The sequence below is a fragment of the Ahaetulla prasina genome, chromosome 2 (assembly GCF_028640845.1).
Source record: "Ahaetulla prasina isolate Xishuangbanna chromosome 2, ASM2864084v1, whole genome shotgun sequence".
Classification (NCBI taxonomy): domain Eukaryota; kingdom Metazoa; phylum Chordata; class Lepidosauria; order Squamata; family Colubridae; genus Ahaetulla; species Ahaetulla prasina.
The window spans coordinates 272,287,330-272,431,508 of NC_080540.1; the positions used below are offsets into that span (position 1 = coordinate 272,287,330).

Consider the following 144,179-nt stretch of genomic DNA (forward strand, 5'->3'; position numbering starts at 1 on the left):
TTATCGACATGACAAAGTAGCAACTGTGCATTGAAATATCTGCAAGAAGTATTATTTCTTGCAAGCAACAACTGATGGGATTACAAAATAGATAAAGTAATAGAAAATGAAGAAGTTAAAGTGTGTTAGAATTCAAGCAGACATCTGTCACATAACACCCCAGACTTAACAACAGTCAATAAGAAGGACAAAAAAAAATGTGAATATTGGACACTGCAATCCTGGAGGTAGAAAATAGAAGAGAAGGAACTAGAGAAAATCATAAAATGCAAAGAGTTGCAAACAGAAGTAGAATGACAAAAGAAAGCAAAGATAGTACCAGTAGTAATAGGAATCTTGGATGCAATCCCAAAACCTCTGGAGCATTACTTGAATATCATTCATCGGCATTGACAAAATCGCCGTCAGTTGCAAAAGGAAGCTTTGTTTGGAACAGTCTGTGATGATATTTTCAACACCATCAAGCAACAATATTTGACTATCCTAGGTCCTTGGGAAAGACTCAATAGGTGGATAAAAGTGCCAAATTCAATCTGAACATCGGCTGACATCAGAGAATTCAGGAGATACTGTATAATCACTAACACTAGTAGCTATTGATAGTCATTTACATAATGAATTATTCTATTCCTTTCTAAAACCATTTAATGTGCCATGCACCCAATGACAGCAGTTGCATAGTTTAATTACAGTTTGGGCATAGGAGTATTCCTTTTATTGATCCAGAGTCTTCCTTTATTTAAAGTAAATGATGGGAATCCGAAAGGCATTTTCAAGAGGCAGCTAGACTTTCTGTTTTTTCTTTGACAAAGTTTCGCTTCTCATCCAAGAAGCTGCTTCAGCTCTTCTTCAGCTTCAGAGCTGAAGAAGCTTCTTGGATGAGAAGCGAAACATCTTCAAAGAAAAATCAGAAACTCCAGTTGCCTCTTGAAAAAGCACCTCTGGGACAACATGGATGACTGAGAATCTCCACAGACATTTAAATGATGGAAAATTATTATATTGAGCAGTAAGATCAGGATGCACACCTGGGCCTTATATACTTACATAAAAATCTCAGAAAAAAATCTATAAACTATGAGGTTAGCATTGTGGCATCATGACATATTTCCTCACTTTTCATGTTCTGTTGACACCTATTTCCCTCCCCCCTGCCCCCCAATATCATTCAATCTTTCTGAGCCACTGCAGCTGCTATGTAACAGTAACCTCTCGGGGGAAGTCCACAGCAAGAGACAATGTTGACCCTTCCATTCACATTTTCTGTATATGTGTGCATTGCTCTAGTCATTTGATAGGCGAGAGGACACTAACTATTTATATTGCCTTCAGTCTCCATCGCTTGAGAGTTATAATGGTGAAATAATATGTATGTGATGTGCATTTGGCATCAGTCACTTCTATAATTCACTGTAACAGCATTGCCAAAAAGGCATTAAGAATTGTTAACCTAATTTTGTGAAGCTTCTTCTCTGGTAACATTGTACTGCTAACTAGGGCATACAAAACCTTTGCCAGACCAATTCTTGAATACAGCTAATCTGCCTGGAATCCACACTGTATATCGGACATAAACACAATTGAGCGGGTCCAGAGGTATTTCACGAGAAGAGTACTCCACTCTTTACTCACAATAGAATCCCTTATGCCACCAGACTTGAAATTCTGGACTTGGACAATCTGGAACTGCGCCACCTGCAGTCCAATCTAAGCACAGTACACAAAATTATCTGCTCCAATGTCTTTCCTGTCAATGACTTCTTCAGCTTCAACCACAATAATACATGGGCAAACAATCAATACAAACTCAAGGTAAACTGCTCTAAATTCGATTGCAGAAAATACGACTTCAGCAACAGAGTGGTCAATGCCTGGAATGCTCTACCTGACTCCGTTATTACATCCTCAAACCCTCACAGCTTCAACCTCAAACTGTCTACTGTGGACCTCACCCCATTCCTAAGAGGTCCGTAAAGGGGGTGTGCATAAGCGCACCAGCATACCTACCATCCCTGTCCTACTCTCCCCATTTATCTGTACTTACTTCCTTTGTTTATGTTTATACCTATATCTGCTAACTTGTACATGTTTGACAAACAAAAAAACAAACAAACTGTTGCTTATCTGGTGAGATTTTATTTATTTATTAATTCAATTTCTATAGCACCCATTCCAGCCAAGTGATTCCTGCAGATCCTGTTTCATCCCTCACAGCTGATACCTTATTTTTGTTGTTATTGTTACCTTGACTCTTTTTAAATCCATCTCTCTTCTGTTTTACTAGAATGGTTTAGATTGTAGCAGAACCTGGTCAATAGTTTATTTACCACTAAGAAGATATTATAAGGGACCTGAATAGGAAACAGATTGTCCATAAGTGCTGCATTGTAAAAAAAAGAAGGAAAGGTCCAGTTCTGCTCTAGTTCCACATATATCAGCACATAACCAGAAAGATATGGCTCAGATCCTGAAACTAACCAACATCATGGGAATGAGCAACTCCAGAATCAATTCAGAAGTGGCTTCAACATTATGAGTGGCAATGTTTTATTTTGTAAAAACCATATATTAGGAAAAACAGTATTCTGCTTCCTTGATGATGTCAGCTAAATGATTTTCCATTAAAGAAACACCTTTACTGCTACTCAAGGACATAATCACATGATTATGTTTTAACCATGTTCTTTGCTTTCATGTAGTGTTATCCTGTATTTGTACTCAGAAAGTCATTGTGTTACAGAAACTAAGGCTTTAGGGCAATGATGGTTTCAAATTTTTTTACTACTGGTTCTGTGGGTGTGGCTTGGTGGGCGTGGCATGGCTTGGTGGATGTGGCTTGGTGGGCGTGGCAGGGGAATGATACTGTAAAATCTCCATTCTCACCCCACTCCAGGGGAAGGTTACTGCAAAATCCCCATTTCCTCTCAATCAGCTGGGACATGGAAGGCAGAGAATAGATGGGGGAGGGGCCAGTCAGATTTTTTACTACAGGTTCTCCGAACTACTCAAAATTTCTGCTATCGGTTCTCCAGAACTGGTCAGAACTTGCTGAAACCCACCTCTGCTTTAGGGCAAAGGATAAGCTATATGATCTAAAAAAAAAGAATTGCCATATCTCTTGTAAGACTTATTTACTGTAAACATGACATATTTGATCTTTATGCTACCTAGAAAACATTTTGATAAATGTCATTAAGAATCTATTGCTGAGAAAGCTGAAATCAATCAGGAAATCAGTTTTAGAAATATTTAGCAATGTTCGTTTTTATAATTGAGGATGGAACAATAATAAGTGTTATGCTTTCCAGGATTAATCCTTTAAACCTTGTTCTATATTTTTTCCAGTCCAACAGTAGAATAGAATAGAATACTTTATTGGCCAAGTGTGATTGGACACACAATTTATTACTGAAATAAATGAACTTTTGCACGATATTCTAATTTTTTGAGTTTTACCTGTATATATACTTAAACATGAGACATACTTTGGGAATTAGATGTTCAGCAGAGTGATTAGTTTAGGAATTACATAATTAACATATATAGTTATTTGTGTAAATGAAAAGAAATAATGATTTGTTATTACAGATTGAGTCTAGCAAGAAAAGGATATTTGAAAAGAATGCACTAGTTTTGGAAAGAACAACACCCAGATTCAGAAATAACAGAACAGAGGCTAGCATATCAACATCAGTTGATAATGCAAAATAAAATATTTGCAGAAGCAGAATTGGAAGATTTGCAAAGGACTACCCGGGGCAAAGAAATTAAAGCCTTGCCAGAAGTACCTCAGATTGTAGAGGCAAACCAGGGGAGTTGGCAGTAGGGAAGACAGCACAACTGTCGAATTGTTGTCATTCCAAAATCAGTCTCTTCTCCCTCAGAAAGAACAAAGCCTTTTAACTAAAAAGTAGAATAATTGAAACAAAGAATTGCTGAGAGTGTAAAACAGCAAAGAATAACAGAATAAGGTTGCCTGTGTTGCAGCTTATTCCAAAGAAACAGCTAACACAAACATTAACATATGCCAATACTGCAATATCAAATATAAGCACCTGGTCACTGCAAGAAACAAACCAAGTAATGTACAGCATAGCTGCAGTTATGACTGAATACTTGGGGATGCAAAATCAACAAGGAAAAAAAAAGCCAAACAGTGCATCATCAAAATGGAACATCAGGTTGGAAAATAAGATCGGCAAGCTGAGATCAGATGCAAGCAAGCTAAAACAGGTGAAAGAAAAGCGAAGAACAAGAAGACCAAAGAATATCTGACCAAGAATTATCACCTAGAAACAAGGAAGATCAAGAAAGCATTGGAAATAATAAAGCAGCAAATAACAGCTACAGCCAAGAAGATCAGGAGATATGAAAGCTGAATTGCAACTTCAGACGCTCCAATTTCAATCCAATAGAAACATTTCTTCTACCAATCCATCAACAGAGAGGCTACAGTGAATGAGTCAACACCTGACCAGGAAGAAACAGTGCAGTTCTGAGCACAGATACAAATAACCCAAAGAAGTCTAACAAGAGTGCAGCTTGGTTAAAGGAGGTGGATAAGAATAAAAAAGCTGAAAAGAACATGTAATAACAGCAGAAATGGTGGAAAAACCATTTTGCAGGAAACCAGCAGAAACTGGAAAATAATACAGCATAATAAAGTGAGCTGGTTGCCAAGGGATCAAATTAAATGACCACAGATGTATGTGTGTGTATATCTTTTTTTTTGGGGGGGGGGAGGGGAATCCATTGTCATTTCAAATGGCTGTTAAGTGACTGGTCGTAAGTTGAGAACTATTGGTAGTACCCCACTATGGAAATATTGAGAGAATTCTGACATGGACAAAATCTTCATGCAAATACAAAGCTAGGTAAGACATATTGTGTAAAACATGACTTGTTGAATCTGCACTTTGATAGACTCAGTCCTCTTTTTCAGTCCTCTTTTTCAGTTTTGCATCCACAATATCATCTTCTGATCAACTGATATAAAAGAACTCTGAGCACAGCAGGACAGAAATAGTGTTCCTCTACATCTAGCGATCTTTTGAATCGGTCTTTCCTTTCTATGAGCTCTGCCTGCACTTGAATTTCTTGGTAATTTTAGGACACATCTTTGGAGCATAATTTGCAACCAGTTCTAGAGGCATTCTAAATTTAAGTATCTTATGATTTGTTTTTAATGTTCTTAGCTTTCATTATAAGGTAAAAATATTAATTTTGATAATATAGATTCCTGACTTCCTGTTACTAGAGTTTAAATAGAAATATGTTTTGTTGTGTTAATGCAGCAGATTTGAATTAGGGTTGACAAGTTTATTATACATTTTAAGCTCTATTGTGCTGGCTAGAATGAATCATAAGATATATTGCACTGTACCTGACCAAATGTATTTTTAACAAAAAAATAAATACCGTAAAGTATAATAACAAACCAGACAAGCTGCACTAATCTTTTAATCTGTTCCTTATTTCAGAGCTTTGAAGACAAGCTCTCATATTTTATTTTGTAACTATAGTCCACTCTGACATTTAACATGCATGAATAAAGAATAATAATGATCTCTTGTTCACATAGAAGTGTTGCAGATATTGATACTACTTTTGGAATTCAGCTTTATGTAATATTTTTATTTTTTTAATCTGAGAATACACCAGGGGTGGATCTGGTTTAACAACTGGTTCACTAAGCGCGTGTGAGCAGTTTGGAGAAAACTCACCTTTCGCATTACTGCCTGCAAGGAAAACAGCTGAGGCGTGGCAATCCACTCTGCTGAGCCGATCAGCAGGGCTTCAGAAATGTAGGTGAGTATAACGCAGGGGCAGGTGGGTGGGCGCACTTCAAAATTGGAGCAAACCGGTTCACTCACAGCTGATAGTCAGAGCTAACGTAGTATAATGTTTCACAGCTCTGGATACATTACTTTTCCAAAATTATCTAGAAGTAAAATAAAAGTTTTGTTTAAATGCATTTTAAATTAAAAATACTTTATATGTGCATATTCCACATTAGTGCTTGAACTTGGCAGTAATAAAAAAAAAGAGGCCAAAAAAGAGTATTTGGTAGTTAGGATATTTTGGACATGTGATGCGACATCAGGAAAAGTATGGCATGCTTCACTTAATCCTCCAGGGAAAAAATGAAAGCAAACAAGGTCCAGGCAGAAGAAGAACATCATGGCTTCAAAATCTTGGACAAAACTCAACAGCACTTTTTGGTGTGGCTGTTGATAAAAATAGGATCGCCAACCTGATAGCCAAAGACTGATGATGGATATGGCACAAGAAGAAGAAGAATGCATTTGGTAATTGGACAATTGCAATGCACTTACATAGAGCTTCCACTGAAAACTACTCAAAAACTGTGCTTGGTGATTATTGACAATTTAGGATTGCCGTAGTCATATAACATTGATATTGTGGATGCTGCATTAATTTCTGTAGTAAGAAGAAATTTTATGGAAGATATTAACCCATGGAAATCAGGTGGTTAACATGATTGTATTATTTCACTTGCAAGTAAATTTAAATCTCATCATTGGAAGGAAGAAATGGTTTGTTCTGAAGAGATTGGGAACAAGTGGGGTGAAATGCTACTGGTTTAGGTCAGTTCGCCTGAACCAGTAGTAACAAATGTGACTGATTCGCTGAACTAGTAGTAAAAATGCTTTAAATTTTTTTTAAAAAAAGTTCCAATGATTGCGCAGCACAGCTGATCATCTGAACGTTTTTCTTACCTTTTTAAAGCATTTTTAACTACCCATTCGGACAATAAGTAGTAAAAAATGCTTTAAAATGTTAAAAAAAAAGGTTCCGATGATCAGCTGTGACAATCAGCTGTGCCCCTTGATCTTTGGAACTTTTTTTTAAACTTTTTAAAGCATTTTTTTACTACCTATTGGGGGAAATCCATTTTTGCTCCTAGGAGGCTTCCCTGAAGTCTGCTTGGCCAAAAACGGGGTGGAGGGGTTCATTTTTGCTCCCCGGAGGCTTCCCTGAGGCCTGCTAGGCCAAAAATGGGGGGGAGTGGTAAGTAAGTAAGTACGTAAGTAAGAAAGAAAGAAAGAAAGAAAGAAAAAGGGAGGGAGGGAGGGAGGGAAGAAAGAAAGAACAAAAGAAAGAAAAAGAAAGGGAGGGAGGGAGGGAAAAAGGATAGGGAGGAAAGATAACAAACCTGGTACTAGAGGCAGCTTCAGAGGAGACCTTGAAAGAGCACAGCGATCAGTCCAGGGCTGGAAAGGACCTGGAGGTCATCCAGTCCAACCCCCTGCTCCAGCAGGACATTGTTAAAGTGAGCTTCTGTCTTTTGAACCCCCCGTCACATGACTACATAGCCATGCCAACCCAGCCACATGACTCCCACCAAGCCATGCCCACCAAGCAGGGATGAAATGCTCCCGGTTTGGACCAGATCGCCTGATCCAGTAGCAATGGCGGCGGGTGGTTCGGAGAACCGGTAGCAAAAATCCCTGCCCCCCGTCTCAGCTGAGCCGTGCGATCATTAGAGGGTTTTTTTTTTTTTAGTTTTAAAAGCATTTTTTCTTCGGCCGAAAAAATGCTTTTAAAAGTAAAAAAAGCCTCTGATGATCGCGCGGTTCAGCTGGGATCGTCAGAACCCTTTAAAAGCATTTTTTCTACAACCTCTTCGGCCGAAGAGGTTGTAAAAAAAAGCTTTTAAAAGGCTCCTCTGGTAATTCCAGCTGAGTTGCCTGATTGCCAGAACCTTTTAAAAGCATTTTAAAAAGAGGTTGTAGAAAAAATGCTTTTAAAAGGTTCTGGCAATCAGGCAACTCAGCTGAGATCCTCAGAACCCTTTTCAAGCTTTCTTTCCTCTGGTGGTCCCTTCAGCCAAAGAGGTTGTAGAAAAAATGCTTTTAAAAGTAAAAAAAAAAAAAAGTTGGCCATGCCCATCCAGTCACATTACCCCCACCACCACCAAGCCACAGAACCAGTAGTAATAAATTTTACATTTCACCCCGGCCACCAAGCCACGCCCAAAGAACTGGTAGGAAAAAAATTTAGATTTCACCACTGGGAACAAGTTATTGCTGTATACTATATATATGAGCTGCAGTGGCACAGTGGTTAGAGTGCAGTACTGCAGGTTACTTCTGCTGACTGCTGGCTGCCTGCAATTTGACAGTTTGAATCTCACCAGGTTTAAGATTGACTCAGCCTTTCATCTTTCTGAGGTGGGTAAAATGAGGACACAGATTGTTAGGGGCAATATGTTGGCTCTGTAAACTGCTTAGAGAGGGCTGTAAAGCACTGTGAAGTGGTATATAAGTCTAAGTGCTATTGCTGTTGCTCTATATGGGTACAAATAATGAATGGCCATCACAGAATCCACATGTGTTAGATATATAATTATTTCTTATAAATAGTGATTGGAAGCAAGAAGCATGGTTTTAGGTTAATTAATCTTAGTATGATCAATTTATAAACTGCCATCCAAATATATGGGGCATTAGGATTCATCTATGGCAGGGTCTCCAACCTTGACAACTTTAAGACTTGTGGACTTCAACTCCCAGAATTCTGGGAGTTGAAGTCCATAAGTCTTAAAGTTGCCAAGGTTGGAGACCCCTGATCTATGGGCTTCAGAGTGGTGTATTTGATTTGAACTGCTCCCTTCACAAGGTTACCTTGATCCTTCCTTGCAAATTGAATATTGATACATAAACACAAAATTCTTTTCTTCTTACCTCAGTGTGACTGTAGTCCTGGAATCTCTGGCTATGCAACACAATGCATTCCAGCTCTTTTGGTTAAGTACACAGCAGAGAGCAAGGAAGCTATTTAAGGCAGATTATACATAGTTAACAACTTTTGCCCATTGAGTCCTACATTGTTTAGAGATTTTCTGGGTCTGAGCTGTTAAAGTTGATAGTAGGTTTCCAGGTATGATCTAGGACAGGGGTCTCCAACCTTGTCAACTTGAAGCCTGGCAGACTTCAACTCCCAGAATTCCTCAGCCAGCAAAGTTGAAGTCCACAAGTCTTAAAGTTGCCAAGGTTGGAGACCCCTGCCATAGATGAATCCCAATGGGATTTGGGTGGCATTTTATAAGTTGACTCCCAGGGATTCTGGAAGATTCCTATTAAAGACTACTTCAGCTTTAATTGCAATAATACAAGAGCAACCAATAGATTTAAACTTAATGTTAACCGCTTTAATCTAGATTGCAGAAAATACGACTTCTGTAACAGAATCATCAGTGCTTGGAATACTTTACCTGACTCTGTGGTCTCTTCCCATAATCCTAAAAGCTTTAACCAAAAACTTTCTACTATTGACCTCACCCCATTCCTAAGAGGACCATAAGGGGCGTGCATAAGCGCACAAACGTGCCTACCGTTCCTGTCCTATTGTTTTTCTTTTCTTCTTCCTATATATATATATATGCTTATACCTCCTAATATTTACTCATATATATGATTATGTACTATATAATCTTTTTATATGATGTTGTGACAAATAAATAAATAAATAAATAAAAATAAATAAATGAATCCCAATGGGATTTGGGTGGCATTTTATAAGTTGACTCCTAGGGATTCTGGGAGTTGAAGTCCACCAGGCTTAAAGTTGACAAGGTTGGAGACCCCTGATCTGGGGTAGATATAAATACAGAGGCTTGGTATGGCTTAGCTCCTAAAAATTCATAGGACCCCTTTCTCCAAATAGAATGAACCCAATTTTGGTCAGAGGACCCAAACATTCACAGATGGTCCCTGTTTTATGGAATAACCTGTTCCTTGAGGCAAGGTTGGTGCCCAATTTAAGGATTTTACTTTCTGTAAAAAAGGGGGCTGCTGCAGGGGTTTCAGGGTGAGAATGGTGCTATCGAGGATTATGGTGGCATGTTTTCTTGTATGTTGTATGTTTTCTGATAGCCTGGTGATTATAGCTACATACAAAATCAATCAATAAGTAAATTAAATTCTGTAAAAAAAAATCAGAATGAAAAAGAGTAAATGTTCAGGTTATTGTGGCTTCATTAAAAGCACAAGCTGTTTATTAAAAGAAGGCACATAGAGAAAAACATGAATGACAGAATTTAATGAATTCTTTTGCCAAATAACTCTTCTGAAAAATTAAAATTATTTGGCTAAATCAACATGAGACAAACAAACACTGTTCTTCTCAAGCAGAATTCCATCTTCCCAAAAAAAAAAAAAAAAAAAGGTGGGGGGGGCCTGGAATCCAGGGGAAAAGCACTGAAATCCCATGCCTTCAGATTACAGTGCAGAGAAGAGCAACAAAGATGATTAGGGGACTGGAGGCTAAAACATATGAAGAACGGTTGCAGGAACTGGGTATGTCTAGTTTAATAAAAAGAAGGACTAGGGGAGACATGATAGCAGTGTTCCAATATCTCAGGGGTTGCCACAAAGAAGAGGGAGTTGGGCTGTTCTCCAAAGCACCTGAGGGTAGAACAAGAAGCAATGGGTGGAAACTGATCAAGGAAAGAAGCAACTTAGAACTAAGGAGAAATTTCCTGACAGTTAGAACAATTAATAAATGGAACAACTTGCCTGCAGAAGTTGTGAATGCTCCAACACTGGAAATTTTTAAGAAAATGTTGGATAACCATCTGACTGAGATGGTGTAGGGTTTCCTGCCTGGGCAGGGGGTTGGACTAGAAGGCCTCCAAGGTCCCTTCCAACTCTGTTGTTATATTATATTATATTATATTACTAAGGACATGGAAAGCAGCTTTATGGCACAGTAAGTAATTGGTCCATTTCACCTGGCATTTCCAGTTTTCAGTATTAAAATAAGCCAAATATATAACTATCATCTTTGGTATCTTAGGTGCTGCAAATTTAGTGTAAAGAATTTAGTTGCACTGTTTCAGAAATACATCCAGAATTATATGCTCCAAAAAACAGAATGTAAAAGAGCAATAACCGTCAAGATTAAGCAGAATAAAATAGATTGTTCCAGTTCATGCAGTCACTGAAATACAAAGCACAGTACTGTATAATTGATGAAGCCAGGAACAGCTCCAGATATGAATGTATATTGCTATTAAACGCTATAAAACATTGGATGAGCTATGCAAAGTTAAGATTTTTTTTTCAGTCCCAGGGTTCTGTTGCTTGATCTCATGCCATGATCCAGAGCTCATCCCCTGCTCATTCTTTTTAATGGTTGGAATTAGGAAAGTTTCCCAATATTTCAGCAATCTCACCCTAGGATCTAATGTGAACTCATATAGGAACACTAAAATCAGTAAGTACCTTATGCAACATCTTATAAGATTTGTTCATTTTAATTACTTCTATTTTTATAATTTGTTCATTGACTGTGAACGTTATTTTCATGTGAAAATTAAATGCCTCAGGCATTGTATTTATGAATTAGTCCAAATAGTAGGCAAATTGATTTCAAAAATTGAGATCAAAATATTCCCTCTTACAATTTGAAGTTCACATATTTTTATTTCTTGCCTAGAGAATTTGTAAATTTTGTGTATCAAAACTGACTTCTGTGCAGTACATGGGATTTCAAAGACCTGAACTTTAGACATATTAATTTGGAAATCCAGAAATTCAGTATTCAGTAACTTCAAATTCAGTAACAATATTTGAATTTAAAATTCAAAGGAGAAATTTATATGAGTACAGGTGTATACATCATCTCTCCCACTCCCTCCCTCCTTCCCTTCCCCCCTCTCTTCCTCCCTCTCTCTCTCCCTCCCTTCGTCCTCCCCCTCTCTGATACCATACTAGATTGATAATGATACAGTCATTTTTCTGGACCCTAAGGTGCCCATTTAAAAAAATAATAATCTATTTAGTATTCTAGTAGAGAAATCACTAAGATGTACACATTAAGAACTGATCAATATGCCATAAAAATGATCATTAGGAAGATGATACTTCCCTAGCTTGTAGGCAATTATTTTATACTATTTTTGATTAATGATTTCATTTTAGCTGCTTCAGTGTTCTGTGGTCTTCATTTGTTAGCAATAATTATAGGACACCATGCCTTGCTTGGATCTGAGTAATTCTGACCAACAAATATGAATTAAAATCAATAGAAATGTCATTAGCATCCCACAACCATTCCTCATGCATTCACTTTATTAAAATTTGCTAAAGTGTGAAATATGTATGACAAGTAACGATGTTTTAATCTTTCACCAAGGTAACAATTGAAAGCTGATTGATTCCTTTCAGTATGTCATTCAGTAATTATAAAATCAAAATGATGGAAGATTGTAATCAAGAAAGATTCAGGCCCATATACCCTTGTTCCTCCATGCAAAATAAAATTCTAATTTGCATCCTGATTTTAATCTGAAAAGATAATAAAACTCCCATTTATGCCAGTATAAATAAAATAGATCAGTAGATAATAACTTGCTGGGAAAAAGTTGCTTAGGTTTTTTTCTGGTCAGCTTTAGGTCATCTAATAAAAAAAGTTCTCTATTTTAACAGGTTTACAATGTAGAACAAAAGATGGATAAATCAGAACTGTGATCATAATATAATTAAACAACAACACAGTAATAGATCAAGCAGTACAACAATAAAATATTTTAAAACAAAGAACAAGTGGGTGAAATATTGAGTAAAATGTTAGCACTATAATCTTATTTATAAATAATTATATTAATAATTGTGACTATTAAATCTGTCTCCTTGTAGTTTTATACTTATTTGCATTCAATGAGGTAAGGGTCTGATAGTTGCCACAGCTATCTTACTGCTTTTTATTAGTATTACTTTTTTCCTTCCTCTTGATTGGCCTATTTGAGAAAACCACTAGCCATCCACACAATTTAGGCAATTGTGTGCATCTATTTATGCTGATTCTGAAAGGTTTGGGTACTTCTAGATGAGATCTTCGTGGCACAAACATCTTGCCTTATTCAAGGAATTTTTGGCGTCCTATCTTTGTCTACCATTCAATTTTCTCTTTTGTTGAATGGCATCAGAGCTGTCCATCCAGAAGAACCCTTAGGTCCCATGTTTATTAATCACTTTCCCCAATTTCTCGGACTTCCTTTCTGGTTATGCTATCAGGTTAAAGCTTCTCAAAGGTTATTGAGATCTGCTGGGGTTGTCAAAATAGAGTTAATGCTGGGGAGCTTGGCCTACCCCTGGCTGGGATAGTTTCTGGATTGGTAGGACTTTTGTTGCTCCTGATTTGTGTGATTTGCTGCCTTCAGTGCTGCTTCAATTTGTGGTCTGTAGATGGAGCTTCTTTCTGCTTCAGCTGGAGGTTTGTTGGGCTTTTGCCCTTCTCCAGTTGGAGCTTTGCTTCTTCCAGATTTGTTCAACCACTTCCAACAAGTATCTGGTTGACTTTGAAAATGAAATTCAACAGTGAAAAAAATAAGGTTCTACATTTAGGCCAAAAAAACAAAATGCACCAGTACCGTATATGTGGTACCTTGCTCAATAGTAGTACCTGTGAGAGGGATCTTGGAGTCCTAGTGGATAACCATTTAGATATGAGCCAGCAGTGTGCAGCAGCTGTTAAAAAAGCCAACACAGTTCTGGGCTGCATAAACAGAGGGATAGAATCAAGATCACGTGAAGTGTTAGTGCCACTTTATAATGCCTTGGTAAGGCCACACTTGGAATATTGCATCCAGTTTTGGTCGCCACGATGTAAAAAAGATGTTGAGACTCTAGAAAGAGTGCAGAGAAGAGCAACAAAGATGATTAGGGGACTGGAGGATAAAACATATGAAGAACGGTTGCAGGAACTGGGTATGTCTAGTTTAACAAAAAGAAGGACTAGGGGAGACATGATAGCTGTGTTCCAATATCTTAGGAGCTGCCACAAAGAAGAGGGAGTCAGACTGTTCACCAAAGCACCTGAGGGTAGAACAAGAAGCAATGGGTGGAAACTGATCAAAGAAAGAAGCAACTTAGAACTAAGGAGAAATTTCCTGACAGTTAGAACAATTAATAAGTGGAACGACTTGCCTTCAGAAGTTGTGAATGCTCCAACACTGGAAATTTTTAAGAAAATGTTGGATAACCATCTGACTGAGATGGTGTAGGGTTTCCTGCCTGGGCAGGGGGTTGGACTAGAAGGCCTCCAAGGTCCCTTCCAACTCTGATGTTATGTTATGTTATGTTATGTTATGACTTCTGACTGCCTCTGCTCTGGTTTCTCCTGTGCTAACTGATTCACCAGTCAAGTTTTCCCCCCTTTCTGCAGGAAGGGGGTGAAAAATATTCAACATGGTGGCTGCAACCATGCACTTGGAGCCTTTCCTTTTTTTTTTTACCTGCATTGACCTCCTCTAGCTGACCTGCTATCTGAATTTCTGGGACTGCTGCTATCTCTGTACTGCCGTGGGTTGGCTTGCCAATTCTAGTCCTCCATTGAAAGTCAGATGATTCTAACTCACACTCCTTAGCTGGCAGGGTACATGTACTATATGAGTCAGCTGGGTAGGAGGAAAACCATGGAGGCTTATAATTATACAGCTAGCCTCTCATATACCCAACATTTGTTTCTTTTCCATGTTATATTTATATATTGGCAACATTATTTATAAACTGCCAACTTCACTGCCTGGCCTGGTATTATGATGCTATCTTCATGTGCTTTTGTAAAAATGTAAAGATGTCCCAAAGAAAAATGATGTTAAAAATGATGTGAGCACATAAGAATCAGATTGACAAAACATAATAAATCATTTCTGGGAAGAAGAGCTGGACTGCATGGGTAATGAAATGCTTTAGCATTACATCATTTCTATCGTATCTTCCAATGTCTTGTATTTTAGTGTAAATGGTGTAGCACATTAGTAGATAAAACAAAAGCAGCAGATGTACAATAATACATTCATTTAAGAATTGCTTTTTTTATAAAATAGCTATATATATATATTTATATATTTCTTCATTAATTTGAAAAGATTTTTTTTGGGTAGAACTATATATCTCTGTCTTGAGTGAAACAATTCTGGGATAAATTGTTGTATATAGAAGTCTAAAAGAAATGCCACTTTTATTAGGTTTTATAGTTTCTCACCCTAGATTTTAATTAGGCCCAGGATGGGAGAGTGTCTACTTTCCTGAAATCCCATAGATTGTAAAATTCTACTGTATTATTAATCTATGGGAACTTTTTTAAAAGTAGACAATACTGATTCACTATTTTTCAGACAAGACACTTTGAGTTTTGCTTGTTGATGGTAGATCTGATAATTTGCAAAGTTTCTAAGATGTCAGTATTAAGAAAAGACAGAATATATTAAAAGCCAAGAAATGGTTCATACATACTCTCATTCATGGAGTTAAAGTATAATCAGAATGGGAAGAATTATGAATTGGTAGCAATTTGAAACATGGATAAACAAAGTACAATTAAAAATATTTTGGTATTTTTTTTGGAAAGTTTCTTGGTAGTTTTTTGAGTCAGTTCACCTTGACCTACAAATATTCATGTATATCAGTGGTAGTCAACCTGGTCCCTACCGCCCACTAGTGGGCGTTCCAGCTTTCATGGTGGGCGGGAGGGGTTTTGTCTGATACTGAAGCACTTTCCTTTTTTTAATTTAATTGACTTTTTAAAAAATTTTCATAGCATTATTTAAAAACATTTTCATTAGGTTTTCGTAAAATTCCCCGTGACAATTTAAATTTCTGAAAATATACTATTTGTATTGCCCGTGCATAAGTTTAGTTCACGTTACGTAAGTGAAACTAAATGGCACTATAGTGCAACCGCAAACAAAAGAGCCTCATCCCAGAATAGCTCGCGCATCTCCCCCATACTACCTAGCTGTAACAGACAAGCAATCCATGATGTGCGAGAGGCATGGGCAGACAACGATACACTTTATAAATCACCATTACTGTGAAATTGGTGGGCGGTTAGAAAATTGTACTACTAACAGAGATACAAAAGTGGACAGTAGGTGCAGAAAGGTTGACTATCCCTGATGTATATGTATATGTGTATATACGTATGTGTATATGTGTATATTATTTACATATGTGTATATGTTTATACACATGTACACCCACATGCATCCACATACCCATACAGTATATACACAGATATACATATACTCACATATTTAAATTTTCAGGCATCTATACTTAGGACACTATTGTTTTCTATAAGAAATGCTTGGGATTTTCAAGCTTTGCACTGTTTCCTGAAGTCAAATGACTTGCCACATTTTACACCCATCTACATACTCTCATATCTACATGATTGTTTGTAACCTTCAATTGGGCAAAAAACTGTGTATTTAAAAGGCAGCTATTTTTGAATCAAAATACCTTAAATGGACTAACTTACAGAATTGTCTAAAATTCAGGACCTGTGAGACTGAAAGTTGGCAAATCTGGGTTCACTGCATTGCCACTATCAATTGTGATCTTCTGATTGTCATTTCCAATGCTCTCTGCCAGCTTTCTGCAAGGAAAGTCAATGGGAAAACTGGCAGGAAGTTGGAAGTTGTTCCCGCTCCTACTGCTTTTTGCTTGCCTGTGGTTGTTCTGTTTTTCTGTTTAGATAAGGAAATATCTCTGAAACAATGGCACAATAGGTTACGGGTTGTCTGATATTTTATAAGCATTAGGCAGGAGTTAAACCAACTCCATTGCTGTATGTTTCTGATTAGAGAGTTTTCACAGCTTTTATCATGAATTTGATTACTGGCAGTGAGAGCATGATTCTAGCTCAAGCCTTGATATTGGACTTCTCAATATCACCAATAGCACCATGTCAACAAACAAGTTAACCTAACCCTAACCTTCTGAAAATTCCTGGTATTACCAATTTGAAAATTTGGGGGGAGGATTTGTGTATCTCTGTATGAGTGTGGGTATGTATATTGTGGAAGCCATCCCCTCGCCCCCAGAAGAATGAAATATTTTGAGGAATATTAAAAAAAAGGCAGGATAAAATATTTCCCCTAAGAGACAAATAAAAATCTTAAGGGAGACAGAAACTCAGAGCCCCAGCTTCCTGCTCCCAAGCAGATACTGAGCTAGGGCAGCTTTTAGAAATACAGATTTGGTGATCCATTATTCCCTGCAGCAAATTCTTAACAGAGGCAGATTAGCCCTCACCCAAGAGCCAAAACGGTAAAGCCATTAATTATTGCATGACGCTCAGAAACTTCCTATAGAAGTTTCCTATAGAGCCAGCTATGACCCCTACATAACCCCTACAACAGCCAATAGAATACATATTCTTGCATAGGAACAGGAAGCTCAAGTGCAAAGCTCAGAGAGGGTATAACACCCCCCCCCCATGGAGATGACATTTGGTCAGCTGCCCAGAATCTCAAACCCATGTGGTTCTGCTTCAACATTAAACCATCTTTCCAATTAACCTCCAGCCTCCATTTTGTCTCCAGTGCCTTTATCCCAGCTTGGAACTGAACCAGATGGATATTTCTACCAATAATATGCAATAGTAAAGTTCCTGTTTGTGGCCAACCTTGAGAAAGATTACCTTTGCTAGCTTTCTAGCGGGGCCTTGCATTGGTTGGGCATGCCTGCAGGGAAAAGGGAAAGTAAGGGGACCCAGGCCTGGTGGGGCAGGGAGAAGGTCCAGGGCTCTTGAGAGTGGTGCGGTGGTTGGAGGAAAGGAAGAAGCCTGTGCATAGATGAGTTTAGCCAGCCAAGGCCTAATAACCTGCAGCAGGTTTCTGCATGCCAGTGGCCCGTGCTGGCTAAGGTCTTTAAGCCCATGGTGTGTGTGCAGGTGTGTATAGTTGCAGCTCTCCTGTGGTTGTAATTTATTTATTTATTTCTATTTATTTTATTTATTTTGATTTTTATACCGCCCTTCTCCCGAAGGACTCAGGACGGTGTACAGCCAAGTAAAATTCAATATATAAACATTAAGAGAAATTAAAAAGCATATTATAATGTGGCCGAAATTTTAAAACAATTTAAAATCTTAAAATATAAATAACCCCAATAAAATTTCAGTCCAGTCCCGCTTGAATAAATAGGTGCGTTTTCAGCTCACGGCGAAAGGTCCGAAGATCAAGCACTTGACGTAAACCAGGGGGAAGTTCATTCCAAAGCGTAGGAGCTCCAACAGAGAAGGCCCTTCCCCTGGGGGCCGCCAACCGACATTGCTTGGCGGACGGTACCCTGAGAAGGCCCTCTCTGTGTGAACGTACGGGTCGGTGGGAGGCAAAAGGTAACAGCAGGCGGTCCCGTAAGTACCCGGGTCCTAAGCCATGGAGCGCTTTAAAGGTGGTAACCAGAATCTTGAAGCGCACCCGAAAGACCACAGGAAGCCAGTGCAAACTGCGCAGGATTGGTGTTACATGGGAGCAACGAGTTGCTCCCACTATTACCCGCGCAGCTGCATTCTGGAGTAACTGCAGCCTCCGGGTGCACTTCAAGGGCAGCCCCATGTAGAGAGCATTGCAATAGTCCAAGCGGGAAGTGACAAGGGCATGAGTGACCGTGCATAAGGCATCCCGGTCAAGGAAGGGGCGCAACTGGCGCACCAAGCGTACTTGGTGGAAGGCCCTCTTGGAGACGGCCGCCAAATGATCGTCAAACGACAGCCGCCCATCCAAGAGGACACCCAAGTTGCGCACCCTCTCCGTTGGGGCCAATAACTTGCCCCCCACAGCCAGCTGCGGCTGCAGCTGACTGTACCGGGGTGCCGGCATCCACAGCCACTCTGTCTTGGAGGGATTGAGCTTGAGTCTGTTTCTCCCCATCCAGACCCGTACGGCTTCCAGACACTGGGACAGCACTTCGACAGCTTCGTTGGGGTGGTCTGGGGTGGAAAAGTACAGCTGAGTGTCATCAGCGTATAGATGATAACTCACTCCGAAACCACTGATGACCTCACCCAGCGGCTTCATGTAGATGTTGAACAGGAGGGGCGAGAGAATTGACTCCTGAGGCACCCCACAAGTAAGGTGCCTCGCGGTCGACCTCTGCCCCCCTGTCAACACCGTCTGCGACTGGTCAGAGAGATAGGAGGAGAACCACCGATAAACGGTGCCTCCCATTCCCAACCCCTCAAACCGGTGCAGCAAGATACCATGGTCGATGGTATCAAAAGCCGCTGAGAGATCTAATAGGACCAGGGCAGAGGAACAACCCCTATCCCTGGCCCTTCAGAGGTCATCCACCAACGCGACCAAAGCTGTCTCCGTACTGTGACCGGACCAGAAGCCGGACTGGAACGGGTCTAGATAGACAGCTTCATCCAGGTACCGGGGAAGCTGCCATGCAACCACACTCTCTACAACCTTCGCCACAAAGCGAAGGTTGGAGACTGGACGATAATTTCCCAAAATAGCTGGGTCCAGGGAAGGCTTCTTGAGGAGGGGTCTCACCACCGCCTCTTTCAAGGCAGTGGGGAAAACCCCTTCCAACAGTGAAGCATTTATAATTCCCCGGAGCCAGCCTCGTGTCACTTCCTGAGTAGCCAGCACCAGCCAGGAAGACACGGGTCCAGTAAACATGTGGTCGCATGTAGCCTCCCCAGTAACCTGTCCACGTCCTTGACAGCCACAGTCTCAAACTCATCCCAAATAACCTCAACAAGACGTGCCCCTGCCATCCCACTTGGATCATCACAATTTTGGTCTAAACCATCCCGAAGCTGAACGATTTTATCGTATAGATAACCGTTAAACTCCTCGGCACGTCCCTGTAGGGGGTCATCCCGCCCCTCCTGTTGAAGGAGGGAGCGAGTCACCCGAAACAGGGCGGTCGGGCGGTTATCTGCTGATGCAATGAGGGTGGAAACGTAGGAACGTTTCGCCTCCCTCATTGCCACTAGGTAGGTCTTAGTAAAAGAACTCACTAGTGTCCGATCAGCCTCGGAACGGCTAGACCTCCAGGTACTCTCTAGGCGTCTTCTCCGGCGTTTCATCTCCCTCAGCTCCTCAGAGAACCAGGGAGCCAAGTGAGATCTACGCCGGATCAGAGGCCGCAAAGGCACGACACGATCCAAAGCCCCAGCCGCGGCCCGTTCCCAGGCCGCAACTAGTTCTTCAGTCGTGCCGTGGGCAAGATCCTCAGGAAACAGCCCAAGCTCCGTCCAGAACTTCTCAGGGTCCATCAGGCGCCTGGGACGGAACCAACGCATTGGCTCCGTCTCCCTGCGGTGGTGAGCGGCGGTCCGAAAGTCCAGGCGAAGGAGAAAATGATCCGACCATGACACCGGTTCCGTCACTAATCTCCTAATACCAGATCATTAATCCACTGTCCAGAGATAAAAATCAGATCTAGTGTGCCTCCCCCCATGTGTGTAGGGCCATCAATTACTTGAATCAGGTCCATGGCCGTCATGGAAGCCTGGAACTCCTGAGCTACCGTTGATGACAAGCCGGCCGATGGCAAGTTGAAATCCCCCATGACCAAAAGTCTGGGAGTCTCAACTGCCACCCCGGCAAGCACCTCCAGCAGCTCAGGCAGGGCTGTAGTCACGCAGCAAGGAGCCAGGTACGCGATCAACAAACCCATCTGATTCCTATGACCCCACTTCACAAGGAGGGATTCACAACCAGATATCTGAGGCACAGTGGACTCCCTCAGCTCTAGGCTTTCTTTAATCACAACCGCCACCCCCCCACCCCTACCTTGGGCACTCGGCTGATGAAATGCACGGAAACCCGGAGGGCACAGTTCCACCAGGGGAACACCCCCCTCTGTGCCCAACCAAGTCTTTGTAATGCCCGTAAAGTCCGCGGACTCCCTCTGTATGAGATCGTAAATCAAGGGAGCCTTATTTACCATGGATCGGGCATTACACAGCATCAGCCGAAGACCCAAGCTCTGAGGATCTTGGCCATCCGGGGAACGAGTAAGGACTGAGGGGCTGGAGCACGTGATCGCCTTTAAACATCGAGCACGTGCTCCCAGGAAACGATACGACCCCTTGCCTCCGCCATATCTGCCTCTCCCACTTACCGTACAGATGGAATAACACTCTACGCTCTGAACATCCCCCTCCCCCCCTGTCTTCGGACCCGATAAAATAAAGCCGTGAGCACGCACTGGGACTGGACATACCCTCCCCCCCTCCCTGGTGGGTTTCCCCCCCCACCCATCTCAACCCTCCCCCACTCCCAACCCTTAAAATCCCCATTAAAACTCCCCTTAAAAAATCTATTAAAACAATTAGTTAAAAATCCCCTAAGTCTCCTAGATTTAGCATGCCAACTCTCGGGGTTCCAAAACCCATCCTCAAGGTGGGCCCTCGATAGTGTGGAGGGCCAAACCTGCGAGAGAGGGGAATCTCGCAGGGCAAGAAGGTCCGCAGTTGAGAATCTTCACATAACAAAGAGTACGGTAAGCAGCCCATCGAAGCCGGTCAAGGTGTCACCACAGCAGAACGGGCTCTCAGGCTGGCAGGATGGACCGTGGACTTCTAGGGCTCCATGGGGCCGCTACTCTACCTCCAAACCCAAGCGGCCACCACTCGCCCCAGGTCCAGATGACACCAGATCGAATCAGCCACTCTCCTCCGAGCCAGTCTAGTCACCATTGATGTTTAAAAGATGATATGGGCCAGAGACCACACACCAGGCCACCAAAGAAAGTAGAAGTCGGGGGTCCGAATCTAGATCTAGCCATGGAGAGGCCAACGACGATGTCAACGCCACCGGCAAAGTCCCTCGCCGATGCCGACGACCCCGACGTCGTCACCTCCGAAGGCGATAGCCAAGAAGAGGGCCCGAACCTGCCTCGAATCAACTCTTCGGCAAATTCCACCCTCAAGATGCCTCCTCCAATCAACCTCTTACAATTCTTCCGGCCTGGTCTTGATCTTAATCTCAGTCATAAACTTGATCTTGATCTTAATCACAGTCTTAATCTTGGTCTTAGTCTTAGTGAGGGCCACGACCATCCAGGACAAGCCCATCAGATGATAAGGCCGTCGCGTCGCCAACAGCCAGGATTCCCAGCCGTCGCCGACGCCACCACCATGGGCCATCCTAGGCCAAACTGCTGAGGGTCCGAATGAGGGCCAACATCATCCTCCAGCTCCAGCTCCCTTTCAAGGGATTGGGCCCTCCAGATGATTCTTCGGGCCCTCTGCCTCTCATACGTCCGACCCTCTGCCTCTCCAGCATTGGTGGATAAAAAACTCTGTCCCTTGAGGGGGCCGCTGCCGCTGCCGCCGCCGCCTAAACCCGGAAGTCACACAGCGACCGCCGCGGCCGGCACCCCAGCACAAGGGCCCAAGGAAACGCTGATACCTGCCACTCATCCCAGACCTCACCAGCACTGATGGTAAGAAAGCGCTGGTGGTAAAAAAGGCTCCAGCGTTGATGCTAAAAGGCTCTCTGATGGTAAGAAGCTCCCAGCCTCCTGAGGAAGCCGCTGCCGCTGCCGCCACCACCGCCGCCGAAAACCCGGAAGTTCAGAAGCCACGATACGGCTGCCGCAGCAGCTGCCCCAGCAAGAGCCCAAAGAACGCCAAGCCTGCTCGATTGGCACAGGCCACCAGCTCGTCCGGCCTTACCCCCGTTTGCTGCTCCTGATGTTCCCCCGGCCGGGCCTGGGACCCGAAGGTAGAAAAATAGACATCTCCCGGTAATGGCAGGAACATTGCCAAGTACCTGGATTTTGGGGCGCTGCAATGGTTGGAACTTAGGGTGGGGTTCAAAGTCCCTTTGTTCAGCTGCATTGTAATTTCGAAAGGTTGCTGAACAAATGGCTGTATGTCAAGGATTACTTGTACTATGAAAGAACTCATTGTAACAAAATTCCAGAAGCATGTGGTACAGTTGTTTATTAATTCATTGTAGAACAGAACACATCATACGCAGAGCTGATACATTCCTAACCAAAGAAAGAAAGTGCTATTGCAGGGATGGATAACTATTTGTTTTATGTATGCTGCCTTAATCATTAAAGAAAGTCTAGGCAGTTTACATAATAGAGTTAGGCAACAAGGAAAACAAGGAAAAATCTAAAAAGCAAAATCAACTATAGAATTGCATTGGGGAAGACAAGCAGAAATATAGTTCCAGCAGTCAAAAATACCATTGGGAAGTGGATCACTGCATCCTACTTAAGAGCTTTTGCAGCTTTATGAAAACCCATCTGCTAATTCTGAGCAGCATCTGATACTGTTTTCCTTGACCTGTTGAGACAAAACATAATCGATGGGAAGATTATTTGGTTGTTTGTCTTGGTACGATTCCACATGTTGCTGCCTACAGAAACAATGCCATTATCAGACAAAACTGACATTTGGAAAGACTATTGGATGGCAATACAGATTGTATAATCAAATATATGGGGTTATAAAAGTCAATGGCCACAATGATGTGATCCAAGTCCTGCAGGTTAAAAAAAGGCTTAGGTTCAGTCATTTAGTTCCAGCTGCAGTCTTGACTTTTTTGTCTTCCTCACTATCACATCCTTGTCCTGTCCTGTTCTTGTACTGGTATGATAACAGTAGAAAGATACATCCTGGTTGGGAAGGAAATATAGACAGTCAACATATTCCATTCCTCTCACCCTCCCAATCTCTCCCAAACCAGTTTCAAGCTGGACTTTGATCATTTTCTCCTCTCCTGGCCTCAAACCCTGAAATCAGGCAGAGACATCATGAGTCACCCAGCTGTCTCTCCAAAAGATCAAACAAGGATTGCCCTCTGACCTTCACCACTCTTACAGTTAACAAAAATCCTCTTGTCCCGACTCCATAGGAAAAAGAAAAAAAAGTTTGCTTAGACCTCCTCCATCCATGTTTTTAGAACCTGATGTACCTTTTCAACAATTTGCAAAGGAAACAGGAGGGGGGCAAGAAGAGGAAGAAGAGGTGAGGCTTTACAAATGGAAGCTGCATTGCTATGAAGATGCCCGTTTCCTACATCTATTAAAAAGTCTCTACAGTTATCCTGTTAGATGAGTAACATGGCAGGCTATTGTATAAAGCAGGGGTCCAACCTTGGTCCCTTTAAGACTTGTGGACTTCAACTCCCAGAGTTCCTCAGCCAGCTTTGCTGGCTGAGGGACTCTGGGAGTTGAAGTCCACAAGTCTTAAAGGGACCAAGGTTGGAGACCCCTGGTATAAAGTGTGTGTATGGGCAAGTATAGTGCTGGGGGAGGTATAGCATGCTTAAGGCCAAAGCCTGAGTAATGGGGTGAAGTTAGAATTCAGGTCAGACTACCGATGTTTTAAGCAGAGAGAATCAAGCCAGTGAGGTTGGAGCATATTTGTTTGCATTCATCCAAGAGCATCTCAGGGGAGAGGGAGGAGTAACAAAGCTTTAGGTAGCATCTTTGTGAAGTCCTGCACCTTGCCACCTTACTTTGGTCAAGGACACCCTTGCTAGCATCTATACAGTGGAAGGCCTGGTGAAACAGAGAAAAAGCAAATAAAAAAATCAGACCATTCACAATCCCACAATTTGCCAAAAAAAAAAAAGGTCCACCTTTGATGGTTTCAACTAAACCGGCAGAGTGAGAAAAATGCTGATTCATATGTCAGGCTTCAAAGACCAGGACCACATGCAAAGTTCCAATTGAATTGATTTATTACTACTCATGTCTATTCACAGGAATGTACTCAACTAACGGTTACACTATTTTGGTGCTAGATAAGGGTCAATGTAGTTCAGAGGGTTAGACTCAGTCTGTTTGTGGCTGTGTTGTGACTAGGCTGATTCCTCTTCAGGTTCTGCCACACTTCCTATACCTCCTCTCATTTTCCTCCCAAGCAACCATCCTGTGAGGTAGGTGAAGCTGAAGAAGATGGTAACTGTTCCAAAGTCTTCCATTGAAGTTCTATAGATAGTCACAGACTTGAATCTGGTTTCCCTACTCCTATTCCAAAACCTAAACTATTACACTACATCAGGGGTGTCAGACTGGATTTCTTCGAGGGCCAGATCAGCACTGTAGTTCTCTGTGGGCTGGTGGGGGGAGCGGGGAGCAGGGGGGAGATGGGACATAGGGGGAGATGGCCCACTGTGCCCCATTTTTGGCCTGAACGGCCTCCTGCAGCACTTTACCAGACAAAATGGGGTGTGGGGGGCATGCCTGGCCCCCCACACCTCATTTTTGCCCTCTATGGCCTCCAGCAGCACTCTGCTGGCCAAAAACGGGCCATGCGGAGGCTGAAAATGGGCCATGGGGGTGGATCGGTGGGTGCATGTGGCCTGTTTTGATATTTCCAGGCCAACCCTACAGGCCAGATTTAAACACCCGGCCCATGGGCCTTCAGTTTGATACCTCTGCACTACATGGTTGCATTATAAGTAATTGAGGTATGGGTTGAGGCAATAACTATCTAAACGCTAAGTTTTTTTTGGAAATATTGGATTTTGTATAAAATCCATTCACTAGTGTTTCTCAACTTCAGAACTTTAAGATACGTAGACTTCAACTTCCAAAATTTCTTATCTTGGCTGGAGAATTCTGAGAGTTGACATCTACACTCCTTAAAGTTCCTGAGGTTGAAAACCTTGCACTAAACCAATGTGGATTCCAGTTTAGGGTTAGATTAGGAATGGAGATTCAAATCCCCACTTAGCCTTGGCTTGGCTTTGCTCCAGGGTTTAGTGTTTAAATTCTGAGTTCAGAATGTTTCTGGAACCCCTGTCATATTTTTTGACTGTTATTGTTATTGTCTGGGCAATTATGTTTTGAACTGTGTTTTAATTGTGCACTTAATATTTTGTATGATGCCAAGAATCTTCTTGGACCTCAGGAGCTTTAATGTCTAATAAATAATATAATAATATAAAACTCCCCCCCCCCCTCAATCTATTGACCTACTTGTAAGGGATGTTCTGAGGATAAAGTTATAAAGGTGGACTCTTTTATGTACTCCTTAAAGGTCGATTTCTGTAAAAAAAAAAAGCTAAATAATGACAGGAATGTTCTATTACATGTAATAAATATATAAAATAATAAAATCCAGCCGGGTTTAGCATTCTGAAATCTCACTGATACCAAGAGTAGAGTTACGTTTATGTGTAACTGTCCTTGAAATTAACAACATTTAATTATGTCTGGATTGCAGTTAAAGTCCCTATTCTTCATTTTACAGAGTTTATGTAAACTATCAGTCATTCTTTGCTGCACATAAATTATCTGATAAGAGGCTTCTTGGATACTCACATATAGCATTTATTTACCAAGGATTTCTGAGGTCTTAGGCTTCCACAGAGGGATTACTGATGTTAATGTTCTGATGTATGCAGATCATTCATCCTGATGGATTTATGACAGTGGTAGTCAATAATGAGGCAAGAGTATATAGTAGATAAAAATATAATTTCTGTGCCTAAAAATAGGTCCTTTTAAAAAGTACTCCCTTCTACTCAGGAAGCAGCCTTGGTTTCCAAAGTGAAATCACAGCTTGTTTGACTTCTCTTTTGTTAAATAAATATCACACAGATAAGGTTTCTACCAGAAATTTCCTATGTTTGCACAGTAATATGAATTTTGATGGGACATAATCAACCTTTGCTTATTACAGGCGATTGTAAACGTTTTACCAGCTTCTACCAGCTGGTACAGAATGTTAAATCTTTTTTTGGTTCTCAAGGCAAGAATGGCAAGGTAACCCACTTAGATTGTTGAAAGGAAATGATGGAAACTACTAGGGAGCTTATAAAGTCACTGAAGTTTTATCAAACTTTATTCCATTATATATATTAATTTACCAATTCATATAAAAGGCTCTTGATACGGGTGAAGAAGGAGAGTGCAAAAGTTGGCTTGAAACTCAACATTAAGAAAACTAAACTCATGCCATCAGGCCTTCTCAATTCCTGGCAAATAGATGGGGAAGAAATGGAGGTAGTGACAGATTTTATTTTCTTGGGCTCCAAGATCTGCAAGGTGATCAAACTGGTCAGTCCTAGAGGAGATCAGTCCTGACTGCTCTTTAGAAGGCCAGATCCTGAAGATGAAACTCAAATACTTTGGCCACCTAATGAGAAGGAAGGACTTACTGGAGAAGAGCCAAATGCTGGGAACGGTTGGGGGCAAAAGAAGAAGACGACGACAGAGAATGAGGTGGTTGGATGGAGTCACTGAAGCAGTAGGCGTGAGCTTAAATGTACTCCAGAGGATGGTAGAGAACAGGAAAGCCTGGAGGAGTGTTGTCCATGGGGTTGTGATGGGTCGGACACGACTTTACAACTAACAAAACAAGTCTGTACTTGTACTTCACTTTCATTTCAAAATTTGGAAGAAAGAAAATGAATACATATATACATACGTATAATAGGTATATGAACTTTGGGCATTTCCCATATAATTATTGAATACTTCTGGTAATCCATATGTTTGCCCCACTGTCTGCCCATCTGTTTTATAGATGTTGCATTTTCCTCAAACTCTAGCAGGCAAAAATGTTTTCTTACTGCAAAATGTATTTTTTAATGTTACAAAGCATATTTAATACTACCATGCTTAATGTGGAGATGTGATTAAGGAAGTAGGTCCCTACTTGGCAATGTCCGTCATGTCACTTAAAGAGATGAAGTGCAGTTCTTCTCTTCCTCCTCCCTTTCATTTTTTTACATTTAAAATATTTATTATTCGGTTTTGGAGGACTTTGGAGGTCTCTTTTATATTAAAAGAGCATATGTTTATCCCACATTAATGTCAACTTTTGAGATAGACTAGGCTGGAAACCAAAGTCATGTAGGTCAATACCAGTTTATTGTATGTAGTAAAGCTGTAACAACAGAATCTTGCAAATTTAAATGTGCTTCTTCTTTCTTTCCTTTGATTTCAAGAGAATGTATGAACTTAGGACTCGTCTAAGTTGTTTATCCATGCTACATTTTTGCTCCACACTCAAACTTCTTTTATCATTGCTTTGCTGGTAGCCATATGATTCCTGTTCCTCAAGGCCTTTCCCTTTCCCTCTACAACTGCCAAAAAAGAAGCAGGTGCTATCAAGTTATAGATACGTTTGAAATGTATTATTTATAACTGAGATGCATACATTTAATAATCCCATTTCATATTTCTGAAAATTTCAGGATTAAGTATTCCATGTTCTTTATGTCTTGGTTTTCTGGCATCCAACATTTACAAACCATGTTTTAAACTGAATTATTATTAAAGAACCTGAAGAGCTGAGGAGCTGATGCATCTCTAGTTTTAAAACTTTTTTTCTTTACATTTGCTGTCTGCTGTCTTCTACTGTATGATGCTGTTAATATGGCTCTGCACTACATCCTACAACATCTTGAGTCTCCAAAGACCTATGCAAGGGTCCTCTTTGTAGACTTTAGTTCAGCATTCAATACCATCATTCCAGACATTCTTCTAACTAAGCTAAACCAGCTACAGGTACCGGAACAGACTTGTAAGTGGATCACAAGCTTCCTAACAAACAGGAAGCAGCAGGTGAAGCTAAGCAAGATCACATCAAATACCTGTACAATTAGCACAGGGGCCCCCCAAGGCTGTGTGCTCTCCCCACTTCTCTTCTCTCTGTATACCAATGACTGCATCTCCAATGATCCATTTGTTAAGCTACTGAAGTTCGCAGATGACACAACAGTGATTGGTCTCATTCGAGACAATGACGAATCCGCATATAGACGAGAGGTCGAACGACTAGCCTTGTGGTGCAACCAAAACAATCTGGAACTGAACACACTCAAAACCGTAGAAATGGTGGTAGACTTTAGGAAAAACCCTTCCATACTTCCACCTCTCACAATACTTGACAACACAGTATCAACAGTAGAAACCTTCAAATTTCTGGGTTCTATCATATCGCAAGATCTCAAATGGACAGCTAACATCAAAACATCATTAAAAAGGACAACAAAGAATGTTCTTTCTGCGCCAACTCAGTAAGCTCAAACTGCCCAAGGAGCTGCTGATCCAGTTCTACAGAGGAATTATTGAGTCTGTCATTTGCACCTCTATAACTGTCTGGTTCGGTTCTGCAACCCAACAAGAAAACACAGACTTCAGAGGATAATTAGAACTGCAGAAAAATAATTGCTACCAACTTGCCTTCCATTGAGGACCTGTATACTGCACGAAACAAGAAGAGGGCCGTGAAATTATTTGCAGATCCCTCGCATCCTGGACATAAACTGTTTCAACTCCTACCCTCAAAACGACGCTATAGAGCACTGCACACCAGAACAACTAGACACAAGAACAGTTTTTTCCCGAAGGCCATCACTCTGCTAAACAAATAATTCCCTCAACACTGTCAGACTATTTACTGAATCTGCACTACTATTAATCGTTTCATAGTTCCCATCACCAATCTCTTTCCACTTATGACTGTATGACTATAACTTGTTGCTGGCAATCCTTATGATTTATATTGATATATTGATCATCAATTGTGTTGTAAATGTTGTACCTTGATGAACGTATCTTTTCTTTTATGTACACTGAGAGCATATGCACCAAGACAAATTCCTTGTGTGTCCAATCACACTTGGCCAATAAAATTCTATTCTATTCTATTCTATTCTATTCTATTCTATTCTATTCTATTTCAAAGTCTATATATTTTATTGGCAGGACATCTTGCTATTGTTGTGTAGGATCATACATTTTCAGTAAATGATTCTCTATTATTTGATTTTTTTCTTCCCAGCCTTCCATATACTACCAGCAAATTAATATATCCTGTAAGTAGTATTTCCATAGATTTGGGGGATATATGTTATTTGCCATTCACCACTTGCAAGTGATTTAAAAATATACTACAGGTTACTCTGGTCCAGCAAATGTGAAATAAGTTGGAGAGAATGGATTGTATTTTTCAAATATGCCACAAAAGTGCCATTAAACAAATGCAGACTATAATTGACTGTAATCTATAACAAATGCTGAAATGATAAACTGCACAGTTACCTCAACTTGCCTGTATGCCAAAATTCATTTGGCATCATCTTGACTTTTAATGCCAAAGCAGCATTGCTGAAATGATTATTTAAATAATGCTGTGATACAAAGTCTGCTGAAAAAAACCCCACACCATTGTATGGAAATGACTTCACAGTTAATTACAAATGGGACTAATATCTGTGGTGACTCTGTGGCATAACTCAGTTTCACTGGTAAGACCTGAGCGATATTGCCTGGGCACTTCATTTAGTATGGTTCTAGGCTATCTGACGCACAATTTGGTGCAGCTAGATTAGAATCCTGATTGCATATTAAAAGGAAGTTATTATAACAGTTGATTGTCCTTTGTCACCAGGAATATGCAAGTCTTTTTTAAAACATACTGTCCCCATACACAGAGCCAGCTTTCGGCTGAGTAGGCACTGATCGAGGATGCAAAAGCTTAGGGAGTTCTTTCATTCTAAGAAATGCAAATGTCTGTTTGGAGGAGGTGGCACCATCAGTCACTGTGACTTGATTATGTGCCATCTAGTCATTTTTGACTCCTTAGCAACCACATAGATTTTTTCCATGACAATCTGCTCCCATCCTGTTCTTTCAAGTGTTCCAATGGTGTACTCATTGCAACTGGCCAGCTTTCTGCTGGTCACCCTCCTCTTCTTTTTCCTTCCAACTTTCCCAGCATTAGAATATTTTTAAGGGAGTTAGGTCTTTGCATAATTGTCCAAAGTAGAATAACTTGAATCTAGTCATCTGTGCCTGTGGAGAGAACTCTGAGTTGATTTGTTCAATGATCCATTGGTTTGATTTGCTCAACCTTTCAACTTGTGATGGTGCTGACCAGCATGTGTGTGTGGCATACTGTAAACTAACCCTTTCCGGTCTTTCCATGACTTTCTAAGTTAGAGTTGTGGACAGGTTTGTTTTTATATCACCAAAAGTTTGCAACTTGAAAGTTTGTAAGTAGAGGATTGTCTGTAACAAGTTCTGGCTGAGAGAAAGAATGAACTCTTTTGTGGGAGAAACTCTGTTTGCCAGCCAAGAAAACCAAAACACCATCAAGCTTTCATTAGAAATATATTGGAGGGTTTGTGTACTTGAATGCCTGGAAATTATTCTTCACAAATTAAATCAAAATGATTTAAAATAAATTAAAATAATTTAATTACTGTAATTGAAACACTGAAAAATGTTAATGATTATATTTTCTGCTCCGTCTGGTGGGGTGGAATTGAAAAATGAGCCTATCAGCAGAATGCAAAATTAAATACTAAGTTTACAGCTTTTCCCCATTATTATAGGACAGGTGCAGAGTTGAAGACACTACCCAGTATTAAGAATGTAGGTGTATTCACAAAGCCCTCCACAACTTTCCATGGAGCCTGACCTGAATAGTCACCCTGCAGCTGCATTACTGTGTTAAGTATTATATAGAAGACACTGTCTTACTTATTCTTCCTTGGTTAACCTGTGAACTTGGCAGGGTCACCAGGCTAATTGTGTAAGATGAAGCAGGGCAGTGGCATTGACAAAAAGGTTTATTGTAGCGTTGTAGTAAATGGATAATAGGGGGCATCTGATGACAAGCTTTCAAAACCATTTTCAATACTCACATTTGTGTGTAAATCTGCGGAGGATGGAAAGGAAGGAGAACAAATAGGGTGGATTGGGGAGAAGGATTCATGGGGCAAATAATAAATGTGGATTGTTGCCTGTTAAAGCCAGGGAGTGGCAGATTGGGGGTTGGGGGGAAAACTGTGCTCATTCTTCTACAGTCTAAGCTTACACTTTCCTTTATTTTCAAAGAACAAATCTTGGAGGGACTGGGAATAGAGGGCTTAATGGTAACCTCAACATCCCTGCTGTTAATTTTGATCACGATGGGGATTTATTCCGCAGAAATCAATAGAAAGCAGCGCATCAGTCATTCTGACAGAACTGCTTTAAAGTCAACATTAGGAACAAAGTAATTAATTACTAAAAAGAAGCTTTTCCTTTTGGCATGCTAGGGAGACCCATGCAACTTACTTTGTTGCAAAGTATATCTCAATGTCAATTGAGCTTTTTATTCATTTTTCAGTTTATGGGCAGTAGGCCAAGAATTCATTCTTCTTACCCAAGATCCAGCTATAGGTCTCACAACTGCTGTTGTTTTACCACTCAAATTGTTTGGAGTCTATTTTATTTTATTATTTTATTATTTATTATTCAAATTTCTATACCGCCCTATCTCCCGAAGGACTCAGGGCGGTTTACAGCCTTATAAAACATAAAGTATAAAATAAATACATGTTAAAACAACATTTAAAAAACTTATTCCATTAGGCCAAATTTAAAACTATAGTTAAAAAATACAAAACCCCATTTAAAATTAATTTTAAAATTAAACCCTAGGCCAGCCCTGCACAAATAAATAGATGTGTCTTAAGCTCGCGGCAGAAGGTTCGAAGGTCAGGAAGTTGACGTAATCCTGGGGGGAGCTCGTTCCAGAGGGTGGGGGCCCCCACAGAGAAGGCCCTTCCCCTGGGTGTCGCCAGTTGGCACTGCCTGGCGGATGGCACCCTAAGGAGTCCCTCCCTGTGAGAGCGTACGGGTCAGTGGGAGGTAGTCGGTGGCAGCAGGCAGTCCCATAAATAACCCGGCCCTATGCCATGGAGCGCTTTGAAGATGGTAACCAAAACCATCTTGTGAAAAGCAAATAAAATAAACCCCTAAATTTTGTGAAAATTCTAATCAATTAAAATTAGGGCCGCGGTGTGGCTCAGGCTGTAAGAAGCCTGTTATTAAAACACAGCTGCCTGCAATTACTGCAGGTTCTAGTCCCACTAGGTCCAAGGTTGACTCAGCCTTCCATCCTTTATAAGGTAGGTAAAATGAGGACCCAGATTGTTGGGGGGGGGGCAATAAGTTGACTTTGTAAATATACAAATAGAATGAGACTATTGCCTTACACACTGTAAGCCGCCCTGGGTCTTCGGAGAAGGGCGGGATATAAATGTAAAAAAAAATAAAAAATAAAAAATGGAAAAGTATTTAATAGTGCTGAAAATGTGGAAGAAATGTCTTCAGATGCCCATCTCCTCATCCTCCCGAGAATGGACCCTGTAGGATGAGAAGGAAAAGGGAAGGAAGGAGTTTTTTGAGTTTGCCTATAACTGAAGGGAGGGAGAAGAAAAAAAAGCCCATGAAGGATGGGTGGCATCAGATATTGGGAGTATAGTACTAGGGAAAGGTAGGGCCGCGGTGGCTCAGTGGCTAAGACGTTGAGGTTGTCAATCAGAAGGTCGGCAGTTCAGCAGTTCGAATCCCTAATGCTGTGTAACGGGGTGAGTTCCCCTTGTCCTAACTTCTGCCAACCTAGCAGTCTGAAAGCATGTAAAAAATGCAAGTAGAAAAATAGGGACCACCTGTGGTGGGGTTGTAACAGCGTTCTGTGCACCTTTGGCATTTAGTCATGCCGGCCACATGACCACAGAGACGTTTTCGGACAGTGCTGGCTCTTCGGCTTTGAAACGGAGATGAGCACTGCCCCCTAGAGTTGGGAACAACTAGCACATATGTGCGAGGGGAACCTTTACCTTTACTAGGGAAAGCAGGAAGATTTTATCCCCACCCCCCACAGGAAATATATTTTGCTTCAGATGCCAAAATAGTTTAATTGACCATGCATGTTCTGTACCTTCGTTTGGAGGTAGGGCCATGTGCACCTGCAGGAGAATGATGGGGGCAAATTATATCATGCAAATGCTACATTTGCATTCTTGCCTCAGTACCTATTGCCATATTGACAACACCACTGGTCAGGACTAGGAAAAAATTGTCACTATACTTTAAGGATGTCTTGAATTCATTTGAATGTGTTTTATGAATATATTCCAATTGAATGTTCTAAGAAAGTAAATATATTATATAGGCTTACGACACCTCCATACTAATGTTTTGTACTACTTTGGGATTGATTGCATTGATCGATCGATTGATTACAGACTGACCTCATGACATCTGTTTTTGCTATCTAAATCAATTTATTTCTGAATGCTCCAGTTTATTGGAAACAGAAACAAAGCTGGTATTATTTGAATTATTACAGCTATGTGGAGCTTACAATGTTAAATGTCATATTGGTGGGAAATCTTGCCATGCCCTGCTTCCTGGGCTCAATCCAGCCACTATTTCAAATACATTTTATTAACAAGATTTGTACCTCATCCACATCTCATGACTCTGAGCTAGTGCTCTTATCTATACCATATCAATATTATGTTCATGGACATTATGTCTTCCTGTACACTGGATAAAAACTGATTTTCCTCTCCACAATTAAACTACTATAATAATACACAACTATGGAGTTACTGTGAAAATGACCTGACAGCTTAGATTTACAACTGGCTGATTTCAGCAATTGGCTTCAATCCATGTCCTTCAAATCTATGATCACTATAGTCTGTAGATCACATGGCTTATCATACATTCTATGGTGAAATTTAAAAAGTGCATCTTCTTCAATTTTAGATAATTGCTAGCATATATTCTTGAAAATAAAGATTTGTAAGAAAAATATTGCAATTTAAATACCAGTCTTTCTGATTTTGTAAAAAGTAGGCTTAAGATTTATTTAGCTTTTTTGCAGTATATTAGATGTAGGCTTAAGATTTATTTAGCTTTTTTGCAGTAATTTTTGTCACAGATGCCAAGAAAGTTTGTTCTCCTTTCCAGTTGTCCATGTTGTTTGTCACTTCAGATTTCTGGTAACCCTATGAAAGGATGAGGCAGTTTTGTCACCCTAGTTCCATTTAGGAAATAGGACATTAAATAAATGGTGGTCTTAGCATTACTGTTGGTTATCTGAAAGAAAAATGGATAGTTTGTGGTGTTTTTTCCACATGTTCTACTTTTCAAGGACAGCAAAAGGGAGGGCATTCACAAACTGTGTTTTAGGAAGTTTAGGGCACTGGAAATGCTGGTGGCATGGAAATGTCCTCAATTAAATTATCTATCGACAATATTGGATGCTAACTTTTGTTACATTCATGAGCAAGCTATCATCGTGGCTGCAGTAAGCTTGCTGGACTATTTTTCTTTCTTTTTTTTGGGAAGGATATATTTATGTTAATTTAGATTTAATTGTTCTGGTATTATTGAAATATGTACATTATTAAAGCACAACACATCTGGAAGTGCCAAGTTGGGGAAGATTCCTTTATTGCATCAGTGTAAAAATTTTTTTCCCCCCAGTATCTTATCTTGTTATAACAGCTGCTTGGGAAAAAAAGGGAAACTCAAAGGTTTGCAAACAGAAAGAAAGGATCAGTCAGTAGGCTGGAAGAAGAAAGGTGCTCCTGTTTGCCAGACATTCCTTTTCATTTCCCCCCACCCATTACTTTTACATCCCAAGAGCAGTATATATACTACATCAGTATATATACTACTTACAGCAGTTCATTTAGTGACCATTCAAAGTTACAACGGCACTGCAAAAAGTGACTTATGACTGTTCTTCACTGTTACAACCTTTCCAGTATCCCCATGATCGTGTGATCAAAATTCAGATGCTTAGCAACTGGCTCATATTTATGACCTTTGCTGTGACCCAAGGTTATGACATCACCTTTTGCTTCTGACAAGCAAAGTCATTTGGGAAGCCAGATTCGCTTAACAACCAGGTTACAAACTTATTAACTTCAGTGATTCACTTAATTTACCGTGACAAGAAACTCACTTAACAAATGTCTCACTTAACCACAGAAATTTTGTTGTAAATTAAGGACTACTTGTATTAATTACTGATTTAGAAACTCTTCTCTATCCTATGGTACTGTTGGCTTAAATACTTTCTCACTGACCTGATGATGAATGAAATTGTGATGTACGTGGATCACTTGAAAAGCTGAATGGAGAAATAATGCTTGCTTGTTTTTGTTAGAATTGCTGAACTTGTCTATTCTTCTATTTATTTCCTTGGCTTCTATTAGAAAAAAGCTCTCTCTTAAAGTTTCAGGCCTGGATTGCAGGATGGCTGGCTCCCAGTTCGGTCTGGTTCTATAGAACCGGTAGTAAAACCGGCGGGAAGCTCCGCCCACCCACCATGACATCATCATGGGTGATATGTGCATGTGCAGAAGCGCGTTCGCATGCGTGTTCCCGCTGTGAACTGGTAGTAAAGGTAAGTAGAACCCACCCCTGGTGTACCCTGATACATCTCTCCTCCACACCCACAAACCAAAGGAGTTGGTTTTGAATTATAGGAAACGACAGGTTAGCCTGAAAAGCCTATTGTCGTAATAAAGTGATTTTAATGTCATTACAGTCTTTTCATTCTCTGCATGAATATTTTTATTAAAATTATTTTTCTTTAAATAGGTTTGATTTCTTAAAAACAACTTAGTAATATGAGGAGAGAGAGAGAGACAGATAGAGAGAGTGAGAGAGAATAGCAAAGAATAGCAAAGAAGTCAGAAGGGAATGAAAAGTTTCAGTTTGGGCAATAAATAATATTTTCTGCATGTTTTTTCTTTCTTTCTGCATTTGCTGAAAACAACCAGAACCTAAGAAACAAGTTCCCCCCTCCCCTTTCTTATTCCATTTACTTGCTCTTGATAGAATGCAATCATTTTTATACCAAGTTGATAATGCTGTTCTTGAAAGGATCTCACAAATTGTATGTGTATTTACAGTTATATTCATGGTCTTTATTGTATTTGTAGTGTGCTTGGATGTCTTATTACTATTTTAGAAATAATTTTTATATGTAAGAAAACAGTCATTTTTAAAAAATGAAAAACTTCAAATGTATTGTTGAGTAGTGAACAGATGAAGATAAATTATTGTTAATACGGAATTGGGAAATCGTAAACCAATTAATAAGATTATTGCATTGTCTCTATGATTTGTTATTGTGAACTTTATATTCATTAAATGAATCAATTAGCTACTTAACACAGAGAAAATTATAACCTGGACAAAAGTTGGATCCATATGAAGGAGGAGACTGGAAAGATTCAGGAAACAGAGAAAGAAAGAAAAAGACTTGGGCAAGAAATTTATGGTTTTGTTATTTGAAACAGAAAAAGTTCAAATGCTAGAATTTACAGTAATTGAAAATTGCATTATTGACAATGAATCAAATAGGAGTACTCTGGAAAATAATTTTAAAATATTCAAATTGGAGCAAGAATTGCCAGATTCCATAATGATTACAAATTCTTAGAGTTGCTACTCTTGTAAATCTAGTGCATATTCTTTTATATCACCACCTCTGTGCACCCCATTTTTGGCCTCTGCGCCCCATTTTTGGTATCTGCACACCCCATTTTCGGCCCATTCCAGCTGGTGAGGATCGCTGGTGCCTATCCCCGTGGCCTAGAAATGGGGCGCGTGGAGGCCAAAAATGGGGTGCGCAAAGGCTGAAAATGGGGTGCTCAGAGGAGGCAATAGGCAGCAGCAGTGATGGGCGACAATGGTGGTGCTGGCAATCCCTACAGCCTGGAACAGCTGATAGGTGGTATTCTGGGAGGCAGATTCAACCACCAACCAACTGCTCGTGCTAAATCAAGCTGTGCTGAAGGTGACTAGACTGTTTGTTGTTTGCTACAAGGGAACAAATTGCTGAGAGGAAGAGGCAGATTTTTTTTCTTGTTTTCCTCCCCAAAAACTAGATGCGTCTTATAGTCTGGAGGGTCTTATAGTTCGAAAAATACGGTGTGTATATATGTATGTATGTATGTGTATGTGTGTGTGTGTGTGTGTGTATATATATATGTGTGTGTGTATGTATATATATATATGTGTATGTGTATGTGTATATATATATATATATATGTTTTCTGAGGTTTTCACGGGTGTTTGTATATAGGTCTTTGGTTGTTCGGGTTTTCTCCCGTGTAAAATTAGAAGTGTCGACGAAGTCTCATTTGTCATCTTCAGGCTTCATAGCACAAAGCTGAAGCCTGAAGATGACGAATGAGACTTCGTCGAAACATCGCCAAGACACTTCTAATTTTACACGGGAGAAAACCCGAACAACCAAAGACCTACATATATATATATATATATATATATATATATATATATATATATATATATGTATGTATGTATGTATATGTATGTATGTATGTATGTATATTTGTGTGTGTGTGTGTGTTTGATGTTCCAATGCCCCCACACAGACGTGTGATCACATTTTAAGCAATCTCTTTTCCTGTCGTGTCCCACTCCTCCGCTGATGGCCGGGTCAGGGAAATCCGAATCAGGCATGCCTCTGCAGCTCTGCCAAAGTCCTAGCAAAGTTATCAAGGCAGGCAGGAGACCAGAAAGTGATTTCAGCAAGATAAGGTAGACTTTGCCTGACTCAGAGAATGCCAGAAAGCCTTTATATAGGCCATGGGGTGTGGCTCCATGACTCAGCACTTATCCCGGCCTGCCCCTCCCTTCCTTCTGTTGACGCCGCTTATCAATTCTCCTGAAGTGAGGGTCACTCCAGTCTGCAGCTGTTGGTAATTGACCTTCCTCAGGCTCACATGCTGTGGGGGAGGGGTCTAGTTGCTCCGTTTGCCTGGGCATGGAGCCAGGGCTGGGGGCTGGAGGCGCTTCTTCTTCCTCAGCCTATCTGGGCATGGAGCCAGGGCTCGGGCCGGGAGGCATGCTAGGACATTCCTCAGCATTCGGAAGCAGATAAGAAGGCCCCGGCTGCGGGGAAAGCGGACGAGACACAACATTTCCCTCCCTCCCTCCTTTCCTCCCTCCATTCCTCTCTCTCTTGCATGTGATGTAAATGTCTGTTTTTGATTAAAAAAATATAAATTGAGATCATGTGATCACAGTGCTTAAAATATGATCACATGACAGTGTGAGGGCATTGGAACATCAAACTGAGTTATTCATAGCTTTGGGAGAGGGGGTTCATTGGGATTTTGACTGGTCGCTAAATGACTGGTTATAAATTGGGAAGCAATTTTAGCCTTTATAAATTCATGTGAAAATATGAAGCACTTATTTATAAAACCATGTATTTATAAAAACATATATAACAAGCAAATAGCGCCCTACTTTCTTGGTATAGACAGCTGGCAAATGGCAGATTTAATTTGTAAGAGAGAAGGGAAAAAAACCAGTTGACTGTTTATTTATTTCCTTTCTTTGTCAGGAGGATATTTTTCAACGCATAACTCTAAAACCAATCCTTATTTTAAAATCTACTTTCCTAATGAATTGTACTGATTTGCATGAAATTACTAGACTGGAAAAAGAAAAAAGAAATTGTGGTGTGACTCCCTCTTACAGCAGAAATATTACCTTGTGACTTATGACTGTTGTGTGTGATATTTATTTTAAAATAAAGATGGTATTCTTGCCCAACTGCAGAAATGTGCACAGAATCATCAAACTTTAGAAAGAAACAACAGCATTTACCACTGTGAAAAACAGATTCACCACAAACTTCTAAATCTCAGAAGGAAACTCAAGATTCTGTGATTCTATTTTCATCCATGGAATAGTCATGGAAGAGGATCATGAAAGGAAAGATATGTTATGGCTAAAATGAAAAGAGAAATTATTTTAGGACTACTCCTTCTGTGACAGAGAACAGGTTCATTTTCCCCATTTCTATAATCCCATCTACTTAAGAAAACTATTCCATTCTCCCCACCGTTCTTTCTTTGCTGAAAAGAAATAAAATTGCTTACCTTATGAGGGTTAGAATGAAATGGACTAGAAGCAGTGGAGATTTCAGCTTCATTGAATTGTTTTAAGACATTGTTTCTCAAAGTTTACTCCAAGGACACCCGGGGTCCTCCAAGACCTTCTCAGGTGTGTGTGAAATGAAAATTATTTGTCAGCTGATGTTGAAAAATAATTCAATATTAAGATTTCATCAAATAGTTGTGAGAAGCAGTAGTGGTAAGAATGTGTCAATTTTAATTTTTAAAATGGTAAGTATCAATAAATATAACCCATACAAACGAAAACTCTTTTGTGATCCTCCGTAATTTTTAAAAGTGGGAAAGGATCCTGAGAAGAAAATTGATCCTGAGAAAAAAAATTGATCTTCCTTCATGATGCTAAAATCCTCAAAGTAAATCAGAGCTTTAGAATTTCCTGTTCTACAAATCAAAGTTCTGGTAAATCTTATCTTTTTATTGTTATCTGTTCCTCTTCTGTAAATTGGAACCCAATGATCATTATTTTAATGTAATGTGTGAATTGTGTTCCAGTTTTTACCATCCATGAGAGAAGATTGAAATTTACTGATGTGCTAAAAATGGTATTAGTGAAAAGATATGATTTAGGGATCTGTGGTTTGAGATATCTTGTCAGAGTGCACACAGTGTGACTATTTTGAGACAACCCAGGAGCAAAATACAGTAAACAGAAGTTTGTCTTTCAAATAGTGGTTTATATACATACACGTACTAGGCAAAGTCAATCAATCATCAACTACAGTACGGAAGCACACACACACAGAGACGCCCTCACAGGGCCTTTCTTATAAATGCATTCTCTTAAAGTCGTATCAGCCCAAAAACCTTGCTGACTCATTCCCTGCCTTATATCATTGTAGCAGCTGGTCAGCACTTAAAGTATATGACATATCGAGAAGAACCTTTTTAAGTCTGTTTATGTTGGAGGAACCCTTAAAATATTTTTCAGGTCTCAGGGAATCCTTGCCTAAAAATACAAAAACTACAACAAAATACAATTCACTTCTACCCTGCACAATTCATATTTTACAATTTTTACACAATAGCAAAGTAGTAAGCTGGCAGTTGAATATGTGACCTATAAAATTTCCCACCATAGTGAGCACGAGTGTTACACTTACAATCTTTTTTTGTTTTCAGCTACAATCTCTAGCAGAAGCCCTAGCAATAGGCATTTTTTCCTGGAGACTGGAAATAAACAATGGCTTTTGGAAAAAAATGTCCTCATCCATGCTCGTGACTGCGGAATGCTGCAAACTGCTGTAAATGAAGTCTGGTTGCCAAGCACCCAAAATATGATCACATGACTGTGGGGGCCTCCAGCTGTTGGAACTTTGAATCTGGATTGTAAGTAGTCCTGGGGAGAGCTGTCATAATTTCAATTGGTGCTAAGTGTAAGTTGAGGACTACCTGTATCTCACCCTATCCCTGATTGTTATTAATAGCTCAAGGTCTAGACAAACTCCCCACGTCATGTTGCCGTCACATGACTTTTCACGATGTTTTTTCCATTCGCAGAGCTGGGGTGGGCGTGGTTTGGGCATGACGCATCTGGCCTGCGGGCCACAAGTTTGACACCCCTGCACTAAAAGGTGCCTTCCTTCACTCTTTCTGTGATTTCCTTTCCTTTATTTCAGCAGTCCCCAACCTTTCTGGCTTTGCGGCCGGTAGTAGCAGCGGTGGTGGTGGCGGCAGTCGCAGGCAGAGAGGGGATGGTTTTGTGTGTGTGCCTGCCACTGGCACAAATGGAGCTTTGTGTGCTTGCGTGCTTGCCTGTCACTTGCACGGCTTGGTTCCCAACAGGGTTCGGCCCAGTACTGGGCTGTGGCTCAGGGGTTGGGGATTCTTTCTTTATTTGCATTGCTCTATTGATTTAAACTTTACCATTGTACAAGAAGTGTATAAAATTTGTATTAAAATACTGAAGATACAGCAAAGTAAGGATAGAGATTTCTTGGTTACACTTCTCCCACAAAATGTCTTTGTTGTTCACTCGGTCTGCAGGTGCTGCAATTTTTTTAACCACATTAGTTTTTAATCCAGAATCTAATCCACATTAGATTCAAATCCAAATTTTAAAACAAATTATTATAAAAAAGATTGTCAGATGCAGCAGAGAGAATGGATCTGAAAATTATGAAGGTAAGAAAGACCAAGGTATTTATGTTTGATGGAGAAATGGAATGTATGATTATAAATGATTATACACAACTAGAAAGTAGATGACTTTAGATGCCTTGATAAAATGTTCTTTGCATAAGAAATTAGGTTGGAGTCCAAATGGTGAATAGAAAGGTCATGTGTACTATGTCGTTCCTTTGTAAGAAATGAATGTTTATTGAAAAAAGTAAAAATGGGTGTGTTTAAGAATAAGAAAAGTTGTTGTTTGAAGTAAGAGCTGGGGATGTAAAGAAACATAAAAGTAAGTTGAGAAGGAATACTTTAGAACTATAGGTAATAAAACACAAATTATAGAGGATCAAGTATGAATGACCACTCAGTGAGCAAGGACTGAGTATAATCATGACTCACCTGAGAAAGTCATGGCTGAATGAAATTTATCAGATCTTCTGAAAAAGAAAAATGTGAAATTTAAAGAACAAAAGGGAATGTGAGTGGATCAGGGGAAGGAATCATCCCGCTCGCGCGAACTGGGAGGCTCCACCCACCTGCTGAGATGTCATTATGTCCTATTTTTTACCCTCTGTGCATGCACAGAAGGCTCTGTGCATGCGCAGAAGAGGTGCACACGGTCACACTCCCGAACCAGTAGCAAAAGTAAGTGCATATCACCCCTGGAATGATGGTTTGCAAGAATGGAAGATATGAAGAGAGAGGGAGGGAGGGAGAGACCTAGTGAATGAGTTCTAGCTGTGTTTCCTTTCTTTTTAATCTTATGCTTTAGTTTTTTGGTTTACTATTTCTTCCTCCTTTTCTGAATCTTATACAGGTAATCCTCGCATCCTGGACATAAACTGTTTCAACTCCTACCCTCAAAACGACACTATAGAGCACTGCACACCAGAACAACTAGACACAAGAACAGTTTTTTCCCGAAGGCCATCACTCTGCTAAACAAATAATTCCCTCAACACTGTCAGACTATTTACTGAATCTGCACTACTATTAATCGTTTCATAGTTCCCATCACCAATCTCTTTCCACTTATGACTGTATGACTATAACTTGTTGCTGGCAATCCTTATGATTTATATTAATATATTGACCATTTATGTTGTTAAATGAAAAATTTGTTAAGTGTATATGACCCATTTTATAACTTTTCTTGCCACATTTGTTAAGTGCAGTTGTTAAGTTAATAACACGGTTGTAAAGTGAAACTGGCTTCCTCATTGACTTGTCAGAAGGTTGCAAAGTGATTCCTGAACTCTGCAGCCGTAATAAATATGAGTCAGTTGTCAAGCATCTGAATGTAAATCACGTGACCACTGGGATGCTGCAATGGTCCTAAGTATGAAAAATGGTCATAAGTCACTATTTTCTGTGCCATTGTAACTTTGAACAGTCCCTAAATGAGCTGTTGTAAGTCAAGGACTACCTGTATAAATATTGTTTGCCCTGAAATAGAATTGTATAATGGGCTTGTATGCATAGAGTAGAAATATTCCTATTTGTATAAAGGTGGAACAATTGTTCATTATGCTTTATTGTATAACTTGCATTCTAATTCAGAAAGATTTTTTTCCCTCCCATTGATTAGGAAAATGCATGCTAAGATACCTACTGAAATAATTAGTGGTGTGCTATCAGTTCATAATATTTATGTAGCAGTCAGATGGCTTTATTTGCAGTTGCTGTCAAGATTAGGATAAACTCGCTAAAAATAATGCTGTGAACTGTGATTATTTTAATTAATGTGGAAATTATATGGTAGCGTGCTTAGTCTTGTGGTGTTTTAATCAATTTGAAAGTCATATGGTAAGGTGTATTGATCCACGTTATAATATTCCAGGCCACTTGCTCTCTTGTAGATATTAGAATTATGAACTGGACTGAACTTGGCTACTGTTGGAATAATACATATATACATACTATTGGAATAATATATATAAGCTTGTATCGTCCAAAAATGAGGAGTCAAAACTTCTTAATTCCTGGACAAGCCAAACTTCCCAAAGTCAATTTATTTGGAAGATGCTAAATTATACAATAAGACAGAATCTCCCAAAAATACTGGATCAGTCCAAAGACTGCATTGCATACATGGAAGGCCTGTGGAGAGATAAATGGGCAGGTTGCAGATTTCATATCCCTCTCTTCGAAGTGAACAAGTGTCACTGAGTTGATAGGATTTTGTGGATCTTCAGGATCTCTCTTTCAAATCAATGCTTTGGATCCAAGCCATTATGAACATATCAGAGACAAACAAAACCTGATTTTAGGATCCTATGACAAACTGAGTATTATGTCCTTAAATATGACTTGTAAGAGGAAGTATTCTTTCCAGTAATTTAAAAGTATAGATAGGAAATACATATATAAATAACCAAGGGGGACGGACAGACTGAGTTAAGGCTAAATTAAGACTAAGTTAAGTTAAGACTAAGTTAAGGCAAAATACCCTGGGGGAGGCTTGAAAAAAGATAGACTACATAGACAAAACAAAAGAAGACAAAAACCCAAAATACAGATAACAATTCCTGTGCAAAACAAGGTGGCAGATTAAAATCCAACTCATAACATTTCCAAAAGAATGCACATTGGAAGGAATCAGTTTAGAGTTGAAGGTCTGTACATTTCCTGTAAATTGTTCTGCAAAAAACATCTGTTTTGAAAAGTGGCATATCAATCCTTAAATAAAAAAACCCACAAAAGTATTATGGAAAAGTTGCTTCAAATATTGAATTCTTGGAGGGGCCATCACTTCCCAGCAGAATGACGACTCCAGCATGACTCTAGTTCCTTATGCAGTAGTCCTTGCCGTACAACAATTGGTTTAATGATCATTCAAAATTCCTTATAATCGGTTTTCATACTTATGATGTTGTGGCATTCGTATGATCACATGGTTAAAATTCAGAGGCTTGGCAACTGACTCATATTTATTGCAGTGCCTTGGGGTCTTGTGACTGTCTGACAAGCAAATGGGGAAGGCAGATTCACTTTATTTATTTTATTTATTTATTTATTTTTCATATTTATATACCGCCCTATCTCCCTAAGGACTCAGGGCGGTTCACAGGCAATTAAAATACATATAAATACAGATTAAAAACGACGATTAAAAAACTTATTCTATTGCCAAATTATTAAAAACAATATAAATAGTAAAAACCCCTTAAAACCAATAACTTTAAAATCTAATCCAGTCCCGCGCAGATGAATAAGTGTGTTTTAAGCTCGCGACGAAAGGTTCGGAGGTCCGGAAGTTGACGAAGTCCTGGAGGGAGTTCGTTCCAGAGGGTGGGAGCCCCCACAGAGAAGGCCCTTCCCCTGGGTGTCGCCAGACGGCACTGCCTAGCTGACGGCACCCTGAGGAGTCCCTCCCTGTGAGAGCGCACGGGTTGGTGAGAGGTATTTGGTAGCAGTAGGCGGTCCCGTAAATAGCCCGGCCCTACGCCATGGAGCGCTTTAAAGATTGTCACCAACACCTTGAAGCGCACCCGGAAGGCCACAGGTAGCCAGTGCACTTAACAATCATATTATTAATTTAACTGCTGTGATGCACAACAAATATAGCAAGAAAGGTCATCAAATAGGGCAAACCTCACTTAACAAATGACTTGCTTAACCACAGAAATTTTGGGCTCCATTGTGGTCTAAGTCAAGAATTACTTGTATAGTTAATTTTCTTGAGGAAAGAGTCAAGCTGCGAGCAAACTGATTTTTCCTGATTCTTATTTCAAATTGACTAGCATCGACCCCCCCACTGCACCCCGTTTTGGCTGCCAGTGCGCTGCAGGAGGCCGTCCAGGCCAAAAATGTTTTGGCTGGCAGAGGGCTATCAAAACTAAAAACAAAACAAAAGGAGAAATGTTTCTCCTTTTGCATTTGAGCATGCAAGAAGGGGCAGGAAAGGAGAAAGGGAAAGAGGAAAGACAAAGAAAAAGAAGAAAAGATGGGAAGACAGCAAGGAAGAAAAAAGAGGGAAAGAGGAGATGGAAGAAGAAATTAGAATGAAAAGGGAAGGAAGGAAGGAAGGAAGGAAGGAAGGAGAGTATAATGAGAGTGAGGAAAAGCCTGAGGGAAGTTAGCACTTGGCCACCATAGGTGCCCCCTGACACGAGTCCTGTGTCACACCCATCATGGCCACGCCCACCCGGCCACACCTAACATGACCACTCCCACCCCCGGCCACACCCTATGCCCCTTGGCCCTTCGTGGTCAAACACAACCCTGATGTGGCCTCAATGAAATCGAGTTTGACACCCCTGCTTTAAAGAATCTTAGCAGGACATATATTGTAATTCTTTCTCTTAACCTTAACAGCATAAGCTAGAGCATATAGACTGCTTTGTACATATGTGTTATATTTCAATTTGCTGCTAGGAAGCATACGTATATTAATTGAGATGAGACGGGGATGTGGAAGAGATAGAGAAAAATTTCATGAAAGTTTGTACTTGTTTCTCTTACAGTACTGGACTCTTGTACTGGACTCTATGGCTATGCCCTTTTCATGGAAAAGAGCCTTCTCTGCCATGGCTCCTGCCCTTTGGAACATCTTACCCCTCCAGAGTGAGATATGCTCCTTCTGACCTTCTATAAAGACCTGAAATGGTTCCAATTGTTGTATACATGTTTGACTTAAGCAGTGAAGTTGTTTGATATTTTGCATATTCTCCACAGATCAACAGAAATCATAATTATATTCTTTTGATTTTTAAGATAGGACTAGGTTACCAGCTGGGGACATAGCTAATTCCTTCAACCCCTCAAATCACCCGAAATCTCATTGCATCTTGTCCAAGAATGCCAAAAATCATACGACCTCTTGTACAAAAGCTTGGGATTGCTATTAGACTTAAGGCAAGATCTTTTGAACATTACAAAATTGGACAAATATAAACTGTTATAACGTTTAATGTATAGATGATGAGGATTGTGATGCCAATTTCTGCTTTCTGTTCTAAAACAGAAATTGGCTACCGCAGTGGAAGAAACTTGCTCAATGAAAACGAACAGGGTCAGAACTGTGAGGCATTTGGGATAGTACATTTTCCATAGTGGAGAATGCGAAGCTTGATTTAATTGTGCATTATGTGCTGTCTGTATTTTTTTTAAAAAAAACATGTCCTGCGCTGACCTTGCAAGAGCAACATATATCCTTGTGAACACTTGGCTTGATTAATCGTCTCATTGATCACAAGGCTTTTGATAGGGCTGTCCTGTTGCTGGCAGCTGTTTTTGGAGTACTTGGCACACTTCCTCATTGATTTGTGCTATCATGATCATATTATGCTTGCCCAGCATTCTTTACAAAGGTGACGTATAAAGTAGTGGGTCAACATTAAATTGGCACTCCTGGATGTTAAAAAACCTTGAATTATGTTGACCCTGGCAACATTCAATGCTTGCTCATTCAGCCCCAAGCTAATAAAAATCTATATTCACATCACACCAGCCATTTAAAAGACCTTGCAATGAATCATACTCTCTGTATGCTAAACTTATGTTCTTGTTACACCTTTCTTTATTCTTAAGTTAGTAACCTGTCTAGGAAAACATTTTAATGTAAAATATTTAGCACCAAATATATCTTGTTCAGGGTAAAGGTTTATCCCAGGCTTCTCACCCTGGGTCTCTCCAGTGATTTTTATTACAGGCCCTCCTGATATTATATTACTATTCCCCTCATCTGCAGCCACCATTGTTGTATCTGAAACATCCTGGAGTCTCAGGTAATGGATGGCTGGTCTTTCTCATCTAGCATTCTGATTCTAACAAAGGTCAGGCAGAGTCCTCTGAAAATTCACCTGAAAGATGTAAAGGCTATACTTCTCTTTTAGTGCCTGCTTTTTAGGAATATACTAGCTTTGCACTTGGTGGCTTTTTCTACCTGAAAAAATGAATCATTACAATGGATTTTTTAAAAGAGAAAGTGGCTTTAGGTTTGACTATAATTAACATTTTTAAAACTTTCTGCACTGATATAGCTTGAGCTACCCTGCACTTAATTTGGGCTCATCTGAACCTTGAATGAATGAGAGTGATTAGCAGTTCTATCTCTAGCAACAGATAAAACCCATGAGCAGTTGTGCAATCAAACTTGGGAAAACAGTTCTAAGAATTTGCATTCATCTTTTTTCCCTGCATAATATAGATTCCTGTTTAGCCGGCAATATTAAAAATACTTTTGGTCCTGTTCATATTATATATAGTTTTAAGAAGCAATCAGAATGTACACAAAATTGTCTCTAATGTCTGGCAATCACAGGGACCCATAATTGTTTGACACCAAGAACAAAAATTAATAGGTGAAAGTTCAGTTGTTTTACCTTACTTTTCTATCTTGATTCAGTTTGCAGAAATATTTGCAATCTCTTAATGCCACACCTAGTTTATTAACCCATTTGTGATTACAGAGAGCCAGAAGGACTACAAAGACATAAGATGAAACCGAATGCTTTAAAATAAATAAGCAACCCACAGACCAAGTTACTTGCTAATAGAGAATAATTCTAACCTTTCTAATTTTCAAGGAAATAAAGGACGAAAGAATATTAGGAGTAAGAACATCCTACTTCTTTGCATCATTCAGTTTATCAGTTGGTAACTTTGGTAGTTTCTTAACTGAAATCTCAAATTTACCATTAATCCTCATAGTGTATGCACCACTTGACTGATTACCCTCTGGTTTATATTTTTACACATGATCTGGCAGCTGTCAACTAAACAAATGGAAGATAACATTGTCTGAGTCTTCATAAATTCAATATTTCAGTGCAATATTTTAACACCGAGCTTATTATATACTGATACTCTCCATCTTTGTCGAAACACTGTGCCATTTTTAAGACATTCATAATTTGCATCCTGGCTGTTTCCTCATATCCCACCCAATAGATTTCATTTTAAGCAAAGGTCATAGAAATGGGTAGTAGTAAGTGTTGGAAAAAATGTCTATCTGGGTTCAGTTCCAAGTGGGGAAAAAATCACTAGAAACATGGAGACTGCTTGGAAAGATGGTTTAATGGTGGACAGAATCACATGGTTTGAGTTCTTAACCAGAAAAGGGCTAAGATGCTGAGCATGCCTTGGTTTTATGCCCTCTCTGAGCTTTGAACTTCCTGGGGCACAGGAGGAGTATCCTGATTGGTTTCAGACTCCCAAAGGGTGGGGGTCTTAGCTAGCCTTGCTGGCTGATGTAATCTTCCCAGGTGCCATGGTGACTTTCTGTTGCTAGATGGGTCCTATTGTGTTGCAGATGATGGTCCATTGACAAAGGTGGGGGCGGGGGAATTGGGTTTCTGCTTCTGGCCCATTGACAAAGGTGGGGGTGGGATGTAGGAAGGTGGGAACTGCTTTGTCTTTAAAACATGTTTTTCCATTTCTCATCCAGGGCAATATAATATTCTGCCTTTTTTAATATTTCCTAAAATATTTCATTCTTCTAGGAGAGGGTTGGGTGCTAACTTCCTACATAAGTAAGTAGAGTAGCTAATTAGCACTCACTTTTTCTGCTTCTAATTTATGGATTGTTAATTTCTCTCATCACCTGTTGGGACCTTCCAGTGTTCCTTGACTTAACTTTTTTTATGTCTCAAATATTATGCAAGAAGCAAGCTTTTCCCATTCAATCCATGTACTTATTACTTCAGATTTCTGCACATTTGTCTAGTGAGCTGCAAAATATTCCCCATGTGGGACCCAGTTGCACAGGAACATTTATTTCTGAAACTATTAAGAAATGCAGAGCAGGATAAAATGCCTTCTGTCCTCTATGGTAGGTTAGCAGCAAGTCCTCTGAATTTTTCTTTCCAGAAAATCAGATAATAGATGACTTCATGATGGGGGTTCAGGATGACATAGGCTCTTGACTCACTGCTGAGTTGAAAGGCAATCCATCCTTTCTTGAATCATTCGTTCTTGAATTTTTACCTGCTATATAATATATTAATTTTATGAGAGTAGAAAGGACCCATACTTTTCGTGGGCACCCCGATTGTTTCTAAAAATGAAAAAGTCAAGATCTGAGGTGAGACGGTCTTCTGTGTGGAAGGTTGTGTAACTATGGTTACTGCTGAATTCTGAGGAATATTTAATTCACTGTTCAATACAATAATCTTTAGGGCATCACAAGATACAAGGTCTTCCTCTTGAGAATCTTTTATCCTAAGATATAACTTTTAAAAATTCACTTTTGGGAATCAAAAGATATAATTGCTTCGTATATTTGATTTGTTTGACATTGGCATAATATGTTGCACGAATCCAGCCAACTAAGGCTTACAGTATTTATTAAACCACAGTTAATAAAAATCGTTTCTTATGATACACAAAGGTAATCAGTATATAAAATAACAGCACCTTCCTATAACCAGTCAAACTATAATTCTCAGAGTTGTGCAATGCTTTAGATTCAAAGAGAAAATGTGCCTGGGGGCGTGTGGGAAAATTCATTAAAGCAACTGTGTGTCATCCAAGCTGCAGAGGTAGGAAAAATAATGGTTTGTTTAAGATAAGCTACGTTCACACCCCTCTGTATTTCACAGCATCTTTTCTCCTTCAAATCTGAAATATTACTTCAGCCTATCACCACAACTGTGTATTTCTTAAACAGCCATTTCAAAAGAGTTCCTTTGCTGCCAAGGAATTCTAAATGTTGTGATCCTTACACAACTTGGGGAAGGATGATTTATTGGGCACAAAGTAGGATACAATTTAGGATCTTTTATACAATTAAGAGGTCTTCCACTGAACTACTGGAACATTAAGATAAGGATGGGTTGATGACTTAGAAAGACATGTCCATTTACATTCAACAAATATTTCAGAAGAAAGACAATGACACCCAAATCTTCATTTTCTAGGCTGAAGGCTAAGCTGGCCTATTTACCTTCGTACTGAGAATGTCATGTGCATATTTTAATTTAATATATCATATATTTTAAATATTATTAAAAGTTTGTATCTATTAAAAAAACTAATAAAAATATCAAATATTTTTGGCCGAACATTTCCTAAAAATAAAACCAGATTAACAAGGCAGCTGTAAAAAAATTACAAAATTACAGACCGATCTCTAAAATTACAGACCGATCTCTCTTTGCTGCGTCACCTGCAAAGTCATGGAATCAATCATCAACCAATCCATTACCTCACACTTAGAAACTAACAACCTACTCTCCAATAAACAATTTGGTTTCAGGAAAAAATTATCATGTAACTTACAACTTCTCCACTGTAAAAACATATGGACTACAAATCTTGATCAAGGCAAATCAATAGATGCAATCTACATAGACTTCTGCAAAGCTTTTGACTCAGTAGTACACGATAAACTTGTCCTAAAACTAATATCCTATGGCATCTCAGGACCCCTTCACAAATGGATATCTGCTTTTCTGTCTAACAGACAACAAGTGGTCAAAATTGGCAATGCTTTATCAAATCCTGTTCCTGTCAAGAGTGGCGTTCCTCAAGGCAGCGTCTTTGGACCAACACTCTTTATACTATACATTAATGATCTTTGTGACCATATCTCAAGTAATTGTGTTCTCTTTGCTGACGATGTCAAACTATTTAACACCACAGACAATACTTCTATCATTCAAAACGACCTTGATCATCTAACCGCTTGGTCTAAAAATTGGCAGCTCCAAATTTCAACCAGCAAATGCTCAGTTTTACATATAGGAAAAAAGAACCCAAAACTAAGTACATACTAGATGGAGATTACCTTACAGACGACCCCCATCCCATTAAAGACCTTGGAGTTTTCATGTCAAATGATCTAAGTGCCAAAGCCCACTGCAACTACATAGCAAAAAAAGCTCTAAGAGTTGTAAACCTAATCTTGCGTAGCTTCTTTTCCAAAAACACCACACTACTAACCAGAGCATATAAAACATTTGCTAGACCAATTCTAGAATACAGCTCGCCTGTTTGGAACCCTCACCACATCTCTGACATCAATACAATTGAACGTGTCCAGAAATATTTTACAAGAAGAGTTCTCCATTCCTCTGAAAACAATAAAATACCTTATCCCACCAGACTTGAAATCCTAGGCTTAGAAAACTTGGAACTCCGTTGCCTTCGACAAGACCTAAGTTTAACTCACAGAATCATCTATTGTAATGTCCTTCCTGTTAAAGACTACTTCAGCTTTAATTCCAATAATACTAGAGCAACTAATAGATTTAAACTTAATGTCAATCGCTTTAATCTAGATTGCAGAAAATATGACTTCTGTAACAGAATCATCAGTGCTTGGAATACTTTACCTGACTCTGTGGTCTCTTCTCATAATCCTAAAAGCTTTAACCAAAAACTTTCTACTATTGACCTCACCCCATTCCTAAGAGGACCATAAGGGGCGTGCATAAGCGCACAAACGTGCCTACCGTTCCTGTCCTATTGTTTTTCTTTTCTTCTTCCTATATATATATATGCTTATACCTCCTTATATTTACTCATATATGTGTTTATATACTATAAAATCTTTTTTGTATGATACCTACATATATTGTTGTGACAAAATAAATAAATAAATAAATATCTTGTTGGTTCTAAATTCTCTTTCACTGGGGACCTATTTGCCCACAATGCTATAACTTGGTATTTCCAAGGTTGAATCATACATTGGACATGAATCCTCTAACTCTCAGATTAAAAATCACTTAGTTTTTTCTGATACTAGAAGTTACAGGAAACATGGCAGATACAAAAACTTGATGAAAGCACCAATTTTAGGGCCTCATTGGATGCCCTCAATTAGCATTCAATGAAAAAACTTTCCTGATCACTGCAATGAATTACATAGAGCTTTATGGTATCTAGGGAAGCATGTTGGAGTTAGATGTGACTGTATCACATGCAAAATTAACCAAGAAAGGGCTCTTCCATCATAAACATATCTAGTAATAATAATTGCAGTTGCTCCATTGAAGTCTAAGAAAAAAAGTCTACACAGGTAGTCCTTGACTTACAACCACAATTGGGACCAGAAATTATGTTACAAAGTGAGAAATTTATTAAGAGAGTTTTCCCCCATTTTATGACTTTTCTTGCCACATTTGTTAAGTGAATCACACTTAAATAACACGGTTGTTAGGTGAATGTGGCTTCCCCAGTGACATGCTTGTCAAAAGGTTGCAAAAGTTGATCACATGACCCCGGGACACTGCAACCACCATAAATGTGAACCAGTTGTCAAACATCTGAATGTAAAACATGTGATCATAGGGATGCTGCAACAGTATCCCATTTTTCACACAATAGGTGTGAAAAATGGTCATAAGTCACGTTTTTCAGTGCTATTGTAACTTTGAACGGTCACTAAATGAAGTGTTCTAAGTCAAGGACTACCTGTATTAGCAAAACAGTTATCATAATATTCTTGCATTATAACAGTTCACTAAGTCTTTGGATATTTTTCAAATCTTTGAATTTCTGTAGTAAGTTAACTGTATTCTACTCTAGCACCTAACAAAATAAATAAATAAATAAACAAACAGAAAAACCTCATTTACATGTGTGCACTGCCAATATCATTAGGGTAAATTGGTTATTAGCAATTTATGCTGCAAAGCAGTAAAACACAATATAAAAGTAGTATATTAATGGCAATGTTGCCCTCTCAAATCTATGCTATGAGATACACTTTGCAATCAGTAATTTCACTGATTGCAAGAAACAGTATGATATTTACCACATTAACATATTTGTAAACAAATTACTGTCTACTTTTTTTTGCATTTTACAATACATTTGGCATTCTGAAGTTAATAGAATAGCTCTGTGCAATGCTTTTTGTAATTCAGTTGGAATAGCACATTGTAATCTTTTTCTAATCCTTTTCAGGTCTACAGAGGATGGGGTAATTAAGGAAAAATTACTTTTTCATGGTGTTATAATGGAAGCATCCTAAGAACGGAATCTGTTTCAATTACCACTTTCCAAAAAGTAAGTTGGGTTGCCAGACAAGCAGGGTTGGCAAAGTTCTTTTGAAATAACAAGTCAAATCTTTTGCGGTTATGAGACGTTTTCAAAAAAAGAGGGATACCACTTTAATAGATTGCATTCAGCACTCTCAGGGTAGCATGGGCTCATGCAGGGTACTCAGAACCTGATTCTCCATAAAGAAAAAGTGGATTACACCCCTACTTCCTATTGCAATTTATATATTACCCAAAATGTTTCCAAAAATTAGCATGCAAATTTGTAGAATGGTTGTTTTCATGTAAATAGAAATGCTTCTCCCCATATTTGGGAAGACGGTGAGCTCATCTTCACATTCAGCCTTCCATCCTTCCAAGCAGGGGTGGGCTTCAAAAATTTTAGCAAAGGGTTCTCTGCCCAATTCCTGGGTGGGTGTGGCCATGGTGTGCGTGGCCTAGTTGGCTTCCTGCACGACAGCCAGGGAGGGGTGTGTTTTTGCCCTCACTGGGCTCTGGAGGCTTTTTCCGAGGCTTCGGGAGGGCGAAAATGGCCTCCCCCAGGCTCCGGAGGCCCTCTGGAGGCCGGAAACAGGCCCATTTCTGGCCTTCCTGAATTTCCCTGTTTTTCACCCTCCCCATGGCTCTGCACCCGCCCTGCACTTACCTGCATCCAAAATGGGCCACATGGGGACTCCTGGGAGGGGCAGATTGGAGTGGGCGGGGACAGCCGGGAGTGGGATTTGGGGGTTCTCTGAACTGCACAAAGGGGTTTAGAGGTTCTCCCCAGCAAACCCCCAGCAGCCCACCCCTGCTTCCAAGGAGGGCAAAATGAGGACTCAGATTGTTGGGGGCAATATGCTGACTCTGTAAACTGCTTAGAGAGGGCTGTAAAGCACTATGAAGTGGTATATACTGTAAGTCTAAGTGATATTGCTATTCTCCTAACCACAGTATGAATACTTTACTGTATTATATGACACATCCTTAGGACATTGGCTTTATCTCATTCCAGCTTGCAGCTGAAGCAGCTGAAAGTCATTTTCACGCTTGATTGTGTGTGTGTGTTACCTTTACTGCAATTTCTTCCTTAGATTAAATATACTAAATAAATATGTTAAATGGATCAGAATCCCTCTATTCTTGGTGTTACATACCATAAAAGTGAAAGCCTATGGAACTGTGGGGTTTTCTGCAAGTGGGCAAGGTCAATTGCCCACTTGTCCAGTATATTTACAAGCAAGTGTAAAGTCCAGGATATTTACAAGATGTTCCTCCATGACAGGAGGACTCTGGTTACCTGCTGGTGATTTAATTGCCCATCACTTCATCCAGGAATGCATTATTGGGATTCTTATCCCAATTACTTATCACTAAGAAGATTAGTTGGTGCTTGATGTTACTTATCTCCACCAAGATGGTTTCTTATCAGTGCTTTAATGTAGGCCAGGTCAGGAAATAGTCACCACAAGGATTTAAGAATACTACGTTATTGTACAGTATAACTACCAAATATTGAAAGCCTACCCAGATTTCTCAGCATGGAAAAATATCTTCTTTCCCTGTACTTATTGCACATAAGAATTATTATCTACTTCTTCTGCATAGCGTTATCACGAGATTTTTAGGGAAGGTCAGGTGGAGCCATGATGTTCGCAGGCTGCTGTAATGATTGTATGTTTTCACTCATATCCGCTTGCATCTGGACCTCATTTGGGCAGTTAGGCTATTTCAAGACTTCTAAGGGGGAGTCGAGCTGTTTGCCAAAGCACCTGAGGGTAGAACAAGAAGCAATGGGTGGAAACTAATCAAGGAGAGATGCAACTTAGAACTAAGGAGAAATTTCCTGACAGTTAGAACAATTAATACGTGGAACGACTTGCCTGCAGAAGTTGTGAATGCTCCAACAATGGAAATTTTTAAGAAAATGTTGGATAGCCATTTGTCTGAAATGGTGTAGGGTTTCCTGCCTGGGCAGGGGGTTGGACTAGAAGGCCTCCAAGGTCCCTTCCAACTCTGTTGTTATTATTATAATTGTTATAATATAACAATTATTATTATTACTGTAATCTGGGACTGTTTTCATCTGTTGGAAGAAAAATCCTTCTGGGGTCAGCTCCAAGTGGGGAAAAAGACACTGGATTCATGGTGGCTGTTTGGAAAGATGGTTTAATCGTGGACAGGATCACATGGCTTGAGATCCCAGGCAAAAAAGGCAGATGGAGTGGAGAGAGAGAGAGACAGAGATTTAAACCCTCTGTTGGGATTTGAATTTGAGCTTGTATTCTGATTGGTTGACAGACTCCCATGGGGCCATGCAGGGGTAACTTTGTAGGTTGCGTTTTTGAGTCCCAAGCTTGGTTGACTCTTGCTGGGTGATGATGTAATGAAAGGGCTTTGGACAATTCTTACTATGGCTCTGTTTCAGCGATGAAATGCTCCCGGTTCGGACTGGATTGCCTGATCCGGTAGCAGTGGTGGTGGGTGGTTCAGAGAATTGGTAGGAAAAATCCCTGCACCTTCCATCCCAGCTGAGCTGCGCCATCATCAGAGTTTTTTGTTTTTTTTTACTTTTAAAAGCATTTTTTCTTCACCTCTGACGGTTGCGTGGCTCAGCTGGGTGCTAGCCAAAAAACGTTTGTGTGTGTGTGTGTGTGTGTGTGTGTGTAGAGTCCATTTTTCCTCCCAGCAGGCTCCCTGAAGCCTGAAGCCTGCTGGGAGGAAAAATGGACTTCCCCCCTCCCCAAGCTAACAGGCTTCAGGTAGGCGGGGAGGAAAAACGGTGTGGGTGGGAGGGTCGTTTTTGAGAGAGAGAGAGAGAGAGAGGGAGAGAGAGAGAGGAAGGAGGGAGGCAGGGAAGGAAGGAAGGAAGGAAGGGAGGAGTACAAACCTGGCACTAGATGCAGCTTCAGAGGATAATCCAGGTCTGGAAGGGACCTGAAAGTCCTCTAGTCCAGAGGTCTCCAATCTTTTGAGACTTGTGGACTTCAACTCCCAGAATTCCTCAGCCAGCTCATCTCTGGGAGTTGAAGTCCACAAGTCTTAAAGTGGCCAAGGTTGGAGACCTCTGATCTAGTCCAACCCTGCTCCAGCAAGACATTGTTAGTGAGTGTCTATCTTTTGATCCCCCCCCACTCACATAGCCATGCCCACACATCACATGACCCCCCACCAAGCCACTCCCACAGAACTAGTAGCAAAATTTTTTTAGATGTCACCCCTGCTCTGTTTGAAGGAGGTAGATCTCTGTTATGTAGAATAGACTAGCTCAGGCCATAATGGCCCATAATGGGGGCTGAGTTTCTGCCTCCCTTTTAGGGGAAATATTCTGCCCTTTTAATATTTCCTAAAATATCTCATTTTCCTAGGAGAAGGGTGGGTGCTAATTTCCTACACATTTTGTGGAAGCTGATGAACTTCTGTCCCAATCCTCTCTTTCTGAGAAAGATTCTACAGAATGTGGACGCATCGTCTACAGATGATCAGAAATGAAGAGCATTATCTGGATCTCTTCCGGTCAGGATTCAGGCTTAGATATGAGATGGAAATAATAATGCTTGCTCCTATAGATGACCTCTTTTGAAACCTGGTTAACAGCCCTCTTAATAATAATAATATCAGAGTTGGAAGGGACCTTGGAGATCTTCTAGTCCAACCCCCTGCCCAGGCAGGAAACCCTACACCATTTCAGACAAATGGCTATCCATTTGATAATATTAGACAGTACTTATCATTGTGTCTGTAATATGATGTAGGAAGTTAGCACCCACCCCCCTCCTAGAAGAATGAAATATTTTAAAAGGCAGAATATATTTCCCTGGATGAAAAATGGAGAAACATGTTTTAAGGACAAAGCAACTTCCTGAATCCCCCCACCTTTGTCAATGGGTCAGAGACAGAAACTCACTCCCCCCACCTTTGTCATCATCTGCAACACAATAGGACCCACCTAGCAACAGAAACACACCATATGACACCTAGGAAGATTACATCAGCGAGCAAGGCTAGCTAAGACCCCCACCCTCTGGGAGTCTGACAACCAATCAGGATACTCTTCTTGTGCCCCAGGAAATTCAAAGCTCAGAAAAAGCATAAAGCCAGGGAGCGCACAGGATTTCATCCCTTTTCTGTTCAGGAACTCAAGCCATGTGATCCTGACCACCATTAAACCATCTTTCCAAGCAGCCTCCATGTTTCCAGTGTCTTTGTCCCCACTTGGAACTGAACCCAGATGGATATTTCTTCCAGCAATTAATCTAGGGCTGGGTGTACAAATCTTCGTAACTGGTGTTGCACCTCAAGTTCCTTAAAGAGAATAACAGAATAACAGAGTTGGAAGGGACTTTGGAGATCTTCTAGTCCAACCCCCTGCTCAAGCAGGAAAACCTATAACTTTTCAGACAAATAATTGTCCAATTTTTTTCTTAAAAACCTCCAGTATTGAAGCAGCCACAATTTCTGTAGGCAAGTCACTCCACTGATTAATTGTTCTAACTGTCAGGAATTTTCTCCTTAGTTTTAGGTTGGTTCTCTCCTTGATTAGTTTTCATCTATTGCTTCTTATCCTGTCTTCAGGTGGGAAGGCAGGACAAGGACAAATATGTCCTTCTCCCTACTTGTGGTTCCTTTTTTTTTTTTTTTGGAATTTATATCCCGCCCTTCTCCGAAGACTCAGGGCGGCTTACATTGTGTAAGGCAATAATCTCATCCATTTGTATATTATATACAAAGTCAACTTGTATTGGCCCCCCCCAACAATCTGGGTCCTCATTTTACCTATCTTATAAAGGATGGAAGGCTGAGTCAACCTTGGGCCTGGTGGGACTCGAGCCTGCAGTAATTGTAATTGCAGGCAGCTGTGTGTTAATAACAGACTGCATTAGCCTGTTGAGCCACTTCCCAGCCCTTGCTTTTCTTGGAAGCATAACTTCAATGACTGAAGTTATTCTATGTTATCTCTTTGTCTGCCACTACTTGCTCTTGGTCTAAGAGCCTGCTAATCTCAGATAACTTCTTTCTTTTGTTCTCAGACACAAATTCATTTAATGCTTTCTGGGTGCCTGCAGGTATAAGGAATCCTGGAAATAACTTTGGAGAAAATATTCAGAAACTGTTACAAAAACAAAAGATGCAGATGCATTCCTTGAGCCCTGGGGAAAGTAGTTGGAAGGGATTCAAACTGGCCCCTCCCTGACTCCCTGGGTCTAAGAGGAGAGGAAGTATGCAGACTTGCAGGATTCTGTTTTGTTACTAATGCAAGTAATGTTCTAGTTTTTTTTATGGAGTCTGTTTCCTGATCTGAAAAAATTTGAATGGCTGACAGCGAGAATGGTTAATGATATAAAAATGCTGGGTGCAACCAGGCACTCAAAAGGCCCACCCCTTGTCACACAGATATCAATAAACTGAAATCATAATTATCCACATTAATCAATTCTGCAAGCCATTGAATAATTAGAGCCATATGTTTGTTTTTCCAATACTGTACAATAAGTCTTTTGACTTGTAAGTTCATGTTTTTTGTCCAGAAGTCAACTCTCATGGGATAGCAAATATTAAAGCTCAAAGAGGACTGTGTGTGTGTGTGTGTGTGTGTGTGTATTTGCTTCTTATGGAAATAAAACAGTAGATTTAAATAAAGTGTAAATTTAATTGCATCTCTAACCACATAAATGCAATGAATTTAATCCAAAAATATTTCTTGTTGAAAAGGATGTCACTTAAAATCTATAGAAAGTTTTGCAGTTATTTGAACCTCTTTTTTATTGATTAAATAAAACATACAAGCAAAATAACAACAACAACCCAATAGGTAAAAGTAAGATATACATAGAATAGAATAGAATAGAATAGAATAGAATAGAATAGAATAGAATTTTTTATTGGCCAAGTGTGATTGGACACACAAGGAATTTGTCTTGGTGCATATGCTCTCAGTGTACATAAAAGAAAAGATACATTCATCAAGGTACAACATTTACAGCACAAATTATGGTCAATATATCAATATAAATCATAAGGATTGCCAGCAGCAAAGTTACAGTCATACAGTGATCAGTGGAAAGAGATTGGTGATGGGAACGATGAGAAGATTAATAGTAGTGCAGATTTAGTAAATAGTTTGACAGTGTTGAGGGAATTATTTGTTTAGCAGAGTGATGGCCTTCAGGAAACATAGTCAAAGGATAGTGAAAAAAATACGAAAAAGTCTAAAAAATTAGAAGGAGTGCTCCCCCCACAACTTCATTCTCCTATCTCATCTGTTGTATATTTTTTCAGTTCCCCGCTTTTATACATTTGGATTTTTTGTTTTGTTTTTGTATTTAAATAATAAAAACAAAGAAAAAAATCCATCCCTTGTTTGCATGATGTTTATAGAATATGGATTAGCTTTAGGAGGTAAATCAGACAGGAAACATGACCAAATGAGCTAATCCTACTTTATTGTAAGGTTGCACTAACAGAATCTTGCAAATCTGAAGGGATTTCTCTTCCCCGTCTCCTTTACAGTTCCAAAACTAGGAAAAGTCTTTTCTGAGCCTCTGGCCCCTCCCACATTCTGCTGTGGGCTAAGGTAGCCTGTTCCCTTAGTTGAATCTTGTTGCTTCCCAAGGTCTCCCAAGGCCATTCCCACATGCCATCATTATAGAGATTGGAGATTTGGACATGTGCTTTCTTCCAGTAGAATATCACTAAGCATTGCCTATTCCTGCAATGTACTTCAAATAAATCTTTAAGTTATAGCTTTACAACCTGCTTAACTAATTATCACTCAGGTCAAATTCTCATTCTTAGGAACATTCATGTTCTCCTTAAAATACCTTTAAAGTGGCTTAGACTGGTGAGTCCTTCAAATGGAACCATTATGAGGCAATATTCTTGAAATCTGAAGAACAGATTTACCCTGTTCTGTAAATCTATACCCTGAACAGATTTACATGGACATCCTATGACAGGGGTCTCCAACCTTGGTCCCTTTAAGACTTGTGGACTTCAACTCCCAGAGTCCCTCAGCCAGCAAAGCTGGCTGAGGAACTCTGGGAGTTGAAATCCACAAGTCTTAAAGGGACCAAGGTTGGTGACCCCTGCCCTATGAATTGAGCAACCTCTGTACTTCCATAAAACTGTATGTTATGTTCCTATTATAAATTTCACACAATGTAGAGTTGACTTGAGAGACATTCTCTCCCCCTCCCCATTAAAGAAGAATGGGGGGTAGATAGGTGGGGATTTGCTTTTTCAATCCCTATAAAACTGCTTGTTTAATTCATAGAAAGGATAATAGAAACCTCATATTGATATGCAACTCTTAGACACTTTTAGTGTTTAATGCTAAGTTGCAACAATTTACAAGGATTTTAATACTATTTATATTAAATCCATATGTAGCTTAAGAGTGGGGATACACTGTACATGGAAACAAATTTAAGCAAAAGTTAAAATAACATTTGCCATAACAACTTTCATCCATGTATTCTTCAGGCATCTGTCCCTCCAATATGCATAGATATAATAGTGGACCTAAACTTTTTTATAGGATAAAAGAAATAGAAAATTATCTGTCTCCATTCTTTGCTAATCACCAAGAATTATTTGTGTAATAAACAGTCTTGATGATAAGATAAACAGTCCTGATGATAAGAACTAGGATTTACAACAGGTGGCCTCAGGTCATATGTGGCCATTCTGTAACCTTGGTTATCCTCCAGATCACTTCTGAAAGTTGTCACTGAATTGTATTTATTTAAATTACAAAAGGGAGTGTATGCATATGTTGTGTATACACACACACACACACAAACATAAACATACAGTATGTGTATATGTGTGTAATACATTTTTGCGGGTGTATGTACACACACACATCATGGCATCTATGTATATATTCAGATGTCGTGATATATCTATACCTAGATTTGAATATTTGAAAAAGTAAGATTTTGAGGGGTGAAACTGATGACAATGTCATCACATTAGAAGTGTTCTAATTCCCAGATAAGTGCATGAATAATTTGTCTAATAATCTCTTAAATTCCTTCTTTTCCAAATAGCTCTGAGTATGAAAGCTGTCCTAGATCAGATAGCTTAATAAATTAATCAAAGTGATGAATTTAGAAATGATATATGTGTATTCAACTTAATATTTCAAGTGTAATTCTTTAGATTTTATGGAGGTTCTCAGTCATCCAAGTCATGGTTGTCCCAAATATGCTTTTTCAAAAGGCAACTGGACTTTCTGTTTTTTCTTGAAGACGTTTTGCTTCTCATCCAAGAATCAGAGCTGAAGAAGCTTCTTGGATGAGAAATAAAATGTCTTCAAAGAAAAACAGAAAGTCCAGTTGCCTCTTGAAAAAACACCTTTGGGACAATTCTTTCGGTTGTTTTCATAAAAGCCTAAAACCTATTTTCATGTACTTTTCCCCATAAACTGTTATGTTGATCCAAAACCACCCGCCCACGCATCCTCCAACCACCATTAACTAATTATTTAGAAATGTTTAGACACATGTGCTAACATACTAACACACAAACTCTATAATCAGTAGTGTGTGCACTTGTTTTTTCCTGCCTAAGTACAAGAAAAACTGAATCACATTTTGTTGGATAGGGCCCAATGTCTTCAAATCTGTCAAGATCCTTCTTGAACCAATTGTTGGCAAAGGAAAGAAATATAAATGAGATCTGCCATGGATATTGAAACTTACAATATGTTAAAATGATACTATCGAGCATTGGGTCTAGAATTACAAAATTTGGGCTGAAAAAAATCCAGATTGTCACTTAGCAGCGCAAAAGAGGAACAGGAAATTCTCTTCAATGCCATCTAGCGGTCGCCCTCATTTAACTTGACCCAGCTGCAGCATACCAGAATTGCTCCAAAGCAGTTTTTCTGTTTGTAATATTGAAAGTTTGCAGAGCCTATGAGAGGACTATGGGAACTCCTGCTTCCTTCTGCTCCTTGCTCCTGGGTTGCAGCATTTTGCTTGCATTTCTTCAAAAGAAAAGGATGGCTCAATGGGTTTACAGTACAAATGCACCTCACTTCAGGCTACTTATATGTATTTTGTAGATGATTGAACAAATGCCCATCACCCCGTTGGTCATCCTATTTAGACTATTGGCAGATTCTTGCAACTTGTTCCCATATACATAACAGCCTTGGATAAATGTTTTTCATATTTTTGCCAGGGAACCGACTTTAACTAAATAGTTCACCGTGTTACTAAAATGACAGTTGCCAATCTTATTGGATGTGCAATTAAATTAAATTTGTTTACTCAGGCAATTCATTAGAGAAAAACACCCATTTTTTAATGGTGATATTGTAAAGTGATTCAGCTAGTTCCTCATGCTTTCATTCAATCAGGTTCACACCAGAGATGGGTTTCAGCAAGTTCTGATTGGTTCTGGAGAAGTAGAAGTAGTGGAAATTTTGAGTAGTTTGGAGAACCAGTAAATACCACCTCTAACTGACCCTGCCCCCATCTATTCTCTGCCTCCCGAGTCCTAGCTGATCAGGAGGAAATGGGGATTTTGCAGTAACCTTCCCCTGGAGTGGGGTGGGAATGGAGATTTTACAGTATCTTTCCCCTGCCATGCCCACTAAGCCACACCCACCAAGCCATGCCACGGCCATCAAGCCACACCCACAGAACTGATAGTAAAAAAATTTGAATTTTTTTACCACTGGTTCACACAGGAAGAGACAGCAGCACCTCTTTTCACCTGCCTCTTTGTTTTCTTAGAAACTCAATTACCTGGGCAATATTCTGGAATGAGCTATTTTTTCTCTCTGCTGCTCAGAATTCTGAGACAAGTGTGTGATTGAAATTAACACACCTCCTCCTCTCATCTTCCAAACGGCCAACTCTCTGCTCTTTCCCTTGTCCAGAGGGCAAACCCTTAGTGCATGGGTGTCAAACACGTGTCGTCACGTTGCCATCACGTGACGTAGCATGATGTTTTTCCCCTTCACGGAGTTGGGGTGGGCGTGACCTGTGCATGACGCATCTGGCCTTCGGGTCAACAGTTTGACAAACCTGCAGTGTCTTCACCTTTTTGTTAATCATCCCCTCAAGCCCTTAGTGATCTGATTGCTGTCTGCTGTATAGTTAGTCCTTGATTTACAAACATAATTGGAACCAGAATTTCCATTGTTAAGCAAGGCAGTTGTGAAATGAGTTGCATCAGATTTTACAACTTTCCCCCCGATAGTTGTTAAGTGAATTATATGATTTTTTTTAATTATTTTTTTTACATTTATATCCCGCCCTTCTCCGAAGACTCAGGGCGGCTTACACTATGTTAGCAATAGTCTTCATTCTATTTGTATATTTATATACAAAGTCAACTTATTGCCCCCAACAATCTGGGTCCTCATTTTACCTACCTTATAAAGGATGGAAGGCTGAGTCAACCTTGGGCCTGGTGGGACTAGAACCTGCAGTAATTGCAGGCTGCTGCTGTTAATAACAGACTGCATTAGCATTCTGAGCCACAGAGGCCCATCTTGTTAAGTGAATCTGGCTTTGCCCATGTACATTGCTTGTTGGAAGCCAGTTGGGAAAGCTGCAGTTGGCAATCACATAACCCCAGAATGCTGTAACCATCATAAGTATATTCTGGTTGCCAAGCGCCCACATTTTGATCATGGGACTGTGATGGTTGTAAGTGCAAGGACTTTGTAGGTCACCTTTTTTTTCAGAGCCGTCGTAACTTTGAACAGTCCCTAAATGAATGGTTGTAAGTTGAAGACTTAGGTGTGCCAGGCTGTGAGGCCAGAACCCATCTACATGCCCCAATACAAAAATTCATTGCCTCTTGGTGTCATATGGAAGCTCATTGTAAATGATTTCCTCAGTGCTTTGTAACTGCTGAGCTGTGGCTGGTCTCACAGTACCAGGGCATTGTTTTGTGCCATTAGCAACAAGTGCATGTTCAGAGGCTACCCCGGAACTTCATCCTGCTCACTGGGGACTGAGATGCTGAGAATCTCTGGGTTTCTTCCTGTAATATCAGCAGCTTTATCCAAACTACTTCATGTTGAATACACCATCTAAAACCTGAAGGTCATGAATTCTAGACGTGAAAGCTATTGCCTATTAACTGTTGACCAGTCATTCTATCTCTTTAAGCCAAGCCATTTCACAGGGTTGTTGTGGGGAAAATAGGAGGCAGGAGCATTAAATATATATGCTCACTTGGAATTGACAAAAAAACTGTGCTGAAAAATAAAGGTGAGATAAACATTTAATCACTCAATCAATCAATCCCCATCTATTAAATTACTAACTTTATGGTGCAGAATAGTGGACTGATCACATGATGTCCTATTTTAATTTCTGAGGGGTCCTTGGTGCTCTCTGAGCTTACTTGTTTTCTTGCAAATGTTTCATTACCCAAACTAGGTAACAGGATGATGTTATCTAGTTTGGGTAATGAAACATCTGCAAGAAAAAAAGCAAGCTCAGGGGGCACCAAGGATCTCTTATTTCAACCCCAAGCTATAAATATTCTCCTTTATTGGTACTTTGATTTCTATCAGCTGTTGTTAAATACAACAGCTAAAGAGCTAAACGAAAACAACCAAAGACACTGTTCACACTAGCTACTCACAATATTGTTTCCAGCAGGCTTGGAAAGTTTTGGGTCTTTTGTTAGTTTTAAATAGATACTGTATATAGACAATGTAAATACTTTGATGTTGCTCATGTGCTTTTGCTTATCTTTTATCTCAGTGTTTCTCAACCTTGGCAGGGGAATTCTGGGAACTGAAGTCCACACATCTGAAAGTTGTCAAGGTTGAGAAACACTGTTTTATCCTGTTCAATTAGTTAACTATTTTAGACGTTGACTGATGTTTAGTAAATAAACATCAAGTGATATTTTTAGTTAGATGAAGTGAGTGGTGTGTTGGCATGCTCTGATTCGGGTATGGGGTAAACAGTGAGTGGGGTAGGTACAGACTAAACTAGAAATTACCCACATTTTGAAGTTATGGTGACACATCTGAAAGGGTTACCCACATTTTGAAAACTTTTGGCTTAGGCAAGGAGGTTGTATCTGCTTCCACTTTATTTTTAGTAGAATATCAGCCATCATGCAAAGTAGGCTGGTTGGAATTTTTTGAGCAACTGCCTTTTGGATTGGGAGAAGGATTCTAGCAATTTTTGTTTCTTGTCTGTGTAGAGTAAAAGATAAGATTGTTGTTGCTGTAGAACTGTTTCATGTCTTAGCAAATGGTATTCCCCCCCGGTTTGTGTCTAAAGGCATTATTATTATTATTATTATTATTATTATTATTATTATTATTATTATTATTATTATTATTATTATTATTATTATTATTATTATTATACAAAATGACAGTATACACAGCCAGCGAGATAACTATGCTGGATTTCATATCACAGATCACTAGTCAAACACTTCTCAAGCGTTTAGGACTGCGTGATGTATCGGCGAATTATGTGAGCAGATCCCAGTAAGGTGGCCTTCTGCAGCTGACCAATGGTGATATTGTGAGCGCCAATTGCTTTTAAATGCTTGCCTAGGTCTTTAGGCACAGCTCCCAGTGTGCCGAGTACCACTGGAACCACCTGCACTGGTTTATGCCAGAGTCTCTGCAATTCGATTCTCAAATCTTGATATCTGGTGACTTTTTCAAGTTGTTTCTCATCAATTCTGCTGTCACCAGGTATAGCAATGTCAACTATCCACACTTTTTTCTTTTCCACAATCGTGATTTCTGGGGTATTGTGTTCCAAAACTTTATCAGTCTGTATTCGGAAATCCCACAGTAGTTTTGCATGCTCATTTTCAATCACTTTTTCAGGCTTATGATCCCACCAGTTCTTTGCAGATGGTAGTTGTGACACAAGTTCCAGTGGACCATCTGAACGACTGTGTTGTGACGTTGTTTGTAGTCGGTCTGAGCTATTGTCTTACAAAAGCTCAGTATGTGATCAATAGTTTCATCTGCTTCTTTGCAGAGTCTGCATTTGGGATCATCAGCAGATTTTTCTATTCTGGCTTTGATTACATTTGTTCTAATGGCTTGTTCTTGGGCCTCAAGAATTAGGCCTTCTGTTTCTTTCTTCAGTGTTCCGTTGGTCAGCCATAACCAGGTCTTTTCCTTATCTACTTTTCCTTGGATCTTTTCAAGGAACTGTCCATGCAGTGCTTTGTTATACCAGCTGTCAGCTCGAGCTTGCATCGCTGTTTTCCTATATTGATACTTGGTTTGCCGTACTTTTAGCAGCTTCCTCTTGTTGACCTCCATCAAAGCTGGTTCAACACTGTCTTTCACATAATCTGCCAGAGCATGTTTCTCTTCTTCGACTGTCTGCTTCACTTGCAAAAGTCCTCTGCCGCCTACCTTTCTGGGCAAATATAGCCTGTCAACATCACTATGTGGGTTGTTGTTGTTGTTGTTGTTGTTGTTGTTGTTGTTGTTGTTGTTGTTGTTGTTCTTCTTCTTCTTCTTCTTCTTCTTCTTCTTCTTCTTATTATTATTATTATTATTATTATTATTATTATTATTATTATTATTATTATTATTATTCGCACAGTCAGCCAGATGTTCAGACTGGTTTGGCACTTTTGTCTACCTATCAAATCCTTACCAAGGACCTAGGATAGGCAAATCTGAATGTTTGACGGTGTTAAAGATATCATCGCAGGATGGAAGCAGTTCCAAGTAAAGCTGCCTTCTGCAACTGACTGATGGCAAACTTTTCAATGCCTATGATGTTCAAGTGGTGCTCCAGTTGTTTCGGGACTGCATCCAAGGTGCCTATTACTATTGGTACTACCCTTGCTTGCCTTTGTCATAGTCGTTCTATTTCAATTTGTAGGTCTTTGTATTTTGTTATCTTCTCCAGTTCTTTCTCTTCTATTCTGCTGTCTCCAGGCATATCATCATCATCATCATCACCATTGTTATTGTTATTATTGTTATTATTACTATTATTCCACTTGCTCTGCTCCAGGGATCCTACCAACATGAAACCAAGGCTGTAGCTACTGGAGAAGCACTGGATTGTAAAATTATTGGGGCATTAATGTTTTGCCATCCCAGCTAGCAAGAACCTTTTTAAATGCAACAAAGGAAGGGTGGCTCGGTGGTTTCAGAGTGGTTCAGGGAGGTTTCAGTGGTTTCTTTTTAGCAACTGTTCTTATTTGCAGATAACCAAATAAGTACAATAAGTTTTGGAATTGCAGAGATAGAGAGTGTTAGCAGTTAATGTTATTTCCCTTTTGCATAGGGTGCCATGGGTTCAAAGAGATTTTTGTTCATGGAAGTCCAAGCATTGTTTGATTTGTGTTCCCTGCCTATTTGTCGCATTATGTTAGCAAAAATGAAGACAATGAAGACAACATGACTGGGCTTTTTCCTTGTGTTTTTAAAATAAAACTTGTATGCCGCCCAGAAACACTGGAAAGTGCGCAGTTGTAGAAATTTAAATAAATAAATAAGCGGTTGGAAGCTGACCTGACCAAATAAGTACAATAAGTTTTGGAATTGCAGAGATAGAGAGTGGACTTCCATGAACAAAAATCTCTTTGAACCCATGGCACCCTATGCAAAAGGGAAATAACATTAACTGCTTACACTCTCTATCTCTGCAATTCTAAAACTTATTGTACTTATTTGGTCAGGTCAACTTCCAACCGCTTATTTATTTATTTAAATTTCTACAACTGCGCACTTTCCAGTGTTTCTGGGCGGCATACAAGTTTTATTTTAAAAACACAAGGAAAAAGCCCAGTCATGTTGGGAAGGAAAAAAATAGACTCATCACATAATAACATCAAACAACAACAACATAATTCATCCCCCCATAATGGATACAGATGCTATCCTAGTGCAGATCCTGGAGAAAAAGCTAGCTCTTAAAGGCTCTCCTGAAGGATTGAAAGACCAAAGCTGTCTAGATCTCAGGGGCAATTGTTTTCCAGAGCAACAAGACATGCCCTATAAGATGGCACTGCTTAACAGACAGGACCTCAATCATGCTGTCCCTATTGCATGTTTAAAGATGGATAGAAAAAAAAATGGAGAAAGGCAGTCCCTAAAACATCCAGGCTATATGCTCACAATGATGGTAAATGATAAATAACACTTTGAATTGTACCTGGAAACTCACATTACTCCAGTGCGGGTTGCCAAAACTGTAGTAAATGGAATAATTATGTCTCATCTTTCTTAAATATTGGAGGCAATGTTATAAAGTTCAACAATTCTGGAAGATGATTTATTGTAGAATGAAACAAATCTTAAAGTTGAAATTCTTTTTCCTGGAACCTTGTTTCAGTTACTGAACCTTATATCCCTACAAAGTATACAGAGTTGATGCTGTATATATGGTAAAAACTTTCTGTATTCTGTACTTTGTCTTTTATTGGAAACCACATACAATTATCTCTTTAGAAGAATAGCAAACAAATTTAGGAATATACATGAATGTAAAAAAATAACTTTGCATTTTAGAAATAAGTCAAATATAAAATTTAATTAAGCTTGGAACCATTCATGAATTATAATTCTATATGTGATTTCATACTGTATTCAGAGTTTGCAATTCTCTTAACTTAATTTAATGTATTACTTTTTGCTCGAGTTGTTGAAGACTAGAATATTTTGTATCGGGTAGAAACCAGGGGTGAAATGCTCCCGGTTCACACCGGCTTGCCCGATTAGGTAGCGATGGCAGCTGCTGGTTCGGAGGACCGGTAGCAAAAATCCCTGGCCCTGCCCCCCTGCCTCTGCTGAGCCGCACCATCAGCAGAGGTTTGGTTTTTTTACTTTTAAAAGTTTTTCTTCAGCTGAAACATGCCTTGAAAAGTAAAAAAAACACCTCTGATGATCGCGGGGCTGAGCAGAGATCATCAGAACACTTTAAAAGTTTTTTTTTAAAAAAAACCTCTTCAGGTGAAGGGGGAAAAAAGGAAAAGGGGGGGGCTTTAAAAGGCTCCCCTGGCCATCCCAGCTGAGTTCCTCATCACCAGAACCTTAAAAACATGTTTTCTACATGTTAAAACAATTATTTTAAGAGGTTCTGGGCTCTTGAGGGAGAGCTTCAGCTGAGATCGTCGGAGGAGCTGACTTTAAAACTTCTTTTCCTCTGGCGATCCCAGAGGAGTTTCCTGATCCTAGCAAGCTTTTAAAATCACTTTTTAACAGCCCCCACTTACAAGAGCCCCCACCCATGCCCACCTAGTGCCCCCTCCTCACTTATCTATAATTACTGCATACTGCTCCTTTCGGGCTGGCAACGCAATGCTTACTTCAGCTACTGATTACAGCCTGCTTTGACTTCCTGCTTTGCTGAATGAGGAACTCTGGGATTTGAAGTCCACAAACCTAAAGCTACTAAAGTTGGAGACCCCCTAATCTAAAAAAATAAATAAAAATAATAAAATAAAATATTTGTGCAGCTTTCTGAAATTTGGTGTGTTTCTGTAGTGTTTCACTCTAACTACACAAGCACACAAAATCTCACAAAGCTGTATGTGGCATTTTGTGTGTGTGTGAGTCAGTTGTGTTGTGTGTGTGTAAAGTGGGAAAGTGTGAGGTTCCTGCTTTTTGCAGGGGCCGTTTTGGGTGAAGTGCAGCTGCTTTTACATTGTGTGTGAGTCAGTTGTGTTGTGTTGTGTTGTGTGTGTGTAAAGTGTGAAAGTTGGTTTTTGGTACCTCTTATAGTTTTGTATATTTTGTTTATTATTTTTATTATTTATTGTTATTGGCCACACCCATCCAGTCATCTGACCACCAAGCCATGCCCACCAATTAAGCCATGCCCACAGAACCGGTAGGGAAAATTTTTAGATTTCACCTGTGGTAGAAACTCTTGCTAATTGTTATTATTCTTATTATACTGACTGTTCTTGTTAATTATTGAACACTGACTTATAAAAATGATTTTGATCACTTGTTTATTCAGCACTAACTTAATGTTACTTCAGATTTTTATTCCATTTTATATAGTTTATACATTTCTTTTTTCTTTCTTTTTTGCTGTTTTATGTTTCTGAATAGAGAGAGAGGAGGGAAGGAAAGAAGGAAGGAAGGAAGGAAGGAAGGAAGAAAGGAAGGAAGAAAAAGAAAGAAAGAAAGAAAAAAGAAAGAAAGAAAAAGAAAGGAAAGAAAGAAAAAGAAAGAAAGGAAGGAAGAAAGAGAGAGAGAGAAAGAGAGAGAGAGAGAGAGAGAGAAAGAAAAGCTTAATGGTAGCTCACATAACAGGTTATTTAGTGAGAGACTGGGAAGTGGATGTTGTAGAAATGCTGATTCCCAGTTATTACAATAGTGGTTGAAGAATCTAGGCTTAGTTTGGCAACTTGGACTAATATAATAATGGTAATGGGGGCGTTGATTTGTGCATTAGCAGAAGTGTAATTCATAAATCTCAGGAAATTAAGATTGCCCTGGCCACACAACACATAGTGTTGCAACCTTTGCTGGGGATTTACAGGCTGGGGAGATGCAGGGCAGTGATGTTAGCAGCAAGAGCTGTATGTGCTGTGAACCTACCTTATGCCTGTTCCCAGTTATGATTAAGGATGCTTTCCTGTCACCAGCACTGAAACAATTCAGCTGTGAGTTCAATCAGTTCCTTTAAGTGAAGTGTGAGGAATCAATTTGTCTTCCATGTCAGGCAGTTGATCTTCTCATTTTCCATAATGTGGGATGCTTCATTTAGATTTTCTCCCTCAGGTAACAAAAACTGGTTTCTTCCAGCTTGTCATAGAAGCTAGACATTAGGAATATGTAACGTATAATACACAAGTTGATCCACACACCCACAGCTTTATTCATTTATGATTTGACCTTCAATTTTCTTCTTTCAGAAGGAAACCAAGTTTCCCAAGTTTGGTTTGAACTTCACAGAAAACTTGCAAAACCTCATGGCAATGTTTGTAACTTCTCTGCAACCAATTAACTTCTCCAGCAACCTTTATTAATCAATCCTAAAAGTTAACTAGAAAGAAAAAAAAACACTTTGGGCAAGTGGCGGGGTAAGTAGATGGTGTTTATATTTCACCTGTCTATGTTTTGCATGGAGGTTGTGTGTGTAATTACCACCATGTGACCTGTCTGCTGATAGGGCTCATCATTCATCAGCAGCCATGCAGCATCACAGGACAAAGAAGGCTTCCTCCTACCTTGATGGTGACTCAAGCCCAACGGCTGTTCTTTCTTCTTGCAGACTGTGGGGCAGGCAGTTTAATGGAGCGCGCAGAGCCTCCAAGAGCCTAGAAGCAAACAAGACCATCGTAGTGGGTGGGGGGCCCATTGTGATTGTCAGTTCATGCACGACCAGTTACTCATTGACAAGCAGCCTCACAGGCTTTGTTTTTCAGGTTCAATAATATACATACATAAAAATGATAACATCTGCTTCTAAACTTTTTTTTTTTTGGCAGTGAATGCAGTTGCTTTTCTCTGCCTTGTCCAAAACAAATTAAAACCATAGATCAGAGAATTGTGATTTGTATATTCTATTTTTAAGAGCTTTAAAAAAAAAGAAAAAAAAGAAAAAGGAAAGATGTCAAGGAAGGTTGCATAATGTTCAAAATCACCCACTGTACCATTAATCCACTATTGTTTTATTCAACTTTTACAGTTCAAAGTACAAAGGTTATGTAACGACTAAGAAGTAGCCTGGGTCTGTGCCATAATCATTCTTCAAGGGATTTGTTAAAATGCCTCTGCTGCTAGAAGTCAAACATTAACTAGTCACTTTCATCAAGCATTCAATACAATTGCTCTTTAGAATTGTAAAGAGAGAAGAGAGGCTATGCTGGATGGATGTGTGGCAGACAAATTAGAGATAGGTTATGCTTTTAATGCATGCATATTACCACCCTGGTTTTCCGTTGTATTTATAGTAATTTCCCCCAGGGCTTTCACTTGTGCATTTTAAAGGGAAATGTTCACCCTGCACATTTCAAAATGCACAAGTGTTTTGCACGGATTCAATTCTGAGAATATGCTTATTGAGAATTGCTAATGCCCTGTGAGGGTCCCTGTAAGAAATAGGAACAGGCCCAAAAGCATCCACTCGTAGCTGAGAATTGGATCTCAACCAGGATGTCCTAGGGATCTGGCATATTAACTATTGAATCACATTTCAAATACAATACAAATACTTGATTTTAGAGGGTGTATGTGTGTGAACTTATCAATTCAGGTGTAGTATATTATGGCCGGATCAGACTTTTGTGCCTTTTTTTTTTACAAGCCAAGGTTAAAAAAAATTGGCTTACTGATTTAATCAGCCAATGCCTCCCAATAAACTCAATACATCCAAATAATGACACAGATATGAAAGATGAAACTTCTTTGCAGTGAATGGAAAACATTGTAGTCAGTGCCATCTGTAACAAGTTCCTGTGATACTTAAAGACAATGTATAAGATGATATGTTCAGATACCACGATTTGTGCTTGCATTAGACATTTGGCTGAAGGTTGTAGGTTGTAGCATATGCATTATAACAGGGATCCCCAACCTTGGCAACTTTAAGACTTGTGGACTTTAACTCCCAGAGGTCCTCAGCCAGCTTTGCTGGCTGATGAACTCTGGGAGTTGAAGTCCACAAGTCTTAAAGTTGCCAAGGTTGGAAATCCCTGCATTATGACATATGTCATCAATGCCCTCTGCACCTCCTGTGAGACCCAGGTTGATCCTCTTACAACAGGGGTGTCAAACTGGCGGCCCGTGGGCCGAATGTGTCACATACAGGCCATGGCCACCCCAGCTCCACAAAGAGGAAATAATGTCACAAAACATCACGTGATGGCAACATGACACCATGAGTTTGACACACGTGTCTTAGAAAGATCTGATGACAAACATTTTTGTGTCCCATTAATTTAATTACAGTGCCTGGAAACTATAAGGGCTGCATATGGAGAAACCAGCTGCAATTCAAGCCTAGAAAGATGGAGTGGTTGCAGGTTTTTGCATTGTCTTGGCAAAATTCAGGAACAGAAAGATCCTTTCACTGGAAGAAAGATGAGATGACTAATAACCATAGGTGACTACATCATCTCTTTGTATCTCTGAGTTGCCTCATGCCTTGTGCCAGTGTCTCTGTGTCTGTGTCTCATCTATCCTTATGTTCATTAAAGGAGTTTGTCTCTTTAAGAAACAAAGGGAACTCCCTGTTTCACTCTTGCTCTTCCACTTCATATTTGTTTGTTTGTTAGTTAGTTTGTTTGTTTGTTTGTTTATTTTGTCACACAGTATATATAAGCATAAGCATGAAACAATTATACAATGTATAAGCATATATATGAGTATGAGTATGTAATAACTATATTAATTGAATATAACGAAAGAAACAATAGGCATGTTTGTGCTCTTATGCACGCCCCTTACTGTTCTCATGATATAGTTTAAACATGAGACTTCTGCATACAATATATTTCCCAATCTACTTCATGTATAAAGAATTCCTACCAGCATTTAGACATAGCTGAGCAAAGACCATATTCTGTTTCTAAGGCAAATACCTTGTGACAACTCCCCATCTTCCCAATGGGATTTTCTGCCAGTTATTCTTTTTACACTCTGCATATGTTCTGGACCACATCTTCCAACAATTTGCTGAATTCAAATCTCCAAGAATAATAGTTTTGGTTTCTGTAATTCGCCTAATTATAAAGATGGACCTTTTAATTTATGATCTTTTTTTAGTCGCCCAGGTGTGAGATCAGCTGTAAACAGCCTTTCTCTATGTTAGTCATCATCATCAAACCACAGAAGAAGCTTCTGTTCCTGGCCTCCAGATGGGGATTGAAAAATGGAAAGAAGGCAGAAGACTTGGCTCCATTCAGAAACATTGATTAGAAAACTGCAAATGTAACAGAATTTGTAACTTTTCACATTGTGAAGTAATAAACATATATCAACCAAAGATGATAAAATCAAACATTTATGTGTCCCATTTATTTAGTTACAGTGCCTGGAAACCATAAGGGCTGCATATGGAGAAACCAGCTGCAACTGAAGCTTACCAAGACAGAATGGTTGTGGGTTTTTGTTCCCTCAGGGTCAGGAGAGTTGACATCTCTGACCTGGGTAACACTCCTATGTACAGATTTGGTGTGCAATGGGAGGGTGTGTGTGTGTCCTCTTGGACTAATGGCTCCTGTTGCAAGAGCAGGTAACAGCTGGTGCTGGGGAAGAAGGGGGTTGGCTTTGTACATATTTATCTTGTATGCCAATTACTCCCATTGCTGGACTGGGAGGCCTTGCTCACAGTTACCCATGACTTAATCATCTTCTGTTTGAATGACTGTCGTGTGCTATACAAGGGGCATCTCATGGAGACGATTCGGAAGCTGGTTCAGAAATTGTAATGGACTGTGTGAATTGTTATGTATTCTTGTATGTACCTTTAAATATTTGGGCGGGAAATCAGCACGTTGCTGATTGGACGAAGCCGCCAGTAGAACTGTATAAAAGGAGAGGTTTTTCCCCCCAGCCTGTTGCTGGGTTCACCCTATATTAAAGAGCTGTTGTCACTACCCTGGTCTCCAGCCTCGTTACTTCCAGAACTTAACACTGGCGACGAAGGTGGGATTTCGAGGCTAAGGAGAACCAGAACCGAGCTGAAGCACGATAGACCCGAACCCAGCAAACACAGGGCAGAAAAGCGGAGATGGCCAGTTACACTCCGCCCGCACCGTTTGACCCGGCTAAAGAGAAATGGGGAACGTATATGACCCGTTTCGAAAGCTTTCTAGAAGCCAACGAACTGCAAGGAGTTCCAGATAACCGCAAAAGGGCTTATTTCTTAAGCCACTGTGGTCCGGAGGTCATTGATATCGCGGAAGCCCTGGCAGAGCCAACGCCGTTACAATCGGTGTCGTGGCCAACTCTACAGACTTTACTAAAAAACCACTTCGCACCAACGCCGTCCAAATCGTGCGGCGGTTTGAATTCGGAGGCGAAGGCAGATGGAGGCGAATCCATCGGTGACTACATGGCCGCCCTAAGGAAAGCGTCCAAGGACTGCGGATACGCGACCTGGGCGAGGTGCTCCTCGAGCAACTCATCCGAGGGGTCAGAGACATCCGTTTGCGGCGGCTGCTAGCAAAGAGCAACCTAACGCTGGCCAACGCCTGGACGAAGCCAGAGCACATGAAATGTCCACCCAAGCGGCGGAGACACTGCAAAGCCTGTCCCACCAAAGGCGAGCGCGAAGGCAACTCCAGTGCACCAGGAGGAGGTTCAGACCGAATCCGACGGTGAAGATGAGGAAGGGTCTGCCGAACCGAAAGCGACAAAGGGGACCGAGACGAATGCGGAAGCTGCGGTGGTCAACACCAGCGCCAACGCTGCAAGTTTAAGGATGCGACATGTCGGGCGGTGCGGGAAGAAAGGGCACCTAGCTCAAGTTTGTCGAGCGGCCCAACCTTCCGCCGAAAATTCAAATCGGCCAATCAGGCGGAATCGGCAAGGCGACCCGCGATTGGCTCAAACAAAAAGCGGATTCAAACCAAACGACTGTGGTCATAGGCGCGCCTCGACCAGTGGAGAAGAAGATCTTCACCAAACCAAAAATAGAGGGAGTACGGTGCCGGCTCGAAGTAGACACGGGATCAGCGATCACCATCATGTCCTGGGACACTTTGGCGAAGTCACTGCCGTCAGTCGCGCCACCTGCAAGCACAACGGCTACGAGTCCACGACTACCAGGGAATCGCATCCCTGTTCGAGGACCACCTCCGTCCGAGTCGAGTACGGACCACACAAGAAGACCCTGCCCATCACGATCGTCGAAGGGACCCTGCCCAGTCTGTTGGGACTAGACTGGTTTCGTGCCCTGGGCATGGGAGTGACTGGCATCTACAGAAGTGACTGTAACCTGAAAGACATTCTCTTTAACGAGTTCCATGTTGTCTTCAAGGACTGCCTGGGCAAGTACAAGGGGACCCCTATTTCCTTCAACTTAGACCCCAGGTAGCTCCCATTAGGCTTAAGGCGAGGAGAGTCCCTTTTGCCCTAAAACCAAAAATTGACAAGGAGCTAGATAAGCTCATAAATCAGGGGATTTTGGTGCCAGTCGATCACGCAAAGTGGGAGACGCCAATCGTCACCCCAATAAAACCAGACGGGTCAATTAGAATTTGCGCTGACTACAAGGCGACGCTAACAAAGCCTTACAGAAAAGCGCTTACCGGTTCCGTGGTGCAACACTTATTGCACTCTTTGGGGCAAGGGCAAGTCTTTGCAAAGTTAGACTTGGCCCAAGCCTACCAACAACTGCCCGTGAGCGCCCGCACAGCGAAGCCCAAGCGATTGTAACGCACAGGGGGCCTTCAAGTGCACCCGATTGCAATTTGGGGTGAGTGTGGCACCAGGGCTGTTCCAAAACCTAATGGAACGACTTCTGCAAGGGCTCCCAGGGTAGTTCCTACTGATGATGTCCTGATTTCAGGGGAAAACATAGAGGAATTGGGGGAGCGTTTAAGAAAGGTTTTGGGCATTTTCCGGACAGCCGGATTAAAAGTCAAGGTAAACAAATGCCAGATAGGGGTCGAATCCGTCGAGTTCTTGGGCTACCGGATAGACAAGAAAGGAATTCACCCTACTGAGAGCAAAGTCAAGGCAATTAGAGAGGCTCCAGCGCCCAAAAACAAAGCAGAGCTGCAGGCATTCCTGGGGTTAGTGAATTTTTACGCGGTCTTTTTAAAGAACAAAGCGACCGTTGCCGAACCGCTGCATAGACTGTTAGGGAAAAATACTGTTTGGTCTTGGGGAAAGTCGGAAAACAGGGCTTTTGAGGCAGTAAAGAACCTGCTCTCAAGTGATAGCCTGCTCATCCAATACCACAACTCATTGCCCCTAGTACTGGTCTGCGATGCCTCCCCTTACGGGGTGGGGGCTGTACTCAGCCATCGACTCCCAAACGGCACAGAAGCCCCTATAGCTTTTTACTCTAGAACGATGTCCTCCCCAGAGAGGAACTACAGCCAATTAGATAAAGAAGCACTAGCCATTGTGTCAGGGGTGAAAAAATTCCACGAATATGTTTTTGGGCGGGATTTTGAAATCGTGACTGACCACAGACCGCTACTAGGGATACTGGCTGGCGACCGCCCAACGCCTGTGGCACTTTCGCCACGCTTGACCCGTTGGACTATTTTCTTAGCCGCTTATTCGTACAAGCTGCAGCATCGACCAGGAAAAGAAGTGGGGCATGCAGACGCGTTAAGCCGATGCCCACTACCAGGGGCGACCGAAGACCCCACTCCGGGGACGCCCATCCTACTTATTGACTCGTTGGACTCTGGCCCAGTCACATCTAAGGAAGTGGCTCGGGCATCATACCGACATTATGTTAAGGACTGTACTCGGTTGGGTACAAGAGGGTGTCGCCACCGGCTTAACGGTTCAAGAATTTGTTAAAAAGCGGATGAGCTCTCGGCTCAAGGGGTGCCTGTTATGGGGTGATCGTGTGGTAATCCCGATAAATTAAGGGAAAGGTATTGGACCTCCTCCACGAGGTCACCCAGGGATCGTAAGGATGAAGGGCTAGCGAAGCTATGTGTGGTGGCCACTCATGGACTCAGAGATTGCTGAGAGGGTAGGGAAATGCCAGGCTTGCCAAGAGTCCAGACCTCTACCCCAACGGCCCCAGTCAGGAATGGGAAAACCCCAAGGGCCCTGGTCAAGAATCCACATTGATTTTGCTGGCCCTTTCCATGGCCAAACTTTCCTAGTGGTTGTTGATGCATTCTCTAAATGGTTGGAGATCATACTCATGAAATCCACTACGGCCGAGGCAGTAATCGCAGCCCTCGCCACCTATTCGCAACCCACGGGTTGCCTGACACTCTGGTGTCCGACAATGGGCCGCACCACGGCAGCCCAGTTTGAAGAATACCTGGCAGAGGAGGGCATCCGACATGCCCTCTCTGCGCCTTTCCACCCTCGTCGAATGGCCTTGCAGGCGTTCCGTCCGGAGCGCTAAGGAGGCATTGTCCAGGCTCAAGCCAGGTGACTGGCAAACAAAGATAGACTTCTTTCTGGCCGTTCAGCACAGAACCCCAAGCACTGCTACAGGCAGAAGCCCAGCCGAATTATTGATGGGACGGAAACTCCGGTGCCCACTTGACTGCTTGAATCCCCATTACACACCAGAGGGTTACAAGGGGAAATAGACAAAACAAGGGGAAATGGGCATAGGCGACCAGTGTGGGCCCGCAACTATGGGGACGGCCCAAGTTGGCTCGCAGGGCAAATAATAAAGCAACCGCCCAAAGTCATACTTGGTGAATTACAAGACAACCGAGTATGGAGGCGCCACATAGATCAGATAAGGAGCGAATAACTGAACAAACTAAGCCACAGGAAACAAATTATGAACCCTCCTTATTTGAACCCACAGCTGACCATGACCCGGGGGAGGCGCAAGACTTAGCTGAGGTCCCGGAGGTCCAGCGACGCCATCAGGTTCCCGAGGGAAACGACAGGGAAAATTACAAAAGTAATCCAGGGCCGGATGGCCAAGAAAAAGAATCTGCAAATAATCCAGGGCCCGATGGCCTAGAGAAAGAGCTGGGAGGAGAAAACAGACCCTCCGAACAGCTCAAAACACCACCCAGGACTGAACCGCGCAGGTCTGAAAGAACTAGGAGACGCCCAGGTTATTTGCGTGACTACGTCGAAAAATAACATGTAAATAAAATGTAAATAGAGGCAAAGTGTTTTCTGGGAGGGGAGGAGTGTTATGTATTCTTGTATGTACCTTTAAATATTTGGGCGGGAAATCAGCACGTTGCTGATTGGACGAAGCCGCCAGTAGAACTGTATAAAAGGAGAGGTTTTTCCCCCCAGCCTGTTGCTGGGTTCACCCTATATTAAAGAGCTGTTGTCACTACCCTGGTCTCCAGCCTCGTTACTTCCAGAACTTAACATGAATGACCTTGGAGAATGAGGGGCAGAGGTGCTGCCCAATGGTGGGATCCTTCCGGTTTAACAACCGGTTCGCTGATTGCGCTGTGTGTGTGTGTGCAGTTCAACGAAAAATCACATTTCGCATTAATGCTAGGTAATTAAAATAGCTGAGGCATGGCAATCTGCTCTGCCATGCTAATCAGCAGCAAAGATAAAGGTAAGTAAAGCGCAGGCATGGGCAGGCAGACCCAGCTGATTGTCGGAGCTACCGGTTCACTCGAACTGTTCTGAACCGGTAGAATCCCACCCTTGGTGCTGCCTAGAAAACATTCAGACAAGATACTGGAACCCTAATGGATTAACAGCCAGAGGAAGAAATTTAGGAAAAAACCCACCCTAATTGGTCAAAAGATTAAAAGCAGCTGTGAAAAGTTGTGTCTTCAGATTATCAAAATTCTGTTAATGTAGCCTTACAATAAGATAGAATTAGATCATCCAATTGTGTTTTCTGTGTGGTCTACCTGAGAAGGCTGATACCAATCTTACAAGCCTCAAAATTTAAATCTCCCACTGTCTCTTTTTACAGACTGATAAGTTAAGTAGGATCCTTCCTGAGTTTCTCTGTCTGTCTGTTGTGCAGTTGCAGATTGTCCTTCCTATCTGATAATTCTCTAGGTAACATCTTTCTCCCCTACATCTTCCAAGGTAATTTCCACATTCCATCATATTGTCCCAGCCCTTTGGGACAGCCTCCTACCCAAAATCCCTCCTCTTTTAGCTTTCAGAAGGCTGTGAAGATCTAGAATTCCCTCAAGCTTTGGGCTAGGAGGAGGGTTTATTTGTGAGTCTGTTTGATCTAGGGCAGGGGTCAGCAATCTGCAGCTCTGGAGCTGCATGTGGCTCTTTCACCCCTCTGCTCAGCTCCCTGTCGCTCAAAATATGCATCACAACCGCCAATGTGCGACACCTGCCGGCATGCGATTTATTGAGTTTTTCAATCCCAGGTAGGCCAACCATGGATAAATCCAAGAAAAGAAAACAGAACATTTAATTCAACTACATATGCTAGTTTTGTGGCCACACAAGAAATAGTCAGGCACAGGAAGGATTTTGTGGCTCCTGGTGTTTTCTTTTCTATGGGAAACAGGTCCAAATGGCTCTTTGAGTGTTTAAGGTTGCAGACCCCTGCTCTAGGGCCTGAAGACAGGCACTTTTGTTTTTAACCATGTTTTATGGATTGTTACGAGCTGCCTAGCTATTTTACTTATTTATTATTAAATTAATTGATTGCCCATCTTACCACAGGGAAATTCTGGGTAGCTGTTGTATGAGATAGGTGGCCATATAAGTTGTACAATTAAAATAAATTTGTTTAAAATTGCCTAACCGAATTATTGGAAACCTTCTGTGCATTATTAAAAACCAGCCACTTCAATTTTTTTTCTTGATTTGCTGATTGGCCAGGTTTGCCCACCAAAAAAGTCATAATGGTAGTAACCGCATGACCTGCCCTTTTTTTAACATGATACAATATGTTGCAATCATGGATAAAAACGGGGAATTTGTGCAGTTGTAGCTGCCATCTTGACTGTTATAACCTGTCCTGCAGCTGCCAATATTCAATCATCAGATGGAACTGAACTGGAAACAAAAACATTTGATATTTTTATTAAAGATTTTGCCAATGATAATTGCCATGCATATAATTTCAGAATGAGAAAAATGAGACCTACGCCTCCAGAAACAATTTATGATTGGTGAAATAAGTTACCATTAAACAAGATTGTTGCTATACAGTGGAAACGGGGTCACTTTAAAAAGCCTAAGGGGGAGTCATTACTACTTCCATTCAAGCCAGATCTGTTCCACATGGGCATGCTTTCATAATAAGAAGTACAACTTTTAATGACTTTGCATAATCCTCATTCATTCTCATCAACAAACCATCTGTTCCTAAATGGTAATTTCTACGCCAGCAATTTTATGCTGCAGCACTGAACTTCAATATTTAGATTGAAGTAGAACTACTAGATTTGAACTGCAAAAATCTGGATTTCCCTAAAGGCAGTAAAGAGATACTATAAACTCTGACCTTGGCTGCCATCTACCTGTTGTCTGGATATTTGCATTCCAGATCTCATAGCTCTAAGGCACGGGTGTCAAACTCGATCACGTCATGGGCTGAATTGTGACGTATCGCAATGTTTTTTGCCTTCGCGGAGCCAGGGTGGGTGAAGGCAATGTTTTTTGCCTTCGTGGAGCCTGTGTGTGATGTATCCGGCCCATGGGCCGCCAGTTTGATAGGCCTGCTTTAAGGCTTAAGCCATCCTTATTGGCAAATAATTTGCATTAATTGGAAACCTTATAGTAAATAAAGGACACAAATCAACATGCCAGGTTAATAAAGCACCTTCAGTGTTTTGGGGAAATCTAAAAATAACATGATAGAAATATAATGTGGGACTGGATTTTTTTTAAAACAATTAATTATTATTATATCAATAAATAAAATTACATTAAGATAATAAAGGACTTACATGCATATGACTATGTAATAATAATATAATATTACATTTAAAAAGGAAAAAAACCTGGGTAATTTTATCATGATGAATAACAAAAATATAACCAAGTTGTTAAGAGCCTCAGTGGTGCAGTGGTTAGAGTGCAGTACCGCAGGCTACTTCTGATCACTGCCGGCTGCTGCAATTTAGCAGTTCAAATCCCACTAGGCTCAAGGTTGCCTTCCATCCTTCCGAGATGGGTAAAATGAGGACCCAGATTGTTGGGGGCAGTATGCTAACTCTGTAAACCATTTAGACAGGGCCGTAAAGCACAGTGAAGCGGTATGTAAGTCCAAGTGTTATTGCTATTGTTCAAAACTTTTTTTTTTGCCCATGGATTGAAATAAAAACCCCTCCAGAAGATTCATTCAAATATTGGCAAACAACTTCTATCAAGAATCTATTACTGCAAATTAGGTAAAGATTTATCCTTGCAGCATTTCAAAGAATATACTAATTATTTGAGTTAGCCTATGCATGAAACATTCTCAAGCCTTGATTTGTTGATAAATGTCAAATTCCAGAGACAAAATTTGTATGCAAAGGTTTAAGCACCAAAGTCAAACGGTATCTTTTAGTGATTCCCTCAATGAACATAAACAATGATACAACCGCTACATATTACCAACTTAAATATTGCATATTTGCAGATTTGAATACATGCTTACTATTTATGTGCAGTTGTTGGTGGTTTCAAAAAAGAAAACTGTAAATATGACAGATGCAAAGGTTTGGACAGTCTTTCAGTCAGTGCTTTGTAGCAACCCCTTTGGCAAAAGTCACAGCTTGCAAACATTTCTTAGGATAGAAAAATGGCTACCTTTTCTTTCATTTGGCATTCCCCCTCCCCCCAGTCTTCTAGCTGAAATACATTCTGAGGCATCTTTGCATGCACTGTATGTTTGAGATCTCCTCACAGATTTTCACTAATATTCACTAATATATAGGGCCGGTTTAGCTCAGGCTGGTAAGGCCTGTTATTAAGAACACAAAGCCTGCAATTACTGCAGGTTCGAGCCCGGCCCAAGGTTGACTCAGCCTTCCATCCTTTATAAGGTAGGTAAAATGAGGACCCAGATTGTTGGGGGGGCAATAAGTTGACTTTGTAAAAATATACAAATAGAATGAGACTATTGCCTTATACACTGTAAGCCGCCCTGAGTCTTCGGAGAAGGGCGGGGTATAAATGTAAACAAAAAAAAATAAAATAAAATTCAAATATTGGGAATGGGAAGATCATTCCAAAATTCTATTTTTTTCTGTAAAAACTTCACGGGCAATTTGGAAGTATGTTTCAAAATCACCATCTTGCTGAAACTATCCAATCTCTTTCCAGTTTGTTCAGTTTGTATGGGTTATTAGCTTGAAACCAATAGAAAGAAAAATCTGCTCGAATTGTCCCAAAACTAGTCAGAATAATGAATGAAAATCCACATGTCACTGCAAATGATCTGAAAAATTTAATGACAATGGATTAGGTATTCACAAGTGCAGGGTAAAATATTACTTACCCTGATGATTTGCATGGAAGAATTTTTAGCCAAGGAACTTCTTCAGCTCTTGAAGAACGTCCTTTTAGAGCGTCATTGAGACCACTTGGACTCTCTAAAAGAATGCAAATGACCAGATGTCTGCAAGGAGTATAAAACCTTCCATTTCCCACAATCCAATCAGAGATGAAGAAGTTTCTTGGATGAGAAACGAAAAGTTTTTAAAGTAAAAACAAGAAAGTCCAGTTGCCTCCTTGAAAAAGTGCCTTTGGGACAACCCAAAGAGCCAAGTTTGCAGACCCCTGATCTAGAAGACTATTTGAAAGGAATGGAGGCAGCCGACAACATATCTCTTCTTGTTAATAAGTTTGTTCCAAAGGACAGATCTTGGACGCATCTTTGAATGCTGTCTGTGAATGCTTTATATAAGCAAAGTTGTGCCAAGAAAAGGAATAAAAGAATAGAATAGAACTGGCCAAGTGTGATTGAACACAGAAGGAATTTGTCTTGGTGCATATGCTCTCAGTGTACATAAAAGAAAAGATATCTTCATCAAGGTACAACACTTACAACACTTAATGATGGTCATAGGGTACAAATTTAACACTTAATGATACAACACTTAATGATAGTCATAGGCTACAATTAAGCAATCAGGAAACAATATCAATATAAATCGTAAGGATACAAGCAACAAAGTTACAGTCATATAGTCATAAGTGGAAGGAGATGGGTGATGGGAACGATGAGAAGATTAATAGTAGTGCAGATTTAGTAAATAGTATGACAGTGTTGAGGGAATTATTTGTTTAGCAGAGTGATGGCGTCCAAGAAAAAACTGTTCTTATGTCTAGTTGTTCTGGTGTGCAGTGCTCTGTAGTGTCTTTTTGAAGGTAAAAGTTGGAACAATTTATGGCCAGGATGTGAGGGGTCTGTAAATATTTTCACAGCCCTCTTTTTGACTCATGCAGTATACAGGTCCTCAATGGAACACAGGTTTTTTTATTTATTTATTTATTTGTCAAACACAACAGTATATATAAGTATAAGCATGAAATAACCATACAAATTGGATATAATCAAAGGGAACATTAGGACAGGAACGGTAGGCACGTTGGTGCTCTTATGCACACCCCTTACAGACCTCTTAGGAATGGGGTGAGGTCAATAGTAGATAGTCTTTGGTTAAAGGTTTGGGGATTTTGGGAAGAGACCACAGAGTCAGGTAGTGCATTCCAAGCATTAACAATTCTGTTACTGAAGTCATATTTTCTACAATCAAAATTGGAGTGGTTCACATTAAGTTAAATCTATTATGTGCTCGTGTATTGTTGCAATTGAAGCTGAAGTAGTCTTTGACAGGATTTTATGAGTTATATTCAGGTCATGCCGAAGGCGGCAGAGTTCTAAATTTTCTAAACCCAGGATTTCTAGTGTGGTGGCATAAGGTATTTTGTTGTGATCAGAGGAGTGGAGAACCCTTCTTGTAAAATATTTCTGGACTCGTTCAATTGTATTAATGTCCGAAATGAGGTTTGGGTTCCTGAGAGGTGAGCTGTATTCGAGAATTGGTCTAGCAAATGTTTTGTATGCTCTGGTTAGTAGTGTAATCTTTCTGGAGAAGAAGCTACGCAAGATTAAGTTTACAATTCTTAAAGCCTTTTTGGTGATGTAGTTGCAGTTGGCTTTGGCACTTAGATCGTTTGATATGAAAACTCCAAGGTCTTTGACGGGGTGAGGGTCATCTACAAGGTAATGTCCATCAAGCTTGTATTTAATGTTCTGATTCTTTTTTCCAATGTGTAAGACAGAGCATTTGCTGGTTGAGATTTGGAGTTGCCAAATTTTTGACCATTCCGACACAAAGTCAAGGTCTTTTTGAAGGGTAGCTGCATTGTTGGTAGTGTTAAATAGTTTAACATCATTGGCGAAGAGAACACAATTACTTATAATATGGTCACAGAGGTCGTTAATGTACAATATGAAGAGTGTTGGTTCTAGAACACTGCCTTGGGGGACACCTCTATTGACAGGAGCAGAATTTAATAGGGCACTGCCTATAGGGCACTGCTCCCACCCTCTGGAACGAACTTCCCCCAGGACTCCGTCAACTTCCTGACCTTCGAACCTTTCGCCGCGAGCTTAAGACACATCTATTTATCTGCACAGGACTGGACTAGAATTTTAAATTTTAAATTTGATTTTAATGGGGTTTTATTATTTTAATCATAATTTTAATATTCGGCCTTATTCAATAAGTTTTTTAATTGGTGTTTTATCTTGTATTTATATTTGTGTTTTTATTAGGCTGTAAACCGCCCTGAGTCCCTCGGGAGATAGGGCGGTATAAAAATGTGATTAAATAAATAAATAAATAAATAAATAAAAATTTTGACCACGTTATCTGTATGACAGGAACGCTGTTATCCAATTATGGAGGGGTCCGTAGATGCCGTAGGATTTTAGTTTTAGAAGAAGTTTGTCATGTACCACTGAGTCAAAAGCTTTACAGAAGTCTGTGTAAATTGCATCTATTGCTTTGCCCTGATCAAGATTTGTAGTCCATATGTTTTTGCAGTGAAGAAGTTGTAAATTAAATTAAATTAAATTAAAGTTGTAAATTAAAGAAGTTGGTAGCATTGTTTTTTCTGCAGTTCTAATTATCCTCTGAAGTCTGTGTCTGTCTTGTTGGGTTGCAGAACCAAACCAGACAGTTATAGAGGTGCAGATGACCGACTCAATAATTCCTCTGTAGAAGGGCCTCTACACTGATGATATTCATTGAATTTATTTTGTTGTAAATGGTAAATTGCCAGTCACCTACTTTTCAGCTATTCAAGTTTTTTTTTTAATTTACATTTATATCCCGCCCTTCTCCGGAGACTCAGGGCGGCTTACAGTGTGTAAGGCAATAGTCTCATTCTATTTGTATATTTACAAAGTCAACTTACTGCCCCCCCAACAATCTGGGTCCTCATTTTACCTACCTTATAAAGGATGGAAGGCTGAGTCAACCTTGGGCCTGGTGGGACTAGAACCTGCAGTAATTGCAGGCAGCTGTGTTTTAATAACAGGCTTCTTACAGCCTGAGCCACACCACGGCTCAGGCTCAAGTTTTTGATTGTGTAAGAAAAAAATGCTCTATTTACTCTGTATAGGTAATGAATCTGTCTTTAGAAGAAGAAACACAATGAAATGTAATGCCTCATGAATGAATATTTAAGTTAGAATATGACCCCATCTGTTATGAAAGCAATGGACAATATTCTCTTAATTCTTCCCAGAAGGCTCAATACAATTTTGTTCTAGTCTCTAAACACACTTTAAAAATGAAATTAAATCAAGTTGACTCTCTGCCTGTGTATTTTGCAAATAATCACCTCCTTGAAAATATCTTGACACCATTTCCTTGCTGGTTTCCTGTCCTTATTCTTTGCAAAAAAAAAACCACACACACACAAACACAAAAAAAACCACACACACAAGAAACCACCACCCACCCAAAAGCTTGATAATGTTGAGAAAAGAAAAAAAAGAGTAGGAAAAAAAATTATCAATGCCCCACAAAATTGTCTTCAAACTGTTTTCAGTGGCTTTGGTATAGATTTTTTGTTGCATGAATGAATCTGTCATCCCCTAACAGAATTTTGGGGGATGAGTTGGATACTTTGCAATATCAAAAACTGTTTTGTTGTGCAAAAATGTGATTTCAGAAGAGAGAGGTCTGGGAGGGTCTAAGCTTACAGAAATAAATAGAATCTAGAGAGGTTTTCAACAGTGCTAGACTTGATAAATGCTGGGTTCTAGAAGACAAGGAATTGATATAGATGTGGCTTTGGTAGGGAGGGTGGCTTTGGTAGGGAGGGGTAATTAGGCCAAAATATTTCAATATTTTGGGCTTCCCAACAAGCCATGCTTTCTTAGTCATTGATTTCAATGGACAACAAATGATGTAGAAAAAAAATATGTTGACATAGGATAGACTGAGAAAAGTGAGTTTGAAGGAACATTCTTTCCTCTTGAAAAAAGGCTGAATGTGTCTTAATAGAAGAAGATTCAAACTCTTAGTCTCTTGACTAGCATTTATGAGTGTCAGGGCAGAATTAGCAATGTGTCAGGAAACAACAGGAGCTGAATATGCAAGTATTAGGAGGAACTAGAACTCAGGTCAACAACTATAAAGTTTTTTCTTAGCAGGGATATTAAAATTAAAAATATGAGAACAGATAGATTGCTTTTATACTTTAAACCTAGATAGGTTCATACAGATGAAGGACTCATGGAACTCTCCAAAAATGATAAGAGTTTATTAAAATATAATATATAGCTATGCTATTCTGTCTTTTTCTTCTTAACATATTATCTATGAAGAGAGGACACAAAAGTCTGAACCCTAAATTTGTCTAAGAAATGGAGAAAGTATTTTGAAAGTTTTGCATGAGGAATATTTTTAACTAGTTTACATAGATTTTTTGAAAACCTTAAAAGCATCCATTTATACTAGTTTAGATTCTAGAATAGCTTCAAGGAAGTAGTTGTCTGAATTTTGCAAAAAGGATGCTTATTCTATAGCCACGCCTGTTATTTTACTGAACAATATTTTCAATTAAATATTTAACCTGCTGATATAACAGCAAATACAAACAGCGGGTATTATAACAGTCGTAGTCGTAAAGGGTTTTGGGGGAAAGATGTGTGTTATTTCTATAGTTGAAAACCATGGCCCTCAGTCTGTGGTGTGCAGGTCCATTAGCAGGCAGTACACGGAAGGATAGGAGATAATATAATAGTGATATAATCAATCTTCTCATTTGTTAAGTCCTACTACTTGGCCAACTGCTGACAAATCCAATATATTCATGAGTGAACATAAATTATTAGACATAGCTACGTTTTAAATACACCTTGATATATCACTTCAATATCTGTTAGACATAGATTGTGTTTTAGTTGTAAATATAGCTTGATTTTGTTGTAGTTCACAAAGGCTTCAGGCGATGTTATAGTGGTCTGCATAAAGCAAAAAACATTGGGAAGTGCTGCTACTAATCTTTATCTTATTCTTATATGGAGCATATATATTTAAGTTTTAATGAACAATAGTTATTTGGCAAGCAGTATGAATGTTTGAATTTCCATTTTCTCAATATCATAGTCACAGAAGGATGGTTCATTTATCAAACTATACAGGAAGTAATGATTTATAATGAACACCTTTGGATTTTAAATGGTTTTATTAGCTTGGCCATAAATTAGTAGAGTATGTTAGAAATGAGGGGCTGTAAATTAGGAACAAATTGATCTCAAGAAAAAAAATATCTTGCCTGTAACTTATCACTATAGTTAAAATACAGCCAAATGATTTCTGGTACTAGACTTGAAGATCTAGATTTGTTCTAGATTTGAAGATTATCATGCTATCTAGGGATTGCAAGATTTTTGGTCAGCGAGTTTGGAGATACTAGTAATGGGAGAAGTATGCAGACCCAGGAACTGAGTATTTTTTATTTTTTATTTTATTTATTTATTTTGTCACACAGTATATATAAGCATAAGCATGAAATAACTATACAATATATAAGTATATATATGTATGAGTATGTAATAACTATATTAATTAGATATAATGAAAGGAAACAATAGGACAGGAACGGTAGGCACGCTTGTGCTTTTATGCACGCCCTTTACAGACCTCTTAGAAATGGGGTGAGGTCAATAGTAGACAGTTTTTGGTTGAAGCTTTGGGGATTTTGGGAAGAGACCACAGAGTCAGGTAGTGTATTCCAAGCATTAACAACTCTGTTACTGAAGTCATATTTTCTGCAATCAAGAATGGAGCGGTTAACATTAAGCTTAAATCTATTGTGTACTCTTGTATTGTTGTAATTGAAGCTGAAGTAGTCTTTGACAGGAAGGACATTGTAATAGATGATTCTATGAGTTAAACTCAGGTCATGTCGAAGGCGGCAGAGTTCTAAATTTTCTAAACCCAGGATTTCAAGTCTGGTGGTATAAGGTATTTTGTTGTATTCAGAGGAGTGGAGAACTCTTCTTGTAAAATATTTCTGGACACGTTCAATTGTATTGATGTCAGAAATGTGGTATGGGTTCCAGATAGTCGAGCTGTATTCAAGAATTGGTCTAGCAAATGTTTTATATGCTCTGGTTAGTAGTGTAGTGTTTTTGGAGAAGAAGCTACGCAAGATTAGGTTTATAACTCTTAAGGCCTTTTTTGCGATGTAGTTACAGTGGGCTTTGGCACTTAGATCATTTGATATGAAAACTCTAAGGTCTTTAACAGGGTGGGGGTCATCAGTAAGGTAATGTCCATCAAGCTTGTACTTAGTGTTTAGGTTCTTTTTTTCCAATATGTAAGACAGAGCATTTGCTGGTTGAGATTTGGAGTTGCCAAGTTTTAGACCATTCAGATACAAAGTCAAGGTCTTTTTGGAGGATAGCTGTATTGTTGGTGGTGTTAAATGGTTTTATTAGCTTGGCCATAAATTAGTAGAGTATGTTAGAAATGAGGGGCTGTAAATTAGGAACAAATTGATCTCAAGAAAAAAAATATCTTGCCTGTAACTTATCACTATAGTTAAAATACAGCCAAATGATTTCTGGTACTAGACTTGAAGATCTAGATTTGTTCTAGATTTGAAGATTATCATGCTATCTAGGGATTGCAAGATTTTTGGTCAGCGAGTTTGGAGATACTAGTAATGGGAGAAGTATGCAGACCCAGGAACTGAGTATTTTTTATTTTTTATTTTATTTATTTTGTCACACAGTATATATAAGCATAAGCATGAAATAACTATACAATATATAAGTATATATATAAGTATGAGTATGTAATAACTATATTAATTAGATATAATGAAAGGAAACAATAGGACAGGAACGGTAGGCACGCTTGTGCTTTTATGCACGCCCTTTACAGACCTCTTAGAAATGGGGTGAGGTCAATAGTAGACAGTTTTTGGTTGAAGCTTTGGGGATTTTGGGAAGAGACCACAGAGTCAGGTAGTGTATTCCAAGCATTAACAACTCTGTTACTGAAGTCATATTTTCTGCAATCAAGAATGGAGCGGTTAACATTAAGCTTAAATCTATTGTGTACTCTTGTATTGTTGTAATTGAAGCTGAAGTAGTCTTTGACAGGAAGGACATTGTAATAGATGATTCTATGAGTTAAACTCAGGTCATGTCGAAGGCGGCAGAGTTCTAAATTTTCTAAACCCAGGATTTCAAGTCTGGTGGCATAAGGTATTTTGTTGTATTCAGAGGAGTGGAGAACTCTTCTTGTAAAATATTTCTGGACACGTTCAATTGTATTGATGTCAGAAATGTGGTATGGGTTCCAGATAGTCGAGCTGTATTCAAGAATTGGTCTAGCAAATGTTTTATATGCTCTGGTTAGTAGTGTAGTGTTTTTGGAGAAGAAGCTACGCAAGATTAGGTTTATAACTCTTAAGGCCTTTTTTGCGATGTAGTTACAGTGGGCTTTGGCACTTAGATCATTTGATATGAAAACTCTAAGGTCTTTAACAGGGTGGGGGTCATCAGTAAGGTAATGTCCATCAAGCTTGTACTTAGTGTTTAGGTTCTTTTTTTCCAATATGTAAGACAGAGCATTTGCTGGTTGAGATTTGGAGTTGCCAAGTTTTAGACCATTCAGATACAAAGTCAAGGTCTTTTTGGAGGATAGCTGTATTGTTGGTGGTGTTAAATAGTTTGACATCGTCAGCAAAGAGAATACAATTACTTGTAATATTTTATTGTTTGCAAAGGGAGGGGGTTTGGAGTTCGCTGGTACAAAGCTCTTGGCTTTGCTTAATTAGAGAAATTAATGCACAGTACCTCAGTACTGATATCTGCTGCTCAGCTAGTTTTTCCATTGGTGGCATGATTTATGTCTTTGCTCTCTCCTCTTGATATCTCAGTCAGCAGCCACTGTAGTGGGTGTGACTTATCATACATAAGCAAGTCTGAATCCCATCAAAGAATCTACTAGATTCTTCACCTCAGTCTCAGAATCAGAAGTTTCCATAAAAAATTTCTCCAACATAGTGCTTATGCTGTGGAAGAAACTCCTGGTTGAAGTTGCTACTCCTTAGTGACAAACCTTTGGAAGTTGATGACATCCAAATTCTTCTAGAGGAGTTGCAGAGACTGATTGTTCTCTTTTTTATGATTGGTTTATTGTTAATCCTGTTATTCATTGATAAATGCTCTACTGCTATTCATTGATACTGTTAATGCTCTTTGTAGTTCTTTGTATATTGTGGGATTTTTGTAATGAGGTCTTGTAAGGTACCATTAATCTTATAAGATTAATGTATTATCTTATATTAATCTTATAATCATTGTAAAGATAACACAATGTTGAGAAGAAGGCTTAGAAAGAGGCTGAAAATGAAGCACTGGTTTTTTAAACATATACAAATCTTCATGCTTTTACCTCTCAAGATACACAATATTAGCAAAGTGCAAAACGGAAATATGAAATAATAAACTAAAACCCAACATTAATTGCTGTCCATCACCACATCTTTCCATCCTCGCAAACAATCCTTGTTTTCACATGTCAGCATACCATTCACATGTGGTTTTGAGGTTTCTCCCCCCCCAAGATCTCATCAACTCTTTCTAACCACAGTTTTCTTGCTGTTTCCCTCCTTCTCAAACAATTTACTCTTCACACATTTCTTTTGCAATTTGATTTCAGGGTACTATTAAACTTAGGCACCAACTGGTTCCAAAAATAAGTTATGTTAATATTTCATAATGAGAAATATCGAAGTAGTTAATAATCAGGATGTATGAGTATATTTTCATAAAAAGCCTATATTATTTAAGCAACCATAACAAATATAACAAATATAAAAGCACATCAAGGCACAACCAAGTCAATGAGACAAAGTTTCTGAAACTTTGTGGTATCACTAGGTTGTCATATAAAATTGATATTTCCCATCACTTTTATCTCATAAATTCAGGAATTTGCTTTAAATAGTACACATTAGCTAATGTTTATGTGTTCCATGTAAGGAATTCCTTTTGAGTTGGAGAACATGAGGTGATAATAAGAGATCTGGTCCTGGTTGGTTTACTAAAGGAACTTATCATATGAGGAGAAATAGTCTGACATCTCTCTTGAGTGTGAATAGGGAAGGAATAAGTATTTTTCTCCATAACTCTCCCTCTTTAATATTTTAAATTTGTTTAATTAAGCGGTTTGGATCCCTAGTGCTGTGTAACGGGGTGAGCTCCCATTACTTGTCCCAGCTTCTGCCAACCTAGCAGTTCGAAAGCACATAAAAATGCAAGTAGAAAAATAGGGACCACCTTTGGTGGGAAGGTAACAGTGTTCCGCGCGCCTTTGGTGTTTAGTCATGCTGGCCACATGACCACAGAAATGTCTTCAGACAGCGCTGGCTCTTCAGCTTTGAAACAGAGATGAGCACCGCCCTCTAGAGTCGGGAACGACTAGCCCGTATGTGTGAGGGGAACCTTTACCTTTAATAATTTTAAAGTTTTACTAGTTAGAAGGCATCTTTCTGCTTAGAACTGTGTTTCTATTAATATAGTTTTGTCCCAAGAGTCCTTTGAATTAAAAGACTTATGAACATATCAAAATTTGGAGGGGAAATGTCATTTATAAACCAGAACTCTGCACATCTGGTGCTATTAAAAATGAATCAGTAGAAGTTAAATTCTGCATTACATGCTCACGCCTCACTATTTTCACTACAATTAGAGCTAAGATATAATTTTTCTACTCTGCCTAGACAAGCTGACTGTCCAAAAAACCCAAAGCTTTATCTGGTTGGGATTCTAGCTTTGCCTGTGCAAGTAAAGCCTGATCCCTGCCAGATGTCCTCCAGCTGATGTAACTGAGGCATCATATAAATTGGGGAGGGAGGGAGGGAGGGAAGAAGGAAGGAAGGAAGGAAGGAAGGAAGGAAGGATCTGAAGATTTGGAATGGCTAGGTAATACCCCTGCTCAGTTCTCATTCATTTTTGAAAACAAGTTCAACATATTTCTTTCCTACCGGTTATATCCCTTTGTATTCAATCTACATTAATTCAACAATCCTTTATTTCTGACCCCATCTCTTGTTTCATGTACCCATTTGAACACCTCATGACCATTGGGTTCTCCTGACATTCCCAACTCTCACTGTATCTTACAGTGACGAAAGCACTTTTGCAAAACCATTTTTGCTTAGTTAGTGGAAATCACACCCAAATAAATTACCAAAACAATAGAAGATTATTGTTTTATTGAATATAATAAGTTATCGGACCTTGTCTGGAAGAATGTTGGTATGGGGCTTATGAGGTTAATATGAGTATATACTGTATAGGTTATGCCCATGTAGTATGCATGACACATGCAGTAATGCTGTAATGCAGGTTACATCTATTATGTTTTGGCTATTGCTTGGTAATGATGATGAGATAAAAGTCAATAAGTTCTGAGTCTGAAGAACTTATAAGGAAATGCTTTGATATACAGGTGGTCCTTGCTTAGTGACCAGTTGCTCAAGGACTTTTGAAAGTTATGATGAACCTGCCTAGAACTACTTAGAACCTGGTTCTGGAGTTCCAATGGCTGTACCACCTGCAGTCATGTGATCAGATTTGGAGTGTTAGGCAACTGGTTAGCATTTGTGGCTGGAGTGTGCCGCAATCATATTATCATGATTTTGTGGTTTTGCTGATTTTTGTTTTGGTTCCAGTTTCCAGCAAAAAAAACATCCATTGAAGATAATGGATTTGTTTAACAACCTCAGTGTTCATTTAATAACTGCAGTGTTCACTCAACAACCACTGCAAAAAAGGATGTAAAATCAGGCATGTGGCGAACTGTTTCAATACTGCCATGACTTATGTCCTTAATTATTGTTGTAGGTCAAGGACATTGCTTATACTTTGTTAGGGAGGATTGGATAAGGATATACAAGCCATTCAATCATCCTTGAGGTATCTGGTCTCCCAGGGAACGAGTTCTAACCCAGAAATAAGGAAATCTTCCATCATGTTTAATTATACAATTAATTCATATCGTAAAAAAACTAATCTACTATTTTAATATGCAATAATTAATGAATATATATATATATATATATATATATATATAGGTCTTTGGTTGTTCGGGTTTTCTCCCGTGTAAAATTGGAAGTGTCTTGGCGACGTTTCGACGAAGTCTCATTCGTCATCTTCAGGCTTCAGCTTCGTGCTTCTGGGAGCAATGTGTGATCGCAGCTGTTTCTTCCTTTTAACTGCTAGTGGGGGTTTGAACTGATTGGGTGGGAGCTTGGCTGTGCTCTGATTGGATGGGGGTTTCTGTGCTCTGATTGGCTGGGGTGTGTCCTGTGTTGGTGGGGGCTTGGTTGTGCTCAGTCTAGTCTGTGCTGCAGGGGATTTGAGCTGGTGAGCTGCATAGCTGTTGTTTGGCTTTGTGGTGTGCTACATCTTCATAGTGGGTGTCAGTCTGCTGCATGAATGGATTGGAGGGGTTTGAAATGGCTAATGTTGCAGCTGCGGTCTGGCTTCTGGTCCTTGGTCGTGCTTCATGATCAGTGTGGGTTTGGGTCTGCTTTCTGGGTGGATGTGCGGTGGTGGCATCCTGTGTGGACCTTGTGAGTGTGGGTCTGGTGTCATTCCTCGTGTTAGGGACTCGTTTGTCAATAAGGGCGGGTTTCCAAATGGCTGGTAGGCGGGAGGTGTCATCTCGTTTGTTCATGCTGTGTGGGCGTTTTTCTATCTCAATGGCTTCTCTGATTATTCTGTTGTTAAAGTGTTCAGTTTTGGCGATAGTTCTGGTCTTTTTAAAGTCAATATCATGTCCTGTGACTTTAAAGTGTTGGACCAGGGAAGAAGTTGGTTCCTCTTTTTTGAATGAGTTCTTGTGTTCACAAGAACACAAGAACTCATTCAAACACAAGAACACAAGAATTCAAACACAAGAACACAAGAACACAAGAACTCATTCAAAAAAGAGGAACCAACTTCTTCCCTGGTCCAACACTTTAAAGTCACAGGACATGATATTGACTTTAAAAAGACCAGAACTATCGCCAAAACTGAACACTTTAACAACAGAATAACCAGAGAAGCCATTGAGATAGAAAAACGCCCACACAGCATGAACAAACGAGATGACACCTCCCGCCTACCAGCCATTTGGAAACCCGCCCTTATTGACAAACGAGTCCCTAACACGAGGAATGACACCAGACCCACACTCACAAGGTCCACACAGGATGTCACCACCGCACATCCACCCAGAAAGCAGACCCAAACCCACACTGATCATGAAGCACGACCAAGGACCAGAAGCCAGACCGCAGCTGCAACATTAGCCATTTCAAACCCCTCCAATCCATTCATGCAGCAGACTGACACCCACTATGAAGATGTAGCACGACCACAAAGCCAAACAACAGCTATGCAGCTCACCAGCTCAAATCCCCCTGCAGCACAGACTAGACTGAGCACAACCAAGCCCCCACCAACACAGGACACACCCCAGCCAATCAGAGCACAGAAAACCCCCATCCAATCAGAGCACAGCCAAGCTCCCACCCAATCAGTTCAAACCCCACTAGCAGTTAAAAGGAAGAAACAGCTGCGATCACACATTGCTCCCAGAAGCACGGTTGAAGCCTGAAGATGACGAATGAGACTTCGAAACGTCGCCAAGACACTTCCAATTTTACACGGAGAAAACCCGAACAACCAAAGACCTATATACAAACACCCGTGAAAACCTCAGAAAACAAATATATATATATATATATATATATATATATAAATATATATATATATATATATATATATATATTCTCTCTCTCTCTCTCTCTCTATCTATCTATCTATCTATCTATCTATCTATCGAGATAGAGAGAGCGTGAGAGAGAGACAGGCAGAGAGACAGACAGAGACAGAGACAGAGACAGAGAGACAGAAAGAAACACAGAGAGAGAGAGAGAGAGAGAAAGAAACAGAAAGAGAGAGAGACGGAGAGAGAGAGACAGAGAGAGAGACAGAGAAACAGAGAGATTGGCATTGGCAATTGCATTTCTTAGGAACATGTCAATCATATTATTGAAGCTCCTCAGTACTGTAAAGTTTGTGTAAGCTGGTTTCCTTGTATGACTGAAGGCAGAGATGAAAGCTTCAAGAGTTGAAATTTATTAGCAATTGTCAACCTATGAGAATGAAGTGAAGAATTTCTTCATGACAGTTGATGAAACCTTGGCTCATCATTATGACTCACAAGTGAAGCATCAGGCCATGAAATATTATTACAAACCTACACAAAGCTCAAGTTTCAATAGGACCACTCATGTTTACTATTTTTTGGAATGCAGATGGTGTTATTCACATGGCTTTCCTAGAACCTGGCACCACTATCATCTCGGAGTGCTATATTGCAACACTCAACATTCTAAAACAAAGATTAAATGAACTTTGGGAAAAAAAGATGGATATTTTGCTGCAAGATGAGAATACTATGATAGGCTTTATACCTCAGAAGCCTAGTAATTGTGAAGTAATTGTGAAGTTGGAGCTCACCATTTTATTCCATCCATCATTGTTGTCAGAAAGTGAATGGTGATGATTATATGCAGGAATAAATGCAAGTAACAGAAGAGCTCACTTCAATGATTATTTGACTTCCATTTATTAAAATCTTCCTATTTAAATTAAAGTTATGGAAGTTGAGATACTGCATGTCATTCAACCCTCATATATTCACTCCTTCAACAAACAAAGCTCTAATATCACCACAAGCATTCCATACATGGTTATCCATAAACACATTAAATAACCAAAGAAACCTCACATGTCCCTCACTTATTCTATGTTCAATGTTAAATCATTTATTAAGCAATTTGTTTTCAGGCCCAAGCCTAGAGACAACACAGTGAAATCCTTACACCTAATGGTGTAATGGAGAGAATTTTGTTAAACGAAAGCTATAATTTTCTAATCTACTAGCTATATCCCAAGAGATTCTAGGATACGGCTATCCTAGACCTGTTCCCCTATTCTCCATCCAGCTCAGGATTGTGCAGTCTCTTAATCTTGGCCTCATTATGCTTCCAACATACTTTGTGTTATCACAATTTAACTTCACATTCATAAAAAATATGGACATTCATAGGCACAGTTTCTAAATTGTATACACTACCACTTGTACCTTTCTGAACAGAATTTTGTCCAACATATCCCAGACATAGTTGATTTTGGTAACGGATGGAAATAAATCTAAAAATGAATACTGTATTTTTCGGAGTATAAGATGCACCGGACTACAAACTGCACCTTCCATTTTTGGTGAGGAAAACAAAAAAAAAAGAAATCTGCCTCTGTCTCTGCCTCCCCGCAATGTTGCCTCATTGCAGCAAACAGCCTGCTTTACTTTCATTTTTGTTTTCAGCATAGCTTGATTAGCACAAGGAAAAAAAAAATCTGCTCTCAGCAATTTACCTCCTTGCAGAAGAAGCCGTGCAGCAATAGGCAATAGTAATCCCTGCAGCCTGAAACAACCGAGAGTTGGGAACAAACAACTTGTGCTAATTAGGCTGTGCTAAAGCTGAAATGGGCTGTTTCTTCTTGCTGCTTGCTGCAAGGAGGTAAATTACTGGGAGGCAGAGGCCATAGGGTAGGGGCCAGTGGGTGGAAGGGGCTACATTTGGTGTATAAGACGCACCCAAATTTTCACCCCCTTTTAGGTGGGAAAAAGGTGCATCTTATACTCAGAAAAATATGGTAAATTGCAATCTAAATAGAATTACTCATAAAAACAGAAAGAAATGGGAGAAGGGTAAATGGATAGGATTGGATTGGATATGTAAATCTTTAACATGGCTTCTGGCACAAACTAGATTGGTTTTAGTTTTTATCTAAACCTCATAGCATAGTCTCTCAAAGAAAAAGATGTGGCAATTCTGATATTGCATATATTGTGTTTTCTAATTACATTTTAGAATTCTTATCAGCTGATTTTAGTGTAATTCAAGCCTGCCCAATGTAACAGTTTGTTGATTTCCTATGTGCTTTGAATTTAGCTAACTAAATGTGCTGGCCAGGCAAATGTATAGTTTAAAGATAGCAGTTCACTAATGAATGACATTTGTTTTTAAGATACAACTCTTTCCTTGTGTGAACATCATTTGGGCAGAGAAATTTATCAATTCAATTTATGAAATCCAAGACTAGCTTAGTCACTTGAACACGCTGTCCTGAATGGAAAAATATAATCTTAAAACAGATTAGATTTTTTTTCATGGTGTACGAAGTCTTCAGATAAAATTACTGAAAGTATTTACTAATTTAATGCCTTCAAGTCAGTGCTGACTCTTGGCGACTCCCTGGATAGTTCCTGCAGTTTTCTTGGCAAGATTTCAGAAGTGGTTGCAATTGCTGCTTCCTAGGGCTGAGAGAAAGTGAGTTCCCAAGGTCATCCAGTTTGCTTTTTGCCTAAGGCAGTGATGGCGAATCTATGGCACGTGTGCCACAGGTGGCATGTGGAGCCATATCTGCGGACACGCGAGCATTGCCCTAGCTCAGCTCCAGCGTGCATGCGCGCGCTGGCCTTCCGGGTCCACAGGAAGTCATGAAACGGGCTGTTTCTGGTCTCCGGAGGGCCTCCAGGGGGATGGGGAAGGCTGTTTTCACCCTCCCCAGGCTCCTAGAAAGCCTCTGGAGCCTGGGGAGGGTGAAAAACAGGCCTACTGGGCCCACCATGCCATCATGTGCCAAAAGCGGGGGTCATGCACGCATGCGTGGGGTGCATTGAATTATGGGTGTGGGCACAGACACACGTGACCTCCCCGCACTCCCCTTGCTTTTGGCACGTGACTGCAAAAAGGTTAGCCATCACTGGCCTAAGGTGAGATTGGAACTCATGGTCTCCCATCTTCTATAGCGATGACCACTATACCAAACTGGATTTGTTATTGTAGCATGGGGATAAAATAGGGTTAGTATTATGTGAACAGAGTAGAAAATTGGTGTTGGCTGGCCATGTTATTATTACTGAAAATCTCTGACAAGGAATAAATTACAAAGAGCTAACAGTATTTTTCCACCACTTGGCTGCATAATCATGTTAGAAAATGTTTGTCCAGTTTCTTTAGATTTCTTGAGGCAAGGGTCCTGTAAACCACTTTTTCTGAGGTTCCTAAAGACACAACTGTTAATTCTGGAAAAAAAAAAAGAATTTTCCTTTTGGTAGATACCATTTTTTAAAAGACATATTGTTTTCATGTATGCACAACAGGCTGTAATATTAACATTTAAGAGGAGGCTGTGTAATGTGAGAACCACAATCTTTGTTATCACTTCTTTGGTGATGTCCTCAGCCTTGGTGGGGAGGGAGGGGGGGGAGAGAGAGAGAGAGACAGTTCCATTAGTGCTTCTGTGCCACTGTTGAAAGGTTTTTGCAAATAGCATGGCTATGTTATTTTAACATACTGATGATTGCCTAATTTCATTTCAGCAGAGAAACAGACACAACAATGCATGGAAACAATGCAGTTTTTCAAGCCTGGAGTACTCAGGGCTTTCATTTCAAAGAGTATCAGTGCAGAACTATACGCTATGAAGAAAACATGGTTTTTAGGGGGAAAAACCATTGTCAACATAATGTAAATGTGGAGGGTGAATGATACTTGGAAGGAAGGACTGCTTACAAGGAGGCATAAATAGCCAGTCTACTGTAAATTTATCTCTCATGTGTTTGATTTCTAAATTTCCCTTCTTCCCACATTTACAGAGAAGTTAAGGGAAAAAAACCCATTTGTCTGAAATGGTATAGGGTTTCCTGCCTGAGCAGGGGGTTGGACTAGAAGACCTTCAAGATCCCTTCCAACTCTGTTATTCTATTCTAAGTGTGGTATCCTCCCTTTATGAATCTATCGCTCTTCAGATATTTTGTGACCGCAGCTCTCAGAATTCTGTGGAATGAGATGGTTAGCAATACTGGGAGTTGCAATTTCAGTGCATCTGAAAATCACCCAGAGGACAAAGTCTAAAGAATACAATGGTAGCATCAGTGGTGGGTTGCTATCGGTTCACACCAGTTCAGGCAAACCGGTAGCAGCGGTGGCAAGAGGCTCCACCCACCCACCCGGACGTCATCAAATATGATCTGTGCATGCACAAGAGCTTCTGTGCATGCGCAGAAGTAGCGTACATGTGAACCGGTAGCAAAGATAAGTGAAACCCACCACTGAGTAGCAAGGTCTATGATCTTGAAGATACAAATACTGTGACCACAATTTATGGTTTTACATATGATTATGGATTCTAGTGAAATCAGTATACTTAGCTATAGAGCTGAAAAAGAATACAAAATTAAAAAAACCCCAAAATCCTTCATTACCAGGAAAAAAAGAGGATGAAACACCCAAATTAGATGAATCTCTTTCAAGAAAACAACAACAGAGGAAATAAAAAATTAACAGGGCAAACAAAGTGGCTTATGATATGTATTTTCATAGGCACTTCCATACTATTATCAGTTCCACAAATGATGATTTTAAAAAATGGCCCTCACCATTTTTACCTCAAGTTGCAGGCATTTATTTAATTCCAGAGGCTGTCCAGCCATCTTTCCACTATAAAGGCTTGCTATAATGGCTGAAGTCTCTATGATGGAGACTTAAGCAAGAATTTCTTCAAAAGGGGAATAAGTGGTTCTCCAAAGAACCACATTGTTTCAAGAAAAAGGGCTTATTTTATTTCAGTTTTAAAACCACCATATCTGAGTCAAATGATCTATAAATTATTATTATTATTATTATTATTATTGTTGTTGTTGTTGTTGTTGTTGTTGTTATTATTATTATTATTATTATTATTATTATTATTATTATTATTATTATTATTATTATTATTATTTAATTATTATACCGCCCTTCTCCCGAAGGACTCAGGGCGGTTCACAGCCAAGTAAAAAACAATAAATAGATACAATACAAATAAAACCAATATTAAAAAACTTATTCAATTTGGCCCCTTGTTAAAATACATTAAAACCATAAAATCCCAGTAAAATTAAGACTAATAAAATAATTCTATGCCAGAATTATTCTTCCTTCACGCGGAAGAATAAATACGTCTTCAGCTCGTGGCGGAAGGTCCAGAGGTCAGGAAGTTGTCGAAGTCCTGGGGGAAGTTCGTTCCAGAGGGTAGGAGCCCCCACAGAGAAGACCCTACTCCTGGGGGCCGCCAGCCAACATTGTTTGGCTGACAGCACCCTGAGGAGGCCCTCCCTGTGAGAGCGCACGAGTCGGTGGGAGGCAAACGGTGGCAGTAGGCGGTCCCGTAAATTACCCGGTTCTAAGCCATGGAGCGCTTTAAAGGTGTTAACCAGCACCTTGAAGTGCACCCGGAAGACCACAGGCAGCCAATGCAGCTTGTGCAGGAGAGGTGTTATATGGGAGCCACGAGTGGCTCCTTCTATCACCCGTGCAGCCGCATTCTGGACCAACTGGAGCCTCCGGGTGCTCTTCAAGGGGAGCCCCATATAGAGAGCATTGCAGTAGTCCAGGCAAGAAGTGACAAGAGCATGAGTGACTGTGCATAAGGAATCCCGGTCTAGAAAGGGGCGCAACTGGCGAATCAGGCGTACCTGATAAAAAGCTCTCCTGGAGACGGTCGTCAAATGTTCTTCAAAAGACAACCACCCATCCAGGAGAACGCCTAAGTTGCGCACCCTCTCCATCAGGGCCAATGACTCGCCCCCAACAGTCAGCAGCGGCTGCAGCTGACTGTACCGGGATGCCGGCATCCACAGTCACTCCGTCTTGGAGGGGTTGAGCTTGAGCCTGTCTCTCCCCATCCAGACCCGCATGGCCTCCAGACACCAGGACAGCACTTCGACAGCTTCGTTGGGGTGGCTTGGGGTGGAAATGTACAGCTGAGTGTCGTCAGCGTACAACTGGTAACTCACCCCAAAACCACTGATGATCTCACCCAGCGGCTTTATTTAGATGTTGAACAGGAGAGGCGAGAGGACCGACCCCTGCGGCACCCCACACATGAGGCGCCTCGCGGTCCATCTCTGCCCCCCTGCCAACACTGTCTGCAACCGGTCGGAGAGATAGGAGGAGAACCATCGAAAAACGGTGCCTCCCACTCCCAAACTCCCCAACCGGCGCAGCAGGATACCATGGTCGATGGTATCAAAAGCCACTGAGAGATCTAAAAGGACCAGGGCAGAGGAATAACCTCTGTCCCGAGCCCTCCAGAGATCATCAACCAACGCAACCAAAGCTGTCTGTGTGCTGTACCCAGGCCGAAAGCTGGACTGGAACGGGTCCAGATAGACAGTTTCATCCAGGTGCTGGGGTAACTGGCGTGCCACCACACTCTCAACAACCTTTGCCACAAAGCGAAGGTTGGAGATGGGACGATAATTTCCCAAAACAGCTGGGTCCAGGGAAGGCTTCTTGAGGAGGGGCCTCACCACCGCCTCTTTCAAGGCAGTAGGAACAACACTCTCCAACAAAGAAGCGTTAATAATCCCCTGGAGCCAGCCTCTTGTAACCTCCTGTGTGGCCAGCACCAACCAGGAGGGGCACGGGTCCAATAAACATGTGGTGGCATTCAGCCTTTGAATTGAATTTTGAACGGAAGTAATGTTTTGAGATCACAGAGGTTCAGAGCTAGTTTTGAAAAGCTATAAAGTGTTTGTGATGCCTAGAAACAAGCATGTCTTCCTAGAGAGTTTTGTATGACAAATGCTGTCCTCTATTACCGCGCAGCCGCATTCTGGACCAACTGGAGCCTCCGGGTGCTCTTCAAGGGGAGCCCCATATAGAGAGCATTGCAGTAGTCCAGGCAAGAAGTGACAAGAGCATGAGTGACTGTGCATAAGGAATCCCGGTCTAGAAAGGGGCGCAACTGGCGAATCAGGCGTACCTGATAAAAAGCTCTCCTGGAGACGGTCGTCAAATGTTCTTCAAAAGACAACCGCCCATCCAGGAGAATGCCTAAGTTGTGCACCCTCTCCATCAGGGCCAATGACTCGCCCCCAACAGTCAGCAGCGGCTGCAGCTGACTGTACTGGGATGCTGGCATCCACAGCCACTCCGTCTTGGAGGGGTTGAGCTTGAGCCTGTCTCTCCCCATCCAGACCCGCATGGCCTCCAGACACTAGGACAGCACTTCGACAGCTTCGTTGGGGTGGCTTGGGGTGGAAATGTACAGCTGAGTGTCATCAGCGTACAGTTGGTAACTCACCCAAAACCACTGATGATCTCACTCAGCGGCTTCATATAGATGTTGAACAGAAGGGGTGAGAGAACCGACTCCTGCGGCACCCCACACGTGAGGCACCTCGAGGTCAATCTCTGCCCCCCTGCCAACACCGTCTGCAACCGGTCGGAGAGATAGGAGGAGAACCATCAAAAAACAGTGCCTTCCACTCCCAAACTTCCCAACTGGCGCAGCAGGATACCATGGTCGATGGTATCAAAAGCCACTGAGAGATCTAAAAGGACCAGGGCAGAGGAATAACCTCTGTCCCGAGCCCTCCAGAGATCATCAACCAACACGACCAAAGCTGTCTCTGTGCTGTACCCAGGCCGAAAGCCGGACTGGAACGGGTCCAGATAGACAGTTTCATCCAGGTGCTGGGGTAACTGACGTGCCACCACACTCTCAACAACCTTCGCCACAAAGCGAAGGTTGGAGACGGGATGATAATTTCCCAAAACAGCTGGGTCCAGGGAAGGCTTCTTGAGGAGGGGCCTCACCACTGCCTCTTTCAAGGCGGTAGGAACAACACTCTCCAACAAAGAAGCATTAATAATCCCCTGGAGCCAGCCTCGTGTAACCTCCTGTGTGGCCAGCACCAACCAGGAGGGGCATGGGTCCAATAAACATGTGGTGGCATTCAGCCTTTGAATTGAATTTTGAACGGAAGTAATGTTTGAGATCACAGAGGTTCAGAGCTAGTTTTGAAAAGCTATAAAGTGTTTGTGATGCCTAGAAACAAGCATGTCTTCCTAGAGAGTTTTGTATGACAAATGCTGTCCTCTATTATCTGTGGGAAACTGCTCTCTATTACAGGTTTGTTTGTCTATCTCTAGAAAGTAGGCAGCGGCAATCTGGATAAATGAGCAGACAGCATAAATATGTGAGGGGGAAAGAAGGATTTATCTGTCTCTTATTATAGGATACAGGCACCTATGAATTTGTATTTTGAGTACTACCTGGTTTCCCCCCCCCCTTAACCTTCTCTGTACCAACAATGGCTCTGCTTGTATTCTGCCTGCTACCTTGACCTATTCCCTTGCCTACTTACTTTCAATTCATTCCTTTGCTTAAATCCTGAGATTAAAGCTGAATGTTCCTTCGCTCTTTATTAAAAAAAAAAAGACACAAAGAACTGATCCATTTATACAAAGTAGTCATTACCTGCCCATTTCCCTCCTTATTTGTGTAAGAATGGTGTTTTATAGAAAGATGTCACTGGGAAGTCAGTGGCATTAAGCTAGCTGAATGATTTCCAGCATTTCCCATCGCCTGGGCTTCCAGAAGCTGCAAAAAGGGCTCCTTTGATCTGTTTTCAGTGATTTTGGATTAGTCCAACCGCTGTCTTATTGATCGCCAGCTGCCAGAAGCTTTAACCTGATCAGATGCAGCACAATTGGTTTCGTTCCCTGGCGCCTGACTCAGATTTCAGAGCAGGGAAGAAAAGTGTGACATCATCCTTGCTTGCATCTGTGTTGGATAGCTGATAAAATTACCCAATGAGTTTTGAAGACCATTACAGTCCATGTTGATCCTGATGACTATTAAGAACATTTTCAAATTTACTGCACCGCAGGGCAGTCTTGAAAGCATCAAGCATTTTAAAGCTTATACATGTTGTATTGGCCTACTGTGAACTCAGAAGCGGGGTGTGTGTGTGTGTGTGTGGGGGGGAGTTTGAGAGGCACTGCTAGAAACAGTGAGAATCTCTTTTCTGATTCATTGTGTTCAGACTGTGTGCGGTTTCCTTCCTCTTTCTTTTGTTCCTCTGATCATTGAGCTTGTTGACAACTTTATATGGCACGCCCTCAATGGATAGGTGGACCCTCTGTCTGAGATTACACCTGCATGCATGTGATATGCTTTCTAGTAGAGTTGAAGGGAGGTTCCCCCCCAAAATCCATTGTTAATCTATCTGATATGGCAGCAGCATCTCAAATGGTAATTTTGGTATTTTATTGTAGCAGTAATTATAGACAAAAAAAAGAGAGGAATTTTAGTTATCATGATAAATGCAAAAAATGTGCAGAGTGAAGTTCAGGAATATATTTTTAAAAGGTTCTTTGATTGATCTTTTTTCTAAGACTGGCATTAACACTATGATACATTTATATTTCCTTTTTGGTGCCTCCCAGGTCTGTTGGGCTACAACTTCTAGCTGAATGGATCTATGCCAGATTTTTGCAGTCTTCTGTCCTTCTGCAGCTTTGCATAGATATTTCTTTTTTTATTTTATTTTAGTGCTTTTAAATATGCTGCAGAAGAATGAGGGATGTTGCTGCAGTTTCTTTACAGCTCCCTCTAGCAGCAAGGGAAAGCTCTTTATTATTTTGATACCATCCTAGGAGATAAAACTATTCCATAAGAATAAAGTAATTAATGTAGAAACACATCATTAAAAATTATGAAATTCTCACTTTTTAAAGATAGCAAAATAACACCCCCCAAAAAAGCCCTGTAATAACAGATGCTATCAAACGGAATTTGCAAAGGCAGTAGATATATGTTATGCATAATTACACATAGCATTACTTATAAGAAGAGCTGTATTTGGAAAAGGTTAATGGCTGGTCAAATGCCTTTGAGAAACCCACAAGATGGATTATAGGCAATAAGAATATGCCTTTCCTGACATTCATTGGCATGTTGTTCTGGCACAGGAGGTGGTATATAGCCATGAAGATTATTTATTTATTTATTGAATTTATATGATCACCCATCTCAAATGCATGATTCTGAGTGGCTTACAAAATGAATAAATGCAATATAACAAAATTATATAGGAGCTTGGAAAAAAGAAAAGCCAGCTAGCAACACCAATTAATATAATCATGTAACAGGCTTCACCACATGTCTGGGGCTTTAAGCTTGATGACAAAATCAAGTCTTCATGCCTTATCCTCTATACCAGGGGTGTCAAACTTGCGTCGTCACGTGATCATCACGTGATGTATCACAACTTTTTCCCCCTTCGCTAAACTGGGGGTGGGCATGGCCAGCATGTGACGCATCCGGTCTGCACGTGGCCACTGCTCTATACCTTATATAGCTTATGATAGCCTTATCCTCCATACATTCACATGATACGATGCTTTTAAAAGTTAACTTCTGAAAGATCAGCTCAATTAGTGGCAGCAAGTGACATGTTATGTAGTATTGCTGAGCAGAGAAGATATTTGTCAAACCTGAAACTTTGATAATCAGTTTCTTTGGATGAGCATATGTTCTTGCAAAATTATGTAAGGCAGAAAAATACCCTTACCTGCTGTCTGTATTCCAAACATAATTTTCTAAATTATTTTGGATTGCTGAATTGCTGTTTCTCCTCTTAAGCTTAATTGCTCTTGGTCCATATATTTATTCTGTTGGAATGGCTCAGCCTATGCCCTCCACTGAATTTGCAACCTAGGAAGAGCACTAGAAAAAGAAATTACATGCCTAGTTGATAGGGCCAAGCTGGTAAAAACTGAAGGGTGGAGAAAAAATTAGGTATGTAGGTAGGAAGACATGGTAGTTTGCAAATGGGCCTTTTCCCTTGTCAGATGGGTAACAATTTATCTCCAGTATCAGAAACACTGTCCCTGTGTACATCACTTGTTCTAGTGAACTTGAGCAGGTTCTAGATTTCTTCAAAGTAATCTATTTAGCTTCTATTGGGAAAAAATGCTAGATTTGTACAAACTTAACAAGAATGCTTCAAACTATTTGGAAAAGGAACTGAATTAAAAACCAAGAAGGAAAATTGTGGAAATAAAGTGGATGGATGCAACCAACCCTAGTTAGTTCCAAAGATTCAGAGTTTTATGTGGCATGAGGTAGACTTTTAAGCAGAAGCTCTGGTTTAAGATATCCCGGTCTGATAAGTTGATTAATTTTTATTTTGCATTAAGTTTAGGCTTGAATGAGATTCCAAAGCTTACAATTCATTAATAATTTGAGTCCGGGGGCATCTGAAATGAGTCTATTTTGTTGGGGTGAACCTGATATTTGGTTAATTTCCTGGTTTTTTGGCTATGCTTGCTAGCTAGCACATTAGACATTTCCCACTAAGCGTGGAATTATTGACAACAAATCATGTCCCAGTTCATTGGCTGTAATGAATGATACACGAATGAAATAATGGGAATTCCATAAGCATTGCATGGATATTGCATTGTTTTGCTAGGATTGCAATGGAAATACTACAGGCAGAGAACACCTCTTGCACATCTGCATATATGAAAGGGGTACAGCATGAGGATTAGGCAAGAAGGTAAGAAATATTATAGTGAATTTTTCTTCAGCCGGGTGACTTCTAGATGTCTTGAATGCAAACCATTCTGATTCCAAGTAGGTGTAGATAATGGCTACTGCATTCAATATATCTGAAGGAGGGTAGTTGTTATCTTGAATTTAGAATTATGACACTTGTGTATCATTTAATTTTTTACCTCTGAAAGGTCTTTAATATGCAATCCTTTTACCGCCTTTTTCATTCGTTTTTTTTTTCTAAGCCGAGCTAAAAGGAATGAAATGGCAAAATGACAAAATGCACATTGGTGGGTCTGCTGTCTTCTGTGTTGGAGTGGCAATTAATTCTAGAGGTAGTGCTGTTCAGCTTTTTTTTTTTTTTTTGCATTTATATCCCGCCCTTCTCCGAAGACTCAGGGCGGCTTACACTATGTCAAGCAATAGTCTTCATCCATTTGTATACTATATACAAAGTCAACTTATTGCCCCCCAACAATCTGGGTCCTCATTTTACCTACCTTATAAAGGATGGAAGGCTGAGTCAACCTTGGGCCTGGTGGGACTTGAACCTGCAATATTGCAAGCAGTTGCTGTTAATAATAGGCTGCATTAGCCTGTTGCGCCACCAGAGGCCATTAAGCTTTAAGAGAGGCTAAATGAGATTAAACTGTTTATAGTTTGTTTTCTTTCCAAACCAAACATATATATGGAGGTAAGTATTATAGTTGTCATTCAATACCAAACTTTCAAATTAACGTATACTGGACCCAGAAGGGCTTCAGCTTAGTTATGTATCTCTTTCTCCACTTCTCTGTGAGAAGGGATGCTATTCGCAGAATCTTAGCATTCCTAAATCAGTTGAAAATTTTAGAATAGAATAGAATAGAATAGAATAGAATAGAATAGAATAGAATAGAATAGAATTCTTTATTGGCCAAGTGTGATTGGACACACAAGGAATGTGTCTTAGATGTACAGTATATGCTCTCAGTGTATATAAGGAGAGTAAAATACATTCATCAAGAATAAAAAGATACAACACTTAGTGATGGTCAAGGTTACTAATAAACTATCAATGGACTAGGAAACAAATAAAAACAATATAAGTTGAGAGAATGACATAGTTATAGTAACAATTGGGAAGAGATAGATACTAGTAAGGAAGAGAAGAATAATAGTAATACAGTCTTAGTAAATTATTTGACAGTGTTGTGGGAATTAGTTGTTAAGCAGAGTGATGGCATTCAGGAAAAACTGTCCTTGTGTCTAGTTTTTCTGGTGTGCAGTGTCCTATAGCATTGTTTTGAGGGTAGATGTTGAAACAATTTATGTCCAGGATGTGAAGGGTCTGTAGATATTTTCAGTATATCTGCAGTATAGAGATCTTCAATAGAAGGTAGATTGGTAGCAATTGTTTCTTCTGCAATTCTGTTTGGTTGCAGAGCCAAACCAGAAAGTTATGGAGATACAGATGACAGACTCAATAATTCCTCTGTAGAACTGTAACAGCAGCTGCTTGGGCAGTTTGAGCTTTCTGACTTGGCTCAAAAAGAACATTCTTTGTTGAGCTTTTTTGATGACTTTTTTGATGTTAGGTGTCCATTTTAAGTCTTGAGATATGATAGAACCTAGAAACTTGAAGGACTCTACTGTTGATACTGTGTTGTCTAGTATTGTAAGAGGTGGTAGTATTTTGTGTCCCCTTTACATTTATTGCATCAATTTATATGGCTACTGTCTTTTGAATGTGACTCTGAATGGCTAACGACAAACTGGAAGCAATTAGGAGAACAATATTAACAAAAGGTAAGAATTTACAGCAGCCCACTAACCCAAAAAATGTCCAAAACCCATGAGTGAACAATCTGACCTCCAGGCTATGGAGTAGATCCTTTTCAAGGTTTAATAGAGAGATGGCTATCTAATCTGGGGTTTATGGTGTTTCAGGGGGCAATTACTATGACAGATGGGACTGATCCAGACCTGTCTTACTCTATAAGAAAGGCAGGTCTGGATCAGCCTTGGCTCATTTAAGTATTTTTGGAGGTCTTGCATTGGATTATTTGAAACTGGAACCAAATTTGGACTTTTTATTTTTAGTTTTAAACAACACTGGGATTTGGTAAAACCCTGCTTTTTCATTGACTTTGAAAGTATTTGACCAAAGGCTGGCTGCAAGCAAGTACTTTTTCAACATCTACTGTACTATAGTCTCTCCAGTTTTTAATATATTTTAATTTACCACAATGACAGTTGAAGATTTGGTGGGGCAAATATAATACTAATATTGCTGCTGCTGTCATCGTCGTCATCATCATCATCATCTCACTGAATCCGAGTTCAGTTATTGTAGACAGTTTCACAATTCACTCTTTCTCCGTGTTTAAAACCCTGTCAGGTTTCATTTTCCCTTCTTCTCTAATTTAACTTTTCCTCACCCCATCTCCCAGCTTCTGACCTCAACGAACCATGACAGGTCATTTCTGTAGTAACTGATAGCATCCCATAGAGTAATCTGACTGTGATGCCAAAACAACCCTAATGAGGACAGATCTTACAACTCTTTGACAATGGTTGAGTAAGGGCTGTATATGTCACCAGTGAGGACTTCTTCACCACAAATCAAGGCTATCCCATTCAAACTGCCACCAAGATGAAAATGCTTGGATACCATGACATCCTTTCCGTATTACAGCTGCACAACCTTTTCTATAGTCAAGATGTTTTCACAGTAGAGAGTCTTCTTCCAATAACTACCTGGGCATATACTGTAACATGCACTGAAAATATTGATGGGGAATGGGATGCTAGAGAGCAGTGCCCTGTACATGTGTTAAAGTCCAAGCCTTTAAATTCTCACATTGGTTTTACCAAGGGAAAACAGTTGAGTTATGCTATACTATGCTTGAAATACCACTTGTTCTTGGTGCTTCAAGGCCAGGAAGAAATATGATCACAGATCAGTTTCAGGCTTGATGGTGAGAGATGGGGTGGCGGGGAGGGGTGACATGATGGCAATGGAGTGAATGTAGAAGGGCCCTTTGAAGAAACTTTCTTTAATCTGTTAGCATCAGCTGCTGAAGTCTTACTCTTTATTCTCCCTCACTTCCTTTTTAATAGGGCTTTATCTGAAAAGTGATTAGCACTGTGGTGGAAAACCCTTTAGGATACAAAGTAATAAAGTACAATCATTCATAAAGTGTTACTGTAACTCTATAACCCATAAGTAAACTTGAACAATGGACCTACTCTGCCTTACAGAAAATTAATCAGAATATTAATATGTCTCTGGCATATTGATGACAAAAACATCCAAAATGTAAACCCAATAGTTTATAGATAACCAACTCAAAGACGTTCAAAGACGTAACGTCTTTCTCTAAGAGACATTATCAGGGCTTGCCATATTGGTCACCCATCATTCTCACCCTTGTTGAGAAGCTGCAAGAGTTGCAAGATTGATATCAGGAAGACAGGACAGAAGACACAACCAAATAAGTTAACTCTATTTTACTGTAAAGCTACATTCATTACATTCATTGCTTTTGGGTGCAATTCAAGGTGTTGGTTGTCACCTTTAAAGCCCTTCATGGCTTTAAAGCCCTTCATGGTTATCTGAGGGACCATCTCTTACTAGTCACATCTACCTGACCCACTAGAGCGGGGAGGCAAGGAATTGCGGATCCCATCCCCTAGGGAGATACACCTAGTGAGACCCAGAAGAAGGGCCTTCTCCGTGGTGGCTCCCTCTCTCATTCCCCCAGAGATTAGACTGGCCCCCCACACTAACACTCTTCTGGAAGGTGCTAAAGACCTGGTTCTGCCAGTGGGCCTGGGGAACCCAGACTGGTTTATGTGATGTGTGTTATTAATTTATTATTTGGTTATTTTCTTCTATTAGTTTTATTTTTTATATATGATATTTTTATATTCCTGTAAGCCAGTGCTTCTCAAATAGTGGGGCGCGCTCCCCAGGGGGGGTGCGAGGCTCCGTAAAGGGGTGCGTGTTTGACCTCATTTTTTTTAATAATGATACTATTTACAGTCGCGCGGGGGGCGCGAAAAATATTTTCTTCTTCCTAGGGGAGCATGACAGAAAATAATTGAGAAGCACTGGTAAGCCATCTTGAGTCTTCATGTGCAAATAGGTGGCAATATAAATTTTCTAAATAAATAGAAACTTGCAAAACTGAAAGTACAATTCTCCAGTTGTCACCTACAGCCTGAGAAGGTAAGGAGGGTTCCTTAGGAACTATGTGTTTTACCTATTATGCAGTTGTGGGCTATGGCTTCTGTCCATTCCCTAGGCAGCATGTCTCCCTACTCTCTCCATAGAGCATTTCCACATAGCATTCTATTCCTTCCACAAACATCGATTGCATTTAATTCCAATTGATCTTGTATTAGGAAGCATAGTCAGCTTGATCAGTTAAGGCCGTTTGGCTTGGATTATTTTTTTAAAAAGTAGCCAAAATAGAATGACTTCATCACAGAAGGCAAGTGTGATGGCTCCCTTGAGCATGAGGGGAAAGAGCCTGCTCCGGGGACATCTAAGGGAAATGTTGGGGAGCACTATGGTGACATGGAAGGCTCTGTGGCAGAATCAGATGGGATAAAGCTGTGCCAGAAACATAAGGGGAATTCAAGAGAGAATGTCCAGATGAACAGCTGATTGCCCAAGCCAGAAGAGAGGTGAAGTTGCAGTTGGTCAGTGCAAATGGGGAGTTGCTGCCCATGCCCAATACCAAGTTGCACAGGACTGAGGGGAGGGAGGTGCAATAGAGGATCAGCAAGGCTACTCGCGAGGAGATAGCCTTGCCCTTCCTAATGAGGCACACTGGTTGGCACCTATTTAACTTGGTGCTTGGAACCTGGTGGTTGTCAGAGACAACCATTCATAACCAGTTGATTGGTGGATGTTCTTCACCCATTGCCTTCAATGGTTGAGATTGTGTTGCCATTATCATGCCTTGTACTCATTGAAATCAAGTTGCCTTTATCGTGAAAATACTGGAATTGTGTTGCCTTCATCGTGCCTTGAACCCATTGAAACCAAATTTGCTATTGCCACACCTTGAACTCAGATTGTTGTGGGGGCTGTCGTCCTGCCGGTGTCATTCCTGGGCTACTGGCACAGAAAAGATTGCAGCACATTTTGCTCCCATTGCCTTCATTCTATCCAAGATGCTTGGAGTGGACTTTAAAAGACTCCATATATGGAGTTGGGACTTGGGGAATGACTGTGGGGTTGGTTGGTTGAAAGATACACACTTCTGCTCCACTTGTGTAGACTGTCACAGTACAGCAACATTTCTTTTCTTGATCCTCAGATGGATTGTTTGTCTTGGGACTTTCCCTAATTGCATAGGCTAGCTGTTCCACGGCCACCTTGAATCATCTTCATCAGTGGTGGGATTCAGCCAGTTCGCACCACTTCGGGATAACCGGTTGTTAACTTTCTGAGCAGTTTGGCAAACTGGTTGTTGGAAGAAATCATTAGGGCAGAGAACCGGTTGTTAAATTATTTGAATCCCACCACTGATCTTCATCAACATGGCCACCATCATCTAAGGCCTGTTTTTCTGGCCTAACCCTGAGCCTCAAGAATCAACAGAAACAGGTAAACTTTTTAACAATCTTTCAGCTTTTTTTTTTATTTTAAAAAAAAGGACTTGAATTTTAGGAACTTTGCTGAGGGACTGGAGGCAATTTCATAACGCTGAGCCTGTGTTTCTCTGTCCTCTGCTGACTGAGCCTAGTGCCTCAATGATACGGTTTGTGGACTAGAGAGATGGCAATAGAATGCAAGGGAGAAGGCAGCCTTTAGGCCAAACTGAGCCTAAGAATTTGGACGGGGATTACTAATTGTTTCTTTATGGAAGATGCAGTGTGAAGGGCAGGGCATGCAGTTTTAAAATAATTGCTGATAGCTGTGCTTTTATGAATACTCATTACAGCGGACAGGCCTTTCAATGGGACCTGCTGAATCTATGTTGTCTGTCAAATGCTGTGGTGCCAAAACACTGTGTAAAGTACCTTGAGCACAAACAAACGAAAAGGTACTATAAAAGGCTAATTGCATTCTGCAACTAGTGCTAATATAATATTCTCTGGGCTAATGGAAAACTTTATACCTTGCACTTAATTTCCCTAACATTAGCATTCAAGTCATTTGGGCATGCTACAGAATATTTACGTTTTCTCTTTCTCATGCATGCATTTTAACCTCCTACCCAATCCTGATTCTTCTTCTGATATGATGTGACAAATTGAGAGCCACAGTTAAGGAAAGTAAGCCGAGCCAGGGCAGCAGCTCCCGGATAAAAGGATTTCTCCATCATTATTCTGAGAAGCATAAATATTGCCCTGCTTTCAGCATAATTAGGGCAAACTTTGTACACATAAGGACACAATCAATGCATAATAGATTACAAGCCCAAATAGCCATCGGAGAATATGACTGTCTTTGGCTTTGCACTAGAGAAAATGCTTGGTTCTACATTATTTGATCATATAAGAATATAAGGAAAAGCATGTTGGATCTGGCCCAGGGATGGGTTTCAAATTTTTTTACTACAGGTTCTGTGGGTGTGGCTTGGTGGGTATGGCTTGGTAGGCGTGGCTTGGTGGGCGTGACAGGGGAAGGATTCTTTAAAATCTCCATTCCTTCCCCACTCCAGAGGAAAGTTACTGCAAAATCTCCATTTCTTCCTAATCAGCTGGGACTTGGGAGACAGAGAATAGATTGGGGCGGGGCCAGTCAGAATTTTTACTACCGGTTCTCCAAACTACTCAAAATTTCTGCTACCGGTTCTCCAGAACTGGTAAGAACCTGCTGAAATCCACCTCTGATCTGGCCACAGTTGCAGTCTAATCCATGCTTTCTGTAACAATAATATTTCTCAGCTTTTCAACCTATTGCTGAGATTGTACTACAAATTTCCTTGCATTATTCCAGGTTTACATTATATTTGCTTTTCCTTATGCGCTTCCTGCCTCTAATGTCCATAAAATCTTATAGGTTTCAATCTGTCCTGCTAACAAGATTTTCTTCTTTTTTATTGCTCTTAAATCCCCTTGATTATTTAAAGGTCTAAGAAAAAGAATGGTATGAAACTTTAAAGAGTCTGCACTGCATATTTTGATTGCTGATTGGTTAGAAACCATGAGAAAGAAAGAAAGAAAGGAAGGAAGGAAGGAAGGAAGGAAGGAAGGAAGGAGAAAAATCTCTGGGACCAGAGAAAATCAAAGGATTTTTTTTTCAGTTGTAGAAAATACGTGGAAGGGTATAAGCATATGTGAGAAAAAAAGAGAAAGATGGAAAGAGATAGAGATATGAAACGTTGCTATAGTGCAATATTTTTCCTGTGGGAATTACATTGAATTACTTCAAAGGCGTAACATTTTATTTTTTCAATGAAGGGGGTATTTTTTCTCAGATTTCAAATTATCAATTCTGACCCTGTTTCATACAAATTGAATGGTGCTGATTAGATCAAAATAAATTTGCATAAACAAATCAGTGCTGCAGACAACTTCAGAAACAGATATGTCAAGAAGCATAGTGGGCACAGGCACAGAGCAACGGTTATAGTTTTTAAGCTGCTTAACAAATGGCATATCATTTTTTTTAGGTCAATAAACAAAATAAGAATTTAGGCAACCCAACTGTGTGGTTATTCTACCATCCTAACAAGAACAAAAGAAGAAAGGAAGAAGGGAAAAAAGGAAGGAAGGAAGGAAGGAAAAGAAAAGAAAAGAAAATAAGATACATCGTATATATAAACCGAAGGTAGACAATTCTGGTTCAGGTCTGCGCATGGAACAGACTGGTAGTATTAATTACCATACTCTGATAAATTCCTTTTCTCAGGACTTCACATGAGGTAATTCTGCTTTTTTTGAATCAACATTGTTTTAATTACCTTGGGAAGCACCTGAATCACATATCTATAAAAGCCTGGGAATTTCAGATTCCTGTCATAGATTTTATGCCCAATATAATATTGATAAATCTATTTATTAGGACTGTTTCCTTGATTACAAATGTATCACGCTATTTTGCTATTAATTCATTTTTTTGTAGTAGTAGCAATACTTGTTAGTTTTGAATGATAAAGATGATGAGGATCATAATGATGTGGATCACAAGCTTCCTAACAAACAGGAAGCAGCAGGTGAAGCTAAGCAGGATCACATCAGATACCTGTACAATTAGCACAGGGGCCCCCCAAGGCTGTATGCTCTCCCCACTTCTCTTCTCTCTGTATACCAATGACTGCATCTCCAATGATCCATCTGTTAAACTACTGAAGTTCACAGATGACACAACAGTGATTGGTCTCATTCGAGACAATGACGAATCCGCATATAGACGTGAGATCGAACAACTAGCCTTGTGGTGCGACCGAAACAATCTGGAACTGAACACACTCAAATCTGTAGAAATGGTGGTAGACTTTAGGAGAAACCCTTCCATACTTCCACCTCTCACAATACTTGACAACACAGTATCAACAGTAGAAACCTTCAAATTTCTAGGCTCTATCATATTGCAAGATCTAAAATGGACAGTTAACATCAAAAACATCATCAAAAAAGGACAACAAAAACTGTTCTTTCTGTGCAAACTCAGAAAGCTCAAACTGCCCAAGGAGCTGCTGATTCAGTTCTACAGAGGAATTATTGAGTCTGTCATTTGCACCTCTATAACTGTCTGGTTTGGTTCTGCAACCCAACAAGAAAGACACAGACTTCAGAGGATAATTAGAACTGCAGAAAAAATAATTGCTACCAACTTGCCTTCCATTGAGGACCTGTATACTGCACGAATCAAGAAGAGGGCCGTGAAAATATTTACAGATCCCTCACATCCTGGACATAAACTGTTTCAACTCCTACCCTCAAAACGACGCTATAGAGCACTGCACACCAGAACAACTAGACACAAGAACAGTTTTTTCCCGAAGGCCATCACTCTGCTAAACAAATAATTCCCTCAACACTGTCAAACTATTTACTAAATCTACACTACTATTAATCTTCTCATCGTTTTCCATCACCAATCTCTTTCCACTTATGACTGTATGACTGTAACATTTTGTTGCTATCATTAAGGGTTAAATTGTACCCTATGACCATCATTTGTGTTGTAAATGTTGTACCTTGATGAACGTATCTTTTCTTTTATGTACACTGAGAGCATATGCACCAAGACAAATTCCTTGTGTGTCCAATCACACTTGGCCAATAAATTCTATTCTATTTTATTCTATTCTATGGGGAAGGAAGGAGATAGTTCTTTATCTGAGGAGGCTATTTTTCCACCTCATCTAGGCATTGTTTATTGTGAACAGGAACCAGCTATACAAAATCTCAGGTAAAAGAAATATTTCAATAATCAGATACTTTTTAATGGAGAAAATGCTGAGAATTTGAGTTCTTATGCCTACAAAAATACTTTATAACTCATTCTTGTTCCTAAAGGGGAACATGAGTCTCTTTGAACTGTAATATTTGAAATATGTTGGCTAACCAAATCCAACCAAACCAAAGATACCAAGATAGGATCTTACTGCTGGTTTGGCCAAAGATGGTAAGAAAAAAGGAAAAGTTCTTGCAGATCCAACACTATTTTAGCTTTGTTTGCGGTGAAGGCCAGCAAAGTGGCTGCTTTGATGTGACTCAACCATGTTGGATATTGGGTCCTACTTTGCATATTAGAGCAGACATGAAGGAATACTGTACTTTGAAACTTAGCACAACTCTATATTCTAGTTTACTCTGGGTCACGCTTCCACTTACATAAGAACCATCCAGCTTGAGGCTAGTTCTTATTCAGGTATTCAGGGTGGGGGAGTCTGCTACAAGAGTCACTTTCTTCTACATAAGTCTGCTGATCAATTTGCAGAGATCTTTGGAAACTTTTTCATGGGCGTACTTTGAGTTTAGATAGGTAATTAGCAAAGAAAGAAATTTGGAATTTATTTCTTAGATATATTTTCCTGACATCTTGTAAGAACTAGGAAAACCTCTCTTATTCATTTGTGATGTTATAGATGGTACCACAGATTTTTTCAATTGTGTTTTATTGTCTCTTTACACCTTTTATAGTTATTGCTGATTTTTAATTGCTTTCAGCATCATTATATTTTATGGTATTTTAAAGAGGTGTTTTTCCATTGTAAAACACCTTGAGGTTCTTTGCATATGCTATTCATCTTGCATGGTACTTTATGCATTTATTAAAATGAATGGCTACCAATCATCTACAGAGATCCAGCAAAGGGAGGCAAGGTGTGATAAAACCAACTACTAGTTTAGGAAGTTGCTTGGACCTTCTCTTCCTTCTACTGTTGCTTCAGTAAATAAACGTATCTCTGTTTATCCCCATATTCTTTTCACATATGGATGGAGCACTGTCTGTAATGTGAAACCTCCATTACTCATCTTCTTTGATGAGCTTGTAGGTCAATTCCATTGTACGTACGTACGTACATATGTGTGTGTGTATACACATATACATATATATATAGATAAAATCAGAAAAATTCTCCACAAACACAACATCAAGACAGCCTTCTGCACAGACCAAAAAATAGCCAAATCTTAAGAAACCTCAAAGACAAGATCCATCTAGAAAACCAAGGAATCTATGAAATACCATGCAAAATCTGCCCAGCCACATACATTGGACAAACTAATAGGAGAATAAATGCATGCATCTCAGAACACAAAAACACAGTCAGAAAAGAAGAAAAAACCTCCTCCCTTTTCCAGCACCTTAAAACCACAGGACACGAAATTGATTTTGAAGGAACCAAATTAATCTCCAAAACTGAACACTATAACAAGAGAATAATTATGGAAGCCATTGAAATAGAGAAACACCCCCACAATATGAACAAACGGGATGACACCTCCCGCCTACCAGACCTCTTGAAACCAGTCCTGGTCAACAAATGAGTCCCAGCCACGAAAATTGACCCCGGACCCAGGACAACACACAATGCCACCACCAATCACCCTCACCAGATTCAAACTCAAATCTATCCCACAGACGAAACACAACCACCATCCAGAAACCAGACCATGCTGACACCACTGGCTGCTGTGCCCCCCTCCGATCCCCACACAAAGCAGGCTGACACACACCAGGAACACATGACAGACTCGGAGCCAAACCAGGGCCCGGGATGCTGCATCACAGCCATCTGCTCAAGACATCACATCACAGAACTTCAGAGGCCACAACACCAAAGCTCAGGAACAAAAGACCAGGACCACACCCACACAGGATGCTACGAAACAGCTGACCAATCTGCAAACACCCACTCCATCTACCAATCAGGATGCAACCACAGAGCCAACCAACCCTCTCACAACAACACTCCTCACCTCCCCACCAGTATTTATAGAGAGATGGCAGCTCTGATCACTCTTTGCTCAAGAAGCACAAAGCCGAAGACACCAGCCTGAAGATGATGAGTGAGACCTCGTTGAAACGTCGCCAATACTCTCAACCTTACATGGGAAAAGACCTGAAAATGCCAAGACCTGTATATATATATATATATATATATATATATATATATATATATATATATATATATATATATATATATATATATATATATATATATATATATATATATATATATATATATATATATATATATATATATATAATAGTTTTTTCTGAACACCATCACTTTGCTAAACAAATAATTCCCTCAACAATGTCAAACTAGTTACTGAGTCTGCATTATTATTACCGCCACCATAGTGGAAGTGTGGCTTCTTCAGCAAGTCACTGTTATGGGCCATGTAGGTTTCTCAGAGTTTCTCTTAAATGTTGACATGTATGACAATATCTCTGGCTACTAATTATTTTGCGGTCAAGGTCAGCTAGTCTCGTGAAGTGTAATGGAAACTGAGGGTGTCTGGGATTTTGTCCAGGTGGAAAGTAAGAGGCAAAGGGAGAAAGACACAGATTTCTTCAGCACCTCAGCTAGGACCAGCTGTCATTTCATTCCTGACAGAATTAGTATGTGAATTGGCTGATACTCCTTTTCTTTCCCCTTCCCTCCCCCAAGATCACCTTTCCATATCCTCACACACTCCCAGTTTCCGGGCAGGAAAGGAGATGGGAGCTTTAGAAGAACGCGATTTAACAGCTTGTCTGCTTAAGATCTTGCTAAACTATAGCAGCTTCCAATATCTGTAATGGTGTATGGGAAAAGATCTGAAAATGCCAAGACCTGTATATATATATATATATATATATATATATATATATATATATATATATATATATATATATATATATATATATATATATATATATATATATATATATATATACACATACATACATACATACATACATATATATATAATAGTTTTTTTCTGAACACCATCACTTTGCTAAACAAATAATTCCCTCAACAATGTCAAACTAGTTACTGAGTCTGCATTATTATTAATCTTCTCATTGTTCCTATCACCCATCTCCTCCCACTTATGACTGTATGACTGGGATCCCAGAAGCACGAAGCACAGCTGAAGCCTGAAGATGACGAATGAGACTTCACGAAACGTCGCCAAGACACTTCCAATTTTACCCGGGAGAAAACCCGAAAAACCAAAGACCTACATACAAACACCCGTGAAAACCTCAGAAAACAAATATATATATAATAGTTTTTTTCTGAACACCATCACTTTGCTAAACAAATAATTCCCTCAACAATGTCAAACTAGTTACTGAGTCTGCATTATTATTAATCTTCTCATTGTTCCTATCACCCATCTCCTCCCACTTATGACTGTATGACTGGGATCCTTAAGATTTATATTGACTGTTTCCCTATGACTATCATTAAGTGTTGTACCTTATGATTCTTGATGAATGTATCTTTTCTTTTATGTACACTGAGAGCATATGCACCAAGACAAATTCCTTGTATGTCCAATCACACTTGCCAATAAAGAATTCTATTCTATTCTTTTAAAATGTAAAATACCCTGACTACACTGGCAGAACAGTAATAGCAGTAATAAGTACACAGTGCCAGATTGCTTTTTAACTGTCTCCTTACCTTTATTTGATCTGTTTTAAGCCTAGTAATGAATAGCGGCAGGGCCTGATTTTAAGAACAGCTTTTATGTTGTATCAAGCTGGAGAAGAGAATAGGGCTTTCCTACCTGGGCTGCAAAAATCCAGAGACTATTAGAATGGTAAGAAAGAGAAGCAGAAAGTGTTTGCTCTTGATGGCCATCCAGTAATCATCTATATTTTTGCAACTTGGAGATGGGAGCTTTAGAAGAACGCGATTTAACAGCTTGTCTGCTTAAGATCTTGCTAAACTATAGCAGCTTCCAATATCTGTAATGGTGTATGGGAAAAGATCTTGGAAGGGCCTCTTCTGAGCCGCTTGCTATGCCCACTGTCTAGCTGTGGCCTGTACCTTCTCTTATCTGACTATTTTCTAGCCAGCATTTCTTCCCCTTCCCTATTTTCCTTTGTAGTATTCCTATAAGATTTGCTCATGCAAATTAGACAATATTCTATTCTATTCTATTCTATTCTATTCTATTCTATTCTATTCTATTCTATTCTATTCTATTCTATTCTATTCTATTCTATTCTATTCTATTCTATTCTATTCTATTCTATTCTATTCTATTCTATTCTATTCTATTCTATTCTATTCTATTCTATTCTATTCTATTCTATTCTAATGCTTCTCTATTAGAGTGCTGGTCTGGTAGGTATCCCTTTGCTTTAGCCCAGTTAAAAGATCCCAGTGTGTCCATTTCTGTAGAACCATAATGACTTTATAAAATCTAGTAACAACTGGCAGTGATTAATAGCAATTAGTTCACAACATTATTATTACCGCCACCATAATGGAAGTGTGGCTTCTTCAGCAAGTCACTGTTATGGGCCATGTAGGTTTCTCAGAGTTTCTTTTAAATGTTGACATGTATGACAATATCTCTGGCTACTAATTATTTTGCGGTCAAGGTCAGCTAGTCTCGTGAAGTGTAATGGAAGCTGAGGGTGTCTGGGATTTTGTCCAGGTGGAAAGTAAGAGGCAAAGGGAGAAAGACACAGATTTCTTCAGCACCTCAGCTAGGACCAGCTGTCATTTCATTCCTGACAGAATTAGTATGTGAATTGGCTGATACTCCTTTTCTTTCCCCTTCCCTATTTTCCTTTTGTAGTATTCCTATAAGATTTGCTCATGCAAATTAGACAATATTCTATTCTTTTAAAATGTAAAATACCCTGACTACACTGGCAGAACAGTAATAGCAGTAATAAGTACACAGTGCCAGATTGCTTTTTAACTGTCTCCTTACCTTTATTTGATCTGTTTTAAGCCTAGTAATGAATAGCGGCAGGGCCTGATTTTAAGAACAGCTTTTATGTTGTATCAAGCTGGAGAAGAGAATAGGGCTTTCCTACCTGGGCTGCAAAAATCCAGAGACTATTAGAATGGTAAGAAAGAGAAGCAGAAAGTGTTTGCTCTTGATGGCCATCCAGTAATCATCTATATTTTTGCAACTTGGAGATGGGAGCTTTAGAAGAGCGCGATTTAACAGCTTATCTCCTTAAGATCTTGCTAAACTATAGCAGCTTCCAATATCTGTAATGGTGTATGGGAAAAGATCTTGGAAGGGCCTCTTCTGAGCCGCTTGCTATGCCCACTGTCTAGCTGTGGCCTGTACCTTCTCTTATCTGACTATTTTCTAGCCAGCATTTCTTCCCCCTTCCCCTCCCCCCCAAGATCACCTTTCCATATCCTCACACACTCCCAGTTTCCGGGCAGGAAAGGAGATGGGAGGGAGAGATTTTTTTTACTTCCAGACTTCGCCAGATTGATGTCAGGCTTCCCAGGTAGACCAGACAAGAAAAAAAATCACACCAGATGACCTAATTCTACTTTATCATAAGGCCACATTAACATAATCTTGCTAACAGAGAAGAAAATTCAAACATATAATAAGCAGATAGAAAAATAAATACACAATTGTAGTAGAACAACCACCATTCTTTTGGCTCCTATTGGACTCGATTTTATAATGGACTGTTGCTTGTTGAGAACATTCTCAGTAAGAGCAGCAGCTGCATATGAATAAAGTGGCAAATGACTAGAGACAACTAAAATGGCATTGTATTAAAATTACTTTCCCCCCAATGTGGTAGGAGAACAGCATGTTTTGGACTAGAAAACAAACTAGGGCAGGCCCAAACTTATATGCATTAAAGAAATGAGGAGTCATGCCAGAGCCATTAACTCTTGGCATAGTGCAGTCTTGCTCGGGGGGAAAAATCCGATAAAATGTTATATTTGCCAAGATTAGAAACATTCTATAAAGAATAAACAAGGCAAGGGTTATTGCTGCTGAGATTGTCTGCAATTGCTCTTACTTCTTGCAGCTAGATTCCGAGAAAAGCGACCATTTCCAAAACAACAGGAGGGACTTTAATATGCTGCCTGTAAAATATAGTCCTGCAAAATCCAATAATCTGCCTTAAAACATTGCTGAACTGCTAAGGATGAATAGGAAAAATGATCTTGAGGAAATACATATTACAATATATAAATCAAATGCTGGACCCTAATTAACTAATTATTATGCTAACCTCTAATTTTGCTTTTTTTAAATTGGAAAACACTAACTTATGATTTCAATACTAAACCCTGGGAGGATGTTGAATTGTGGATAACAGTCCAAACGCCCTCTTAATCATGGTCTTAGCTGGAATGTTCCTATTATACATATTCACTACAGAATATTCAGATTTGGTTCACTCAATATCTTCATTCATTTTTAAATTTTATTTTCCTTCAGTTTTCCACTACACATTGTAGTTCTGTAAACTGTGGAAAATCCTATTTGTGGACAGCAGCTGAGTGAAGGGAAAGTAGACTAATCCAGTAATCAGCCCAGATAAACATTATGCTAATAATCCTCTTCCTTCTCCATGATCAATGATGTCCCCAAACTATGTTTTATTTCACGGAAAATGTGGTAAGGTTTAAACATAGCTAGCTCTATAACTGATATAAAGGCTACATGGTTATAGCTGGTTTATGGCAAATCCAGTTGCGAGTGTTTTGGGAACATAATGAAGCTTGTGACATGTTTCTCATTCCATATTATTATCAAAAGATTGGAAAAAATATTATATGGATTTAGTGATTGCCTTCTTGAAAATCCTGTCATTGCCAAGAGTTTCTGTGTGGCTATTATATCTCCATTGTGGAAGGTTCTTCTCAGAAGATCTCGCCTGGTCTCAATACTGGTCTCAATACTGACAGCATTCCATTATTGGGCATTTCCATGCAAACTGTAAGATGATTAAAATCAAGCATGATTGTGTTTCTTTTATTGCATGCTACAGTTTGCAACTGCAATTTTGTTGTTGTTTTTCCTTATGTGTGAGTTAATATATGTATGAAGCTGATGTAAAGAAGGAGTATATGTTTTATGTTAGCATTTGTTACGTCTTGTTTTTGTTTTAAAAAATAAAAAGTATTTATACTGAAAAAAATATATAAGTATGAATAAGTCTGCAGCCTTACTTCCGCTCCCTGTTGGGTTCCAGTTCATTTGTATTCAGTGTTGTGTTCCTGAAAAAGGTCTTTATTTCCAGTGTGTGTGAATAGTTCTGATACATGACGTTACATGTTCCAATGTAAGGGAAAAATAACTTAGTCAAAAAACATGGGAAGATGCTCAGAGAAAGCAGAGAGAGTAGGAAGGTTAGCATAATTGGCAAGAAACAATACCTGAATTATCAAACATATATCAAAAAGTGCCTTTATTATTATAGGCGCTGTCCCCACTTGCCCTTTAATATGTCACATATTTATTTATTTATTTATTTATTTATTTATTTTTATTTATTTGTCACAACATTATATATAAGCATAAGCATGAAATAACTATACGATATATATATGTTTATATATATTGTAAGTATATAATAACTATATGAAATTGGATACAATCAAAGGGAACATTAGGACAGGAACGGTAGGCACATTGGTGCGCTTATGCACGCCCCTTACAGACCCCTTAGGAATGGGGTGAGGTCAATAGTAGATAGTTTTTGGTTAAAGCTTTGGGGATTTTGGGAAGAGACCACAGAGTCTGGTAGTGCATTCCAGGCATATTACTCTTACAACTTTTGTTTTCTATCTTACCTCCATGATATTGTCTTTACTTATCCTAAGCTCATGAAGAAAGACAGCCTGAGATTATCATTAAATTTACCAGTTTTAAAGTAGCATCTTCCATCTTCAAGGGATATTATTCCTTTGCAGCTGCAAAGAATAGAAAATCTGTAAAGACTTGTCACCTGTTATTCTGAAAACTGAGCTGTTATGGTATGATCAAAGAATTTCTCTGGGATTTGGCTGTGTCGACACTCCCTTCCCTCCATCCCTCATTTTTTCTCTGAGATGTTCAGATGACCAGTATGAATTGCAATGACAGACAAAAATGATGATCTGTTGTACCTGTATCAAAATGTTGCATGCAAGTAAGGAAGTTAGGGGCTTTTTGTTCTGATGTCCCAATGCACATTTTGTCATTGGCACCCCTTGCAGATGCCTGCTCATGCCTGTCACCTCCCCACTTCCTTATTTTTGAAACGGATTTCTTTCCAGCCTTTCAGTAAGATCTGGGAGGGAGGTTCAGAGCAGAGCTCACCTCTTTGATTTGGGAAAGAAGAGAAGTTATCTTAGCACTATTCCTCTTTAATAACATTTTGAAATAGCTAGACCTCCACTATTTTATTAGGAGAAAGGGGTCATGTTTGCACTCTTCTGCTGTAACAAGATTCTGAATTGTATTGTTATCTTTAGGTGCAGCAACCCTGCTTTTTCTCTCTGCATTGTCCAGAAAAGGATGAGGGAAGTTGAACTGGGCTTTTGTTATTTATTGGCCAGTTTCCCTGTGGTTGCCACTTTCAATCACTTCCCCTTCCTGGCAGAGTAAGAGACCTGCTTGCCCAGCAACTAATCAATTTCTCATTCCATTCTATAGAACTGAGCTGGTTGTACAATCATGGGGGATCTGGCTCTCCTCTCTGGGACTATTTCTGTCCTGGTACCTTCTCATACTTCCCATTATTTTTACTTGACAGATGTTAAAATGGGATGTTGTATGGGGGGGGAGGGAGTGTTGGCTGAAAAAAATGACTCCCACTCAGTTTGCTGCAGTGTCTCATTTGGAATGTATTTTCCTCCTTGCTAGCCTGTAGGCTGATGTTGCCAGGGAGTGAGGGTGGAGGGAAGAAATTTTAAATTAAAAAAAAATACTTAAAACACTCAGAAATCAGAGCAATACAAGACAATACAAAGCAAGGCTAGGCAGAAATTCCCTAAAGATGGGCTCCAGCCCGAGTCCAAACCTTCTGGTCCTGATGACTGACCCAGATTGGATCCTACAACATTATTTGCCTTCATTCGTCAGAGAAATATAATTCAACAAATAAAGACATTCTTAAACTGTTTGACCCAATTTCGCCTTTTACGGTCTCAAATAATGTAATTACCACCACAAAAAACCAAACCAAACCAAACCAAACCCAGACTCTGTTGTTTTACACAAGTATCTTGGCAGCAGCAGTCCCAAACTGGATCCTTGACTCACACATAAACAATTGCAAATTGCTCTGTTACCCCCAGGATATATATTTTTTAATTTGCATTTATATCCTGTCCTTCTCTGAAGACTCAGGGCGGCTTACACTATGTTAGCAATAGTCTTCATCCTATTTGTATATTTATATACAAAGTCAACTTATTGCCCCCAACAATCTGGGTCCTCATTTTACCTACCTTATAAAGGATGGAAGGCTGAGTCAACCTTGGGCCTGGTGGGACTAGAACTGAAGTAATTGCAGGCAGCTGTAGCACAGTTGTCTTACCAGTCTGAGCCACAGAGCTGTCACACAGCTGTCTTACCAGTCTGAGCCACAGAGGCCCCAGATATGCCCAAACTATCCCCTTGGAGGTAATTATCCTCAGTTTAAGAACCACTGATATATTCTATTTCATAGTACCATAGATAGAGAAGGTTATTTTTGGTTCTCAGTATGAGTTTTTGTTAATCCTTTAAACAATTCTGTATTAGTAAAGACTGTATGGATAAAATTTTAGTTCATCTATTGTAAGTGAATTAATTCTGTAATCCTCAAGATACTTCAAGTAAGCTCATTTAAATCTACAGGACTTGCTTTTGAATAAACATACTAAGGATAAGAATAATTTATTTCACAGAGGCTTTGATATCTAGGAAAATACACACACTTCCCTCTTTCATTACAGTAGGGATTTCTTTCACCACAGTATTTCTACCTGGAAAAAAAAAAGATGTCATCCCAAAATGGCCTAAATGAGAGAAAGTAGATAGAACTAATTATCATAAACATTTGTGAAAGCATAAAGTCACATAGTCCAGGATCCAATTTTGAGGAGGTGGAGAGTAGAAAGCCAAGATGGCCTTGGAAAGTCCACAAATAGGACATGAAGTCCATATTCTTCTCTCATTGATATTCTCCCCTCAAGTGGTATTCAGAGGGCTGCTGCTGCTATTGAGTTGGAGTCATCATCCTACCATTGTGATTAATAGCCGTTAACAGAGTATTATTTAGGAGGATTCCCAAATGGCTTGACAGAGCAACTTGGACACAAGGATTATTCTGAGTCAGTTCGAAAGCAGCGGTGGGCCTTTGTATCAGTGTTGGAAAGTGATGCAGTTAAAACCACAAACAGTGATTCTGATATGGTTTTTTTTTCTTCATGGAGAGGACACTTGCCCTGAGTCTTGAAATTCATATCCTCTAATAATATTAACTTGACAGCTTTTGACCTCCAGCTCAATAGTAAACACACACACACACACACACACACACACACACACACACACACACCAGGGTGAAATTGTCTAGATTTTTTCCCCCTTCTCTCCATATCTGAGGTTTTTCCTTTTTTTCTTCTTCTCTTTTGTGTGGAGTGAAGGTAAGGGTATTTTTGTTGCTGCAGGCTGCAGCAGCTGTGAAAGCGTGGGAGCGAGGCATAGATTTTGACTGCTGGCTTTCAGCATTTCAAGTTGGCAGAAGTAAAAAACAAACTAATGGACCACTTTTGAATTGTTTCTGAAGGCTTGGAAAGTCAAAATGGTGGCAAAGCAGAAATAGTCCCAGATACTGTCAGTTGCTGTATCCAAGAAAGTGCTGCCTGAAGAAGGCTGTAGTGCTCTATCAGAAAATATTTTCTGTGCATACTTTGGAAATAATTCTGAAAATATGCTGTGGAACTTGTATGAGAGCAAGCATGGCATCTCTCTGTTATTTATAAAATAATGCAGGGTTGTTGTTTTTTCTCAAGCTGCCATCTAAGCTTGTCCCCTCCCCGCCAAACCTTATGCTTTGCTAAATCTACAATTAAAGTTAATTACATTCATAAAACAACAGCATCTTTTTCCAGCCTTGTGTGGAAGCCTGAAAAAAAAGTCTATTAATAAATAGAAAAGAGGTATTGGATGTCCAAAGCATTCATCCAATCATTTTTGAACCATGAATAAGCCTACCATTTTCCTAACATTTTATTGAGGTGTACAAATTAGACATTGCCTTTGGCTATAGGGAGCTATTGAGAAAATAGAGCAGAAGACCCTTACCAATTTATTGCCATATATTGCTAAAAATTAATTGGATTAATTTATCCAACACTTTACAATGTAAGTAGTGGGCAGTTCCAATATCAATCCACACTGGGGTTGTTGTTTTTTTACATTACATTTATATTTAATTCATAGTGGCTTAAAGGTGGGCAGAGATGACAAAGAGAAGATTATACTTGCTGCTAGTCAAAGTAAACTAATTAGTGGCAGAGGGAACCCAGCAAATCCTTTTTCTCCTCACCTCGAAGCCTGATGAGATCATTGTCTCGCATGTGCCATAATTAAATTATTTTCGGTATTGTGCTCTGAGTGTTCAAAATGATTTTTAGGTTCCAGAAAGGGAAGTAATACTATGAAGTTTATAAAGTTAGACATCTGTGAGAAAATGACAAGTTTGACTCCCAATGACAAGTTTGACTCCTAATGCTAACATTCGAGGGCTTCTAATGACACTGACTGGTAGGAGATTCAGAAGAGAGAAAGGAAGTCCTTTCTCATTTATGAGATCTGAGGCCTCACGATGTCTTGGCCACCATGCCAACTTACACATCTTGAAAAGGGTAACTGATAAATTAATTGAGAATAAGGGTTAAAATGGTGGGTTAGCAATATCAGGAGAAAATTTTTGCCATGTATACATAGAAGATATTGTAATGGCCATCAGGGACCTTTCTTTTTAACTTTTCAACAAATACAGGTAGTCCTCGACTTACAACCACAATTGAGCCCCCAAATTCTTGTCGCTAAGTGATTTTTGCCCCATTTTATGACCTTTCTTGCTGCAGTTATTAAGTTATTAAGTTATTAAGTCAATAGCCACAGTTGTTAATTGAGGAACATGGTTGTTAAGTGAATCTGGCTTCCCCATTGACTGCTGGTCAGAAGGTTGCAAAAGGGGATCACATGACTGACCCCTGGACACTGCAGTGGTCATAAATGTGAGTCAGTTCCCAAGCATTTGAATTTTGATCACGTGACCATGGGGATGTTGCAATGGTCGTAAGTGTAAAAAATGGTCATAAGTCACTTTTTTCAGTGCTGTTGTAACTTCGAGCGGTCACTATAAATGAACTGTGGTAAGTTGAGGACAACGTCTATGCAAAACAATTAAAATGACATAAGAAGCCTTCAATGTGTTCCCAATGAGTTGCTGAGGGCCCTACTTGTTTTGTCTCACTGTCATAATAATTGGATGGACTCACCATAATTTGTCCTGTTAAAAGACAGCAATTCTACTTGAAAGCACCAGTGAAGTTGCAACATTCCCCTCTCCCCCCCTCCTTTCTCCATTTATGCATTGCAATTAAGTGCATGTAGCAATTATACGGATATAAATTATGTGTTGGCGATACGACAACACACACTGCGCTTAGAAACATAGCCTCCGGTGTCTGGCAGCAAACGGATTAAATCTAATACAACACTAAGCATAATACAGGTTCCAGACATGCGTAGGCCTGCTTTACATGTGCAAACACGGTATGCTAAGGTATCTCAGAGTACATCATACCCAGCGCTGCAAGCAATTGAATATAATCTACCATGTTTCCTGGTTTGAACTCTCCAGCTGATACCTCTCAGCGTTTTGACTCAGAGGGATTGTAACTGGCTCCCTTTTTACAATCCCTAATATAAACAATTAAGATGGCCTTTCCCCCTCCCTTTTGGCCTTAATCATGGTCACAAGTTTTCTTCTCTGTGTGTGGTAGTGATGAAGGGGGAGACACTAAACAGCAAAGGCATCTGCTTTGTTAACAAGGAAGCAATTGTAGAAGTGGGGCATGTGATTTCATAGAAAAGTTTCCTTGACTAGAATGTTTTCTCAGTTCAGAAAAATCTGAAGTCCCATTTCTGAGAAAATGTAGAAATTTTGTGACATTACAAACAAGCTGCATGACAAGAAAATACAGTTAGGCTGAAGAACACTTGATTTAAAATTGATTACATGAATTAAAAATGAAAACAAACAAAACAAAAGCTCTTGTGATTTTCTTTTATATATACTCATAATCACGGAGTTGATTGATTTATCAATACAATTGATCTACAGTAGATTCAGGATGGATAAAAATACTTCATCTATATAAAATTTTAATGAATGCAATTGCAATATAGGATGTGGGAAAACCAATGGCTTGAGGGCCAAACTATACAAGGCAATAAAATGGCTTTTAAAATACCATGCTTAAATTGCTTATTTAAAAAAAAAACCCTGTAAGCAAGAAAACTGCAATTTATGATTCATTTTACTTCAAGATTCTTCCGTCTGAAGAATGTTTCCTTTTTTAAAAAAAATCTTTTTGAATAATAATTTTATTAAATATTACTATTCAATATTTAAATAGTATAAAAGATAAAAACTAAAATACTTAGTTTCTAACTTTCCAAAAGCAAAGTTCTAATTAGTCTTTTGCTGTTTGTTAATTTATTAAAAAAAAATCCTTTAACTTGCATTTAAAACTTACTTACCGTACCTAAGATTTCAGACTTGTTGATGCAAAGGTTCCTAATAGTTAAACAGCAGTTAGTAAGCAATTTCTGAAAATGATTAGAAAAGGAAGTACAGATATTCCTTGACTTACGACCATAGCTGAACACGAAAGCAAACATTTGTTAAGTGAATTTTGCTCCATTTTACTACATTTCTTGCTGTAATTATTAAGTGAATCAGTACAGTTGTTAAATTAGTAACACGGTTGTTACGTGACTCTGGCTTCCCCATTGACTTTGCTTGTCAGAAGTTTGCAAAAAGTAATCACATGACCCCAGGATACTGCAAATGACATAAATATGAGTCAGTTGCCAATCTGACTTTTGATCCCATGACCATGGGGATGCTGCAACAGTCATACGTGTGAAAAATGGTCATAAGACATTTTATTCAATGCTGTTGTAACTTTGAACAGCCACTAAATGGACTATTGTAGGTCGAGAATTATATGTATGCAAACCCAGTGTCCTTTTGAAAGTGCTGACCATGTTTTGAGCAATATGGCTATTCTGTCATCTTCAAGAACTCTGAATCTGTCGAAGACTGCTGTTTTTTAGCATCCTTACAAGGACCATCTTTCTGAAGCACTTGTGAACAATCTCAAGTCCCTTTTTTCCACAAAGGAATTATAGAAGAAATGATGTAACTTCATCAGAATTCCTCCCAAAACAAATACACTGAATTTGGCTTATGGATGGTGTTACTCTGTGGCAGGAGCAGGTTTCAAAACCAATTGCTACTGGTTTGCTTGTGGGCGTGTGCATGCCTGTGCGACACTTCTGCACATGCGCAAAAGCATCCGGGAGGGTGGGTGGAGCCTCCTGCCGCTGCTGCTACTGGTTTGCCCGATCTAATGCGAACCGGTAGCAACTCACCACTGATCCGCAGCAGATAGTTCTATTTTTTATAGTTCTAACTATTCATCATGGTGTTTTTACTAAGCATCTTATCCATTCTGTGTGCTGTCATGACCTTTGGAAACTTATTATTCTTGAGAATGAAATATAAACATGCAGACCTGTATCTATAACTTATCATAAAAATAAGGATTGCTGATCTCTGCAAAAGAATTAGAGCCAGCTATAACATATGAGGAGTCAGCCCAAAACAATATTATCTGAAAGTGAAAAGGGAATGTTAACTTCTCGGATACCTGGCATACAGATAGGGAGAACAAGAAGCAGATTCTGGAAGAATGGGGTTAGGAAATAAATATCACAATGACACCTTGTAGATCAATGTTGTGCAACGAAGTTAGATTAGCAATTATAAAAGACCTGTGTGAAATGTTGTACAGAGTCGTGGGAAGGAAGGAATCTTTCCCAGGGAGCAAAGAGGCAGCTTGGCCTGGAATATTTAGTACAGGTAGGCCTTGACTTACAACAGTTTGCTTATTGACCTTTCTAAGTTACAACAGCACTGAAAAAAAGTGTTTTATGGCCATTTTTCACACTTATGACCATTGCAGCATTCCCTTGGTCACGTGATTTACATTCAGATGATTGACAGTTCATATTTATGATGGTTGCTAAGGTAACCAACTTTTTTACAATGAGATGGAGGACACAAATAAATTGAAGAAAAAATATTGTAAATAAAAGAAAAAATTTATTCATTGTGACAATAATACAGAATACACTATAAATGCATAACAAAAACATTTGTAACAATAACATTTTATATTGTAATTATTATTATTTAAATGAGTACTTTTTCATTGAGTAAATAAACTTGTAAATAAAATTATACATATTTGGAAATTATTAAATAGATAATAAATTAATAAAACGTGAATTATTGTGCTCACCTGTGTACGATTGAATATTCACTGAGAAAGAAGTTAGTCTAATGCGTGAGTGTGTGCCGAGTCATGTTTCGGTAAGAAGTAAACAAAGCCACTTGCATGAGGCACACTCTTGCGTGCGGCGCACTCTTGCGTGTGGCACACTCTCTCAAAACAATTCTCCTGTGTGGAGCACATGCGTCTCATAATTGCGTCTTACCGCACTGTACCGAGCCTTGACAAATCCTCATGTCAAATGCAAATACGTCACATCACATGCAACGGATCAGGTCGGCATCAATCGAATACAGAGATTTACAGATTAGTTTTCAAATATCGAAAAAGAGGACATGTCAAGAGAGGATAGAACTTCAAAAGAAGGACTGTCCTCCCTAAAGGAGGACGATTGGTCATCTTATGTTTGCAGATCGCAGAGTCCCAAGGTTATGTGGCCATCTTTTTTGACCTTCTGTCAAGCAAAGTCAATGGGGAAACTAGATTCACTTAACAAACATGTTACTAATTTAACAACTGCAGTGATTCACTTAACAAACGTAGCAAGAAAAGTCATAAAATGGGACAAAACTCACTTAACAAGTTTCTCACCTAGCAACATAAATTCTGGGCTCAATTGTGGTGGTAAGTTGAGGACTATCTGTGTACAGGAAGAGAACCAGTGTGGACCCTCCTAACCTTTCACAGGTTATATCTAGTAGTTATGCAGATGTATGCTTTAGTCTGGCAAGATTCCTGTCTAGGAGGGAGCAACAATAAAGAAACTATTCTGCAGTAATTCCATGTGTCCATCTTGGTTCCTTGCACCTGATAAGACCTGAAACAAAAGATCCCAATGGAGCCCTTTTTCTGGATAGAGAAAGCTATCCATGCTCTTGAACAGATGCTTAGCTGCAAGAGTTAAGTGAGGGAATGAATGAACAAGCGCAGTAATGAACGTACAGGCAATGAACATTTTCAGGAAAAATGTAGTCAGCCTGGAACGCTGTATGCTTATAACTTGCTAAAAGATTCTAAGCTGTTCCTTTATGATGCCTAGAAAATACAGTGGAAAAAACTCACTCGGAACGTTGTTCAGAGGTTTTCCCTGTATGACCCTCCCCCCCCCAGTCCAATTTTGTTTTAGATGTTCAGCCATAGCATTTTGTGAGTTTTTGATCAAAGCCTATGGGAGGAACTTTAGCACATCCTGAAAGGAAAGAAAGAAACAAGAATAATTCCTTACCAGTGGGGTTTATATGATCAAGGCCAATTAGATTTGCAAGGCAAAATTGTAAAACAAACTAAACTGTAAATTCAATCATTCATAATAAGCTGATCCCCCCCACACAGCTTAAAAATTTTGCTGACAATACAGTAGGAAAATAAATAAAAATACCATTAGATTGATAGCAGAAATATGGGCAGGGCAGAAATGTATTATATAGCCCAATTGGATTGCTACCTAAAATATGGGCAGGATATCAATATACCAAATATTGAAATGGCATCACAGTCATTCTTTGTGAGTGCTTTGTGAGTAATATCTTTGAAACATTCCTTGTGATCATATGCAGGTGATAAAGGTGTTTACATATTTATTCAATTGCGCTAAGTTTAGTGGCTAATTATTAATGAGTGAAATTGCTGGTGATTTCAGGGAGGCCTTTTGGTAACAGATAATTAAGCATCTAAGTAGTTGAAAATGTCAGGAGAGAAAACCGATATCTTCACTTGGCTAAGTTCATTTAAAAAGCTGGGTCAGTTCATCTTAGGTTGCCTCCACACAGCCAAGATCTCAGTTGCAGTCAATGAACTGTAATAAAGTCACAGTATTAAATGGCACTAAAACTTGGTGGGAGGAAGGAGCACAAGGAAAATGTGCCTTGGATATATAAGGAGAAGATTGAGATGACAATAAAATTTTGGATACCCCAAATCCTCATTCCCATTCAGGGATTCAGCCAAACTCCAACAGCAAATCTGTAATACAAGAATCTTTGTTCCAAATGGGGGATGAGACAGAGAATTTTGTACTTACTTTCCTCCTCACCCCACTAGACTTCTGCATTTAATAGCCTGAGCATTTAATAGCAAATAGTAGTAAAGTTCACACAATATGCTAAAAATTGGTTTAAGAAAACACAATAGTTGGGTTTACATACATATCATGTTTTGCTCAAACAAATAATAATAATAATAATAATAATAATAATAATAATAATAATAATAATAATAACAACAATAATAATAATATTTTAATTTGTATACCGCCCTTCTCCCGAAGGACTCAGCCAGAATAAAATACAGCAATACATACAATATTAAAAACAGACATTAAAAAAAACTTAATCCCTTTTATGTGTTTATGTGATAATTCGATTCTTGTAATATTCAACATTTGAACCATCTAACTCCATTTTAGCTTTCATCTAGAGCAGTGGTAGTCAACCTGGTCCCTACCACCCACTAGTGGGCGTTCCAGCTGTCATGGTGGGCGGTAGGGGTTTTGTCCGATACTGAAGCACTTTCCTTTTTTTTTAATTTAATTGACTTTTAAAAAAAAATTCATAGTATTATTTAAAAACATTTTCATTAGGTTTTCATAAAATTCCCAGTGACAATTTAAATTTCTGAAAATATACTATTTGTATCGCCCGTGCATAAGTTTAGTTCATGTTACATAAGTGAAACTAAATGGCACTATAGTGTGACCACAAACAAAAGAGCCTCATCCCAGAATAGCTCGCGCATCTCTCCCCACATCACCCAGCTGTAACAGACAAGCAGAGCTGGTAGCTGGTGCCCCCCCAACACAATCCACGATGCGTGAGAGGCATGCGCAGATGACAATATAGGGCACATTACTGTGGAACCGGTGGGTGGTTAGAAAATTTTACTACTAACAGAGATACAAAAGTGGGCGGTAGGTATAAAAAGGTTGACTACCCCTGATCCAGAGTATTGTGCAAAATCAGCAAGTGTGCACATGCATAAATGCATGTCCTTCGGGAGAAGGGCGGTATACAAATTAAAATATTATTATTATTATTATTATTATTATTATTATTATTATTATTATTATTATTATTATTATTATTATTATTATTTTGTGGGATTCAACAATAGTGGAAAGAGAAATATATATTTCACATATCAAAACAGTTATTCTTTCAACCCTAACCCTTTCAACCTCCGAAGTATTTACTGTAGACTGTCAGAAGCCTGAGCAAGCTAGTATATTCTGTTTTGTCCTCCCTGTTGCTTTGGGAGGCTGGGATTTTCACCTGACATCAATGAGAGACTTGATTGATGGATCCAAGATATCCCCATGCAGTTGTTTGACTTGCACAATCAATCAGTGAATTGGGGTGGGGGTAGGGACATACAGTTTTATTCTATATACAAAAGTCTACACAGTAGGTACTTTGCAGCTGGAATCCAGGGGCCTTTGAGCATATAAACAGGATGCAAAGAGGACTACAGTACATTTGGCAAATGTTTGCATTCCATACACAAATATTGAAGATGAGGCCCAATCAAAGCAGGCGATGTGGGGATGAGACTTTCATTTTGCCTTCATTCATGATGAGACTTTTCACTGGGGCCCAGCTTATCTCTTATTCATTTGTTGAATGTGCATGGAAAATATTTACTAGGTATAATAATTAATTGTGGATCAATTAATTTTTTTAAATAGAATAATGATATTTTTTTCTTCCATTCAGTTGTGTCTGATTTTTGGAGACTGCCTGGACAAAACCCTGAGGTTTCCTAAATTGTAAAATTGGGAAATTGAAAAATATCCCAGAAGAATGTAATGATAAACCAATTCTGTCACACTGTCAAGTAAATTGCAGGGATACTGACGCCTTAAGCTTGACTAGAAAATGCTTTACCTTTTTAAATTGCTCCATAAAGATTTGCTTAATAATGTATAATGAAACTTTGGTTAAATTCTAATCCATCTTCTGCCCCCACACGTGTTGGAATTGCAACTCCCAGAATGTCCAGTCTGCATCATCAAAGGAATTGCAAACTCAGAGCATCCTGAGACCACAAATTTAGGAAGGATCTTGCCCATTTCTGAAGGTTAAAGCATTCTTCCTATTCTTCTAGCTCACAAGTTCTTGAAGACAGATCTGTGAAGCAGTGGTGAAATCCAAATTTCTTTTACTACCAGTTCTGTGGGCGTGGCTTGGTAGGCATGGTGTGGCTTGGTGGGTATGATGGGAAGGATATTGCAAAATCCCCATTCCCTCCCCATTCTGGGCCAGCCAAGAGGTGGTATTTGTAGGTTCTCTGAACTACTCAAAATTTCCACTACTGATTCTTCAGAACCTGTAAGCTGCTGGATTTTTTTTATTTTTTTATTTTGTCACAACAGTATATGTAAACATTGACATTAAACAACAACACATCATATAAACATATATATAAGCAAAAGTATGCAATAACTATATTAATTTGATATAATGAAAGGGAACAATAGGACAAGAACAGTAGGCACTTTTGTGCTCTTATGCACGCCCCTTATAGTCCTCTTAGAAATGGGGTGAGGTCAACAGTAGACAGTTTTTGGTTGAAGTTTTTGGGATTTTGAGAAGAGACTACAGAGTCAGGTAGTGAATTCCAAGCGTTAACAACTCTGTTACAGAAGTCATATTTTCTGCAATCAAGATTGAAGCGGTTAACATTAAGTTTGAATCTATTGTTTGCTCTTGTATTACTGTGACTGAAGCTGAAGTAGTCTTTTACAGGAAGGACGTTGCAATAGATGATTCTATGTGTTAAACACAGGTCTTGTCGGAATCAGCGGAGTTCTAAGTTTTCTAATCCCAGGATTTCAAGTCTGGTGGTATAAAGTATTTTGTTGTTTTCAGAACTCGTCTTGTAAAATATTTCTGGACGCGTTCAATTGTATTCATGTCAGAGATGTGGTATGGGTTCCAGACCGACGAGCTGTATTCAAGAATAGGTCTAGCAAATGTTTTATATGCTCTGGTTAGTAGTGTAGAGTTTTTGGAAAAGAAGCTGTGTAAAATTAGGTTTACAACTCTTAGAGCCTTTTTTGCTATGTAGTTGCAGTGGGCTTTGGCACTTAGGCCATTTAATATGAAAACTCCAAGGTCTTTAACAGGATGGGGGTCATCTGTAAGGTAATGTCCATCAAGCTTGTACTTATTGTTAGGGTTCTTTTTCCCAATATGTAAGACTGAGCATTTGCTCATTGAGATTTGGAGTTGCCAAGTTTTAGACCAATCGGATACAAAGTCAAGATCTTTTTGAAGGGTAGAATTATTGTTAGTGGTGTTAAATAGTTTGACGTCGTCAGCAAAGAGAACACAATAACTTGTGATAAGGTCACAGAGATTATTTATGCATAGTGTGAAGAGCGTTGGTCCAAGAACGCTGCCTTGGGGAATGCCACTTTTGACAGGAACAGGATTTGATAGGGCACTGCCTATTTTGACCACTTGTTGTCTGTTTGACAGGAAGGCATTTATCCAATTGTGAAGAGGTCCTGAAATGCCGTAGGATTTTAGTTTTAGGAGAAGTTTATCATGTACTATCACCCCTGCTGTGAAGTCTTTCTTATATCTCAACAGTTTCTGTTGGAATTTATTGTTGGAATTCTATGCAACAACTATAGCAGTATGTATTCAGCCAGTAGGTGGCAGTATTTATAAGTTTGGAGCTATGGTATATACTGATACTCTATGCTCTTTTGTTCTGAGTAGAGTTTCCTGTTTCCTGTTACAGGAATATAGTTGAGCAGTAAAGCACATGGTGACTGTGCTTTACTGCTTTTTAATTGCTTTGTGTGGTGCTTTATATAAATATATATAAATATTATATAAATATTATATAAATATATATAATCATCCGTGTCTTCAAAAAAGGAGACCCCAGCTTAGTTGAAAATTACAGACGAATGTCTCTATGCTGCGTCACCTGTAAAGTTATGGAATCTATCATCAACCAATCCATTATCCTCCACCTAGAAACAATCTACTCTCTAATAAACAATTTTGTTTCAGAAAAAAATTATCATGTAACTTACAGCTTCTTCACTGCAAAAACATATGGACTACAAATCTTGATAAAGGCAAAACAATAGATGCAATTTACATAGACTTCTGTAAAGCTTTTGACTCAGTGGTACATGACAAACTTCTCCTAAAACTAAACTCCTACAGCATCTCAGGACCCCTCCACAATTGGATAACAGCGTTCCGGTCAAACAGATAACAAGTGGTCAAAATAGGCAGTGCCCTATCAAATCCTGTTCCTGTCAATAGCGGCGTTCCCCAAGGCAGTGTTCTTGGACCAATACTCTTCATATTATACATTAATGATCTCTGTGACCATATTAAAAGTAATTGTGTTCTTTTCGCTGACGATGTCAAACTATTTAACACTACCAACAATACAGCAACCCTTCAAAAAGACCTTGACTTTGTGTCAGAATGGTCAAAAACTTGGCAACTCCAAATCTCAACCAGCAAATGCTCTGTCTTACACATTGGAAAAAAGAATCTAAACACTAAATACAAACTCGATGGACATTACCTTACAGATGACCCCCACCCTGTTAAAGACCTTGGAGTTTTCATATCCAATGATCTAAGTGCCAAAGCCCACTGCAACTACATAGCAAAAAAGGCTTTAAGAGTTGTAAACCTAATCTTACGTAGCTTCTTCTCCAGAAACACTACACTACTAACCAGAGTTTATGAAACATTTGCTAGACCAATTCTTGAATACAGCTCACCTATCTGAAACCCATACCACATTTCAGACATCAATACAATTGAACATGTCCAGAAATATTTTACAAGAAGAGTTCTCCGCTCCTCTGAAAACAACAAAATACTTTATGCCACCAGACTTGAAATCTTGGGTTTAGAAAACTTAGAATTCTGCCGCCTTCGACAGGACCTGTGTTTAACTCATAGAATCATCTATTGCAATGTCCTTCCTGTTGAAGACTACTTCAGCTTCAATCACAACAATACAAGAGCAAACAATAGATTTAAACTTAATGTTAACCACTTCAATCTTAATTACAGAAAATATGATTCGGTAACAGAGTTATTAATACTTGGAACACACTACCTGACTCTGTGGTCTCTTCTCAAAATCCCCAAAGCTTTAACCAAAAACTGTCTACTAGTGACCTCACCCCATTCCTAAGAGGTCTGTAAGGGACGGGCATAAGAGCACAAATGTGCCTACCGTTCCTGTCCTATTGTTTCCTTTCATTATATCCAATAATATAGTTATTACATACTTATGCTTATATATATGCTTATATATTATATAGTTATTTTCATGCTTATGCTTATATATGCTTATGTTGTGACAAAATAAATAAATAAATAAATAAATAATTTCTAACAGTTTCAGATTGGTGAGGGAGCTAGAAAAGACATATATTATTTAGACTTTTTGCCTGTTCATTATATTTGCCTTGAGAAAGCACTGTGTGTCATGAACGGATTTATTTATTTTTTTGCCTTGTGAATGGATTTATGAAGATCAGATCTGGATTCACAATTAGTGGATGCAGAAGCGTTGGGAGGAGATCCCTCAAAACAAAAAGAAGAGATATCTGGCAGGTCTGCTTCTCTATTAAAAAAATGAGGGACAGAGAACTAAGTACAAGCTATGTTGTTGATCTTATTAACAAGCCATTTCAAAAAAAATAATCCTTTATAGTCCATTTCTTATATGACTTTGATCTAGTGACTTTCCTACAACTTGATAGATTTCTGATGAAATGCAAAGCAAGCATTGCATGGACATTGCATCATCGTAGAATGTGTAGTGACCCTTCATAAATCACACAGAAGTTCTTTGCTGCCACAGGCAGGCTGATGTCATGCAGAATTCTTCTCAATCTGAGAATTGCCTTTATACTGATATCCAGCCTAGATATATATCTTCTGCACTGGAGACAAATGATTGGTGGCAAAATTCAAGAGCAATGGGATTATGATTTCCAAACCTAGGACTGAAAAGGTGCTAAACAAACCATATGTTTTTCATGCAAGGAATATTCACTCCCCCCCCCCTTTTGCAATGAAAGAAGCAAGCCATTTAAGGAACTTTCAACAGATACAAAGGAAGAGCTAAGGAAAAGAAATTTCTAATGAAAATTTTTACTGGAAACATTTAGGCTTAGGGCATTTAAAATAATATGTACCCTAAAGATTTAAAGCTGTCAGCAAATGGCTTCTTGAAATTCTCTGCATTATTGGTTGGTAGAGAAATGGAATTGAACAGCAGGAGCAAAGCCCAGCTTAGTAGAAACAGGAGTAAAATTTCTACTTCTGTATGCACAAAGAATCCAAACTTTACTTATATATTAATGATACATGAGCTGGCAGTAGCTGAGGAGGAAAAGGAATTTTGAAGACAATTTGTTGAAAATGTCAACCTTGGTGCACCTGCTGTTAAAAAAAGCAGCAGGAGGAGGAAGAAATTGGAAAATAGAACTGCCAATAATTCCCTTATACAGATCTATGCTTGAAGAATTTGCAACAAATTTGGCTTAGAACAAGGAGGCTAAGAAAATATATATGCGAGGGGTATAAAAGTCATAGATGATTATCTTGCATAGCATAGATAATGTGGGTAGTAGAAAGTAAATTTTATCCTTCTCTCACAATATTAGGCACTGAGGTCATCTATTGAGCTTAATGCAGAGAGATTCAATATTGACCAAAGGAAATACTTTTTAAATAGTGCTGACTTAAATGGTGTAATTCACTGCCAGCCATTGTGGTAATGGCTGCCAACCTGAACATTTTAAATGAGGATTGGACTTGGAGGTTTAGGCTATCAATGGTTTCTAATATTGATGACTTGGAACCAGAGGTAATGTTTTAATTCTGCAAAGAGGAGAATTAAATGGAAGGAGACTATTGCCCTCCAGATTTGTAAACTTCCCAAAGCTTATCCAAAGGCACATAGCATGCTGTACTAGATGAGCTAAAGGCTGAAAGTCCAGAAGGGCTTATCTTAAATTCTTACATTCACCGATACCACATTTCTCTAAGGCAGGGGTTTCAAACTCAATTGCATTGAGGGCTGCATCAGGGTTGTGTTTGACCTGGGGCAGCGAGGGGGGCGTGACCAGCTCAATGTCACTCATCAAGGCTCCTTTTTTGGCCACGACGGCCTCCTGTGGCCCTCTGCCAGGGAAAACGGAGCCCGGGGTCTCCCCAGGCTCCGTTTTTGCTGGCAGAGGGTTGCAGGAAGCTGTCACAGCTGAAAACAGAGTCTGGGTGGGCAGAGTGCAGCCCTCCCAAGCTCCATATTCGTTGGCAGAGGCACTATGGGCCAGTTTTTTCTGTTTACAGGGCAGCACCGCGGGCCAGATCTAAGCACCCCATGGGCCTGATCCGGCCCCTAGGCCTTGAGTATGACACCCCTGCTCTAAGGAGAGAAATTCCCCAACAGATCCAGTATTTCCAATAACAATAGTACCATTTCTCCCACTTTTTATTTTCCCTTTGATGCTAAGGTTGATCTGTACTTCCCACTTGCCCAGGATGAGAACAAATCACCTATCAACTTGGTAGGACAAGAACAGGTGACACTGAGAAGGTGATCTTTGCCTGAATGATCTTGCTCTGCACTGAAAATATCTTTTCCACTGGTGCAGGGGTCTCCAATCTTGGTAACTTTAAGACTTGTGGACTTCAACTCCCAGAATCTCTCAGCCAGCAAAGCTGGCTGAGGAATTCTGGGAGTTGGAGTCCACAAGTCTTAAAGTTTGCCAAGGTTGGAGACCCTTGCACTGGTGCAAACAAGGCAATGCAATCTCCCTGCTGCATGTCACTCTGTGTTATTCCAATGCCTCCTGGTGTGACCTGGTTGGCATGTCTCTCATTCTCTTCTCTCTGATTTCATCAACCATTTCCAGCTAGACTTCTGGGATCTGGACCTCAGTTGGGTTCAGTAGTGGACTGATAAGATGCTGACTGTTAGGTTTCTGCTTTAATAGTTCTATCTGAGGAACACTGGCATGCATCTCTTTCTTTATTTTCCCTTTTAAATGAGTGAAGTTGACACCTATTTTGCCAAATTTCACTTTTAAGGCTGAAATGAAAAGAACTGTAAAACTCTGTCTTTTTCCCCATTGGTCTTCAAAAGACATGCCCATAGAAGGGAAAGCAATTGAAAGGCTTGGAAAAAGAAGCAGGAGAATCCATCAATCAGGAGGACTATACAGATAGTCCTTGATTTACAACAGTTTGTTTAGTGACCATTCAAGGTTACAACAGCACTAAAAGAAGTGACTTTTGACCATTTTTCACACTCTTGATCATTGCAGCATTCCCATGGTCACATGATCAAAATTTGGATGCTTGGCAATTGACTCATATTTATGACGGTTGCAATGTCCTGGGGTTAAGTGATCACCTTTTGTGACCTTCTGACCAGCAAAGTCAATGGAGTAGCCAGATTCACTTAACAATTGTGGTACTAATAAAACAACTGCAGTGATTCACTTAACAACTGAGGCAAGAAAGGTTGAAAAATGGAGAAAAACTCCATCTTACTTAAGAACATCAAATTTTGGGCTTGAATGTGGTCATTAGTTGAGGACTATCTGTAAAATTGTTGACCACAACTAGGGCCAAAGTGAAGGAAAGGTCTGACACCCCAAAAAGCATTTTTTTAATTCTCAGCCAATTTACACACAGAGGTACACTAAAATCTGCACTTCAAAAAAGCCATAGGAATAGTAGCATTATCAACATTTCACTACCTTGACCACTAGCTTGTACTTCAGTAATGCTCCAAATCTAGCCTGCTAAGGCAGGATTTGGCAACTTTAAGATGTGAGGACTTCAACTCCAGAACTTCTCAACCAATATTTAAAAACAAAATGCACAGGTACTGTATATGTGGTACCTTGTTCAATAGTAGTACCTGTGAGAGGTATCTTGGAGTCCTAGTGGACAACCATTTAGATATGCGCCAGCAGTGTGCAGCTGCTGCTAAAAAAGCCAACACAGTTCTGGGCTGCATAAACAGAGGGATAGAATCAAGATCACGTGAAGTGTTAGTGCCACTTTATAATACCTTGGTAAGGCCACACTTGAAATACTGCATTCAGTTTTGGTCGCCACGATGTAAAAAA

The 144,179-nt window shown here is 39.7% G+C and overlaps 1 long non-coding RNA gene across 6 annotated transcripts; it reads left to right on the forward strand.

Moving 5' to 3' along the window:
* The first annotated feature begins 5,664 nt into the window (after positions 1-5,664).
* On the forward strand, positions 5,665-74,591 carry LOC131191351 (uncharacterized). 6 transcript variants are annotated; one of them, XR_009153476.1, is made up of 8 exons: positions 5,665-5,808; positions 35,794-35,964; positions 40,640-40,846; positions 46,099-48,189; positions 53,489-53,590; positions 71,413-71,580; positions 73,451-73,604; positions 74,267-74,591. It is a non-coding gene; the product is annotated as an uncharacterized LOC131191351 (long non-coding RNA). The 6 variants fall into 6 exon arrangements; XR_009153474.1 differs by having other exon boundaries at positions 46,099-46,198; positions 74,267-74,590; XR_009153479.1 differs by lacking the exon at positions 46,099-48,189 and having other exon boundaries at positions 74,267-74,590.
* The last annotated feature ends 69,588 nt before the right edge of the window (positions 74,592-144,179 follow it).